Source organism: Indicator indicator, chromosome 8 (genome assembly GCF_027791375.1).
Source record: "Indicator indicator isolate 239-I01 chromosome 8, UM_Iind_1.1, whole genome shotgun sequence".
Classification (NCBI taxonomy): Eukaryota; Metazoa; Chordata; class Aves; order Piciformes; family Indicatoridae; genus Indicator; species Indicator indicator.
The window spans coordinates 193,894-338,072 of record NC_072017.1 but is presented as its reverse complement, the minus strand read 5'-3'; the positions used below and the strand labels follow the sequence as shown (position 1 = coordinate 338,072).

At 44.6% G+C, this 144,179-nt stretch overlaps 1 protein-coding gene across 1 annotated transcript; it reads left to right on the top strand.

The window, feature by feature from the left end:
- Positions 1 to 40,593: 40,593 nt before the first annotated feature.
- LOC128968383 (tumor suppressor candidate 3) lies at positions 40,594 to 103,915 on the top strand. Its single transcript, XM_054382812.1, has 10 exons — positions 40,594 to 40,614; positions 63,943 to 64,112; positions 69,356 to 69,473; positions 71,319 to 71,459; positions 72,573 to 72,713; positions 76,788 to 76,877; positions 91,428 to 91,491; positions 96,071 to 96,145; positions 97,110 to 97,200; positions 103,642 to 103,915. The coding sequence occupies exons 2-10, from the start codon at positions 63,973 to 63,975 to the stop codon at positions 103,655 to 103,657; spliced, it is 876 nt and encodes a 291-aa protein (XP_054238787.1). The 5' UTR covers positions 40,594 to 40,614; positions 63,943 to 63,972; the 3' UTR covers positions 103,658 to 103,915.
- Positions 103,916 to 144,179: the final 40,264 nt, after the last annotated feature.

The window sequence follows — 144,179 nt, the reverse complement described above, 5'->3', positions numbered from 1 at the left end:
AAATATCTGAGGGGTGGGTGTCAGGATGAAGGTGCCAGGCTCTGTTTGGTGGTGCCCAGTGACAGGACAAGGAACAATGGGGACAGGCTGGGACCCATGAGGTTCCACCTCAACACCAGGAGACACTTCTGTATGGTGAGGGTGCCAGAGCCCTGGAGCAGGCTGCCCAGAGGAGGCTCCTTCTCTGGAGCCTTTCAAAACCTGTTGTGATGGATGTGTTTGTGTGATCTGCCCTGGGTGCTCCTGCTCTGGCAGGGCAGTTGGATTGGATAATCTCTGGAGGTCCCTTCCAATCCCTAACATTCTGTGAGTCTGTGAATGAAATGTGATGAAGTGGCAATTCCTAAAATCTGAGCTTCAAAGTGTAGACACTTCTGTCTTGAAGGATTAATTCCTGCAGTCCATGAGTCCAGATGAATCTAATGGTAGAAGAAATCCTTAGGTCTTTAAATATAGTTTGAAGATAAATATCAGTAGGACTAGAAATTTTCACAGCAAATTTAAAAGAACCTTTAGGTCCCTGTAAGCTGCTGAGAGAACTGAAACAGAGTTCTAAAGGAATACTCATATTTCCAGAGCAAAATGCAAGAAAGGTTCTCTTCCTTTCTTTTGAATTTGAATCACTAAAGCCAACCTCAGGATGAGCATTGGCAGTGGTGAAAGTGTGGGAGCTTCAGCTTCCAACATAGCACTTCAGAAAGCTTAGCAAGGGAGAAGTTCTGCATCTGACAACAGCATTTTCATTCTGCTATCTGAGCACTCAGGGACTCTTCTGAAAGCAAGAAGTTTATCCTGAGAAGCAGGAGATGAGGTCTTGAGTCAGCTGGCAATTCCTTTAGCCAATGAAAATATTGACTAAGCCATCACTCCTGGACTTCTTAGTCCAAAGGCACTTGCATTCCCAATCAACTATTACTAAGTAAAGAGCTTATTGAACCCCTAGCTAAACAGAGGGATCTGCTCAGCATACATATCTGCAGAAGTTACAGGCTGGCAGCAGGATTAGTGCAATACCATTATTTGTGTCAGGATCATCTCGTGCCATGGAGAAAGCCATTCCCCTTGCATTTGTAGTTATCTGATACCTTCAGCCTCACACAGAAGACTTCTGTCAGTTGTAAAAGCTATGAAGTTATTTACAGCACTTCACCAAGTAAAACCACAAATATCAGTACCTGTAAGAAGTAAACCAAATTATTTCCAGCAGAACCAGCATTTGCTGTCTGCATTAGGGGGCCATACCCTAAAAGACTAGGACTTTTTCAGTTTTTAAATACCAGTGTGATAGAAAGGTGAGCACTGAGCTCCAGCAGTGCCTCACTGCTCTGTTGAATGCTGACAATCAGCAGTGGTCTGTCCATCAAGAGCTGGGAATCTACCATCAGGTATGGTGTTTGGGAAGCTGATATTTGGGAAGCTGGTGGTTGGCTCAAGTGCTTTATCATGATACAGTGTTCATTCAGCATTGGACATTTCAATGTGCCTGTTCTTTACTGCTCAGAATTAAGCAAGGGGCACCACTCCAAGCTGTTTCTCCAGTATCATTTAGCAGCAAGATGCCTTTCGACCTCTGCACTCCACTGCAAGTCTCTCTGCATACACAGTGCTGAGCTACTCCTCACAGCAAATCTCCAGCTGTTGTACTTTGCCACTGAAATTGCAACCACTTGTTCAGCAGAAAGGAGATTGCCATAAAATAAATTTAAGGTTTATGGAACACCTTGATTCAGTGTAGAGCTTCATTGCCATTCTAGAACCCAACAGGCAGCTCAGCACAAAGCAGCTGCCTTCGATTTTATTTACATACATAACAAGGAATACCAAGGTCAAAGTTTCTTGGAGGAATGAAAAGATGTAAAAGTGCTCAGACTTTATTTACTTCTCACAGGCACATTGCATCTCATCTATTATGCCCACCAGATGTGTTCCTGGCAAGCATCTGTCCACAGCCATTGCAAAACATTTTCACTTCTATCATCTCTGGAGTTCAACAAATGTGTGGGGTTTTACTAAAAAAAAAAAAAAAATCCCCAAACAAACAAAACAAAAAAACCCCAACCAGGCTAAGAGTGTGCTCAAGGACACACGTAGATCATGACCAAAATCTGGCATCTGTGCACCTATTTTGTCATTTAGCCAAGACAGAAGGGAAATGTGATCATCCTGAGAGGTTTTAGGGCCACCTTCACCATCTGTATGTGCCCCACCCACACCTAGATACTTGAGTGACACAGATCACTGCATCAATCTCTGCATCTCTGCTTAAGAAAAATTATTTTCTCCATTACTCTTGGAAATGCTGCAGGAGCTTATTATAAACTAAGCAGACTGCCAAAACTTTTCTATGCTCATAGAGTATAGAAAAGAATCTGAGAAACCAAAAGCAGCTGCAAATATCTCTTGGTAAGTCAAGTTCAGTTACACATTGGCCATCATCCAAGCCCAGCAGCACTCCATTAGACTGAGGTATTGCTGTCCATCTGCAGCAGGTACTGCATTCAGCCCCCAGAAATCGATGCAGAAATCAGATACTGGTTCTGGAACTGATAGAGTGAGGCTGCAGCACTCCCTGGGTAGTGCTCCAGTGACTAACCGCTGCCTCTCCCATCGTGTGCCTGGTGCTGTATCCCAGAACTGTTCAACAGCTTTTACAGCATTTGCCAGACTATCCCACGCTATCACAGAGCATTAGAGGCTGGAAGGGACCTCCAGAGATCATCCAGTCCAACTCTCCTGCCAGAGCAGGATCACTTAGGGTAGTCCACACAGGAATGCATCCAGCTGGGTTTGGAAACTCTCCAGAGAAGGAGACTCCACAACCTCTCTGGGCAGCCTGCTTCAGGGCTCTGTCGCCCTCATTGTAAAGAAGTTTCTCCTCATGTTGAGATGAAATCTTCTATGTTCAAACTTGAACCTGTTGTTCCTTGTTTTATTACCGTGCAACACTGAAAAAAGCCTGGCCCCCTCCATTTGACACCCACCCCTCCGATATTGATAGACATTGATCAGATCCCATTTCAGCCTTCTCTTCTCCAGACTAAACAGCCCCAGGGCTCTCAGTCTCTCTTCACAGGGGAGATGGTCAAGTCCCCTAATCATCCTTGTGGCTCTCTGTTGGACTCTCTCCAGCAGGTCTCTGTCTCTCTTGAGCTGGGGAGCCCAAAACTGGGCACAGTATTGCAGGTGTGGTCTCAGCAGGTTCTAGAGAGAACCTCCCTAGGCCTGCTGGACATGCTTTCCTTGATGCACCCCAGGATGCCATTAGCTCTCTTCTAGGTCCAAGTGTTTCTGCTCTTGAAGGAATCACCTCCAAAGGCTGTTAATCAGCTGTCTAACTTCTCTGTGTTACCCGAGAGCTGAGTGATCCCAAATGGTGTTTCTGGTCCTTTCATCACACTTTGAGGTTCTCATAGCTTCTGAAACAAACCACTTCCCAAATGTATTCTTTGTCTACCACCAGCATGGGATGGTAACATGATACATCTGAGCCCTTTGCCATTTTCTCACTAGCAGATTTTTTTGGCTTAGTTTCCCTGTGTGCCCATGACTTCGAAAGGCTTTGGCCTTATTCATTCTCTCCAAAGGAAACCCACAGAACCCTGTTGCCTGTTTCTGTACCAATAAGAGGGTAAGCTTACTAAAGCATCGCTCTGAGTGCTGCTCCTGACTGTAGGTTGGTTTATTTTTCAGGTGAAAGCACAGAAAGTGTTTTGTATTTTTCCTAGTACATGCTGGAGAACATTCAGGTTTGTGTTTGGTCCCTTGACTAGCCCAGGATTTCTGAAAGTGGGTTAGAAGTCCCTATAGGCTGTTTTCCAAAGAGTGGCAAAAAGGGTGAAAAAACTCTAAAACCTTCCAAGTTGTGAAGCTTTTACTGATTCTGGCATTTGGCAACCATCTGCTTTTGAAACGTTTTGCTTAGCAGACATTCACGCCATGCAGACACAGTGTTATGGGAGCAAAAAAAAGCTTACATTGTGAAGGCTAAGCAGATAATTATTAGTGTTATTATTAGCACAGGGAGAGTGAACAGTAAAATCTGAAACAGACACTGCAGGAACCTAATGCAGGGGCAGCGTGGTGAAAGCTAGAGTGGTGTCAAAACAGCCTCTGCATGGTGTGACCTCAGCTAATGCAGTGCCCACCCCTGGGACTGCCTGCTCACGCTGAGGGACTGCACCATTTCCACCACTGGTGGACTGGTACCAATTCCAGTAGGTTCCAGGGGCCTGAACCCTTCTACTAGATCCATTTTGGGAGTCAAATGCTAGAAATAGGATGTGTCAGAACCAGACTCTGTAAACCTAATTCTGTGACCCACCCTGTGGGCACTTCATTTTGCTGATGTTTATGTTCCTTGTACTTTTCCTCTTTCCTTTCTAATGAAGCACTCTGATAATTACCTCTGTTACTGCTATCTTAGCAGGTAACATAGCAAGGAAAGGGATTACGCAAACCCAAAATGAGCTGCTGTTTTTCTATAGCTGGAATATCTTCATGGGGTGAAGAGGGGCAATAGATGCTCAGCTGTAAATTCCTAATCAGTCACAATTTGTATTCCACATATACCCTTGGGGACAAGCTTCTGACAGACAAATACTAATTTGCTTGCCATGTACTACCCAGTGTTATTCACTCCAAAACTGTTATCTGCTGCTGGCCCTGGGTAAAGCTGGATAGTGTGGCTCATGGTACTTGGACACTTTGAATAATCAGCTACATGGTTTCCCACTGATTTTACTGGTGGAGAACTGCTGTAGCAATTGCATCTTTTTCCAAGACTTGGTGTTCAGGGGTTTTCAGTTTTCCATCAGATGGTTTTGAGGGCAAAAAGCAATCATAATTACCTTCTGTGCAAAGAGAGAACCGAAACAGCCACAGGGCTGAGACAACAGCTGAATGCTGTACTAGGGAGGGGTTTCCATCTCCTACATCTTCAACAGAAGTGTCAACTAAATTCTGCTAATGGTGTCAAATTCCACCTCCAATGACACCTGTGAAACCAAATGAAGAGAAGGGTCTGTGCAAAGGGAGACCCTGGGCTTTGGGCATGGCAGGCTGAAAGGATGCATCGTGTCTGAGCCCACAGGCTGAGCATGCAAGACTGCAGCTGAAAGGGGCTTAATTTTTTACGTGGAACCTGAGCAAATGTGCTGCAGTCATTGGTTGTACAAAGGCCCTGCTGTGCTGCTGGTACACTGACACAAATCAAGGCTCTTATACAACTAGGATCAGCCTGCACTCACCCAGCTGCAACCACAGCACTCCAACTGCTGCTGACATCACTTTTCATCCATCTCTGCACCCATTACTCTTCCATAGGCCACCCAATGTTTGCCTGCACATTGCTGTCTGTGCACACTGGAGATCCTGCACTATCATGCTCGAGTTTTCCTATAAACAAAAGCACCCTAAGGCTTCCTAGATGCATGGGTTTTAACTGATTTAAACCCAGGACTAATGATGCCTACAAACTCTTCTCTGATGGGCGTTCCTCAGTTTAATGCTTGCATAGTGGCTAAAATGGCAAGGTGACCACCTGTTGTTCTATTAAGTAGCTCTGGTGCCCACGTAAGTGCTGTCTGCTTGTCAGAATGTCCTGGCTTTGGCTGGGAGAGGGTTAATTTTCTTCAGAAGAAGTTGGGATGGGCCAGGATAGCCCAACTGAACCAGCCAGCAGAGGTATCTGATGCCACGTAACCTCATTCCCACCAGATAAGGGAGGGGTCTGTGTATAGACCTTCCCAAGCTTTGAACTAACAGAAATGGGAGGCAAGTCCATTATGAGCTGTGATCAATACTGGATCATGCTACATAACTGTAAAAGCATCAGACTGAAAGCTCTAGAAGATGGGGAAGGGAAGCTCTGAGCAGTGTGGTCACCCCTTTTGTGATTGCTTTCTATTGCACATCACACTCAGCCTTAACAGCCATTTGAAAAGGCAACTTTCCAGGCTTGTCTCCAAATCCTGCAGGGGTCATCCCATAAAGTGTCTCCAACTCATCTGGAGACCTTTCTCCTGATGAACACATGAGGACCAGATGAAGGCAACAATATTGACACCAGTCTGAAAGTGTGTAGATGAGAGCTACATTTCCCTGCCCCATCCCTCTGACCCATTCTGTGTTGTTCAGCCAGTGTACAGCTGCAGGAAACTCAGCACTGCTTCCCTGGGGACTCTGCATAGAACTGTTAGGATGTTTCTCTCCTCCTAAGATTTGACAGGTGGAAATAGTAACAGCGAAAGTTCTTGCTTTCGTTTTCAGGAATCCCTGCAAGTTATCTCTGCTTGGAATGCTAAGTGCCTGATTAATAGGATGCCCAACCCTCTAATGTTGCTCAGATCCAGGGACTAATCATTTCTGTGCATAAAGAGGAACACATTATCTAAATCACCAAGAGTTCAGGCTCACAAATGAAGCTTTTGCATCATGCCAATGCAAGTCTTAACGCCTCTGGAGCTTTGTGTTCTATATAGTAATTTCTCTTTTTTCCTTCCCTTTATTGAGACTTTTTAATCTTTCAAACAGGCTTTTGGGGGAGTGAGGGGGGGTAGTTTATTACATGGTGGCAGTGCAAGAACTCGACTCCGTGTGCTTTGGTTGATTTTATCACTTCTGTTCTAGCAAAAAAAAAACAAACCAAACTTACTGATAACTTTAGGAAATAACTCTGAGAACTGACAGCCACCCCAAAAGAAACATTTGAAAGAGGAATAGGTGAAGGTTTGGTTAGGAACAGGGGCATGGAAAGGCAAAAAATAATCCTGTGAGGATAAAGATGTACAGAAAAATCTTTAGGACACACAAAATAAAGAGAATGATTTAAGTTCAGGAATAATGTCATAGGATTGGGGATTTGGGAAACATAAAGAACTAACAACAGATTTGGGGCATTCCCTAGTACTTCAGGAGCAAAATGAGAGAGTGGAGCAGATGAAGGAAGGATGAAAGCAGCCCAGCCTTCAGAAGATTGGAGGCTGTCAGAAAATTCTAGGATGAAAGACTTGTTTACACCCTACTCTGTTAGCCTGCAGTCCTTCCAAGCTTTTAATTGGAGGTAAGGAACCACTGAGATACATCTACAGCTGAAAGTGCTGCAAGCTGATCAGGGACTACTATGCAAAAGGAAACTTGAAACAAAGGCATGGTGCCACCCTGGGTGTGAAGAATCTTTCTGATGGGGATCCTCTAAGTAAAGAGCTCACTGGGATGATCACTGTGATCTGATCTGCTGTGCCTGGTGAAATGAAGCCCAGACCGACCACCTGCACAAACATGAGCTGGCTCCTTGGCTCTGGAAGGGTCAGACATGTCAAACATGTAAGTGACAGGCTGGAGGGAGCACAGCTGGCAGCAGCAAGGCTTGGATTCAGGTATCTGTTATTGAATCAGTTTTGTTGGATGGCTCACAGGAGGGGAGGTACAGACAGAGCTGTTTGTTGATGAGTCACACTGTTAGGTTCTTCAGCGTAAGGCACTGGCAACACTTGACTGGTGCCAGGATCTCTTGTGCTGTCCTGCACCTTTTGCAGGAGTTTCTCACAGCTTTGACAGTCTGGTAGAGCAGCACTCATCCTGCTGGTGCTGTGGTGTGAGGGCAGGAAGAGCAGACCAGGTGTGAAGCACTGCAGTGTGCTCTCATCCAGCTGCCAGTGTTGTGTTCAGTGTGACTGCAGTGATGCCTGCCTGAGGAGCTGCATCGCAGCACACCTCTGTCTGCCTGCAGTCGTTACTCAGATCAGCCCTGTCCCACACCCACCTAACCCTTATCAGCCACACTAAAATGTGAGGCACAAGGTTTGAAGCTCTTTTCTACAACAGTCTTGGGGCTCAGACAACCTCTCTCTGCCGCATGTATTTAAGGAGAGGGTACGGCAAGGCACTGCAAGGGTCAGAAGTGTGTGTCTGGGTACTGAAGAGCAGGAAGCATTTTTGTTTGTTTATTTTTCTGTAAACATGGATGTAAAGACTTTTTCTAATTCAACAGAAGATTCTCCTGTTCTCAGAGACAGCCTTTAGGGAATTTGTCAGATGGCAGACCTTTTGATTGCTCCTTCTGTCACTTCATCTGACAAACGGGATGAGCTCCTGATGACTGATTTCTCAGAGACCTGACAGAAAATTGTTGTGTTTGTGTTAGCACAGAGCCAGACCTGAACCACATTTTGTGCAAAAACTTCTGTTTGCACTCTCATTATGTTCTCAAAGTCTATCCCAAGAATATTATTTGAACATCCAAGTTCCCATTCAGTGCACTGAAAGTTTTGGTATTTGATCTCTGCCATCCCCTGCCAGTCTCTATCTCAAAGTGGTGATGTGTGTGCTGGACAGACACGATTACCTTTATCTCTTGTGACGTGTATGCAAATCCCACCCATGGGAATGACTCCACACAGGATGGGATTTGGGTCCATGTTCACTGCTGCTCTCTGCAGCAACAGTTTGCTTTGGGTTTAAAGAAGATCTGTTTAAAGGCACAGCCCTCAAAGGGAAAGCCTTCGTCCTTCTCTCCCTGAGCACCATCAGGGGCTGTGGAAATATCACTTGTGTTGTGCTGGGAGCTGGGCGAGAGGCAGCAGTGTCTGGGTAGTGAGAAGGAATTAATATTTTGAGGGCTTTTCTTGTAACCTCTATCAGCAAAGGAGGGAGAGAAATTGTTCTGCAAGTCCTTCCTTCAAGGACTTCTATCTCTTTGTGAGAAGAACCACACAGCCCTGCTGTGCTGTAAAATCCATGAACTACAATTTCTTCTCCATGCAGGAACAATGACCAGACTGCCTTCCAGAGCCAAGAGCAAATTCCCCCACCAGACTCCTTTGTAGAGGCTCAGTTCCTCACTGTCCCCAGTCTGGCTCCCTTTTTTCTCTTGTCTCTCTCAGCTGGAGCCACTTAAGAGTGTTGATTGGAGCCACTGTGGCTGCCTGGTTTGAGTGATAATAGGTAGAACCAGAGCCCAGCACCGTTCTGAAGGACTGCAATACTGCAGCTGGTGCTGAAGTTGGTGATGTGAAGTGAGGTATCCCAGCCCTTGCCTTTCTGCACTTCTCTGTCAAAGTGTTTATCTTGTTTGTTTACTGGGAAAGAACTGTGCTGTGACATCCCTCCTGTCACACACTGCAGCTGGACCTGCATGGCCAGGACCTTCTCAGGTTCAGCTAGCAGACAGAGCTGTCACTGTGTGAGCCAAGGTGATGGCTGCCCCTCCTGCAAACAAGGGGGGATGTCTGTGTGCTCCTGACGCTGAACTCAGAGCTGCAGGGCCCTCCTCCAAGAGCCACAGTGCTCACAAGATCACAGAACTTGTCCAGGCTGTGACATAAGCCAGCTATTGACAGTCCTGTCCTCCAACTTCTCTGAATATTCTGGTGTGTCCAGCTGTACCAAAGCACCAAATGAAACCTGGGCATGATGCCACCTTTACTTCTACAGGAGAAACAGGAATAAATGAAGAAGAAAATTTGTTCCTCAAATTCTGGCTTCAGCTCGCCTGAATCCAAATAGATGATGTCACATTATACCTACTGCAGATCAGCTGAGATGTGTTTGATCAGCTGAGGGGTGTTTGATCAGCTGGGAAGACTGAGAAAGACCCAAATGCCCGATGTTATGCCAACACAGGGGTTTGCAAAGTCAGTGCTAACAATTCTGTAACACTGAAGGAATTAAGAGCCACACAGGAGGGGACACTTGGAGAAGAACAGTAGAGGGGGGGATAAATAAGGAAAATGGACAGGGACCAGCCAAGAAACTGCAATGTCTCACTTGCCATGTCAAAGTGATTTTGGTTGCCCCCCAGCCAGGATATTTCCACTAAGCATCAGTTTCTGCATCTGGATCTTCCTTCACTGCTTCATGTGCTACTTGGCTAGGAGCCTTGGTTAACTGTTTTACAGCTCATTGCATCATTTTAGTGCCAAACACGTGTTTGGTGGTGATACAGCTCATGGGCTGCAGAGGACACACCACATCTCTGCTGGTTTATTTCTCTCTTACCAAACTTGAACTTCAGTACCTTTTGAAGAAAGAGTATCTTTAATATAGAGAAACATTGACTCTTAGGTGGAGAAATTTTGCTTTCGTGAAGTTGTTTAGGATGTTTTTATTTCATAACGCTTTTTTTTTCTTCCATATACCATACTTTCAGCAAATGCTGACAAGCTCTTTTGGGGCTCCAGTGATGGTCTTGAAGCATTCCCAAGAGCCTGGCAGCTCTCCATCCACTATAGATCTCTGCTGCTCTCCGAATGTGCCATTTTCAGTTGTCTGCTTGGGAAGCTTCATTTCCATATGCTCCGGATTCTGGTGATTCCAAATATATTTTCCCTGCAGAAATGGAAACCCACATGCTCTCAAAGGTTTCTCACATAAACATGATTCTTCTGAAAAGAAAACAAAACCAGATACTGAACACTGAAACCTCCTCCCTGTCATTTTTGTATTCTTTCCATGCACATTTAGTTGTGAATGCCCTCTGGACTGCATTGATCCCAAGCTGAAATGGCATCAGTTAATTGTCCAGGCCTCTCTCCCAGTGTAAAAGCTCTCCCTGCTTACTCTGTCCCCTTGAAATGCTAGGGCCTGGCAGTGGAGCTGCAGGAGTTCATGTTCCTGGTAAGCACCGCAGTGTTTCCTGGACACCATTCAATGAGTTTCATTCCTTTATCTTGCCAGTGCAAAGAAGTTTTGTTTAAATTTCAGCTTACTGGCAAGAGGCGCAGGCAAAAGGAGGAGTTTCACTCTTGAGATCAAAGAGATAAAGCCCATTAGATGCTAATCCTGGAATTTCCAGAGGCTGAATCCAGGTCCTTAGCGAGTGTTCTGGCAGGGCTGCAAAAACCTCTTTCTAAAGCTGTCTTTTTGCAGCTGCCGTTTCTCTACAGCATGCTGGACATTTTCTCTAGCTAACTCTGGCTGCTGGAGTGCTGCAAAGGGGCAGCTGATTACCAGCTGGAAGTCTCCTGTTGTGTTTGGTAGGTTTGTGTCTGCATCTTTAAACAACTGGTCCTTTAAACAAGCAACTGTCACCTGCGGCCCCACTGGCAGAGCTCCTATAGAGCTGGGCTCTCCCAGGAAGGTTTTCCTGTGCAGGATTGCTTTGGATGACCTTGAAGACCGTTTGGGATTTCCAGATGTATTTCAGCTATGTCCTCGGGTAGCTTCTGTGCCTGCAGGAAATCCTGCCCACTCACCAGGTGTGGCTCAGTCCCAGCACACCTCCACTGTGCAGAGGATGCTCCTGAGAGCTCTCACACTGGTCATGGCACTGGTCTAGATCACAGCAGATCCAGCAGTGTGCAGAGTGGAATGCAGTGCTGATGTGCTGCACATGAGCAGGGGGGATGCCAGTCTGAAACTTTGCAGCTGACTGCACCACTGCGCAGGGGAGGGTAATACCCACCTGCCAGACTGAGAGGAGTTCAAACCATTTAGCATTCAGAGGCTACCACAGAGGGGAGAGGATGAACTGTTCTGCATGTCTGTGGTACACGGGATGAAAAGGAATGGCCTTAAACGGCAGCAGAAAGCTTCCAGGCAGACGCTGTCAACGCTTTCTTGTAAGAACAGCAAAGCACTGAAAGGGGTGGCTCAGGGGAACCATCATCACTGGAAATACTTAGTGACAGGCTAAGCAAGAATCTATCTGCAGACCTGCTTTAGACAGCACACTGGGTTAGATAATCTCCCCAGGATGCTTCTAGGTTTATTTCCTTGTGATTGTATGCACAGTAAGTTTCCAATTACTATGCGTGAAGAGATCATCTGTGTAAAGCAGTCTCAATATGCCTGATGCTTCCTGGAAGCATTTTACTCACTGAAACAGAAATAGAACAGACTTCTGTCCAGAGTCACTGGGGAAGAATCTGGTAGTGACACCAGCCCAAAAAATCTTTTATCCATTTAGCATCTCCTCGTGAGATGCAGTAGTGCCTGATTCTCCCAAGAGCAGTTTGCATGGAAGCTGCTTAAGAACCTGCCAGTGCTCAGATGGATTCATGCCACCCACCAGCTTCTAGAGGAAAAGACTGACCTTAGTAACTCAGGTAAGGCAGTGCTTGTGAGCATGTGCTCAGGATCAGGCCTGTAGCAGCCATGCTTCCTGTTGAACTGAAACCATTACTCTTGATTTAGAAAGGTATCAAACCACTTTCTTTAGTCATTTCCTCAGAGAAGGAAAGAAAGGACTCACCTAAAGCTGGATTACAGCAGCAGTGCCATGCTGGCTGTAACTGCAGGCTTAGCAAGACTTGTAACCAGCCGAGCTGTGTGGCCAAATGTGGGATCCAACCCATCAAGTGAGCTGAAATTCCTCAGTTTCAAAAACGGTGAGGTTGGAAATGTTGTGGGCAAAGGCTGACACATAATTGGAGTCTTAAATCACCCAAGACCACTTCTGAATCTTTCTTAAATTGATAAGCATGCCTCCAGTTTCTCCTGTTTCTGCAGAGCTGCATCGTTCTCACAGGCATTGATACTGTAACTCTGGGGGTTCCTGTAGCATATGCCAAGGAAAGGATGAACTTACACACAGAATAATGCTCTTGAAATACAAGATATGCTTCCCAGAGGAGCCTGCCTGGTCCCAAGTGCAGCTCACAAGGGAACTATCTCTGTCTTTTCACTTCTTTGTTGCTGCTGTTCTTTTCTGACAGTATTTGGTAGTTCTGATTAGGTCTGGGCTAAGCTCAGAGTGCACAAAAACGGTTCCCAGCCTGCTACTCAGACTGAAATGAGTTCTGCAGTCTTGGATCCTCTTGTTTCTGAATGATTAATGCTGTGATAACGTAAGTCAGGTTTAGGGGAGATTTGGTGTATGTTTTGAGCCTAAAAGAATGAGGCAGAATACAGGTGGAATACACGCACAGAAAGACTAAGCAGAGGCAAGTTTGTCCAAAACACCTAATGTTAGCTTTGTGTTTTATGCTCACAGCTGATCCACACTGTAAATTGGACTCTGCTGAATCAACAGACACAGAAAGCTAGCAGAACCCAACACAATATCCCAGTTCCACTGAAAACCTGCAGGCTATCACATCCACCCTTCAGTCCTGGGGGCATGAAAGGGAGTTCTAGTCACAGAAATATGCTGAGAATTAAGCTTTCCATACCAGATGTTTAGTGTAAATGTTCAGCATGTTGGTACCTTCCAACATTTTATTAAATAGGCTAAAACTTTTTGCCTGTTTTTGTTTTAACTCAACCATGTGGTGCTGCTCTTAATTACCTTTTGAATAGTGTAATAAATAAATCTCAAATGACTGTCCCCTCTGCATAAGAAATGGAGACTAAGAAAGGCCAGAAGGCTGAGAGCTGAATGAGAGAGCCTGGGTGTGGAAGCGGTGAAGGAAGGGTCATGAGTATCACCATACAGCTACATGCAGCTTCCAAGGTACCCAGATCAGAAAAACAAGGCAGCCTAAAACAAACAGCAAAAGAGACACCCCGAAGACAGCAAGAGACAGATGGAACCTAACAATAGGCTGAAGCCAATGAGAGATGCTGGCCAGAAGGCAGAGAGCAAGCTGGAGTCATTAGACACCTAGAGAAAGAGCCAGAAGCCACTGAGTCTGAGCACAAGCTCACCAGCACAGCAGCAGCAGATGCCCAGAGACTGGCTGGCTGGAGGCAAAAGGTCACAGCCACTGACAGCTCCTAATGGGTGCAAGCCCCAGCACGTTGTCCCCTGGTGATAAAGGTGGACTTGAAAGCCAACCTGTTTTTTTCCCTTCTGCTCTCTGGAAGAAAGAGCCTTTCATCTGGCACCTAGAGCATTCCTGGGGAAGTGGCTTTGGTCCCTGCAGCAGATGAAAGCTGAGACTTGGTCTTTTGCTTCCCAAGGACTGTTAGGAGAGGGAGCAGAAGCCTCTCACAGGCATTGGGGAGATGGAGGGAAGGGAGAGAAAGAGGGTATTATTTTGGGTGATGGATAGAGAGTGGCCTTAGCAGTCTGAAATAAAGTGCCCAAGTGAATCTGAAAAGAGCTTTTGTCCCCAGTGTTTCCTGTTAACTTGGTGGTTTTCTGCTCAGCTTGCTGCATAGCTGTATTCTAACGCAGGGCACTGACTTGCTTCAGGCTCTCTGCTGAAATTTAAGCTCCCTAAAAGAGGTCCTGGGCTTAACAGGCATCACCTGCAACTGTTTCATTGAGAAAATACTTTTGTATTTTTCTAGGAAGCTTTAAAATCTTTTTTCCCCTGCTAAAATTTAGAAACATTGCCTGAAATGGTTTTGTTTTGAAATCAGTCCCTCTTTGATTTTGCTTTGTTTGGTGAAGTGATGTCAGGGACTTGACCATGGGAACAGCTGAGCCATTTGGCTTCAGTCAAGTTTCTTTACCTTCCAGTTTGGAGGAAAGGTGATAAGAAAATATGGTGACTGTGCCCTTGGGCAGAAAATACCTGGTCAAAAGATGTGAAGCAAAGGGTGACAACTTTGAAACTTTAGGGAGAGACTCTTGGATCATATGAATCTGGGTATCTTTTGCTAATCAAGGCTTTTATACCCCATCCAAGACTGTATCTGGCATCATCTTCAGTAATGATTCTGTGACTTTGTAGGGGGGAAAAACCCACATTTTATTGCATCTTTGGTGCTAGGATAGATCCTTATCAAAATCCCTCCCTCTGAGATAACTCAAGTGTGGGAAAAAGTCAGGAGATGTGTTTGTTGAATGTGAAAGGAAAAAAAACTGTTGTTGTTGTTGCTTTCTTTTTGGGTTGTTTTCAGTTTTGTAGAAGCAAGCCAAAAGAGAAAATTAGTTAGCTACGGTCTATGAACTTGTAGCCAGATGAGAAATCTGCACATCTATCTATAACTGAAGTGCTGAATCTGTTAGGAGCTACCCATTTTAGGGTGACATTAGTTACTACAAATCAGTAATCAAGCCAGCTAAATCTGGAGTGAAAAAAAAGGAAAGATCAAGGATGCAGTGAAGAACTGGTGAGTCTGCGCCAGTCCTAGCAGCTGCTAGAAATATCTGTCAGATGCTTTCAGCAGTTTTGCTTTCATCCTCTGACTAACATGATAGGTGAAAAGAAATGGAAGGGCTTTTACTCTTCCATTTTGGAGTTTATTTCATAGGATGAATTACCTTAGACAAGAGGTGACTAAGGGCATGCAAGAAGCATCCTTTATTCAAAGGAGAAAATGGAGACAGAAATGATATCATCAGCCCCTCTCTCACAACAAAAGAACATTAAAAGAGGCTGGGAGAAAACACCCTACAAAGCAAAGGATACTTGGAGAAAAGCAGTACCACAGCACTAAATTAGGAGCACTGCAGACGGTACAGATTTGATCCCTCATTGAAAGTGTGTCAGTTTCTCATTGGCTTTGATGAGATTTGGTCTCGTGTGCTGAGATGAATCTGAAAGAGGGGATATGAAAGGGACCTGTGCCTTGTGAGGGACGCAGTCACCTCGTTCCGCCGGGGCTTAGCTTTGCGCTCTGTCTGGCGGTGGAAGGCTTTGCATGGCAAGGCAGCAGCTCGGAGCTGGAAAGAGCCTCCCTGCCTTTGATCACAGCAGAGAGAGGAGAGAGGTTGCCAGCCTCCTAGCAAGAGACAGGTCTGCTTGTCTCCAGCTCGGATGCCAAGCGCACGTGTAAAGCACAAGCACCAGAGTTTTGTTGCAAGGTGCGCCCCGAGGCTAAAGAGATCCATTTCCATATGCAGAAGATCCTCCGACAGATTGCGGAGAAGAAAGAACGTTAGTGATGAAGGGGAAAGTAAATGTTTTTACGTTTAAGCAGGTCGTTAGGGCCAACCTGACCAGATGGAAGCGGCTCCCTGGGGCAGGCAGGGTAGGTCGCCAAGGTAGTGGAAATTTTTTCTCTTCGGTGAGTTCTGTGTGAGTGGTGGGAGCAAAGGGAAGCCTAACAAGGAGCATGAACAAGTGGCTCAAATGTTAGTAAGTCTGCAAGGGAGGCTGAAAAGAGCTGAGCACTTGGAAGTGTGAACAGGACGGGGCTGCAAGTTTTGCAGCCTAGGGTAGGAGCATTGCTCGCCCTAAGGCTGCTCTGCACTGGCAAGAACAGCTTTAAAACATGAAGAGTTCTGAGAGCTGTGTTTGTGGCTTCACAGGAGACTGTAAAACACCTAGAGAAGCCCTGATGAACAGGGGTATAGCAGCAAGGGAAACAGCCTCAGTTACAGGTGAGAGCTGCAGCTAGGTCAGGGACACGGTGAAAGGGTTGGAAGGGACAACAAAGCGGCAGGCAGTGGCTAAAAGGCTTGTGCTCAGCTCAGGACCCAGACACCAAGCGGTGCCTCCAGAATTACTGCTGCAGAGCCTGGAAGAGGTTGTGAACGTGGCAGTCGAGGCAGAGCACAGCTGTTGGCAGGCACAAATCATCCAGGAGATATGGATACAAAAGTAAAGATGAGCACCACGTGTGGTTCTGTATCCCACACAGAGGAAAAGAGAGCCAGCTTCAAGGAAAAAATCCTTTTGGGGAAGGTTAATAAAGCAGATTTTGTTGGCACAGTAGTGGAATAAAGCCCCTGGATCGGATTTGGACAGAAGAAATGCAGAAATGAAGCAGGAGAATAAGTAGAGAAGATGATGTCAGTACTGAAGAGACAGTTACAGTTCTGCATTGTGGAACCTCAGACATGAAAAAGGTTTCCACTGGTTCATCACTAAGAAGTGATGCCAGAAATTATTTCAATAAGACATTAAAATGTGATCAAAATGGTGGTGGAGAAAGTGCTATCAACACTCACAGCTTTATTCCTGTCAAACAGAAGCTAGGGTTCTGTGAGAAAGTTTTCAATTTCAGAAGCTCCAATCTGATCAGTGAGGAGAAGAAGAGCTTAAGGGCTTGAATTTAGAAGAGCTTCAGAATTTATTGAAATCAAAGAAATCTGCTTTGTAAACAAGGTAAAAACGTTATCAGAAATTTAAATATGGCCTGGGAAGGGGTTTGAATCTATTAAGAATAAAGGGTGAATTTGGGAAAAGTGGGACAAAAGGTTTGATTAAAAAAAAAAGCTGAGTGTCAGAGATTAAGAACTGTGGGGACAGAACAAACACAGCCTAAAGCAGGGCTGAGTTTGATCTCACAGTGTTAAAACCAATAGTAAACACTAATACAAAATAATCCACACAACCAAAAGCAGAAGGAACCGGTTGCCATCAGCAGCTTGGATGATACTGAGACAGTCCAAATGACAAAAGGAAACCTTCATCTCCAAGCTTCCTAACAAGAGAAAATTGAAATAAATTGGAAACCCAGACTGTTAAAAATGAGGATAGAGAAATTTCCATTAACAACTCAGGCTGAAATCATTATCTAAGAGTTTAAGGCACTGATGTTCTGAGGAGCCAATTAACTCCTACCAGGAAATTCAGTGAAATACAGCAGCACAGCAACAAACAAATCAAGTGCCTGATCTGGTCGGGTTTTAGCGGGTCAGGATGTGCTGCCTGCCTCTGCACACAGCTGAGACCAGACCTCAGTGAGAAGCTTCACTTTGGCTTAAGCAACCTTCCCAAGAACGCTGGTAGATTCCTGATGAAACTTGCAGGTGTCAAAAGGAAGGAAGGCAGTGTCAGTGCAGGAAAGAGGGCAAATGCTGTCCTGACTGTGCTCCAGTCAGTGGTGCAAGGTGCCTGTCACACATTAATAGTTCCTGCTTTGATTTCTGTCTCATTAGAGAGAAATAACTGCAGCACAGAAATGGTTGAGCGCTGCAGCAGTGATCCTGATGCAGGAGAAGGGCACAGGATACCTCACCTCCTGCTGCCACAAAGCTGCGTTGGAGGAGGGAGGGACAGAGGCTGCCTGTCCCCCAGGGCTGGGCATTTCCAGCACCTAGGCTCTCAACTCAGTGAAAGTGTCTGGTCTCTCCACAGATCAAGCAGCTGCAGGGATATACATCTGGAGGGACCACTAAATGATGATGCTAGCAGAGACCAGAGGGTTTAGCAGGTCACAACAACACTCATCCAGTAACTGGCAGGTTTCAGAGCTGCAGCATTGATGGTCTCACCAAAGAAAGCTACCAGCTAGGGTGTGTGAGAAGCCAAGAAAGCCTCTGCTGTAGGTACTGCAGTCCCAGAAAAGAGTTGTGTGCTGCACTCAGGAGTGGTATCTCAGTGCTAGACTGCAGAGGCCCCTTTTAATTACTAATTAGTGGATTAACTAATTCTGTCTTTTCCAGTTCTTCTTCCTTTGCAACTCTTTCCTCCTCCGTGATTTTCAGAGGTTTAAATGTCCAACCAAATGATGCAAGGGAGTTCTCTTTTGTCACCTTCATTTTGACAGACTTCTTTTTTAATACCTTGGGCACGATTTCTCTTGCAAAATGATCCTGGCTATTCAAACACTGCAAGCAAAACTAAACAGGAATTGCAGAAGGGACAAATGAATCTGAAGTGAGCATACAGCTCAGGTATTAATGCTCCAGTTACAAACTGCATTCATTTGTCCTTTCCAAGATTTTCCAGGACGTATGACTTGAAATGACTGCAGAAACACTGAAAACCATTCAAGCCATCAGAACACTGAAAACAAAGCTCGGATGCTAACAAAACGAACTACTGAAACTACATGATGAGGACTAAATTATTTGCTCTAGCAATCAGCTCTGTTTCCAAACCAGCTCATCCTGAGTTCCTGCTGTGCCTCTTTAGCAAAAATGTTAGTGTCTGGGTCTCTGTCTGGCTTTTGATATAATTAGTGCTAAAGTTCTGTTCAAAGCACCTCTGAACAAGTTGTCATCCTTCATTGCAGCTTCAGTCTTCAGCAAAACTAAGCTTCTCTTCAAAGCAGGAAACATCAAATGAGTCTCAGCATCTTCAGAAACAAACCGCAGTGTGATGCTCCTTGCGTCTTCCTTACCATAACCTAAGCACCCTTGTGGCTCAGTGAAAACTAATTCCTTCCTCTGGGACCTCCTGCCAAGGACTGGGAATGCCACATGGGTTTGATTTCTTATGCTGCAGAAGCACAAGGCATCAAATTTCAAAGACCTTCCAGGTAATTTTATTAAGGAAAGTGACACCATTCAGCAGTCCTGAAATTCTAGTTCAGTGCACACAGGGGAAAAAAGCCAAGAAAAACAATGAGATCTCTTTCAAATTATTTTAGTTATTTAAGTTTCAGACCTGGGATGACATTAGAAGTAAAGCTCTTCTGTCTGTAAGCTGTCTGCACAGAAAACATTGTGAGGTTTTTACCTACCTGTGTTAGTCTTGTAGGAAGTTTCAGTAGCAGAGATGAAAAGTGCACTTAATGTGCTGGCATTAGATACCTGTATGTCTGCACACTTTGGGTCTCTGTCTGTGCCAGCAGGTAGCCACACACCACCACACACTACCAGCTGAAATGTTTGCTAGGCAGTCCCTAAAGCAGGAATGCTTCTGCGGAGCTGCATAAGCCCCGCACCCATCAGGGGAGCTCAGGGCCTCTGCTGCAGCTGCTTAAAGCTCAGTTTGCTGCCATCTATGACCAGGTGGTGCTCTCTGGCAGCACTTTCAATGCATCCTGCACTGAGATTTATTCTCCATCACGTGCTGACTGCTCAGAATGTTCTGGTTTGTGTGTCCCCTCCAGATTCTGATTGCTGATGGTTTATGTATGTCCCCAGTGTCACTCTGGGACTCCCCAGATGCATACTGGTGATGGCTGTTTATTGCCCAGCCCTGCTTGGCTTACCCCAGGCTTTAAGCACAGCTCTGTAAAGTAGTAACTCAGGGTTCCTAGGTTTCGTAGCCAGGAAGGGGTTGGTCTCTTCTCCCAGGCAACCAGCACCAGAACAAGAGGACACAGTCTCAAGCTGTGCCAGGGGAAGTTTAGGCTCGAAGTGAGGAGAAAGTTCTTCATGGAGAGAGTTGTTAGGCGTTGGAATGTGCTGCCCAGGGAGGTGGTGGAGTCACCATCCCTGGAGGTGTTCAAGAGTGGATTGGACGTGGCACTTGGTGACATGGTTTAGCAGTCATGAGTTCTTGGGTGACAGGTTGGACTTTGATGATTCTTGAGGTCTTTTCCAACCTTATTGATTCTGTGATTCTGTGATTTTGGTTGGGAAAGCCCTCTAAGGCCATCAAGTCCAACAGTCACCCCAACACCACCACAACCCTCAGACTATGTCCCAGAGCGCCACACTCTTTCTTTTTGAACACCTCCAGGGATGGTGATTCCACCACTTCCCTGGGCACCTTGTTCCAAACCTGACCCCGCTTTCTCTAAAGAAATGTTTCCTAACATCCAACCTAAACCTCCCCAGGTGCAACTTCAAGACAAGTAGCCCCTAAGACTGGTGACAGAAATCATTGCAGTCTTAGGCAAACCTACAGGAAAATGTCCTTATGAAGACTTTTGCTGCACTCATTGCAGTATCTGTTTCCCCATACTTAATTAGGATCCTAAATGGGCAACACTATGACTTGCATGGATTTTCAAGCACTTTTAAACAGTCCCTTGAGCTGTAATTTAGAGAGAAATAGATTGCTGTGTGCTGCAACCACCGTAACGCCTTCCATTGTATGAAATCTCTGAGCTGGTTTAAAGTAGGGTCAAGCTCATGTTTAATTCACTGAAGACTCACACCAGCTCCAACTTCAACCCATGCAGCTAACCAGAATGTTCTCAAACTGCACATCACAGCCTGTCAGGAGCTGTGTGACACCAGAGGTCTCTGCCTGCTGCTCTGATGCTTGCTCCTCTATCACTTCCTTCAGAAGAATCCCCATTGGTTATTGGCAATGTTGTGTTCACAGCACAGAACCAGGCAAGGCTGTTTCTGTTCAGCAGAAGCCACAGATATGCTGTATATGAGAACACTGATCACTCTCATGCAATGTATCCTGCCTGACAATGGTCACTGAGTCAGAGATAACTGCAGAAACAATGTGCTAACCTGCTTCCAGAAGCTGCTTTTCAGTTCCCCACCACTTGGTGGTTGCACAGCTCCTGAAGCATGAAAATGTTGCTGGATTCCATTTATTTTCTCTGACATAACTGAGGAAGATCTGATGGTAGATTCCAAAGTTGCCTATAGCAACCACACTTCTGGAGAGCTATGCAGATTAATTGCAGTCAGATAAATAAAGCTTTTACCTTATTAGCACTGAATTGTCTGTCCTGTAACTGGAGCACAGCTGACGTTGAACGACAAGAGGAAGTTATTTTTATTTGAGTGACTTTTCAACTCAGATGTCGTTCATGCACTCTTATTTATCTTTCCCCTCTTTCTTTATTCTCTGAGGAGGTAAGAAGATTTTCCTGGTGAGTCATAAAACTTGATTTTCATGCCTTGTGATATGATATGATATCAGCTTTAAACTGATAGCTTTCCCTCATGCAACTCCACTGCCTCCCAGCTCACATCAAGTGCAGACCAGAGTCTTCTTTCTCTCACAGCCTTTCAAACTCATGGAAAAATGTTCATTTTTAAGTTTCCAGGGGAAGGTGGTTGTGTGTAGTCACCTTCTAGTTTTACAGAGAGCAGCCAAGACTGCAGAAGTGATGCAGTGGGTGTTGCTCCGATGACAAGGTCTGATCTGCACCTCTCCATCTGCCCCAGTGGCCAGGAGCTTTGTAAAACTGCTCCATGTTCTCAGAGCTGTTGCTTAAGGCTTTGCAGGGTAAAGCAGCAAAGACATGGTACCTAGGACAGCTTTACATCTTAGGAAGAGCCAACAGCAGCTGAAGCCTTCTGTGACTGTGGTAAGGAGGACAAACAAAACCACATCACCAGCAGCTCAGTTCCTCCAGGTCTGCTCCTTGCTCAGCTGTTGTTTTCAGCCTGTTATTTGCACCCAGGACATGCTGTTTCTGATCAGCTGCAGTAGTCCTTATCCTGATCTCATGCTGAATTGGTTTATTTTGTGTTTTGGTCCTGAAAGCTGTGAGCCCTTAAATATAATCTGCAGAAGCTGTAGATTGTGCCCAGAACACATCTTAGGTTTCTAACGGCACAGAGGAAGAGGACTTCCTCAAGCTGTGCAGCTCCAAAGATGTTAAAGTTTATAGCAGCTCTGCCCACACGAAGTAGGTGACACTGAGGGTGGGGGTTTGTGTGCTAAGGTCACTGTGCTTTTTTCTAGCTATCTAATTCTGCTTTATGCCTTATGTAGGCTGTAGCTTTATGCCTTATGTAGGCTGGATACTAGAGGTGAGAATCAGTCATGAGAGAAACAAATGCTATCTGGAACCTGGAAATAAGATTTCTTCCTATTTTACCATTCAGACTTGATAGTTGACCTTTCCGTCTCGGTTTGAGGCAAGGAGGGGAGGTGAAGCACTGACACGTGAATTTTTCTGCTGTGTTCTTGGCTGACTGAGATGTGCAGGCAGCTGTCCATGCCCATGCTGTTCAGCCACATGAAGTGTCTGCAGCAGGGCCCCGTGGCACAGCAGCTGTGCATGTGTGACACCAGTGATTTGACAGTTTTAATCTACCACAGATACACATTCTCCAGACATTTCCAGCTCATGCCTAACAGATCTGACTGTTGCAGAAGGGAAGACGCTCACTGCAGACACTCTGAACAGGAGAGTCCCAGCCAGGAAAAGGGCAGCTTCTCTTCAAAAATCAGCTGGCATGGATTCCAGAAACAACGGATATGGACAATAAAACCAATTTATAAACAGGGTAATTTCCCCTGCGTGCCAGAACGAGCTGTAGTTAAAACTGCTCTTATACTGGCAAGTAGTTTTGTGAGGGGAAACACAAAAATCAGCATAATTAATACTTGGGGTGGGGGGCGGGTCGAGTGGGGCTTGAGGTTTATCACTCTGAGTCATCTGGTTCAGAGATGGTAAAGACATTTTAAAGAAGCAAAAAGCCATTATTCCATTGATTAGAGAACAGATGTCCAGTAGAGAAATCATTACACTGTGATATGCAGAATGCCTGGACTAGAGCATGGATTATTTGGTGAAACAGCAGTTTTGCTGCTGGTCACATTAAGATACTCGCTTAAGAGCTGAAAATAATATTGACGCATATCCCAAACCCCAGAGCTTAACTGTCCTTTAAAAAGATGTTGCCAAGGATTTATGAGCAATTTATATCCAAATGTAGATGGTCACAGTGCCCACTATTCACTTGCTACAAGGAAATTTTCTGGCCTTTGGGAGAAGAATGGAGGGAAAGGGAGAGGAGTGTCTGGCCAGAGCTTGCCTATGATTAAGCACTGAACAGACACCAGTGCCCAATCCATTCCCTCTCACCCATCCCTGAGGGACAGAGTGGCACAGATCTCATAGCAGAGTCCAAGGTATGTCTCTGCCGCAGCTTGCAGCTGCCCAATGGAAGCTCTGTCATGCAGTAAGGAGCACTAAACCAGTGGAGGATGAGCCTCACAAGAAGCAGTGCAAGTGCAGCAGTGACCTGACCAGAGCTGGCTTTGGGGCCACGTCTCCTGTCCTGAGTGACCACCATAACAGGTAAACCCCAAGCTAGGGACTAAGTGAACTGAGTGGAGATTTGCCCGGAATGGGCCAGAGACTAAGGGGAAGGTGTCCCTGCACATCAAAGGAGGGGAAGGAGATTGGTGCTTACTGAAAACACCGGAGAGCAACTGCCCAGTCCTGAGCACCTTAAATGTGGTGCAATAGGGGGTGTGGTTTTTATTGGTTTGGGCTGGAATAGATTTGATTTCTTCCACAGCCGCTGGTGCTATGTTTGCATTTGTGCCAAGAGCAGATTTACCAACACAGGATGCTTCAGCTGATGTTTTGCTGAGCAGTGCTTGCTCAGTGTCAAGGCCTTTTCTGCTTCTCTTGGTGTCCTGTCAGCAGCTAGGCTGGGAGTGCATAAGAAGCTGAACCCAGCTGACCAAGGGATATCTCATGGCAGGAGATAGTGTGCTCAGCAGTAACAGCTGGAGAAAGAAGGGGAGACATATGCAGCTGCAAGTCCCTGCTCTGTGTGCTGAAGCACTGCTGTCCTTGCAATGGACAACAGTCAATGAATGCTTTATTTTGCTTTTCTCCAGCATGCAGCTTCTGCTTTACTCACTAAGCTGCTTCTATCACAGCCCATGAGTTTTCCCATTTTATCTTTCCAATTTTCCTTCCCATCCCACTGTGCGGGAGCTGAGCAAGCAGCTCCATGGTGCTGAGCTGGTTACTGGTGTTAACCTGTAATGCAGCAAAACCATGCCAACAGGTCCAGCACCCTGCATGGTTTAAAAAAAACACCAAGGATTTGATTTTTAAGAATCTAAGAGTCCATTGAAAGTACAAGTAAGTTGTGTTATAATCTCAGTTCACAATGATCTATTTGCTGTGATAAGCTGCTTGGGGAATGGTGTTGGTAGGGTTGTCAACATGAAACAGTCACAGCTTCTGTTTCTATGTATGACAGAAGATCCTAGGGACAGAAATCTTGTCTTGGTGGTACCACTCTACCACAGGACTGAGTAAGGAAACCAAACCCTAGAGCACAGAGAAACCTCTGCTTGTCTTCATTCACATCTAGAAATGCAGGAAATAAGAATAAGGAATAAGTTGCTTGTCACTGGAAAAGAGTTGAAACTTGCCACAAAAGTTAAGTGGAGCAGATAAATACCTCCTGGGACTGAAACTCTCTCACCTATGTGGAAGCTCTTCTGTTGTCTCCAGAGTGCAAAGGGTTAGTTTGGTGCTGGCATCTAACAGAAAGCAGAGCCTGGCAGCCTGGCCTGTACACTGATGAAGAGCTTCCAATGTTTCACACCCAGAGCTGCTTTTGATTCACCAAATGTGCTACTCAGTGGGCATCTATGTCCTGCCCTCAGATGTGCAGGTATCTGTGCTCCTTTTTCTATCTTGACATCCATGGCTGCAGTCTGGGCAGGTAGACGTGGACAGACACTCAGACAGCTTGGAGGGTCAGCACACTTTCACCCCAGCAGTTCTGTCAGAAGGCTCATGGGAGCCTGTCTGCAAGCAGGGGTAAGTTCAAACCACTCAAGGCTGTGGCCCACAGCACTTTGTACCACCTGTTGGCACTCATGACGAGCATTAGTGGCTCACAACCTTACCTAGCTTTTAAGGTTCCCCTGCCCTGGGGGTAGGAGGCCCCAGGTGAAGGCAGATATCTGTCTACTGTCTAAAACAGAGGTGCAAGGGAATAGTCCAAAGGCTCATCCCTGGATGCAATGCTGGGGCTTGTTCTATGGGGTTTTTAAGGCTACAGACTAGTAAAGTACACTTTTGTGACCTTGGTATTCTAGGTGTCCGTTGCTCAGGTGAGTTAATTCATGTTACCACATGTGTCTGCTAGAAACTGAGGACCTGCAGGCTCATAACCTGAAGCTGCTGAAATTAGCCTCGGATAAATCTTAGCAGGCTTGCCACTGTTCCATTTGGATAGGTAAGCTAAGCAAACCTGCTTCTTTTCTCCATGGCAGGGCTTGACTTAGCAGCTGTATGAACAGTGAACAGTAAACATTTCCAATGCTCCTGTCTCTGTCACTTACTTTTGCAAGACAGATGGGTATTCTTCTTTTTATCATGAACCAGTTACAGCCCCTTCCACAGTAACCATAAAAGAAAAGAGTTCTACAAAGGCTTTGTTCCACACAGACTGCTACAGTTTCATGAGGCTAGAGTGGTCTCAACATGTGAAATATGATTTCTATTACATCTCCAATGAGGGAGAACTCACTGTGGTACTAGAGGCTGGGCCATAAGAGCACAGCGCTTAGCTCCTTTAAAGCAAAGCTGCATCTTTTAAATTTCCTTGGAGACAGTTGACAGAAGTGAGATTATTTTTCTTGATCCAGCATCATTCCATAGGTGCCTTTTGGAACGCACATTCGGAGAGGTCAATCCTTTGGCTTCAGGAGAGGAAGTAAAGCAGAAGTGATTCCCACTTTGGCTCCTGCGGCAGGGCAGAGATCGCAGCACAGCAGTCTGTGTGCTTTGGTTCACAGGCAAGGAGGTTGTGTGGTCCCCAGTCAGCAGTATCTCTGTTCCTGTAGAGATGGGGGCTGTACACCCTTGCAGTGCAGGCTTGACAGCTCAGAACAGCTGGGATCAGCCTCACCAGGGCCCCAGCACCTGGTACATGAAGCAATCACTGTCACCATTCTTCACGAGCTCTGCTGGTATTTGTGCTGGCAAATACCTTCCAAGAGGCTGCCAAGCTGAGATCTGTTGCAGTGCAAATGTGGATCATCTCATGAGGGGCCACACTGTGCCCAGAAATTCTGCAGGTGTCTGTGGAGAATGGGAATCAACCCTTCCTCATCATCCACAGCCTGTAGCCCTACATGAAGCCACTGCACAGCTGTAGTCTTTGGACTTGCTGGAGCACAGGGATTTCTCCTTGCAGGAGTGTGAGACTGTCTCAGGAGGCAAGAGGAAGAGGAAGAAGGCTCCTTGTAAGCCATGTGTGTCAGCTTGAAATGCGTAGAGGAGAGAACACAGATGACAGGCTTTGGAGATCAATTACCCAAGCGGCATTCCAGTGCTGCCTTTATGGCTAAGCACAATTAAGAAGGTACCTTATATGTAAATTATCAAAACACTCTTGACTTGCTCATTTGCCCTTGAGGCATTACCAAGAAAAACCCTGAGTTAATAGTAATTACCTCTAGAAACAAACTAAGCAATGGCTCAGCTTATTCCCAAGGGCAAATTCCCTGTGCCAGCTTTGAGCTGTGAAGTCTTTAAGCTCAGCCATTAACATGCAATTTAGATATTGATTATGAGCACTTTAGTGCTGGTCATCGAGCTGCTCATCAAACCTGCTTATGATGTCTCGTGCTTCCTTCTGAAATCTGGAGTTCTGGACCTCAGTGTACAGAGTACAGAAGAAGAAGCTTTTATTTTGTGTACCTTTAATTAAGTTCTCTGCTTATACTTTAAACTCAGACACAACAAATATTTCCCTGAAATGTTGCAAAAGGCATTCAAAGAAACTGAATTCCTCTGCAGACACCATGTAAAATGCAGGCCTAATGAGGAATACACAGGGCTCTCATTAGTGCTTGCTTTGGGAGAAACTAATGCTGCAATTCTTCAAATGTTCTGCTTCTGCACAGGACTTGTCCTTAACTGGGCTGTTACCAGTCCTGTTCCTCACCCAGGGTTACTCCGAGGCAGCAATAAACAGCTGCCAAAGAGCTCCTGTTGATTTCATAGGGTTTCAACTCTGTTTTAGCCACTAGCAGGCTGTCATTATGTGCCTGGAAGCTTAAACTGTACATCATACAAATCTATAAATTAAACAGCCTTAGCTAGGTATTAGGAATTATTACTACCTGTGCTTTCAGATCTGGCCACACAAGAACATCACCACGTGAATGTTGATTTGGGCTCATTTCTCTGCAAAATACAGAGCTTTCTTCCACTCTTAGAATTGACTTCTGACCTTTAAGAAAATAGTGAGAGAGTTGAAGCTTGTTTTGCATGAGTAAAACTTCAATCCTCGGTTTTCTTATGGTTGGCAAACATTTGCAGATACTTTTTCCTAGCACTGGAGTGATAGGATGGTATAAGGTGAGATGGCCAGTTAGGGTTTGCTGTCTTCTAAAGCAATGTTTTTGTTAACAATGTTGATGTTCTTCTGTTTTACAGGGTTAAATCACTCAAGTAATTGGATCAATTTTTACATTTTAACACATAAATGACAATCAGAGACAACAGAACAGCACAGAGGTAGTTTATCTAAGAAAGAGGAATGACTGGAGTTAATTTATAGGCTTTGGTCCAAAGTTTTGGATAAGTTTTTGGCCTGTGCTTAGGTGGTGGGAGAGTACTTAGCATGGTGGGCTAGGTGGGAGCCAGGCATTGCTGATGCCAGCCCCTGGAGCAGAAGCTGTGTGTGCACTGCAGTCACTCAGGATCTGCTGAGTGCTCCTGGGCTCTCAAAGAGCTGCATGAATTTCCTTTGGCAAGGACTTGGCCCTTCACACACACTTGATTCTTCTGCTGGAAGAAATATTTAGTGCTCTATCAGGTTGGATCTGCATAAGGAGCAGGAGAAATCACAGTGCCAGGATAATCTGTGTGCTGAAAACTCCTTGCTGGTTATCTGCTGGTTAGCCTGATGGAGGGCACAAGCAGCAGCTTGCTCTTGTGATACAGAAGCAGAATTCTGTTTGGCTGCACTGGGCTATGGCTGCTCACATCTTGTGCTCACCACATTAAGAGTCTAACTCAATTTGCCTACACTTATTTGAGCTGAAGGTGCTTTGTTTGCCATAATATTCTACTTAGACACTTCTGATTGTAGAGTTCAACACTGAAAGAAGAAGATGTGTATGATTAGCAGCTACTAATGAACCTAATTATCAGCATCCCCCCCCTGAAACACACTGGTGAGAGCAGATGTGATACAGCCTTGTGGTTTGGATACTGCATATCCACAGGGCTTTGGGGAAGGTGTTTTCCACTGATGTTTAAGGCAGAAGGGAGCAGCAGATCATCTACTCTGACCTTAGGTATGATACCTACCAGTGAATTTCAGCCAGCTGATGCCAACAGCTTATTTTATAAAACAGACATCTGGCCTTGTACCAAAGGTCAAAGCAGCTCTGACTCCTGCCCTCAGCTTGCATCACTGCACAGATAGCCCTCTTTAAAAATGCAGTTCCTCTTTCTGCCTTGACTGCGTCTGGCTGCTCCTTATTGTGGTCTGTTAAAGCCTTTCTCTGCTGAGGTGGAGAGACCTTTAATGCCATGTATTTGCTCCTCAAGGAAATACTTCTGCATTGTGTCAAATCACCTTTCAATATTCTTTTTGACATGCTGAACGGGTTAAGTTCATAAGTCTCTTCTTCCAAGGCATTTTCTCTTAACTCAGTAATTTTTGGTTCTTCTCTCTGCCTTCTCCCATTTGTTCAATGTGAGTAGCAGTAGAATGTGCAGGGTTCCAGAACGGCAGTCAGCAGCACCACCTGGAGAGGTTAAGTCCTCAGTTCTTTGTTTACAGCCAAAGACAAGCTTACAGCGAGGTTGCTGCATGCTGGTTTTCCCCTGTAAACCCTTTTCAGGATTCTCATGCCCGTGATCAAGGACCACAAATTGTCTTTATGGATGTTTAAATCTTTGTTTTCTTGCATACTTTCAGTCTGCTGTGTGATCTTAGGGATTCAGCAGGACTGCCTCCAGGTTCTGTCAGCAGTGTCTAAGGACTTTTTTATACTAGAACAGTGATAAAAATGCTTAGTGGTAGCATTCAACTGCTCTCTGCAGAGCCCTGCTAGAAGCATCCTGACGTGTTGATTCTTTAATAACAGATAATCTGATCCATGATAAGAAGCTGCTCTGGGTCTACTGTATTGAAGTTACTTAGTGTTAATTAGCTAAAAAGCATGTTCCATGGGAAAAACCTGCCAACAGACCAACTTTATTAGATTTACAGCTTCCTTTATTTACCCAAACTGTAATCCCATCAAAAGATGAATATAATCCATGCAGGTATGTTATGCCCCCAGTAATTCAAACCCCCAAAGATTTTGCTGCATTTGGAAGCAGCTTCCGTGGCCACCTGCCTCCATCTCACCAGGACATTGACAATTTTGTGCTTGTCATCCCAAATTTTTTGATGCGCAGCTCTGGGATGAAAATTGCCCATTTTTGCTTTCTTTAGGCTCTCTCTCATCCCCAGTTTGTGGGCACAATAAGAACAGACCACGTTGCTTTGTTTGCCTCGTATGCTGCTGTGTCTTGCAATACCGAACGCAGGACCTGTACCTGTGACGGCGCCTTGCACTTGCTGGGACCTACCATGTGCTAATAGAATAAAACCCCTGGAGTCATTCTGCTGCTTTCTGTGATTGCTTCATCCCCTGTCCCATGGCTGCAGTTAACTGGAAACAGGTGACCTCAGTACTTAACTGCCATACCCTGACATTGTTTCCCCCCCCCTGCCCTTAGGAGCCTGTCAGGGAAGCCTACAAGCTGAGGATGCTTACGTCCCACAGAAGTGCCACAAGGACAGGACATCCACTTCTACAGCTTGCACAGGCAAGTCCACCTCATTTCTTTTGACTTAAATATTAGTTCTTTAAATGTTAAAGGTAGTGTTGCAGTTCAGAAGTCACAGATGTTGTTCTTCGTAGTAATGAGCACAGAACTCTGAATAAAATAGGCAGGGACCCTTGTTTTGGAGGCTGGTTATCTACAGCACTGGAGGGAAGCTAGACTGGCAGGCAGCACCATGCCCTCCTCAACCTCCAGCACTCTTGTGTGACACCACCACCAACACACAGCTTAATGGAGGCACAGTCATGATGGGCCTGCAGGAACGTATGGTTTGGGACTGACTGACCCAAAAGTGGAATCATGTGCAATATGCATGTCACAGGTATTATGTCAGCATAATTAAATTGGCAAGTGTAATTAATCTAGCATCCCAAGTAGATGTATGTGGACCATTTTAACTGACACCTGTCCAAAGGCAATGCAGCAGCCCGCTGAACAGGGGTGGTAAAGAATTTGCCCTTTGCAGTTACTTAAAGGTCTTGCAAGGCACTATGTGGAGGATTTCATGCACAGATTGACTAAAGTATCCTTTTGGGATGCTGCTAACTCAGGTGTGGTTCACTGACAGCCTTGTGAGCAGCACGTGTTTCTGGCTGAGGTTAGTCCAGATCATCAGGACTGTGCTTAGTGAATCTGATACAGCTTGGTACTCGTCCTGCATTGCCTGCAGCCTACAGACAAGGCTGAGCTGAGGACCTTCAAACTTAAAAATTGAAGTGGCTTTCATGAGGAGTAAAATGAGCACCAAGGAAGCGTTAATTCCTTCTACACTGCAGGACATGGCACTTGTCTTTGATGGCTGGAAGCAAGCCCCGGTGCTGTCCCACACATGTGCACGCTGGTGGGGTGGGCATTCTGGTGGGATGTGCTCCCTGGTGGGGTGTGGGCATGCTGGTGCCAGCTCTGCCAAGGGAAGGTTTCTTCATTCATTTGCCAGTGTATGGAGGTTAAGTCTTCTAAAGTTTAACTAGGGGACCGCAGGTGTTTTGCCTCTTGAGCAAGGACCTGGAGTTCACTGCAATTACCCTTCAGATCCCTTATGTGCTGTAACTTTCCTAGTGCTTCTGGAATGGAAACCAGTCTGTCCTTACTGGCAGCTAAGACTCTAAAATGCAGGTCAACCAATAGTTTGACAGAAAACTAGTGCAGGTAAGAGCCTGAGACAAGTTGGCCACAAGAACAACCTGCTCCACGCTTCTTATCAGGAAGGAACCTGCTACCCACTCTACAGAGCAGAGGTAAAGAAAAGTTGATGGTCCTTCCCATTAAAGCAAAACTTGGAGCTGCAGCATTCAGCTTACAGGAGAAACTTGGTTAATGACTTAGAGCAAGTACCCCTCTGAACTGAATTGATCTTTCTTAGTCTTCTCAAATTTCTCACGCAGACAGATGGTGCAGCTCAGCACACTGAGCTTGGGATTTGTCTAAGTGAGATATAATTATACTAGGGACATGTAACAACACAACTTGAAAGGTATGTGTGAAAGAACAACCAATGCAGTTGTGCTGGGCTGCAGTTCTACTGGGCTGCCAGTTTCCACATCTCAGGACAAATTTTAACTGCACTCATTTAATTTCCAGGGTTCCCCAGGTCTTCACTGTTTAATTTATAACTGGCTTCTTTGTATGATCTGTTATCTGTACAAAGCTTCCAACTTCTGATCCTTAGTGCCTCCCACCTCTGTTGCAAAAAGACTTCATCCTTCTTGTGACTGATGGGTCACTCAGGTCTGTACTCCCACATGTGAATGTATGTGTTGGGAGCATGTAGTACCAGTAGTAGTAGCAGTCAAGCAGCCAAGGACCAAGGATATGTGCCCAGCTGCCCTGAGTTCTAAGGCAAGCTCATTTTGCCTGTTTGTGGTGGGCCTCCCTGTAACTCTGGGCAGCAGCAAGCCTGAAGCTGAAGTGCTGGATAAGAGCAGCAGGGGAGGCTCTGGAATGACCATAAGCACCTTCCTCTGCCTTGCCCTTGCAGCCCCTGGGTGCAGTGTGGTGTGTGGTCAGTGCTCAGGCCTGTGCTTGGAGGCAGGCTGCCATACATTCACTGCAGCTGGAGTTTAGTTCTTCTACTCTGTGTATTTTCCTCCATGGTTATTTTTGTTCTCATCTCCTCTTTTGTGTTGTATTTTTTGTTCATAATGATAAACTGGCAAGCTCTCTGAGAGTTAATCCCCTGTTAGCTTTGTAGCTTCCATGCTAATCTCTTGTTAGCTTTGCTGCTTGTATTTCTGGAGTTGATTTGCATTCCCTAATCCAGAGCTGAATCTCTTTGCTCTCAGTGCTTATGTTTGTATGGATATGTATTTTTAAAACAATTAGCTGAAGGATTCTCCCTACAGAACTTAACACAGATTGAAGACGTTTTATGTAAGCTGATGCTTAAATGACTTTCAAACTGGCTATGATTTTTTTCCTGCCTTGTCTTTCCATCTGGGAGCAGACAAGCCATATGTTTATGATTTTTAACATTAACCCTCAGCTCTAGCTCCAGCATAGTATTTTTGAGAAGCTTGCTTTAGTGCTTCTGGAAGACCTTCCTCCATCTGACTTCTGCAAAGTAAGCAGGGCTGGACTTGTGAGAATCTTCCTTTCCCTGGGATCCTCAAGAGGCACAGACCTGCTGCCTTCATCATAGTGGAGCCATTCACACGTCAGAGCAAGGAGCTGTGACCACTGCAGTCACCCTCTTGGATGATTTCACTTGCAGACACACAGACCACAGCAGCTCTGCCTAGCTAAAGCAGCTCTGCCTAGCTAAAGCAGGACTGCCCAAAGATGCCCAACATTTCCAGCTCCTGTTGTTCCCTCCCCAGTGACTCTGCAATAGGAGCTCTGTTGTCAAGACTGTACCAATCTTGTTGTATTTTCCTTCCCCATCCCACCTCAGAAAGGTAGGAGTGAGTGAGTGGCTGCACGGTGTTTTGCTACCAGCTAGGTGGGCTCAGACCATGGCAAACAGAAATCTTACTGAGCTCAGGAACAACCCAGCCAAAGCATGGGAAACAGGAATCTGAGCTCAGGAACAACCCAGCCAAAGAATGGCAAGGAGAAATCTCACTGAGCTCAGGAACAATCCAGCCAAAGCATGGCAAACAGGAATCTGAGCTCAGGAACAACCCAGCCATCAATCCAGCTGCAAAGGCAAGTGCAGTTGGTGCCCTGTGTATGGGATGGTAAACCAGCTCTGTAAGGATGGAGGAATTTCCTTGGAGTTGCTAACAGAGCTTGCTAACTGAAGAGAGGAAAGCAGAAGTCAAACCAGCCACATCTCAAGCTTTTTCCAAATACAATGTTTGATTGCATGAGCTGTGCTTTTTGACAGTAAACTCACTTGGCTTTAAGATCAGAGCATTGCAGACACTGTCAGTCATCTCAAGGATCTGTCAAGGCACAGGAATATCCCTTCCTGGGCAGTGTCAGGTCTAAATGGTGAGACTGCTCTATCCTCAGCTGCCCAGCACAAGGTCAGGATTCCCCACTGGCTCCCCACTGGAGGCTCAGGATGTGAAATGGAAGCTGATGTCACACAGAACTTGAGAGGAACTCTTAACTGAAGTCTCCCTGCACTGGCAGCAGCACAGGGAGGCTTTTGCTGTAATATTTGAAGAAAATAACAACTTAGGTCAGGACCTGGCATGAAGTTTATTATGTTCAGGTGCTGGGTGGACAACTACTCCATAGGAAAGCTGGCCAGAATTCCCTTTGATGCCCATCACACACTTAAATGATAACAAAAGAGATGGTGTCCTCAGATTGCCACCAAGTGTGGGGATTTTTATCTTTCCTTCTTTTGTTTCCCATAGGATGCTGTAGTCTGCCAGGTTGTTTATCCCCTTAATATACACTTGTATGGCAAATTGTCATTCCTGGCCGTTGATCTATATAGATGGTTGCACCCACAGCCATGTGTGCCAGCCTGGTAGGCAGAAACAGGCAGCTGCAAGGAGTTAGGCTGGGGCAGCCACAACGGTGCCGGCAGAGGCCATGCTTTACCCACTCCCAAATGCTGACTGTTATGAATATCTTTGTAAATTAACCTGTAAGTGGTACGAGCAGGAACAACTCAGGAACGTAGCAGACTGAGCAAAACCCTCTTCCATTAAAGGTACCTACAGAGAAGAAATGTCTCCCTCCATGTAACTACAACAGACACACAGCCACTCACTTTGCCCTCACTGTCACAAGTCCTGCACATAATTTATCTATTTAGTTTGTTCCTTTAGGTGTTTTTCTTGCTCTGATGCAGTGCTTGCAGGGTGGCTATAGACCCTTCTGCCATGACAGACAGCTGTGGTGGCTTCTCCAGACCAGCACTGGCCTGAGAGCCTGTGGCACACACGGCTCACAGCTGTAAAGCCAGATCAGCTCAGCTGTCCTCACACCACTCAGGCTGCTGTGCTCAGAACCAGCACACACAGAACTGTATGTTGCACTCCTGCACTGTGGAGATGTACTTACCAGTGAGTTTTGCAAAGAAAAACTGATCCAAAAGACCAACAAATATGCACACACCTCATGACAGTGCTGTGACAGTGCAGAGAGCAGATCAGCTTAGTGGACTGCTATAAATTGCACTTTTTATGTTTCTATGTGTACCAGAAAAATGTGTGACTGAGGGAGAAAGTAGTTTATGGTTATTAGATTAATTAGAGTGCTGGGATTCATTTTTTCAAGAGGTCCTATCCTTATCTTGCCTATCTAACCCTAAATGGTGACTCAGCTATCATATTAACACAGAGCTGGAGAGTGCTTGCAGTTCAGATAGTTTTAATCCCCCCTAACTCGAAGAGATGATTCAGTCTACAATTCCCATCCAAGTGCTTAGAAAAGACTGCAATTTTTTTTCATTTGCCATGATACCGCAAAAGTTACCATGACAGTTACCTTAGGTTCAGTCAAAAATTGCACAGCTACTTGTTTGTTTAAAAATGAAGTTCAAGTCCTTGCTTGTGTCTCTTTTCCAAATGGAAGAGGATGCAGAATGAAGCTTTAAAAGGACAAAGACTTCCTCTCGTGTTGTGAAGCCAGTTCTACTAGCAGCAGCAGCTGGAACAAAGTTAAGAACCTATTAAATACCACATCTGTCAGGCTTTGCTTAATCATGCAAGCACTGGAAGTCTGCTTTGGCAATGATCTTCCCATAACAGTATCAGGTGTTGGGTCACAGCACCACAGATAACAGCTGATGCTAAAAATGCAGAGCTACTGGGAGACATTCAGAGCCTGCAGACTGAGCTACCAGCCAAACAGTGTCCTCCACTGCTCTTCCTATTGACTTCTCCACCACGCCCAGTCTCTCCTGAAGACTTTCAAGAGGGTGACTAAGGCCTGTCTGCAGTGGAATTTAGGAAGTTTTTTTAGGACATAGAAAAAGTCTCTCCCATATTAAATACAAAGTCGAAGACACCAGCAGTTTGAAGGATGTGATCTTTCAGGAACTTTAAAATTAAAGGTAATAACAGTTAGAAGCCTAGGAAATTCAGCCTCATTTTCCATCAGAACTGCTTTGTATGAGGAATAAATATCTACAGACATGCAAAAGAAGTAATTGAGAAAACTGTAATATTTTACTTTCATTATTACAGGGCATTAAAATGTTTCCATTACCTTTGCTTAACATCACAGGTTTAAAATCAGCCTCATATGCTTGATGAATATCTCCATTCACATATTTATGTTGTTGCTTGTAATTATTAAGTAAAATATTTAAGATAGTTAAACTTTAAAAGCCTTTCCCTCTGAAAATGTCACATGCTAAAAGGTTTCAGGAGGCATGTCTACTTTTGTGCTACTGCAGAGATATACTTTAAATTACCATGGCTTGGTTTTGCCTTGCTACAACCATTTGATTTTGCTAGAACCCAGGGAGAGCTGCTGGAAGCTGGAACTCACTGTCCTGACTGAACTTATGAGTTTGGTTAAAAAAATGAACAGCAGAGAGGAGTGTTGTTCAATGTGTGTTTGTAACTTTTCTTCAAGGCTAGAAATGTTCCTGTGATGTGACAGCTGATACACTACTGCTTCTTTCACAGGAAGAGTGGCCCAAAGCTACATTAACCAAGCCAAAGCAAGGCTTGTGACAAGGTTGCTAGACCAGCCTCAGTCTGAACCTACTAAAAATGTGACTCTGAACACAAAGATCTGATGAGACATTTGTCCATAATGCTAAATGCTGTGTCTGATGTAGCCCTTAAGCACACACGTGCACAGAGAACAGGAAGCAGACTGCACTGAGGCTTCCCCAAGAGACAAAAGCTGTGTGCTTGCATGCACTAACTTGCTGCCACTAGGTGTTACTCACCTGCCCGTCAGATTTTTTTCCAACCTCCTCCATTTCTTCACCAAATGTTTCTTCTGGAATCCCAGGAGATACTTGCACAGTGTTTCTTAGTGCCCAACAGCTTGCACAATGTCCAGAAGTCATCCCTGTTGCTTATCCCCACACCTCCGTGTGCTACAAGTGTACTCTAACAGCCCAGAGTTACTAGCAAGGGCCAGGATCCTACTGTTTGAGTATGGGTGCAGAATCAGGCAAACCAGTAAAGCAGTCAGAGCTCTAGTCCTGCACCCAAACACAGGAACACCCACTGCTGGCACTGAGCCATACACATCTCTGTATATATTTATGTGTTGAAGTGTCATTTGTACTAAGAAAATTCTTGGAGATCACTGTTTTAGTTTTCCTGACTCTAGGGATTATTCTATTCTGTATGTCAGTCTGTTTACCCAAGATAACGTGTGATGCATTTATCACAAGAATATGAAATTAATCTGTGAACAAAGCAAAACGAAAGTTTGCAAACCAAAAGAAATTCAAATGTATGGCCTGTTGGTGTAGATGTAAACTAGTTTGTTGCTCATTTCCTTCTTGTAAGCTTTTTGTATAATACATCTTGCAATCTTACCTGGAGTCAGTGGAATAGGACAATGAGAGGAAAATGTACATCGCTTGAACTGCATGCATAAGTAAGAAGTTTACTAAAAGTCAATGAAATGAAAAATAGCCAAGTGAAGATGGGATGAGTTTTTGTAGTCAATCTGTTTTCATGGCACTTACCTTTTATAAAATGGGTATGCACCAATAAACTTTATGTGGGTAAGGGTTTAGTGCAAGGGATAGACTGCCTGCTCCCCCAACACAGAAGTGAGGGGAAGAGCAACACATACAACTCAGGGCTGAGCTGAAGAGATAAGAGTTCAATGTAACATAAGATACCATAAGCCCAATATGTAATTACCTCAGCTAATAATCTAATCAATCTAATATAAGGTTGGACTTGATGATCTCTGAGGTCTTTTCCAACCTGGTTGATTCTGTGTAATAATACACTGCATGATTATCCTAGCTTAGCCTATATGCAGAAGAAGCACCGTGAAATACACAGGGAAGAAACCAGCATAAACCAGAAACCCAAACCCAGCCCCAGCAGCTCCCCCACTGATGCTCTTTGTGCTGCCATGCCTGCAGGAAAGAGGCCACAGCCAAGACACCAGACCCCAGAAGCAGCAAGTGGCACATGAAGCCTCCCATGGTGCAATCTGAATTTCAAGCCCCCTGCTGCTTTGCTCCAGCCAGCACTTTTGTTTTGAAACTGGCGTGGTTGTGGCATGGTGTGAACAGCAGCAGCAGGTTCAGCTCAACCATGACAATGTGCAACAGTGACCATGGCATGCTCTGCTGCAAGTACTGCAGCTGCATTGCCTGGGAAAGGAGTGGTGCCTTGGCCTTGAAGAAAAGGTTATGAAAAACCTATGAGTGTGGCTTGGATTGAAGGAGGCATTTTCAGCATGATCAGCCTGGCCCACTGTCATCTTTCTTTAGTTCATGAAACAAACACTTCCCCACCTCGCTCTGTACCCTCACTCCCCAAAAAATAAAAATAAGGGAAGGTTGTAACAGTTCACTCCTTAAACTGCTAAGCTGGGGTGGCTGACAGATAGTTGGGTAGTTTTATCCTCTGTACTCAGAGGAAACAAAGTCCAGAATAGAAACTGGCAACAGCTTTGCTACTGCCACCCACACGCCAGGGGCAGATCCTTTCTAGGCATACATTAGGGTCTGGGGGTGCCAAAACCCAAGAGCCTCAGTACCTTGAAAAGCACATCTCTGAGAGGTAAGAATCCTCTTAACCACACATTTCGTGAATGGCAGCTCGCCTTTCTGGGAATCAGCACCTCCCAGCAACTCTTAAGCTTTGTTTTGCACTTTATCTTTAATAGGGGAAATTAAAAATGTCACCCAAAACACCCCCACTTGAGCCCTGACTCTACTGGTTCCAGAGACATCAATGGGCCATGAATGACAAAGAACTCTCTCAAGGCAGAGGGCTGCAAGCCAGAAGAGCAGACACCTTTCCATCTGATTGTAGGAGTAAATCCATCTTCCAGTGTGAAAGTCTGGAACTTCTGCCCTGTGACTATTTAATGCCCATATAAAAGCAGTAGAAGTCTGTCCTTAAGAAAAGATAGCTCAGAAGTTTATTATCTTTTCCCTTGGAAGCAGCCCTTGCTACTGCTTTGGCCACTTGCTCATAACCACACCTCACAGCCCTTCCCTAGCAGAACAGGACTGTATCTGTGTGGGTCACTTCCCAAGACCGTTAGACCCAGAGGATTTCAGGTACAGGAATCACAACAGTCCGAATCCCTTGCAGAGAGGCCTGGCATTAACTATTTTGGTCCCAGATCACAATGAAACTCACCTGCTTTCACATCTTGGCTAGACATTAGGAAAAATCTTTTCACTGCAAGAGTGGTCATGTGTTGGCACAGGCTGCCCAGCGAGGTGGTGGAGTCACCATCCCTGGAGGTGTTTGAAGGTCGTTTAGATGTGGCACTTAGTGCCATATTTTAGTGGTGAACTTGATAGAGTAGGGTTAGTAGTTTTGCCTGATGATCTCAAGGGTCTGTTCCAACCTGGATGATTCTGTGATTCTGCAAGATAGCATCATTAGTTTTAAGGAAACAAGCATTTTCTGGGCTAAGATGTTTTATCATAGCTTAATAAAATGGCCAAACTGCTTCTTTTCAGGTCAGTTCAGTATTAAATTGCACTTAGCAAATGCAATTCCTCGTTCCATGAAGCTGGAGCCTACAAGCCTCCTGTGAACTTTCCCTCACTGCTGCAGGCTGCTGTTATAGCTAATGTTCCAGTGGTGGGCTTGGTAAAAACCAGAACACCACTGCTGAATGGTGTGCAGTGTTTGCAGATGTCAGGCTGCACTCCTGCACAAAATCCTAGGGCTTATGGAAGTGTTTTCCAATTGAAAAAAGGTCAACGAATATATCATGAATAAAACTAAGGGTGGCTCAAAGAAGCAGCAGATGATACCTAACAATAAAAGCAGAAACTTTTCATTATATGACTGGAGATGGCACCTTTGCTCACGTCACCTCTGTCAAGCTTGGCTGGGTGTAACAAAAGTTAGGTTTAAATTTAAGGGGATTACTTAACAAGAAAAAGTGGCACCTATAAACCGTTGGATAATTATATTAAACAATAGCTCTGCAAGAGGTGACTTTCCTCACTCATTAATACAAATTAAATAGTATACAAAGACTACTCCTTACAAGAAAAAAACCCAACCAACTAACGAAGGCTGTGTGTAAGATGAGAATAATTATTTCTTATAGGGTTAACCAAAACGCTTCTAAATTGCTCACGCTGCAAACACACCTGAAGAGAATGCAATGAGTATTGAATGCTTTAAATGGCCAATGCTAAGGTGTCAGTAGCACCATCAAAATATGATCATTGAAATACCCTTTAAAACGTCTACACCAAAAATAAACATACTTTTGAACATTCTTTCAGTGTCACAGATTTACACTTTATTATGGTGTTTTGATTGTAAGATTCATAGTATTTGAGTGATCTAGAACAATCTCTGAAGAGTAGTGCTGTCTTCTGATCTTCAGCAGATGTGTGGAATAACAAATGGAGGATAAGGTGAGTACTTGAAATTGTAGTGGAAAAAAAAAGAAATAAAAAATGAAGTCTGTGCTCATTAATTTAACATTACCCAACTTGTCTGTACTTTGATGGAAAACAATACGCAATCTCTGATTTAAAGAGCACAATGAATGAAAGTAACAAATTAAAGCTGCACGGTTGATACTCTGGGAATTAAACTAAAATGAATTGTATTCGTATATTACATTATTTTCTGCACAGAATCTTCTGCGTGCGTAGCAAAATCTGCCAAGTGTATGCACACAGTTTTCCTTGTCTTTCACAGTCGTGATTGGAATTTGCTCTTTGCGCCTAGATGTGCAGGGCTAGGTGTGCAGGGCTAGGTGTGCAGGGCCAGGTGTGCAGGGCCGGGCGTGCGGCCGCAGCCCCAAGGTAGCCCCGGGACCCGGCGCCGCCGCACTGGCCTCGAGCGCCCGCCGCCGACACGCGACGCGGCGCGCAGTAGAACTCCATTTCCCAGGAGGCGCCGCGCCCGGGCCGCCGCGATTGGCCGGGACCCAGCCCAATCGGCAGCCACGAGGTGGGCAGTGGTGGCGCAGGTGCTCGCTGGCGGAGGCCAGCGGCCGGGCGGCTGGGAGAACATGGCGCTGGGCATCGGGGTGCTGCGGAGGCTGCTGCACCTGCCGGCCGGGAGCTGTGTCCTCCTGCTGCTGCTGTTCCTGCTCCTCCTCTGCGGCCAGCTCGGGGGAGGACAGAAAAAGAAGGAGGTAGAAACGTTCACTTCTTGCGCCATCGCGCCCGGCTGATGGGCCGGGGCTGCCCTGCCGATGGGCCGGGGCTGCCCTGCCGCGCTGCCTCCTCCTCGCCAGCGGTTGCCGGCTGCGTCTCGCTCCGCCCGGCGCTCTTCACCCTGCCACCCCTGCACTGCCTCCGCCGCGGCCGTGGGCACCCTGCTGCTACCGCGCCGACTCCTCTCCGTCCCCAGCGCTGAGCGGGACGCCGGAGGGGCGCCGGGCAGTCGCTCCTCCGGCCGCGCGAAAGATGGCCGGCCGCGGGCGGCGGCGTCTCCAGGGCAGCCGGCGCCGCCCCTCCAACGGCGGCAGTTGGCAGCGCCGGGTTCGCGGTCCCCAGCGTGATGTTCCAGCCCAGGCGGGTGCCATCTCTTGTCATGGGCCCTCGAGTCCCTGACTGTGAGCAGTTGAGGGCAAGGGCCTCCGACCTGTGCTCGGCTGGCCTGCCTGGTGGGCCTCGGGTGTCTCAGCAGCCAGGCGAGGGTGAGGAGCGCTGAGAATCCATCAGCAGAGTTAAACTCCGCATTTGCGGTGCCAACTAAAAGAAATGCCCAGTGTCAGTCGGTGACACTGAAGCGATGGCACTGGGCTGTGTGCTGGTGCAGATGCTGATACCTGGAGGTGGCTTCTGGGGAAGGGAGACCTGGAGGAGAGGAGTAGTTTTAATGCAGCTTCTGTAGCAACAGTCTATCTTAGCAGCTGCTGTACTTAAATAGGGAGATGTACAAAAACCTGTGTCTGCTTGTTCCGGGTTCAGTGGCGCGTCTGCCCCTGGCGTGCTCTAGATGTCAGGCCAGGTTCTTGGATCCTCAGTGCCAACCAGCAGAGTCTCTTTACTGCTTCTCTCTAACTTCATGTAGGGGAGGAGACAAATTTTTACCAAACTGTAGAATTTTATTTCTGTCATTTTTTAACATGTGCTTTTTGTTTCGAGTGTTGCTAGACAACTTGTGCTTTGTGGTGGGGGAGAAGAGGGAAAGAACAATTTTGCTGACAGATCCTATGTTTGAACCATCTGCTCAGACTGAGAGAAGGATAGTGGGGTTTTATGTTTGTTTTTCTGTAGAGAGCTATGCAGGTAACCAAGGCTTATGGCCAGAGAAGTCAAATAAGAAGGAATGGAGAGGGAGGTGCTGATGTCTTCCCTCTGGTGCCCAGTGACAGGACTGTAAGGAATGGCTTAAAGCCATGGAAGGTTCAAATCAGGTGTTAGGAAAATGTTCCTCACTGGAGGGGTGGGCAAGCACTGGAGCAAGCTCCCCAGGGAAGTGGTTATGGTTTAACTTTTAGGTTGCCCAGTGTGGAGTCAGGAGTTGGTCTCTATGATCTTTGTGGGTCCCTTCCAGCTGAGGATATTCTATGATTCTAAAAGGCCAGAGTTAGTCTGTAAAATCCCTGTTTGGATTCCTGAGTAGTGGTCTGACTTTATGGGCTTGTCAAGTTAAACAGTAATATGGAGGTAAATTCCTTGGGTATCAACATAAAAAATGAAGTGGTGGATTCCCCAGCATTGGCCACTTAGAAGATTCAACTGGATAGGGTGCTGGGTACATGGTCTTGTCTGGACCATGCTTTTGCTAATGACCCTTGAGGTCTCTTCCAACATGGTCCCTCTGTGATTCTGAGTTTTCAACAGACCACTTGGCTTTTTATTGTGAGTTGCTTCCCATGACTAATTCTATAGATAAATAAGGGTTGACTGAAAAACATAGAAGAAGGAGGTTGGTACTGCAGTAGCAGAAGTACTTTTTGTAGAGGGTAAAGTTGAGCTTTCAGGTGGATGATTCAGAAGCTGAGTTAAACCACGGATAAGCAGCTGGAGTAGTTGTTTTTCTGTCAGTAAGTTTGTCACCATTGCTAAACCTGACACAGGGAGGCTAGTGGGAGTGTCTTGTTGTCCTTAGTCTGCTCAAAAATGCGATGGTGACGTAGAACAGTATTGCAGTAACCCAACTCTGCTGTCATGCCCTGCTTTGCACTGAGTATTTCTGGAGCATTTCAAGACTGGTATCTCTATTCCTTGTCCTTTACTCCTGTGTCTCTCACTGCTTCCCCAAGTAGGTGTAGAAGTTACAGGGATCGTGGGGAATGTTAGAAGGTAGGGTTGGAAGGACAATCTTTATCCTTCATCCCAAAGATAAGCCATACCTTTTGTTGTTCCTGACTGATGTCTGTGCCTGCAGAACCTGTTGTGGTGATGTCTTTACATCTTAGGTAACCTGCTACTGAGTGCTACTGTGAAAAGGACTTGTTTCCCAAGGATCTAACCTACATCTCTGTGTGAGCCTCTTATGTCTTGTCTTTGTCATGACCATGAAGAATTTTAGTCTGATGTGGAGTCTGCACCATTTAGGGACTAAAGGTAGCATCTGACAGCTTCTCCAGGGTTAATTTTTTTCTTACAAATAGAAGGCACTGTGTATTTTTTTTAAGGCCTTGAGTATTGTGTGATTCTTTTCCTGATAGAGTCTTCAGTCCTGAATGTGCTTTGTTTCATGTGAAATTAACTGTGATAGATTAACAAGATCCTCTTGTCTCTGTACCATATGCTCATGTTTCCCTTTCTTTCAGGTACTGAGCCTACCTCCTTTATTGAAGGTTATTGCTGATCATTCCTGTGTGCCTTCCCCTGCTGCCAGGATAGCACATTCTGCTTCAAAATCCCTTTCCACTCTGCTGGGTTGTGATGTTTCTCTACAAATGTAGCAATTCTCACACTTTCCGAGCCAGGGCCTGCCAAGTGTGCAGCAAAGCCTGCTGCCCCTGCTCTCTTGCTCTGTAGTGCAAGGGGCTGTTCTCAGTGGTATGCAGCATTCTCTCCTTCTCAATGTTTTGCTTGCATAGTTGATTGAAAGGAAGAGGTTATGTGAAATGTGGCAGAGCGAGTGGAGAGAAAGCAAAGATGTGTCCTGACTGAGGAGTGTTCAGCAGAGGTTCAGTGGCACCTGCACTAGACCAGACCAGTCTTTGTCTCTCAGGGTCTTTCAGACTGTTTCAACAGTACAGTGATAATTAAAGCTTTAAAAGATTTTTTCTCCTCCTTATATCTTGAAATTGTGTTTAACATTAAACTGGAGGTAAAGCCTTTTTGATCTTCTAATCATTAAAATGTTGGGTTTGGTCTCCAGCTGGAGCAGTGCATATTTTTGCTTTTGAAGCAGCATGCAGGAAAATGTCTGGCAGTTATCCTAAGTATAGACTCCTCTTGAAAACTTAATTAAAAATTCAGAGGTGGCAAAGGTTGAATATGGGAAGAGCAGCTCAGTCCTGACTATAGATTTCAGCTGCAAGCCATTTTAAAGATGTATTTTAGGTGGAGGTTTTATATCCATTTGTTTAATTTGCCATCTTAGCTATTGGTGCAGCAGAGAGAGGAGAGTTTTTTTTTCAGTCAGTCTTTAAGGTTTAAAATGACTGTGCTGGGTCTGAAGTGAAATAGCAGTGAGAAGTCATGCCTGAAAATGTAAAATTCTTTAACTGCAATTTGAAATGCTTTTCTTGACTGTGTCCTAAAAAGAACGGGGGGAAGTGTTTGCAAGAATTCTTTATGTTCAGCTTATTTCTACAAGCAGCCAAAACCTCTCTATCCCTTCCTAGTCTACTGCTAATTGAGTGAAGTCCTCAGGGAACTTGCCAAAATTAACCAGCAGTTAATCTGTGCAGAAGACCTTGATGTCTGCACTGCCTACATGCAGTAGGTGAACTGAAGGATGCTTGCAGCAGCCTGGTAGCATTTTGTGATTGGATTACTGAACCTTTCCTGTCCCAGCTGTCCCTGTTTGGCATCCTCACTGCCACAAGGCAGATCAGCGGTGTAACTGATCTCTTCCCCTGTTCTGTTCTCTCCCGTTTGTACAGCACATCCTGTTCAGCACATGGACAATTCAGATTGCGTCTGCTTCAGCTCGGAGTGCTGGAGTCAGGCAGTACAGTTGGAGTGGGGAACCTTTGGGGTTGTTGCTGTTGTTTTGAATCTTCAGACTTATTCTCTTCATTCTAAAAAGGGTTTTGAAGGTCACATTTTACTGGCTGAGGTAATGGTCAGTACTGAAAAATAAACTTTAGCTGGTGTTTGATTTAGGACTCTTGTTCTAATAAACCTGAAAGCAGGTATAATTAAAAAAAGAGGTTCGTGGCAGGAGTAGGGCTGCTCGCTATAGGCTGCACTAGCAGCACTCTGCACAGTTGATGATCTTTAACTAGGAAATGAGAAATGCAGAAGGATGTTTGTTGTCCTGATCTGGAGTTGGGATGCTGAAGTCAGACCTGTAAGACTGCACTGTCTGTCTCCTGCCCAGAATTTCCTAACGGAGCAGGTGTGCTGGTAAATTGCTGTGCTGAGCTCCAGGAGGACGTGATGGTGCTAACTCTGTGCTCATTGTTCAATCAGGATTGCCTACATGGTTCTTAAAAATGAGAAGAAGTGAAACAGGGATGCCATCTCCTGAGTATTGCCTGCTCTGCTTCCTCTCTTCTCAAGGCACTGTGTTCTGGCTAGGCTGTCACATCCTCTGGCTTGTGTGCAGGTCTGGAAGGTGCTGCAAGCATGGCTGTTCATCCTGGTTTGCAGGATATGGGTTTGGGCATTTCTCCTGAGACCTGGGCCTTGAATATTAACATGGTGAGGAAGATCATCGTGAGCCCACTTCTCTTTACTTGGTGGAACACTTTAAAATGTAGAAGAGTGCATGAGGGAAACTAAAAACTGTTGAAAGCTGACACGAATTGCAAGAGACTTGTTTATTTTAGCTTGCTTGCATGCAAGAACCTCTTGGAGATGCTCCCTTGCCTTTTTGAAATAGCCCTAGAAGAAGTTTTACTATGATAACTAGAAGATTTCTTGTGATATACAGATGGGTTAATGTGACACTAAATGTAGCAATTCACTGCAAAAGTATGATAAAGTGAAACTTTATTTCTCTTGTGTTTGTGCCTTTCTGAGTTCATGTCCAAAAATGCTTCAGATTTGCATTAGTCATTTCTGTTGCCATCACAGTGCATCTAGAAATCTAGTAGTTCAGCACTGCAAAAATCAGTTTGAAGTCAGTCAGTCTTTATGGTGGTGGATGACTGAAGTTGATAAGCCACATGCCTTAAATGGAATTACTGTTAATGTCACATCAAACTGAATTAGTAGCCAGATGTCTCCTGCATGTTCTCTAAGCAAGTGCTAGGTTTTTGTAGGACTTCTGCTGAAGTGTGACTTGCTCAGTTAGTGACCTGATCAGATAGGAGTATGGAAGGTGAGCAACTTCCTCTCTTCCAAGAGCAGCTGATCCGAATTTGGGGCAAAATACCTGTGAAATTCACCACACACACTGCATGCAAATATATTAAAGATCACACAAGAAGATAAAGACATTTCCAAGAATGCTGTTTGAGCAGCAGGAATGCTTCAGTCATACTGGGCTTTGAGGGAACAGGGCAGGACCCTGCTTGAAAAAACAATGAAAATTTATCAGATGTGGCTACTGCAAGTTAAGAGAAAGCCAAGTTCACTGATCAAATGTATTCTGAAGTGCAGGTCCTTCAGTATGTTAGAGGATAGGAGCTTGGCAGTGCTAAATTGTCTCTATCACATTCCTGAGTAGTTTAGTCCTGGTTTGTGCCTTTAACCAAGGCTGGCTCAGCTTTAATGCATTTCAGTGGAAGCCTTTTCATCTTGCAGCTCTAAGCCTAATTTCTTCCAACACTTCCAATTGAAGTGAATGGCAGGAATTTCACTGGAATTTCAGGAAGGATGTCAGTCCTAGGAAGCTTAATCCAAGCTGAAGATGTTATGCCTCTAACTTGTCCTTAGCAGATGGGTTCTGTTGTTGACAATGTGACAGTGCTTGGAGTAGGTGGAGAAGAACTCGGGCAGTTGGCAGAAGGGTGCGTTAATATTGAAGTTACTGTGTAAATGTTTTCCTGCTGTTGGGATACACTTTGGTTTCTAAGCTAGGTGTGAATAAAAGCTCTTGCCTGTAAGTTTTCTTCCAAGTTTTGTTTACTGATACAGGGCATTAACTTCTTTAGTGGGCAATTTGCTTTGAAACCAAGATAAAACATCATTAATATCTGCTGGACAGTTTCCAGATATTATCAGGGGTTTCATTTCCTTTGTGCTTTATTTGTTTGGGGCAATGCTGATAATTTTCCACTTAAAATGCATGCAAGTCTTTCTCATTTTTCTCTTTGTTTCTTGTGAGCCAGATAATTGATCAGTACAGATAGCTTTTTATATCCCTGTGTATTTCATGTGCACACATGCATTCCTGGTCTGTAGGAAACAGCATTTTCCTGGGGGTTGACAGCTGGGAGTTTTTGTCTCCCTGTGCTTCTAAAACTGTAGATCATTTAGATGATCAAAGTGCTTTAATGAGACCTCATGGAGAATGTAGCTTTTGCTGCATAATTTCCATCTATGTTGCTCCTGTGCAACTGCTTCTGGAGGCTGCTGGCTTGATTCAGTTTCTTTAATAAGCATCCAAAGTTCTGCTTTGGAAGGGCAGTCCTCATCTGATTTGACATTTGTGTTTTAGCCCATTCCATGCAAAGAACTGAGGCATTCAGAAGTCACTGTGTGCTGTGAACCTTTAGCAATGACAATAGGATTGAGTTTCTTGATGCAATGTGACATCTCAACCTGAACTGCTGTGATCAGTTGATACTAATTTGATTTCTGGGAAGTGATGTCCTGCTTCACATGAAGTAACCTGAAGGTTTGTCTGCTCATCAGGGTGTTTGGTTCCTCTTGGAACCAGTTTGGAGTTTAGCTGGAAGCAGAATGCTGCTATTGAGGTTCCAGCAGCAGCTCTGTTGTTCTCCATCCCCCTCGCGCTCCACTGTTGGCTGATTCTGATCTAGCCAGGCTGTCCTCTCGCACAGGGCTCTGGAGGAGGTTGCAGAATTCACTGTACCATGGAGCAACCACAAGAAGGAAGATCATTTTCTAGCTGAATGCTTATCATTCCAAAGAGGGTAGTCCCAGCTTCCCACAGCTATTTTTGCATTTAATCCAATAAGTGCTCAGTGTAAAACGTTATAACACAGTCTGCTCAAGGAGCTTCGCTTGCTGCCATCTGGACAAGGGTGCTGCTTGCCAAGCCTCCAAGTTGGGGAGCACACAGAGGGCAAAGAGGGAAGCCAAGGGCATTCCTAAGTAGGACTTAGGAGAGTTCTTCAGGATGACCTCAGCCTGCTGACTTTTGCCATTTCAGCTACTGTGACCTTCTCAGTGGTAACTGCCTTTGTCCATGTAAGTTGCAGTAGGGAGGAAGGTCAGAGTGCTCTGTGCCCAGTGCACCCAAGTGCCAGCCCTTCAATACTTAGAAGTTTTGGGAACCTTGTAGAGGACATAAGATGCTCAAATTGTGTTTTTCTTTTGCTGTTCTAGGCTGTTTGTGTATTGCAAGAATGTGTAGGAAGGGGAGATGGTGCAAAATCTGGGTTGTAAATACCTGGTGGCAGGCAGGAGAAGCTTGTTCAGATCTGTCACTGCTGGCTCTGACCTCAGTTCCTGTTTGTCATCGATTCACATTCTGCAGTTACCTGCTTCTGCCTGGCTTAGTCTAGCTGTGGTACATCTGCAGATACCAAGCAAAGGAGGATAGCACAAGGTTATAGTGGTGTTTGATTTAGTACTTGACTTGGTTTTAATGGAACGCTAGGTGGAGGCGAGGCACCTGAGCTGGCAAGTTTATCGTAGTGCCAAATATTTATAATATAGAAAAGACTTGGAAGTGAGCTGCACCAGAAATCAAGGAGGGCTAGTCAGCCTACTCAAGGCTGTCAATTGAGATACTCCTGTTGGAGGTTTGACAGCCTGAAGTGTCAAGGCTAGTGGTCCTGATGGAGATGGTTCCACCTTCATCAGAACTGAACAGCGTTTCCATCCTCAGCCCCTTCACCAGCTTGGGGCAAGCATGGTGATGCCACCAGATTGTTGTGGTGGCTGTGCTGCAGGGACTACAAGTCCAGGTCTGTACAGCATACCCAAGGAGTTTCATAGGAAGTAACATTTTCATCTTTAATTGTGTTTTTCTTGCCCATCATGTTCAAGTGGTATAATTACAGCTGTGATAGTGCATTAGTCTGTTGGCATGGATCTGAAGTGATGAAGAAATCAAGCTGAAGCTTCTCAGTTACAGCCACATCAATTTTGTGAGCAGTGAAGACGTGCTTTCATGCAGAACTCAGCCTTGCTTGGCTATCAGGAAGGAAGTTAGAAGTTCATTAGCTGATTCAGCAGCTTTGTTTTCCAAAGTAATTGAAGGCTGTTCGTCTCTCAAGAAGTGAAAGTGGAACTTTTGCTGAATTTAATGATGTTTTCCTAGTAAATTTTTTTTCTGGAGGACACAGATTTTTTTACTGCAGTCCTTTCAGTGAATCTTGAGTCTATGAAGAGTTAAAGGTGTGCTTTAAAAATGGCATGAGACATGCTTTCAATTGAGTTTTGTCATCATTACATCTGTAGACGCTTTTTCCAAGAAGGAAAAATGGATAGACCTTTAGAAATTTGATTTCAGGTTGATTCAGGAAGTCAATTTCAGAAGGTAAAAGTCCAAACTTCACACTGTCTCCATGTTCTTATGGGAACAGTGCTATTGTGGTAAACACAAAGTTTTTACTTTCGTAATGCAGTTATTAATACCACTCCCAGTTCCCTCAATATGCTGTAAAGTACCTGAATTTTTAATATTCAACACAGAAATTCATGCTGAGCACGGTGTTTAAACCAATTTTAACACATTTAAACCGTTAGGGTTTGCATCAAAGCTTCCTGACCACTTGTACAGTCTTGGTTTATCATTCAACAATTAAATGCTGCTTCAGTCTTATTACTTGCACCTTTTTGTTATCTGCTGGTGTCTGTGAGTAGTTTTTCCTTAAACTACTCTGAAATAGATCTGAACCTACAAAGTAATTAGTGTTAAAAGGATTAAGGGCCTCACCTCTCACTAGAGGTTGTCTGCCTCCTTTGAACCACAGAGTCCATTCATTCATTTAGGCTATGCCATGTCCTTTGTTTTCTACTGAAGGACCTACCAAGGAGGAAGGTGGTGTTGATGAAAGGAATCCCTGCTCAAGGAGCTGTATGATGCTCCTGCCTGTCCCCTTATGTACAAGGAATTGCAAATAGGCAAGAGCTTGATGTGGCTGGCAGACAGAGGAAAGCTTTGTAAAAGACTTTGTTGTTTGGAAACACTGAGATGCCAGTCATTGAGAAGAATGCTAAGTTTAGTGCTTCAACTGGATTTTACTCATCTCTTTTCTGGCAAAAAAACTTGTCCTCTAGGTCTTGTTCAAAGTCAAACTTCAGACCACTTCCATTCACTTCCTCTTTTATGTTGTATTTCTCTCCCCTTTAGTGTTCAAGTGCAGGGTTTCCCTTGCCTTCTGTTTGCTCCTGCTGTAACAACGCTGTGGTTTTCTTCATGGGATGTTTTTCCTTCCTATGTTTTTCAGCACCGTAGTTCTTGTCTGGTGCCACCTTTCTGTGATCTCTGGTAGGTGCTTTCATTTTCCCCTCTTCAGCCCTTATTGCAATTCCCTGTATGCACAAGGCTGGTAATGGATTCTCATCTCCTCATGATCACTCTCTGCACTGATCTATAAAAGGGATGATTCTTATTCATTAGGCTTTAATTGTTGCTTCTTGCGTTATCCATCTATTGACAGGAGCCCTCACAGAACTGATTTTTGTCCCTTTGCTGTGCTCTGTTGAGTGAAAATGCTTCAGCCAAGCTCTTTCCAGAACAACAAACCCTATGCCATGTTGTAACCATCAGGAGAAATCTTTTTTTCACTTCATTCTTGAACAGTGGTAAAAAACTGCCTTATGCATTGAATATTTTCTAACATCAGCTCCACTGGGATCTCTGTGTAAGGTAGGCAAGGATGGCTTAGCTCATTCAGGCTGAGTTCACCTAGTCACAGGTGTGTGGGTTTTTTTTCTTACAGTATCTGCAAGTGGATGCCTGGTGAGGAGAAGCAATGCCCCCCACCAACCCATAATCTCCTACCTCTCAGATGGTTTCACTTCTGGTTTTCTTGACCTCTAATGTTTTCTGCTAGTAACTCTCTGTGATGAATGCTTGGTCCTGATGAATTCCACAAAGGGCTGGAATACAGAAGAGCAAATTTAGATTGGATGTTAGGAACAGCTTCTTTACCATGAGGATGGGGTCCAATCCCTGGAGATATTCCCTTCCAACCCAAACCACTCTATGACTGTGTGATTAAGGGTGGCCTGGACCACAGTCTAACCATGGAGAAAGGTCTGTGTCTGTCATCTAGCAGAGTTTAGTTTCGGTTTAACAGCTGAAAGCTGAAGTCAGCCAGGTGCAGGTTTTGTGATCTAGGATACTTCATTAGCTTCTAGTTCATTTACTTGGTTTAATTTACTTTGTATTTCTTGTTGTTTAGATGTAGTGATTACAACACTTTGTGGCTCCAGCTACAACAACTCCCCATAACCCACACAGCTTCTGTAAGTGCTTTGTGCTCAGCAGTTCATTTTCTGTGGTGTGCTGCCGCCTTGTATCAGCAGAGCAGGGTGGCAAACCACACTGCTGGCTTGTTGGGCACTGGGAAGCTGGTTGGGTACAGTTTGTTAGAATATTAATTGGATGTATTTATTGGAGTACTCAGCACTGCCATCTCTAGATGCCATCTGTAAATCTCCAAGTCAGAGCAGATGAATAATGCAAGCCCTGCTTTCCTAGCTGTTGGATTTCCACAACCTGAGGAAATCGGCAGTGTGCAGGTATCTGATCAATAAGCTCATTTATAGGGTTTTCATCACAAGCCTCACAGCTGGAATTAAGATTTATTATATTTTTTTAAAGCTAATGTAATTTTTTCAGAACTGGTGCAGTTTTTCACTTTTGGAACATTTGGACATTGTTTTGTGCTCTCTGCTCCTGCTTTCTCTTTTGTCCCCTGGATGGCTGAAATGTGCTAGTGTTATGTGAAGCTAAGGTCAGCTCTTAGGACAAGACTCCTTGCAGGTATGCAGTACAGTGACCTGGCATACCTGTCCTACTGCCTTTGCTTGGCAGGAGAGCTCTGATGAATTATCAGCAGGAGATCTCCTATCTGTGTGAACATCACTTCAGTGTCATCAGCAGCTTCCTCCATCATCCAAGGCTACCTTCTGTGCTGGTGTTTGAGCAAGAACATGAAAGCCAGGCTGCCCACTTGCTGAGGGTGGGCAGATTTAATGCTGAATTCCCCCATGATTAGAACAGCATTGATGTAATCACTGACAAAGTGATCAGCTGTGGTCTAGGCTGTAGGATGACACCAAGTTCTGGAGACTCTATGCAGGCAGTACTTAGTTGTAAGGTCCCTGTCATGAGAAGTGACAGATGGAATTATTACAAGAAAAGAGTTTGGCAGGTAAACTGAAATCAATTTTTCCATACCATTAATTTGGGGACAAATGCTTTAGGGTCTGTAGAAATGTAATAAATATGCATAAGGTGATATTTGGTGTTGCACAGCCTTTACATTTATAGTGGCTTATTAAAGATTTAATTAAGTTTTCTAAAAAGGGAGAGGATGCAGCCTTGCAAAAAAGTGTGGCTGACAGTGTAGGTTCACAGTAATTAGGACTTCAGGGATGAAACAAAGGGGCTCTAAAGCTGATAAATATTCAAGCAGTCTCTGCTTTGGAACCTTCCAGAAATGACAATGCTTTACTTGCCACATCTGTCTGGTGTTTGTGTTCTAGCCCTGCTCCTTCAGTGTTTGTGGCAAATGGCAACCCAAGGCTTCTGCAGCTGTGGACAACAAACCAAAGTTACACAGGAGTGCTGCCTGTTCCTTGTACTTCAGCAGTTGTATGTCTTAGCAGCTTCCTGCTCTTCACTGCCCTGCAGTGTGTCTGTTGTTCAATCATTTTAATATTTAAAAATAAAATTCTCTGGATATTTCTATCTCTCTACTGCAACAGCAGCTCAGAGAGCATTATGAAGCCTCCTGCTCTTTACCATCTCACTGTTTTGCTGTTGGACAGCGTGGTGAAGCAGCTGTGGAACATGCTAAACCCTGGTCTCTTGTATTCTGTGTGCAAACATCAATAACAAATGGGATCTGCTTTGTCCAACTCAAGGGGACAAGAGCTGTCTCTGTTCTGTGCTCCTCCAGTCCCTTGCAGAGTGTGGTTTCTGCTCCATCACTAGGATTTCTTGGCACTCTGATTATACAACTGACAGCCATGCTGGAATCATTCCCTGGACAAAATTACTTAAGAGCATAAACAAACCCAAAACTTCTCTGCTCGTACCCTGAACAATGTTAACTCCACCTGTAAATTGTTCATCCCTGTGGCATGGGAACAGCAGTGCAGGATCCTGCAGCATCCAGGGTGTGTGCAGCTGTTAGCTAACAGAGCTGCCACATGCTGCTACAGACTGGTGTTTGAGGCCTTGTGTCGCTTCTTGGGTCCTTAAGCTTTATAGCAGGTGCTCCATACATGGTCCTGCCACATCTCCTGGGTGTGGCAGAAGCTTGCATCCCTTGCTTATACCCTCTGGACCATTCTCCAGGCCTGTTTTCCTCCTGTGTTGTTGTTGCTCCTGTGTTACTTTTAGAGTATCTTCTGAAAGTGTTCTGGATCTCCTCTTCCTAGAGGAGGAAGTTCTGTGGCTTTCTGAGTCTGCTTGTTCCCTGTGCTCCACGTAACAGTGATGATGGAATAAGCCAGGGGTCCTTTCCTCTCTTCTTTCTGATTCATTTCACAGCAAAAGTGGGGATTTTCATCTCAGTGAGAGAGGGAAAAGGGGAAGAACAGAAAAATGAACAGTTACAGGTAGGACAGACTGAGGAAAGAGGAGTGTGTAATAGAGCTTGCTCTGAGTGGTTTCCACAGCTGATTTCAGGAGCTGGATGCAGCACAGCTTTCATTTGAAGCCATTGGCTTGTCTCTGAAATAGAGCTTTTGGTTTTGCAAGGTACCCTTTGCCTGAACTTTGTGTTCAGTGGAATTTGCACTTCTAATTGACAGAACTCTGCTTTATTTGCATCTTGTTGCTCTTCTCTGCCAGTCTGTTTCAAATACCATTTGGAACTGGCAGGAGAGTGAATTTTCCTCTTGTGTGAACTATGGGGTTTGAAATGAAAACTGCTATGTGCCTGCCAATAGGAGGCGTGCCCACAGAGAAACTTTACCAATGCACTTGCCTAGATGCCTGTCTATGCCTGTATCCTTTGAGAGCATCCCCAACTGAGAGGCCGACTTGTCGCCTACCACCAATGCTGGGGCTCCCATATCAAAACACCTGGCTAGCCAAGACAGGACTGGCTTATTATCTCCTCTGATGTAATCCTTCCTCACATGTCTAATTTCCTGTCTGGGTGCATTAGCTGACTGTATGTCATCCTCCTCATCATCATCATCCTGAGGTCGCTGTCCCCATATTCCCATTTTAATCCTCCGTTGAATTTCCTTGAGTTCAGGGGCACTGCCAGCAGTTGCTAATTTAGCAGGGTCTACATCTCCATCATCCATGTGGGGTCTCAAGAGGTCTGCCAGAGTTTTAAGGCTAACCTTCTCTTCCTCACCAGAAGGATCTTTCTTAACAGAGGTACCCTGAATAGAAGGACCCTCATCTCCATCTGCACTATCTCCTGCAGCATCTGCATCTCCTCCTGCAGCTCCTTTGCGCTTTCTGGTGATAGTGGCAACCAAATTCACTGGTTGAGCTTTCACATTCACAGCAGAGTTGGAAGGAGTAGAGGAATTTTGTGCAGGGTTAGCAGGAGCAGAGGGAGTCTGTGCAGGATTGGCAGGAGGTGTGCTTTGAGATCCTGCAGCCACTGCTGTGTCCGTCTGGGCAGCAGAGGGAGGAGGAGGAGATGACTGTGCCTCGTTAATGGCATCTGCCTGCACAGCTATGTCTGTCTGCGCAGCCATTTCTCTCTGTGTAACTATGTGGGCCTGCGCAGCCATTTCTCTCTGTGTAACCATGTCTGTCTGCACAACCATTTCTCTCTGTGTAACCATGTCTGTCTGCACAGCCGTTTCTCTCTACGTAACTGTGTCTGTTTGTGTAGCCATGTCTGCCCGTGTATCCCTCTCTGCCTGTGTAATCGAGTCTGTCTGTGTAACCGAGTCTATCTGTGTAACTATGTCTGCCTGTGCAGCCATTTCTGTTATCTCAGATTCTGGCAAAGGTCCCGCAGCTACTGCTGCTGGCTCTGAGTCAAGGCTGTCGGCATCTTTCTCACAAACCTGAACTGTGATTTCCTGGTCACCGTAATCAGAATCAGAAACCAATTCCGAACCTCTCTGAGCTTTTCTATGTTTCCTCTTACATCTACGCAGGTTGGAAGAGCAAGTAGCCTTATGTCTTTCTGGACACAATGCTATCAGTAGCCATATGATTATTCCAAGAAACAACAAAATTAAGGCTAGCACAAGATATCTAGGGTACCACTGGTTCCAAAGACCCTCTGTAGTTGTAAGAGGAGTAACAAACTCAAATGTGTCTGCTAGCAGATTCATAGTTGAGTTACCATATCTTCTTAGCCCAATAAGACCACAACAGAATTCAACAATTTAGTAACTTGTTCGTAACCCAAAGAAACGATTTATATGCCACATATCTCACAATCTTGTCTATCATGCAGGAAACAGCCCATCTGTAGACAATCACACTGATAACAGAGGAAATAAAATTACTCAAAATCCAAAACAGCTTCATTTGCTTCCTAATCTGAGCAGGAATAAATCATACAAGCAATTGAGCCCCACGTTGGGCTCCAAAAATAAAAAGTGTGTCGGTGTGAGCTGAAATTCACCCCCCCACCAACAAGTAACCAGGCTAGCCCAGTCTGGAAGCAAATGAAGGCTGTATTTACAAGCAGAGAAATGCAATGAATATGTACAAATATACAAAATTCACAACATTCACAAATATATACAATCAACAGAAAAGCACAACCAATCTCCCTTTGCTTCCCCCCAGAGGGGACCCTCCCAAAGGGGCCTCTCTCTCTCCCAGAAGCTTCCCCCCAGACCCCCCTGGACAGAGAAGCAGAGTTAGTTAAGCAGAAAGTTGTTAACTTAGCTGCCAAGGTCAGTACGTGTTATCTTCATCCAGAAGAGAAGAAGAAAACAGCAGCCAGACAGCCCAGCAACTGCCCCAACTGCAGAACGCAGAATGTGCAGAGTGCCCACTTTGTTTTGGGTAATAGTTCTTAAACATTTCTATCTATCCAATGGAAGTGTTTAGAACATTCAGTATTTTGCCTTCTTACACCCAACAGTGACTTATTTACACTCTTTCACTTTCTCTGTTTTGAACTTTGCAAGGAAAAAATTAAAAAGACAGTTTCAAACCATCACAGTGCCTCAAACAGGGCATTTGTTTTTGTGTAAACATGGGTTTTAGTCTGGTGCTATAGATGCTGGTAACTTGTCCTGAAGACAGAGCTGTGTCTGTACAAAGTGACTCGGTCACACTACAGATTGCTTTTGCTCACCTCTTTTCACAAAGAGCTGGTCCAAAGCCACCTGGCCCACAGGCCCTGTGTGCTGTGTTCTGGAATTTTGGAATCTTGCATTTCTCTGCTGTTTTTTCCATGCTTGCATGGCTTATGGCAAAGCAGCACTTCTTTTTTTTTTTATCAGAGTATTGGGTATTTACCCAAACCCAGCAAGCCAAGCCAGTCTGCCAGGGAGGCAGCTGGATGATTTCACTCAAGCCAGAATGCTGCTTTGAGTGTGTGTGGAAAGAACTCAGGATTGATGAAGACTATTTCAGTTCAGTCCTGTCTGTGTAACTCCACGCCTGTATAGTGCAGAATATTTAACCCCATGAGATTTGTTCTGTCCAACACAGATTTCATAACTGCATACATTTTATGGCTGTGTTCCTTATCAGAATTCTCTTGTTCTGCAGAGTAAATTCAATGCAGATGAACTGCATCCTTGGAGAGGGCGGGAAGGACTCATGTAGCAGGAAAACAGGCTTCAAAGGAATGCTTCATGTACTTCAGCGTGATGCAGACCTAAATGCTGAGAGCAAATCATGGGATGTTCTCTTCAAAGGATAGGCTTCTGCCAAGTGGGGATAAAGTGTGTTCTCTGTCTGTGTCTGCAGGGATTAGGGCAGTAATTGCATCTGATTTCTGGTGATGCCTTCTCCTGCCTGTGGTCACTAATGTTACTCCACTGGGGATGTGTGGGGAGGAGTTGGAAGTGTCTGTGGTGGCTTTCTGGAAGTGATTCCTGTGGCTTTGCACTTCATCTCTAGGCTTAGCACAATGACATTTGTTTCCTTTTTTTCTAAATATAGAGGGAGAAAAACTTGAACTAAGTTGAGACTGTGATTTAGGGCTGTGCACATCCCCATGGCCAAGAGGAGGAAGGGAGTTTTGTCACAGTGCATGGCACAGTTCCATAGGAAGAATTGGTTTGTTAGTGTCCAGTGAATGGAATGTGAGGCTCCCATGGACAGCAGTGAGTGTAATTTGAGTGAGCCTAGCATTAGAACAAGCTGTCAGTGGTACCTGCTTTTCTCTGGCATCTGTGTTGGACTGTAGGAAGTTTCAGTGCCGACAGTCTCCCTGAGTGCCACTCTCAGTGGGACCACTCCTGCTGGGTGTCCTACTTGGTGTGCAATGATTTGTTGTTAGTTCTTGCACATTCAAGGAACAGGAACAGTTCTGTTGCTGAACACATCCAGGAGCTTTGCAGCTGTTGCCAGCATTCTGTGAACAGCAGAGCAACTTCCAATTCCTGTAGCGATTGACTTGTGTTGCTGGCATTGCTGCATTGAGTTCCAGCATGAGCTCTTGGTTCTCAGCAGGCGTGCAGAGGAAGGTGCAGGTGAGGCATGGGGAGGAAGGAGCCGCGGCGGTGGCTGGTGCAGCACTGTGTGTGTGTCGCTAGCAAAGGAAGGATCTTGCTGAGTTTCTCTGTCATGACACATGGAGCAAAGGCACTTGGAAGAGCAGGGCAGGTTTGGTGGTGTCTAGCCTTCTGCAAGTCCCCTTTGCTTTAGCTGCTGCTTGCCCTACAAAGTCAAGCATGCCTTACACTTGTGAAGAACAGAAGGTGGAACTGCTGGGCAGTGAAGTGATGTCACTCACACCCCTTAAATATCAGCTCTCTATCCAGGGTTCTGGAACTGAAAATGTTCTGAGGAAGGGCTGCCAGAGCTGGGGCTGTTCCTGCTAGAGAAGGCTCAGGAGGACCTTGCCAATGTCTGTAAATGTTTGAAGTGTCAAGTGTAAAGAAGACTTTTGTTTGGTGCCAGGACCAGAGGCAGTGGGCAGAAACTGGAACAGGGTTTTCTGTCTGAACATCAGTAAACACTGTTTCACTGTGAAGATGACTGAGTGCTGGCAAGGGTTTCCCAGAGAGATTCTGGAGTCTTCATCCTTGGAAATAGTCAGAAACTGTCTGGACGTGGCCCTCGGCTGCTGGCTTTAGGTGCCCCAGCTTGAGCAGGGAGGTTGGACCAGGAGCTCCCTTCTAACCTCAAGCATTCTGTGATTCTGTGAAGTTGCTCTGGAGTTTTCAGTGGAGCCTACAACCAGACTAGATAAACACAGCCTCATTTCTTCATCTTCAGCCTTGAAGTCAGTGTTCTGGTTGCCAGAGGAGCAGCAAATTCAGGTTAAGGTTGACTTCTTTATTTTCCTCCAGTCTTTCTCTTATGGATAAAGAAATTATTACAGGACAAATTATTCTGAAGGGTTTTTTTTTTTTTTTTGTTTGGTTTGTTTTTCCTAAAAGATCATTCAGTGCTGGGTATTTTTATTTCCCCCTGGGCAGCATCTCCTCATTCTACAGAAACAAGGTGAGCTGTGTGCTGGGATATGCAGAGCCCCAGCCTGATCCTGAATGATTGGGTTGCTCTATAAGGCTAGTTTGGGTTTGGGTGTGTTTTGATTTTGTTAGTACCTCTCTTACATTAAAGAGATTCAGCTGAACTAAGTAGAGCTAACAAGGGAGCAGTCGTTTCTGTAGTGTGGTTTGGAGAAACGTTCGACTTCCCTTCACAAGTAGTGCTTGAGAACAGTCAAACAGGAGTGGAATTCAAGAGGGACCTCACGTTCGTGTTCTCAAAGACACTGTGAACTCTCAGCTTGGAAAACGGCAGCAAAATGACATTTGAGGGGGAGAAAGAGAAATGGTTTGTGTCTTTTTGTACTCTCAAGCCTCTGCCCTTTCTTCAGACGATCTAGATGGTTTAAGTCAGACTGCCTGCTGATCACAGCAAACACTGAAGTGAGGAGGAACAGTAGGATCCACAGTTACTTTTGAAAAATAAGCAGGCTGTTAATGAAGTGACCTAGAAGCCAATATCTGCAGCAAGGGAGGGATACACACAGTCTGTAACAGTTCCTGAATGACTTTCAGTGATTAATTCATAGTTCTCCCCTGCAAATTCAGCCAGGCTGCTGAGTGCTGTGAGATGAGTGTTGCAGCAAGCTGAATTGAATAAAGAAACCTTGGGGGAGATGTGGGGGAATTTCTGAAAGTCAGAGGCAATATGAACAGCAATTAGTTTAGAAGGCTGCCTTAGCTAAGTTTTGCCTTACCTAAACCTCAGCACCCTTTGCAGAGGGCAGGCTGAAGGAGTACATTAACCTCACACGTGCCTTGAGAATCTGCAGCTGTGAGATGTGTTCTGGGTTTAGAAGGAGTTTTCGTTTGTGCAGTAGTGATTGTGCATAGGATGAACTTCACCTGTCTGCTGAAAATCACAAATCCTCTCCCAGGCATTGTCACATCCAGGCCAGCAGCATGAAGGCTCTGAATACTCCCTTAGAACTAGGGCACTGGCCTCGCCACCTCACTGTCTGAGCTGAGCTGTGTGCAGAGGATGCTGCTTTGTACCTTCTTTTGCATTGTTTCCATACTTTGCTAAGGACTTTTTCCACCCCTTAGCCAAGGAGCTTTTGCATTGGTTTTGCTAGGTCACGATGAAGTGTTTCCCACTGAGAACAAATGGAACTTTTGGAGCCTTTCTGTGTAACAGGCACTCTTGGAATCATCTGGGCTGTCCTACATTGTGCTCTTCTGAGACTAATACCCTTTTAGTGTAGAGGTGACCTAAACAAAATGTATCTTGAGGTCTAAGCTGATGCTTTTGTTTGCAGTATCTTTTCTCTAATTCATAAGTCATCCTTTTGATAGTTCTCATTATGCTTTTAATTACTTCTATGCTTGTTATAAAAAAAGTAAGCTGAAACAATAGGGGAAAGCTCTCTGGTTGTGTAAGCTATTACCTAGGATTATTTCTCTCAGCTCCTAAACACTTTCACATGTGTTTATTCAATGCAGCACAGTGGGGTTTCTCTTCCTTGAGTAAACTCTGTGCTTGTTTGCAGGACTGCAGAACTGCTCTTGGGATTCATACTGGTGACTTTATTTAAAATATGTAAAAATAGAAAATAAAATTATGCCAAATTTTGAAAAGTCTTAATAGCAGCACAGGGTGAACCTCTTATCTTTTGGAAAGAAAAAAAAGTTCACTTGCGGATTGTCCTCCATGGAAATTAAGGCTAACTGTAAAACTAGCTGAGCAAAATACATCCATGTAAAGCATTCAGCAGCTTGCTTTCTATCCTGTGTTTTCTACAGTGGACAAAGATGCTCATGTGATTACTTTCCTCTCTAATGATCAGAAAACAAGAGGTCCTGTAACTGGGAATCAACCCAATCTTCAATTGTTAATGGAGTGAACTGTGGTCTAAAATACAAAAACTCAGTACTGTTATCTCTATTGATCTGTCTACTCAGCCTGAAAAGGACATTTTTAGGCTTAATACCACAAAATGTAGACTTTTTTTTGCATAAAGATGAAAATCAGTGGCTGTTTCCAAGAAGCAAATCCTCAGTTGCAGCTAAATGACTTCAAGTTGATGAAGCACAAGATCAATTCAGTCATCTGTGCCAGCTTCCATAGCTTCTCAGTTATGTTTAGGCAATGACTTTTGTAAATAAATAAAGATTCTGGAAGGGAGAAAAGTATTCTAAGATTTCTGTGTGTATTAGTGGTTAGCCATACTTGAATTAACTTGTGGTCTTGGGTTGGTTTGGTTTTGGTTTGGTTTTTTTTCAATCAGCCTTTTGAGGATAATGGAAAGCTGCAGAGGACAGGGAAGGAAGCATTTGCAATCTTGATAGAGCCTTTGTCCAAAGGAGAATTGGCTTCTGAGCTTATGTTTCACAGAACAGGTTATGCTGTGCATTGAGTGCTTCCAGAGTGGGATCTAAACTTTGCTCATCCCTCTGCAGAAAAGCATGTTGCTCACTGGAGCATCCAGGTACTTAATCCTGGAGTTCTCCATTAGGCCTCAGCTTTCTTCTGTTGTGAGTCAAGAACTTCAGTTGCACCAAGTTTGTGGATTGAACATGATGCATGCTTTGCATTCCTGATGACAGGCAAGTTCAAAATAGGCATTAAATATTTTAGATAAAGCCACTGACAAGTCTTACTTTGAAGCCATAGGAACTTGGAGAAAAGTGAAATATGTTGGAATTTGTGCCACGTTCCAGAATAAGCTGGAAGGGCTGGAGAGAAGAGTGAAGATCTGGGCAGGTTTAAAGAAGTTACTCTTCTTGAGCACCTGGAAGTTCCTGAGGCATGTGAGGTGCTGTTCAGAAGGCTTGTGCAGGAAAGCAGTCATGTCTCTTCTCCCACCCTGCTGTGTGGGAGGTGATTACCCAGGGCTGTGCAGGAATTGTTTGTTAAAGCTGGCAAATGATAGAACCACTTTTGGTGTGTTCAAGGGTTCCCATGTGGAAACCACATCTGTGTGCAGGCACCAGGTGAGCAAGGGAGAGCAGAGAGATGAGTGGCTCCAACAACACTGGCATGTTCCTCCCACTGCCTTGCTGCCATCAATGGCACAGAGTTAGCAATTACCTATCTGGGGATGCTAAGCAGATGCGTTTGGGAGAGGAGTTAACTGAAGTGGCTTTGGAACATTGAAGAGGAGCAAGGAGAAGCTTGCCCTTGCAGTGCTCCAGCTGTTTTGCTGTGGTGGACATTTCCCAGAGCAACAAATCTGAACCAACAAATATTTAAATCTGAAATAATTTTTCCCTCGCTTTAAAAAGAAGAGATTTTTCTTGGAAATGTTAGTGGCATCCATTGGACAGAGCAAGAGCCAGCAATTAGGAAAATCTGAGGGATTTTGTGGTTGGTTTTGGTTGGTTTGTTGTTTTGCTTTGGTTTTTGTTCCTCAGAGTTTCATTTGGGCCAAAAGTTTAGAAAAGCTGGCCAAGGAAGATTGGCAGTCAAGAGAGGCGAGATGGGTGACTAGAGGGGGTCTGACTGCTGAGTTTGTGCTTCGTTTTGTAGGCACTGTGTCTTGGGAAAGTGAACAGATAAGCTGTGTTGGAGGAGCTCACCTGCTGGTCACTGGGTATGAAGGGGAGGGCTTGCAGATGCCAAGCTCTGCTGGGTTAAGAAGCAGAGAGGCGGCAGAGGGCATCACTGGGAAGCAGTCCCTGCCAGGGAAAGGGCTCAGGTGCAGATGCCAGAAGCTGGCCTGCCAGCAGCTCCTGTCCATAACTTGTTCCAGTTTGCCTGTGTTTTGGACAGCTGGCATCATTGGAAAGAGATCTATAGTAGATAGACTTGATTCTTTTGCCTAGTGCTTGATTCAGTGCTCTGGACAACTGCGAGTGGAAGTCTTTCCCTAGCCACAGGGACAACAGCAGAGCTGTTCCAGACTGCTGTGTGAAGTAGCTGAGTTCAGTGGAGACTGCTCCTCTGCTCACCAGGACTGAGGCCACAGTGCCAACCGCTGCCCTTGCCCCAGCAGCAAACCCAGTTTCAGCAGGTGATCTCTTTGTGGAGGAGGCCCTGTCTCAAAGAGAGAGCTGCTTGCTCTGCTCCTCAGAAAGCTCTGGATCCTGGATTTCTCAGTGGAGTTTGGGAGGGTGGTTTAGTTTTGGACAGATGCTGTCATGCTGTCACTGGTTCCAACCCCATGCAGGAGCAGCAGGCAATGTTCTAGGTAGGTCTCAGCATTGCCACTGCACAGGCAGGTTGTGGCTGTTCTGTGTTCTTGAGGCAGCAGTTAATGAAAACAGAGCAGTTCTACAGACTGCCTCCTCACCCACTGACCTGAGTGCCCACTGGGCTTTGAGCAGGAGCTTGTTACCTGCTAGTCCTTCTGTGGTTATTGGTGCCAACAGCACTGCAGTGTTCTTTGCAGAGGAAGAATTCCCCTTCTCAGGTGTCTGCTTGTGGGGTTGTTGGGGTTTTTGAGCATTTCAGCCAAAAGTTACTGGTGTAAAGGTAATAATAAATGCTCAGAGTTCTGCAAATAGACAGGTTTAAACAAAATCAGGGTTTGTACCTGGATAGACTGTGGCCAGCCCTTTCTGCTGCCAGTTTCTCTGACAGAAGTTTCCCCAAGGGTTAGAAGGAGGCGAGTTTGGTTTCAGTACCTTCATGGCAAGAACAATTTGGGTAGTTCATTGTCCTGCCTGGCTATTAATAGACCATTGTTATTCTGCTAGGGTAACGTAACATAAATCCTGCTTCTTATTTCTCAATGTTTTCTGTTGTTTTTTCTTTACTTTTCCATGCTGTTCTTTTAAGCAGGAGAAGACCTCCCACTGGAGGTGGAGCTCACACTTGCCCTTCACTCAACAATTTTTTCCTTTTGTCTCTCCAAACTCTTAGTTGTATTATAAAAATATCAAAGTTAAACTCTGAGCTCTACAAGGCCAGGAGGCTAGCTTGAGCATTTCTTTAAACTTAAGAGTTCAGCCAAAATATTTTGGGGATCTCAGTCTTGAAAGAATGTGCAAATGTTGCTCCCGTCATGGAAGGTGCCTAGGTGAGTTTGTAGGACAGTGCTCTTCTCTCTGTGGCAAAATACAAACCTTATGTTGCTATAAATATGGCATTGGTAAGGGAAGCCTGATCAGAACAAGTGCTTCTCTTCCTCTGTAGCTGTGTTTTTCTTTCATCTGAATGTTTGGTGACTGGCAGTGCCCTGCTGTGCCTCTTACCCAGCACAGTGAATGCAGCGCTGCCTTCTCGAAAGCTTGCAGGTTTTAATGAGTTCAGTGTTGCTGTGCTGGTACCTTGTGTGGAGACAGCCTTACTCTGCTCCTCTGCCTTCAGCAGAACCCTGCCTGATTGCATTTGCTGTCTCCACACTTTTGCTTTTACTACTGCAAATCTGCTGCCTGCTTGGGACACGCAGTTGTGCTGTAAGCTCTGCAGAGGTGTCCCCAGCCTGCTGCTGGCTCCATAGGTGCACAGGCAGGATGTGAGTATGAAGTGCCAGGTGTTGAAGCTTCAGCCCTCCCATGCCTGTGCTCAATTGCAGAACCTGCTGGCTGAGAAGGTGGAGCAGCTGATGGAATGGAGCTCCAGGCGCTCGGTGATCCGCATGAACGGGGACAAGTTCCGGAGGTTCGTCAAGGCTCCCCCCAGGAACTACTCTGTGCTGGTGATGTTCACTGCTCTGCAGCCACAGCGGCAGTGCTCTGTCTGCAGGTAACTGCTGCTCCCTGGGCGTGCTTCTTGCCGCTCTGCTCGGGCAACCCTTCAGCCAGCATGCAAGGTGTTCAGCAGGGTTGTTCTTTGCATGGGGCAGATGCTTTCTGGGTGACAGGCTCCTGCTGAGCCCTGAAAGGTGATGCAATAGCTTGTGCCAGGGGGCATCTCTAAGCATGTGGATGAAAAGCAGTAGTCGGCATGGATTCACAAAGGGGAATCGTACTTCTGATAGCCCTCTTTGTGTCTGACTGGCTTGGTAGATGAGGGAGGAGCAGTGGATGTATACCTTGACTTCAGCAATGCTTTTGACACTGTGTCCAGAACATCAATGCTTATAAATATCTACAGGGTGGAGGTCATGCTGGATGAGCTCTTTTCAGTGGTGCCAAGTCACAGGCAGTAGGCACAAACTGGAACACAGGAAGTTCCACCTTAACATAAGGAAAAACTTCTTCACTTTGAGGGTGCTCTGAGCTGTTGTGGACTCTCCTTCCTTAGAGACTTTCAAAACCCATCTGGATGTGTTCCTGTGCAACGTAATTTAGGTGACCCAGCTTTGGCAGGGGAGCTGAGCCTGGTGATCTCCAGAGGCCCCATTCAACCCCTACCATTCTATGATTCTGTGAATGCAACGTTTACAGTAGAAGCTTTGTCTTGCATACCTGTAACCAGGTACTTGTGTGTCTGTAGTCAGGTGGTTCATACCTGTAGTCACAGCTTGTATACTCTTGAATAACATCATTGCAGTCAGTTGGTGAGTTGAGAGGGAGAGTGCAGGAACTGCATTTCCAGGAGCTCACCCTGCACAGCTGAGCTGTGGAGATGGAGTATGTCAAGAGGCTTTCTGATGGCATTAAGCCACAGGATTTTTTTCTTCACAACTTCCAGCACTTGGTTCCTGTTGTCTCTTCTTTGTGTTGCCAGAGTTCAACTTCGGGGAATGAAATAGTAGTTGGAGGTTTCCGTGTTAACTTTACATCATTCCTAGTTTTCCTAGGTGATGGATAATGCTGCAGTAGAGATACCAGGTTCAGCTTTACAAAGCTTACTGTGTTTGTCATTATTATTTTCCCCTAAAAATTGAGCCTGGGTAGATTATGCACCATGTATTTAGCTGAGGAGAAAAAAAAAAAAAAAAGGTTTTGTCTTTCCTGGTTTGTGGCTTGATTGGACATCACAGCATTGTCCCTCTTGTACATGTCCAGCTCCTAAAGCAGCAGGGCGTGGTGTTTTCAGAAGGTGAAAGCAGCTGTTTGTGTGCTGCTGTTGCACAGAGCTGGGGCAGGTGCTAAGCAGGAACGAGATAGCAGTGTTGAAAAGAGAGGAAGAACAGGCTGGGGAGCAGTGGCAGGAAATGTGCTGCTCCTCTGGAGAAGAGCCGTGGAGGGTGGCTGTCATTAGAGCACTTGGAGGCCAGAGGAGGTCTGGTATGTCCTACCCTGTTCAAGTAAGTGGAGTTCCTGGGGTGTGGTTTAAGTTTGGAACTTGCTGTAGGAGATGTTTCTGAAAGTAACTGCCCTCTGGTGCTGGCTCACTACAGCCAAGGAACTGACAAAAGAGAAGAAATTCTGCATAAGGTTGCTAACATCTGCCCTCCAGGAGGAGGCTTTTGATCTAGGGAAGAGGAATTGTGTTGCTTTCCTTCTTCAAGAAGAGCTCTCCGACATCTGTTTTCAGGTGGCTGATCAAAGAGCAGGTCAACAAAAGGAATTCTGAGAGTCAAGATGGTGAAAAGAAGAAACAGGATCCTCTGTCTTTCAGTTTTCTCCTGGGTGATCAAGAGCAGGTAGTGAGAACATCCTTGGAAGAGTCTCTTAGCTCTACTGAGAGGGGACATAGAAGGAACTGCTGAAAGCTCTGCAATTGCATTTCCAGTGCACATCAGGACCTTGAGAGAAGCATTGAGGTGAAGTCCTGTTTAACAGGGCACTAATTGAATACTTGCATCCTGAGAGACTCCTCCTTCCTGTGGTTTAGGGTTTGGTTTGGGGTTTTTTTCCCCTTGGGAACTTGTATAAAATGTGCTTTGGGAGCTGCAATCTCCTGGCATGCCTTGAACAGAAGAGCATGGATTTTAGCTTGCCTTCTGCTGTTAGAGGTTCCTAGGCTGCATGAGCAGTGCAGTTTCCAGCTGGTGCTGTATCAGTGTGAGAGCTGAAATTCCCTCCACTGACAATAACCAGGCTAGCTCAGTCTGGAAGCAAATGAAAGCTGTATTTACAAGCAAATCTACAATCTATGATGAAATGGAATGGATATGTACAAATATACACAATTCACAACATTTACAAATATATACAATCAACAGGAAAGCACAACCAAGCTCCCTTTGCTTCACCTGAGGAGACCTTCCAAGGGGCTTCCCCCCCCAGACCCTCCTGGTGGAAAGCAGAGAAGTTAAGAAGCAGAGAGGCTGTTAGACTTAGCTCACCAAGGTCAGTGTGTTATCCTCAGCCAGAAGAGAAGAAGCAGCAGCAGCCAGACAGCCCAGCAAGGAAGCCGAGAGCTCAGATTCTGACTGCCCCAGCTTTGTTTTGAGTAGTGGTTCTTAAACATTTCTATCTATCCAATGGAAGTGTTTAGAACAGTCATTATTTTGCTTTCTCACACCCAATAGTGACTTATTTACAGTCTTTAGCTTTCTATTCTTGAACTTTGCAAAGAAAAATTAAAAAGACAGTTTCAAACCATCACAGGTGTCCGTGCTCCTCAGGTTTGCCATGCTACTGAATTTTCTGGACACATCTGCAGATTTTTCAGTGCTTTTCATCACAACATGGAGTCACCCTAAACAAAAAGCCAAGCAAATGAGCATCCTGAATCTGTTACCTTCTGAGTACTGAGAAGAAGCCAAAAGACAAACTTAGTCCCTGCTTCTCTCTGTTTTGGGAAAACCATCCCAGATAACAAAGCTGTTTTGGAGGTAAATTGCAGTGTTGGTCACAGTTCACTTTAAAAAGAGCTGAGTCTGGTTGAGAGAGGTCCCTGTCCATGGTGGGGATGTTGGAGAAGATGATCTCTGAGGTCCCTACCAGCCTGAGCCATTCTGTGGTTCTGTAAGAACCAGGAGGTGAGGTGGTAGTACCTCCTTTGCCAGCTGTGCAGTCCATGGTGTGCCACACAATAATGGGTTACTGCTCTGTGACAAAGAATTCCAAGTTCTTTCATTAATTTCCTAATGCTCTGGGTTTGTTTTCCTTACTATAATGCTGGACTAATAGAATAAAATTAATCTAATTTAATACAGCTCAGGCTATATAAATCTGGTTATCTGCCACAGACACCCACACAATAAATCTTCTGAAATAAAACTTTTAATATTTCATGAGCACTTCCTCCATGGTGGAAGGCACTGCTGTGGAGCATTTACTCAGCAGCTGTTCTCAAGTCTCTGGAGTTTTCTTGGTGAGGCCCCTTTGACCTGGCCACTCTTTCCTGGCAGCTGGCTCATACCACTGTTGGTGCTGTTGTGAGGAAGTTAAGAAGTGGCAGTAGCAGCAGCAGTGTTTCAGTCTCCACCTCAGATCCCTGCCAGAGCAAGAGTAGTGCTACTGTGACTCTGATGAGCTGATGCCAAGTGTGGCTCTGCCCTCTGCCTTTGTAGGACTTCCTGTGATAATGGCATGTAGTTAATTGCTCCAGAGACACCAGCTGCTGGAACTGCTGCTCAAAAGTAAGAGGTAGATAAGAAGTGACAGAGCTGAGATTGCCTCACGTTAATTGGAAGCGGAATGTTTTTCAGTGACGTGCTTGTGGTTTTTGCTCTTCTTGTATCTACAGAAGAGCAGCCAGTGCTGCAAACAGTTACTGGTGTGATGGGGTCAGCATTCTACCCGTTGGAAATGATATGTTGGATGTGCTTCAGTTCTGTCTGGGGTAAACCTGTGACTTAGTATTCCTGCCCTCCTTGTTCCATGCTCTCTTCACACCCCTCAAGAGCTGCCATCAGGATGTATCACAGTGCTTTGCTACCTTCAGTGTGAGGATGAGGCTGTGCTTTGAACCCCTTGTAGAAAATCTGCAACAGTCTTCTGCCAAATGGTTCTTCCTAAAGCCCACTTTCTACCTGTTCTGTTCATTCAAAGATGCAAAGGCTGTGGAGATCAACAGGAACAAGAGTCTGCTCCCAAATCATGCACTGTCTGAGTTTTCCAGGAGTCCTGTTTCATCACAGGTGAAAGGCAGACTGAGAAAAATGCTGGCATGCAGGTGAAGTGATTTGTATCTTGTCCAGCTTTCATACAGCAGGAGTGCCAGGGCAATGCCCTGCAGAGGGCTGAGGGTTGCACAGCATTTCTCTGTTGTCTGACTGCCCTCTTCAGGATGCCAGGGAGTGTCCATTTCTAGAGGTAATCCAATGCCTAGAGCATGTTTCTTTTACCCATGAAGTAAGTGTGTGAGGGAGCAAATTGTACACCATCAGCTAAAGGATGGAAGCTGAGTTTTGTTGGATTTCATAAGATTTTGTTATTGCAGAGGGTGAGAGAGCACAAAATGCTGCTGGGGCTGTGTGTAATTTATTTCATGCCTAAGGCTGGTCTCAGCCATGAGGAAATGGAGAAGCTCTTATGACGTTTCATCTCCCTCCCCTCTCTGCTCTCAATGGTGCCAATGTGAGCAGTACCAGTGTGACTCCCTCCCCAACACTTAAGCCCCTAGTGTGCACAGCTGGGCAGTGCTGAAGGAAGTTGAGTGGCAGTAATCCTGGCTGTGTTGTGCTGCACACCAGCCTGCTGCTCGTGGCCGGAGCGTCATCTCCACAGTGCTTAGCTGTTGCTAGGCTCATTCTGTGGCTCTGCTGTTTTAGGAAGGTCACTGCTGTCACACTGCTGTGTTGAGATTTAACTGGTTTCACAACACCCTACATGCAGCTGGCCCCAGCAAGAAAATTGTGATCCTGTGCTGGAGGCCCTTGTAGGCATCTCCTGGTATGGATCTGTTGGTAGGTTTGTGTGATATTGCTCGGGCCACTCCTGTTCTCAAGCTTTACTGTTTGTTAGCATCACCCTTGGGGGGCTCTGCTGTAGTCTGCCTTGGCACATTTCCAGTTCTGGAGAAGGCAAGCTTGAAGCAGTGATTTGCACAGCTAGCTGCAGCTTGTTAGCTTTGATAATGTGGGTGTTGAGAATGGTCCTCAAAGCATAGTTCATCTGACCCCTATAAGTGCAATTCCTCTGAGCGCTGTACCTGGCTGTAGAATGCAGCAGGTGCCACAGCGGTGTCTGTTCCTTCCTCCACAGGCAAGCCAATGAAGAGTACCAGGTGCTGGCTAACTCCTGGCGCTACTCCTCTGCTTTTTCCAACAAGCTGTTCTTCACCATCGTGGATTATGATGAAGGGGCAGATGTGTTTCAGCAGGTAAGTGTCTGATACTCTGAAACATTCTGAATTTCTAGAGCTGGGTGTTGATTTGCCAAGTGACACAAGACAAGTCACTTCTTTTTTAGGTGTGTACAAACTTGCCTGGTTCAAACCCCCAGGCACTGCAGTTCCCATGAGATGACTGAGGACATATGATGCCAGTAGCCACTTCTAGCATTTTCCAAGTGGATTTATAATGTTGGTTTATAGATGACATTATGCTGATTTTTTCAACCCATTCTTAATGGCTTTTTTTAGAATTAAGTGCAATGCAAAAAAACTTTGCATGTAAAGATTTCCTTTAGGGGAAAAAAGCTCTTAACTAACAGAGCCTCTTAAATAACAGAAAGAGGGGGGTCTGGGGATGCCAGTGGAAAGAGGGGGTCTTGGTGGCTTCAGATGTTGCTTTTAAAATTGCAGTTCAAATACTCTTTGAAACCACCTTGCATTATCCTGCAGTGGTTATAATAAATAATATTGTTAGGTCTTGCCTTAAGCTGAGGAGTAGATATTGGCATAGTCCAGTCCAACTTACTGCTTGTGTAAAAGGCCTTGTATTCAGTTAATTTCAGGTGGTTTGTGTTTGAAGTCATGTAAGAGTTGGATCAAACTAGATAAATACAGAAGTTTGTGACTGTCTTTGAGAAATTCAGGGCTAAGTGTGATACTAATGACTATTTTAGGGTGTTTTGGGGTAAGTGTCCTGAGCTCATGTTTGTGTGCAGACAAGTCATCCAGTACAGACAGCACAGCAGAGAACCCCAGAAAGTAATGGAACTGATTTGTCAGCTGCTGCCCCCAAACTCTGCGTTGCCAGGCCTCTGTAGCTCAATGTCCTGCACCTCGTGAACTCTTTTAGTCACCATCGTTTGGTTTAGCCTTTCTCAGAGTAGATTTTTATTTCCAGGTCAGTTCACAGAGGACTGTAATTTGCTTAGATGGATAATGCTGTAGTTGCTGCTCACTTCCATTGATAAATTCAGTTCTGACCCTGATGAAATATTATGTTTCAGTAATGTGATAAAACTCATTTTGCAGGAGTAAAACAAACTCTGTGCCTGTGTTTTAAAGATCTCCAAATTACATTATTTTTAAGTATTTTCCCTGATTTTGCTTGTATTAATAAGACATTATTTTTTCAGGTGTTTTGCACCATTTCTGAATATGGAGGAGTTTTCTATAGTGAAATCATTCTCCTGTACCACCTTGCAAAGTCAAAGTAAAAAAATCAAAGTGGCAAATATAAATATAAATGTATTTGTGTCTCACCTGTGAGTTTTTGCCATGCTGTCAGTAACTGCAGTGGCATCACCATCAGCTAACAGCTCTGTAGTTCCTAGGGCAAGCCCTGCAAGCTCAACTGGCTCCTTCAGCCTGTCTGCATTCCAGGGGCTAGTGGCTGTAGGAGGTGTGCCTTCAGGGCTGAATGCTTTAGACTGATTACCTTCAGATGAGTGAGAGCTGGCCAAGAGAAACCATGACAAACTACTTGCACACTTCTTTTCCTCCCCTATAACTTTATCAGCTTGGCTGAGTGTGGGGTTTCTGTTTCATTAATTGGAGGTAAGCTCTTAGAGTGTGAGGACTGGAAAGTTCAGGATACTCAAAGGGCTGCAAGGGAAGTACTCTGAATAATTGAACATCCCAAAGAATCTACTGCAGGGAGTGTTCTCAGCACCCTTTCTGCAGGACTACATGTGAAGATGTATAAAAAGAGAGTAATGTGTGGGGGAAAAGGTTGTTTGTCATGTTGATGAGGTTGGTGCTATCTTTTAGATAAAAGGGAACTGTTCTGAGAACAGAGTCACTAATTGTTTTCTGCTGTTTCTCCTGATTTTGTAGCTGAATATGAACTCTGCTCCGACTTTCATGCATTTTCCTCCTAAAGGTAAACCCAAGAGAGCTGACACGTTTGACCTGCAGAGGATTGGGTTTGCAGCTGAGCAGCTGGCTAAATGGATAGCTGACAGGACAGACGTTCATGTGAGTCTTGCCACTTTCACAGTTGAAGCCAGAGGTGTCTCCAGCCTGCCTCAGGCTGGGGACAGAGTCTTCTTTCCTTAAGACATTTGTCTCTCCTGTAGGTTCTAGGACACATTAAAAACAAAAAACCCGCAGCACCACCAAATAGTCATGGTACTTGTGTAACTTCTTCTGCCTGCAGGTGATGTTCTGGTCTTGCCTTTAAATTTCACAAGGTCTTACTCTGGGTGGACAAAAGCAATGGTGGTGTGATTATTAGTTGTTAGCAAGTAAAATGTGCTTTACACAACAGATCCAAAGGGAGCTGCTCCTAATTCAGACACAGCCTGCACACATGTTGTAGAAATCACAGTATCACAGCATATCAGAGGTTGGAATGGACCTCCAGAGATCATCGGGTCCAACCTCCCCTGCCAGAGCAGGATCACTTAGGGTAGTCCACACAGGAATGCATCCAGGTGGGTTTGGAAAGTCTCCAGAGAAAGAGTCTCCACAACCTCCCTGGGCAGCCTGTTCTAGTGCTCTGTCACCCTCACTGTAAAGAAGTTTCTCCTCATGTTGAGGTGAAATCTTCTACGTTCAAGGTTGACCCTGTTGTTCCTTGTCTTATTAGTGTGCACCACCAAAAAGAGCTTGGCCCCATCCACTTGACACCCACTCCTCATATTTATGCACATCGATCAGATCCCCTCTCAGCCTTCTCTTCTCCAGACTAAACAGCCCCAGGGCTCTCAGTCTTTCTTCATAGGGGAAATGCTCAAGTCCCCTAAATCCCCAAGGCTCTCCCTTGGACTCTCTCCAGCAGTTCTCTGTCTTTCTTGAACTGGGGAGCCCAAAACTGGACACAGTATTGCAGGTGTGGTCTCAGCAGGGCAGAGTAGAGGGGTAGAAGAGCTTGCCATGGGTTTGAGTTGAAGAATTCAGTGATGTTTAGAAAAACCTTTTTTCCTGTTATTAAAGGCATTACTACTACTTCTTATTTACATATGCCTTTAGGGGGGTTAGTCTTTCTAACTTTGAGAGTAGATTTCAGCTGCTCCCTGTTTGTTTATCTGGCAGAGGATCTGTGTGTTTACTTTTGTTTGTGACCTGTATTATCATTTCTCTTTCCAGATTAGAGTGTTCAGGCCTCCCAACTACTCTGGTACGATTGCCCTGGCTCTGCTGGTCTCCCTGGTCGGGGGCTTGTTGTATCTGCGGAGGAATAACCTGGAGTTCATCTACAACAAAACTGGCTGGGCCATGGCTGCTCTGGTAGGCAGGCTTGCCTTACTCCTGCGCTGGGAACTAGCTCCTTAGCATGTGTGTCCTCATGAAAGCCTTTGCACTGATATATTGCTCAGAATGCTGCTAGCAGACACAGATTCTGGGTGTAGATTTTGGGGCAGATTCTGCTGAGCAATGAGCATGAGTGAGTCACTGAAAACGAGCAAGTTCTCTGCCTGGCTGCAGGGTTCTGTGTGAGCTTTCCCAAGAGAATGTTTTAATGAGAAGCTTCACAGGTGCTCACTGCCACGATGCAGTGGGCTCATTTCTGGACAAACAGCCATGGGATGATTGGCTCAGTGTGGGTGTTGATGTCAGACTGCTCACTGTAAGCAGGTACCCTGAGAGAGCACTCAGGTTTCAGGTGAGCCAGCTCCAGGGCTAGATTTTGGGTGGGAGGATGTTTCCTTTAGGGGTAGAGATGCAGGGTCAGAATGGCCTGTTCGGTTCCAGGATGTCACCTGGAGTATCCTGAGCTCCTGCAGAGTGACAATTCTCTCCCAAAGTCTGCCAGTTTAGTTCCATCTATTTGCCTTGCTGACCAGTATTTTCCACTGGTAACACTCTAAAGATTCAGCACAACCAGAAAGCTCAGCTTTGATGCCTTAGCAAATACCTTTTGTTTTGAACTCCTAATCTTTAAAGATCATCTGAATAGAACAATAATTAGCACACCAAGGTGGATGTTTGTGTCCAACCAAAGATCTGTAAGCAGTGGTATTTGCTTTGTTTAACCATGCTCTGGGGACAATTGGATTCCCATTCTGTATCTAAGGGTTTCAGATCAGAAATGCAATGCTGGAATGGTTTGGAGAATTGTTTTTTTTGTCTTGCAGGGGTTAAAACTCAGTTCTTCAAATCAAGAGTCATTCTGCATTCAGTACATAGTTGAATACATAATTAACTTCCTAGTTAAATTAAGCAAGTGAGCACATCAGTTCTTTCCTGAACTACTTCCTGCTCTCAGCAGCAGCTGGACATTTCACATCTGAAAGCAACTCTACATTGCAGTGCAGAAAACTTACCCCATTGGCTGCCCCTGTGAACAGGGTCAATTCCCACATTATCAGACATTTAAGGCAATGGTATTGATGCCCTTCAGTAATTGTCACGCTGCTGGTTGCATTGGCAAGCAGGACAAGACTCAAAAGCAGTTCAGATGGCATCAGTGCTGTGTTGTGGCTTATTGCCTGTGAAACATTGGTTATTAGAAATGGAGAGCACTTGGAGGAGGCTTTGGAAAAGGTGTTATGTCTGGAAGTATGAAATGGTTGATCATGGTGTGGAGCTGGTACCTCTCCTTAAAAATCATTATTGTTCTTTTGCCTTCAAAAAGCCTCATGCTCCAAAGTGATGTTTTAGCAAAGTCCTCTTGCTTTTGCTCCTATCCACACAGACGTTCAGGCTACTGCTGTCCACTCTCCTGCTGGAGAGGACTGCAGCCTGCAGCCTTGTGCACAGGTGACCTTACTGCTGTAAGGGGACAACAATGTGTGGAGATCCATAGAAGAACTTGGACAATCATTACTGCTTCAGTTCTAAGATGTGGTGTGCTTATGATTCTCTTAAGTGGTGTTTTTTTTTTCCTACCAGGAGAATGCAGAGCTCCTTTTTTTGTCTAAGCTCATTAAAGGGAAAATGGAGAGGGTGTCAAGCTACAGGGAGCGAGTCATGCTTCATAAAATGCTTTTATGGAGGGCATAAATACATTGAAAAATTATGTTTTTGATGAATATTTTCTCTTTTGTGAATTTTAAAGACCAGATTAAAGAACCAAGATGCACAAGGCAGCCCATGCTGTTGACAGGCCTGCTGATAGTTACCATGCCCCTTATTGGCAGCCCTGCTCAGGTGGTGCACAACTGAGAAAGCAGAGGAGCTTGGGCTTTGGGGGGTGCTGTGCTGCTAGGCAGCCAGCATTCAGTAATAACAGGGAAAACCACCTTCCTAATTTATGCCTTTCATAGGTGTCCTGGAATGCAGTAACTCAAAACTGTACCCCTTCAAACAGACAAGGCTCTTGTGTCTTTTCTTTGTGTTCCAGAGCTTCTTAGCTTGATTTGAAGAGCTTTTGTGCTCCCAGATGTTGGAGGGTTCTTATTTAATTGGGAGAAGAACCCCACAGTGCCTCTTTGCCTAATGTAACGATCTGTTTTTAAATTAGGAACAAATTCTCAGTGGTTTTGCTAGCAGAGAAGAGAGGATCCTCGAGACTCTGTCTGAGGAAAACTTGGATGCCCCCTTCCACACCAAGAAGTTCAGTCTCGTGGGTCATGTTTCCAGGACTCTTTGAGCAGAGTATTGGGTGCTGCAGTTGTGTGTGATACAGCAAACAGTTTTCATGGGCTTTGGTACCCAGGAGCAGAGTTTCCATCTCTGGCTTCAGTGCCAGCTCACAGCAGAACTGTGCTGGTTTTGTGCTCGGCACTGGAATGCACAGCAGCAGGGCTGCAGCGGTTTCAGCCCTGTGTGGAAGCACTGCAGGCTCTGCTGCTCCCTTGCCTGCCTTTCAGCACTGCCCAGCAGACTTTTGGAATGGCAAACAGGATGACTGAGGCACAGTACTTGATGCCCCACAAGATACCTTTTGATATGCTACCCAAAATGTATCCCTGGATTATCTGAGAGTTTGGCTCAGATCCTGCCCTTCACCTGGGGGGATACTTTTCCCCCTGATGTGCTGACACAAAGATGAGGAAGGACTTCAGCCTTTAGCTATTTGCACAGTCCTGTTCTTTTATACTGATAGAGCAAGAAGCAGATCAGATTCTTGTCAAGAGTCTTCATTCTGTAAGCAGAGAGAATAAAAGATAAGGTGGTATGAAGGGGGCACATTTCTAGCATTTTAGATAGGGAATTGCAGCATTCAGTACTGGTGCTGAGAGCTCTTTCATTCAGCTGGCTTCAGTGTGGGCTGCAAGGCGCTTTTGGCAGGGTTTTCTATAGCAGGCTGCCACTGTGATTCTCAGTTTTCTGTGTGTAATTCAGGTTTGCCTGCATACCTGTGCAATCTGGAAAGGCAAAATCTGTACTCAGGTCAGAAGACAGCTGCCTGGCAGTGGGCTGTTGGGCAAATACTGCCAAAGCACTTTACCTCTGTGAAGCTCAGGCTGGAGCCATCAGGAGGCCACCACTTGCAGCCTGTTACAAAGGTCTTTGAGAGCCCTGACTCCTCGGACTGCTTAAATCACAGGCTGGTGCCTGTGCTGGTGGGAGTGTGGAGGTGCAGTGAGAATAAGCACAGATGTCATCACTGTGCTGGAGTGGTCCTGGGGCTGTGGTGAGAACTATCAGTGCTGGGAAGCCAGAGACATGCTTAGTTGAGCCCAGCTTCCCATTGCTGTCTTTCTAACTTGGCAATCTAAAAGCCACTGTGTTTTCCTTTCTTAAGGCAGTCTTCATGACTTGCTGTGCCTTTGATGTTTGTCATATAGACCCTGCACAAGAGCTAATGTCTGGTTCTGACGCTGTCCAGCATCCCTACCCTAACCTCACACAGAAAATTTCACTTTGCTGCCACCTTGGCTGCTGCTGCTTTTCGTAGCTGAACTGAAGCAGAGGCACACAGAGCACTGCAGAAGAGCTCTACAGGCCAGCACAGACCTGCTGTCAATGACTGCAGCTTTTAATTATGGGTTCCTATAGCACTTGATAGACCTGAAGGGAAACAGGCAAGGCAACTGTTTGTGCTGAACTCGAGGCAGGAATAGTTTCATGGAGGGTTGGATGCCGCTTCAGCAGCAGTTTGCAGAACGTTTGCCTCCTTCCTGCTATTTAGATGGGGCAGAGTGGCAGTTGGAAGTGCACATAAAGACCAGGATTATGTCAGGTGAAATTTTGGAAAGCTCTGTCTTGAGTTAACTCATTCTCTAGCAGAACTCACTAAGAATTTCATGAAAGCAGCATATCTGAAAACCTGTCCTGAAAAACGAGCAGATGCTGGCTCTGGGCGGGTGAACAACTATGTGTGTGTCTGGAGGAAGCATCACCAGCAGGGTGGGTTTGTTCCCCTGGGTAAAAAAATAATGTAAATAATAATATATTGCTTTTCTCTTCTTCCAGTGTGTTGTGTTTGCTATGACATCTGGCCAGATGTGGAATCACATCCGTGGACCCCCATATGCACATAAAAACCCTCAGAATGGACAAGTGGTGAGTTGGTGCTTTTCTTTGGAAGGCAGGTGCTGAACAGGCACTTCCCACAATGAGCCTGCAGCTGGAAGTGGCTGCTGGGCACTGGGTGACAGCTGGCAGGCTCTGAACATGCCAGGGCAAGCAGAGGCTGGCTTGGAATAGTTCAGAGGTGTCCCCATCTTCAGTGAAAGCTGATTTAGCTGAGCTCTTGGAATTGAACACTGGATTTGCTAGCAGTAGGTGTACCCAGCAGCATGCCACCTTGGAGCTCCTGCAGCACACTTTTGACATGGCTGTGATCTCTCAACATCATCTGCACTGGAAATGAGGAAACATTCAGCCTGGACTAGTCAGGCAGGCTTTTCCCTGTGTCGATTCTGCTCTCTGAGCAGAGCTGTGCAGCCAGTCTCCATATGGCCAGTGTGGCTCTCTTCTGAGATCTTGTAAGCTTTCAACACTTTTGAGAGTGGAGAAGGGAGCAGAGAGGAGAGGACTGTGCCATGTTTTCCCCCTTGCAGAAGGCAGTGTTTCACTACTGCAGGTGGACTCTTCTGTGACTCTTTCTTCCCTGCAGAAAGGCAACTAGCCCTCCAAGGGTGCAGGTGTTGTTCTTGCTGTAGGTTGGACTTGGTGATCTGAGGGTCTTTTCCAACCTGAATGTTTCTGTGATTCTGTGAAAATGTCAGCATTTGGGAATTGCCTTGGGAATTACTAAGCAAGGAAGCCTGCAGAGCCTTTTCCTTGGAACACTTTTCCATGGAGCTTTGCTGGCAAGCTCTGAGGCTGTCATTTCCATGTGAGAAGTGAGATTTCTCCTCTGCCTGTGAGCAGTGTCAAGAGAGGAAACATGCATTTGAGCATAAATGAAGCAGCATACTCCAGACAGTCCTTCCTTCACCCGTGATCTCCAGTGCAGAGAAAGGCCCTTTTGTGTGGTTATTTTGTATTGCACATAAGGCACTTTTAAAATGAGCTTCATCTGGCATGATGCTCATAGGATGCACAGCAGTGGGTTGCAGAGTGAGCAGGTGTAAGGTACAGCACATTTTCTCAGTGTTTAATACTTGCAGAGTTAAACTTCCACGTGTTAGGAGCAGACTAGCTCATTTGTAGCTGCTTACACTCAAAAGAGGAGGCATTTTTCACTGTTCCATTAAGTCAGTCATTAATATTTATATGAAAAATGGTAAAGGCTGGAGTGCTTTAGGTACAGTGCAGATTAGAGAGCCCTTTACTGAAGGTCTTGCAAATCTGGGTTTTGAGCATTAAACGAAAACATGAAATAACCTCCTGGATATCCAGGGGTCCTGAGGTCACTTAGCAGAGCAGAATGCTCTGCATGGAGAGAAAAGAGAATTACCATTTCAAAGAGGAAAGTTGTCTGCATTTATCAGCCCTTTGCACATCTAATATGGGTCAATGGAATGAAAGAAGTTGGGCTATGATTTTTTATCTATTCTTTATAATCACTGTTCTAAAAAAGCATTCCAAACAGAACAATATTCCTATGGCTTTTGCACATCCAGAATTCTGTAGGACACACTAATCAGACTGGGAATCCCTGTAGATAAAATGGTTACCTAATTGTCTCTGTGGCTATGGACCAGAGGCAAAGGTTAAAGTGGCTATTATTTTTCCATTGTTTTTGTTTGATTTGCCTGCAGACAGAGAACACTTCAGTGAATGGGATCAGGAATGAACCAGCATTATCCGAGCTCTCCCAGTGCTGCCCAGTGCTGGAAACAGGGAAAAAAGACCTGGATTGTCTTTAGAACACAGCCACCTGTAGTGCCATTGAAATGCTCTGTGTATCAAAGCAAGGCTTTAAAGCTGAGCTCAGGAATGTGCAGCAGTGTGTGAGCACAGCATCATCCACAGCCCCTGTATGCCACTTTAGGGAACTGGAGAGAGCTGTGCCAGCCTGAGCTGCTGCTCCTAGGCAAGCAGGGCAAGCAATGCCAGCACTGGGGCACAGCTTAGGAATAAGGGTTAAGAATCCATTTAAGAGTCAAATTGAATTAAATTCATGCTGTTGGTCATTTGGTATGCCAGTAATTGATTACTTTCATTGTTATTAATCATTTCTGGACAACACAGAGCCAGGAGGACATGAATTGGATGTCTGTGCCACTACAAGCAGTGCTCCCAGAGGGGTCATGCTGTGTTTACTGCTGTGTATTCCTCTCAGCCCCTAAAAACACTTAGTCAAGCCTACAAATATTTTGACAAGTGGAAAAATGGAACAGTACAGAGACTATCTATCTATTTATTTATTTATTTTCCTCCTGTTTAATTTCCTGTTCCCTAACCCTACTAAAATACTGGAAAGTTTCATTTACTGAAGAGTTTGCTCTTCAGTGGCAGTCTCTCCAAAGAAGCCTCTGTGCAGCTGAGGAGGAAGTTCCAGAAGCAGCGGATTGGAGAGATTCAAAGCACTGTTACTCGGAGGATGCTTATTGTGTGTGGCTGTAGGACACCCCCTGCAGAAAAGCTGGCAGCTGTAGCGCAGGCTGGAGTGAATCCTGGGAACAGACACAGCTGAAATGGGAAACAGCAGCAGCTGGAAGAAGGCAACTGGAAATATACCAGAAACAAGGTCCAGCAGAAAGCTGGGACAGGTGACCAGTGCACCTCTGCTGATACATTTGGTGTCTCTCCTCAGGGGAGCTTTCTGCCTTGGAGAACTATTTTAAGGTTGGGTGTTCACATAGTTACTATCATGGTACCAGGTTCAGACAAAATGCACAATAATACTTCTATGCAGGAGGACCCTTGTAAGGTGTCCACTCATGCATCAGTGCGTCTTACCAAAGTGTTTGACTTAAGATTTTGCTCTGAGAGGTGTGTTAGTTGTTGGGTGGCTTGCAGATGCTCTGTACCTTTTTTCATAGGCAGGCCACACTACTGACTTGTATTCAGCCTGCTCTTACATAGTGGATGCTTTGGGGTTTTTTCAGGTATTGAGAATAGGATTTGTGGCAATACTTCTGAAGCATATGACCTTCATTTCTTCCCCTGTAGTGGTGTTTTTGATCTCTCTTCCTTTCTGGCATCAACTGAATTCATTAGTTCTTATTTTTACACTCATGTCATCATCTTAAATAAATCCCAGGATCCAGAGTTCCTTTATGTGCTTTTAAACAGCCTCTTCTGCCTCCCATGGAGCCAGTTATTCAGCCTGCTCAAACTCACTTTCCTCCAGCTTTAGGTGGAACAATGAATTGCCAAAGTGCAGATAAACAGTAGCACATTTGCTTTGCCAAGAGGGTTAACTGCCTTGAGAGAGGTGGTGCCTGCTGCATCTGGTGTCTGTGGAAAATGTGTGCTCGCTTTCCTTGTGCTTTCCTTCTTCCTTCAAGTGTGTAATTTTCTTTATTTCAAGATGCAATCAGTCACATCTCAATTTCTTCCTCCCAGTGTGCTCAGAGACTGTTCACTGCTGTGCAGGTTCACACTGATGTGTTCAGACTCATCTGCCATGCAGACATGAACACGTAAAACTGCTGCCAGGCTCTAACAGTTAAGCACTAGGGTTGGAATTCTGCTTTTGGAATTTTCCTTTAAGATTTTCTGAGCTGTAGATGCATCCTGCCAGCTGTGGGCCCCTGTATCCCTTATCATTCTGTCCTGCATGCTGACTTCTTTGCTTGGGCTCTGATTTAGTGGCTGAAGCAGGAATTTTCTGCAAGGCCACCAGAGCTGACCTGCTGCCAGCTTGCATTTTATGTCACTAAGCCTCTTGACCTTTTAGGAGGGAAGTCTTTTTGCTAGTCAGTCTCTTCCTATTCTTTCTAAGCTCTCTTTGTTCATTGTATTCCATTTTAGATTATTAATCAGGCCTGGAATTCTTCCCTGAAAGGTCAGTTACATTTCTTTACTAATTTTTTAAGGTGTGTGGGGCACAAGAAACTGACACTGTTCTGTTCACCAGGTGTTTCTAGTGTGGATGACTTCTCTCAGGTCTTCATTTCAGTTGAACTCTTTGAAATGTGGAAATCTTAAAGTGAAGTTTTAAATGTACCACTATGAGTCTGCTATCTACTGAATCAGTTCAGGTCGCTGTATCTTTATACTTTACAGGGCCCCTTTTTTCCATGGCAGATGCACTGGAAATGTTAACTGCTGCTTCTGGAACTGCTGGGCAGCTGAGGACAGAGGATGCCAGGTGTCACATCCCAGCTACAAAGCTCTGCTGGCAGTAATCTGCTTCCATTCATGTCAGGTCAAACACAAGGGGTTCTTTTTCTTGCACATTTTTCAGTTCTTCAGCTTTGTGATATCCTTCCCCATGAGTGAAGTTGGAACTATCTCTTGACCTTGTTCTCCTTATCCAAAGCCTGAAGCTCAGCTTCTCGTTTCCATTTTCCCATGAGCTTGCCCATGTCAGTGCTTAGTTCAGGTTAGGGGTACTCTTTGGAATTTGAAGCCCATGCCATCTTTGATTTCCACCTTCTCTGCTTTGGTTCACATTACACAGGGCAATGGCTGTAATCCTTTTGGATGAAGTTAAATGGACTCCAGGAGTTCACCCAGTACATTCCCAGTTGATGCAGAACAAAGAGGGACTGGGGTGAAGTAGAGCCACTTGAGATCTTTATAGTGTGGGTATTGGATTTGGAGAGTTCATGTGCCCTGCTAAGTAATACAGACATAGCCTGTGAGTCCTCAGCAGCTCAGCAAAAGCAACTCTGAATCAATACTGGTGCCAGAAGAACATCCATTCATGTTTCAGATGTTTCCCATTCTGAACATTGTTCTGCTCTAGAGGGTGATGTTGAGCAGGAGGTTCTCCCATGAAGACATTTCAATTGCAGGTCTGTAGCTGATATCTTCCTTCCTGTAACCTTTTCTTAGATTTGGTCAGATCCATTCTAGTAATGAATTGTCAGATCATGGATCTCTGTATCCTGCTAATGTGTGTATGGAGGAGAGCTAGGCAGAGCTTTGGGTCATGGCTACCTTTGGTCTGGGAACTCCGTGCTGCTCTTTTCTCTGTTTCTTGGGAAGACGGAACCTCAAGAGTCCACTCTGGACTTGACTATTTTGCTGCTGGCTTTGCTTTCATACCTTCAAGGGTTTGCTACATTATGTCAGATGAGAAAATAGCTTTCTGAAGTCTGCTTGAGCTGAAGATCTTTGCTCTTCAGTCTTGTCATTTTCAGTTGGCAGGGAAATGCCTCTGAAGTAATGTTTAGAAAACACAGCTAGCAAAGGGTAAACTGCTTGTTGCATCCCAAATGGTGCTGAGCAGAGATTCTAAATGATGTGTGATGGGAGGGGTCTGTGTGTAATTAGCAGCTGGTGGAAATCCACAGACATCTCACTGAAACCTTCAGCTTTACGTCCTGCCTTACTTTAACTCTGGTAGAGATAAGGCTGAGAGAATTTTTCATTACTAAATCAAGATTTTTCTCAGCTGAGAAGCTGAGGAAGTGTCATTCATACATTAAAAAACAGTTCAGTGTGGATTTTCTATGACATTTTCAAGTGCTACAATAAGGGAATACACTGCAAAGATAATTTCTTACTGTGCTATGAAGATAATGTTCCTGTATTTAACAGATCATCCTATAGAAATACTTTGTCCTCTCTATAGTTTTCAAACACCATGTTCAGTCCTTTTATATTTTGTAATTCTCTACAACTCTTGAGATGTTAGTGAAAATACCTACTGCAGTTGCTGTTGAGGTGCTAGACACAGCCAGTTACTGACGCTCAGTCTTCTGGCAGGGCTGACCAACACCCTGTGTGTGTGTCTCTGTATTTGCTGACTGCAGTGCACCCTCTCTGCACTGGAAGGGCCACTGCTGGTATTCCTGACAATTCTGTCTTCATTTGGAAAGCTGGAACAAAGGAAATGGAACACTTCCAGAAATGCAGAAGTTGCATTTTAATACATACCTAAGCCCAGCACAGTTTTCAAGAGTTTGCCAGAGGAGGGTTGGTAAATGGTATTACAGAGACCAGTTTCAAAGGAGACAAAGGAGTAACCTTCAAACTACCTCTGACTTTGTTTCTTATCAGTCATGCGAGTGTCAGTCACAACAGGAATGCTCCAGAAGGCTTTGAATTGTCAATAGAGGAGGCCTCTTTGGCTAGAGCAGAGCAGATAACCATTATCAGTGTTCTGACAGTGGAGCCAATTCCTGCTGCATGGGCTGAAAGGCACTTTTTAAATGCACTCTAGATGTTAGGATAATGATAAATATGTCAGACTCTTCAACTCACTTCTGACTGTTTCTCTCAGGCCTGATACAGGATGAAGTCCCATTTTCATCTTTCACACATTTTTATGAGACTTTTTTTTCTTCCAGAAAATGAATTTCCCAACAGATTTCTGACCTGCTTGTTAGGGAGTGGAGATGAAAGATGCATTTCTGTCAGGGTTGGATGTTGTTTGCCAGCCAGCTGGAACTTCAAAGTGTGGCACTGGCCTGCGAACAGCCACTGAAGCTGGCACAGTGTGCAATGCACAAGGACCATTTCAGGCTCTTCATGGTCACTGCAGGATGACTTTATCTTTGTTTTGATAGGACATTCAAGCCCTGTGATTCCAGCCCCATGACTGTGTGAACTGGTTTGCAGGGCCGTGCAGTTGTACTAAACTTGAGTCCCACTTGAAACTTGTTCTTATTTCCACTAAATGAACCAGTGCCTTAACTACTGCTAGTGGACTTCAGAGAGCTACCAAGGGTTTATTGCACTGGCACTGATTTGTAGGCCATTGTTAGCAACAGGTCAACTAACTCACTTGGTGAAGGTAATTTCTATGAGAGTTATTTATCTCAGGTCAAATGTAAGTAGTCTTGTGAATCACTACTAACTTTAGATATTCTGAAGCAATATTTGTTTTGAGTGAAGTTATCATCCCTGATCTTCTAATGTAGAAGCTATCAAATAAAGGTTGACAGGCAGGAATTCCAAACATGCCAGGTGTATGACAGTAGTCCTGAGTATCTAATGACATCATGACAACTAGAATCCAGTAATGATGAAGTGTTCTAAGTGTCTGGAGAATTCTGTTTGGGAGAATTGTGGCTCTGATGAAAGCCACACCTTGTTTCTGTTAGTATCACACAAAAAAATCAATGTTCTCAACCGCTTCAGTGCAGCAGTGAAAATGTGCTTCTAGTGTGGGAAAGAGCTGACATTTTTGGAGTGCTCTATCAGAGCAGGTGCTGCATTCCCTGTTACTTGAAGGAAGTTTAGGGCATGTCAAAGATGCTTCGATTGAATTGGGAAAAACAGCCTCCCACTAGGAGAAGCTGAGAGGTAATAGAGGTAGCACTTAGAGGGCTGTGACTGTCCTCATCTTCATAAGTGATGGAATCCTCTTTCCTCCATCACCTCTGCCCATGCACACACATTGCACATGGCAGCTTCTAACCCTCGTAGGTCCTTCTGGAGACAGATGTCGCAGTAAGAGTCAGTGCTTCATCTGTCAGTTGCTGCTGGGATAAGCAAGGAAGAGCTGCATCATGATGGAAAAAAAAAAAAGTAATAAATATCTTCTGATGAGGGGCAGAGAAAAGAGCTCAGCCCAGAGGAATGTCATGAAGTCTCCCACAGGTCTTTGTTCTGGTTCAGGCTCTTGGTGTTAGCCACATCTCTATTCACTAGATAGTTTGCTATCCAGGCCAGTTTGACAGAGCCTGGGGGACATCTCTAACCCAAAACCATATGGGGGAGAGTTGCCTGCTGAATTCCTCACCTAAGGTCACTTGCAGAACCATGCCTTTCATATTGAAAGCTCTTTTGTTTTGGCAGCCACTTTAATGTTCTGCAACTAAATGTTATGTAGAAAGCAATGCACTGGATTGAAATTCTTTCATGTGGAGGAAAGGGCTTTCCTTTGTAGTTTGCTGTGTGCAGTTATTTGGCTTATTGTATGCTATAGATCTTTCTAACTATTGATGTTCTGGAGTTCTGTCACCAATAAACCATCAGCATGAAATATTGGCTCTGCTGAAATCAATAGCAAAATGCTTATTGGCTTGTTTTGAATCAGCATGTCAACTAAAATGTTTTACATACAGAGAAGAATCCTCTGTTAGCAGCAAGGGGCTGCAGTCTGCATGGATCAAAGCCACTGCCGGGTTTGGGACTAGAGCTGAAGAGAGGTGTGGCACAAACCTGTTTCTTGTCTCTGTTCACTACAAGACACTTAGGGAAAGCACCTGTGGTGGTAAGAGAATTGCCTGATTATCTGTAGGAGATGTAAGGAGCCTTGGCAGTCCAGAGAGGTGAAAGGGAGCAAAACTCATTAGGAAGCCAACAACTGCTCCTCCGACAGCAGCAGCATCCCCTTGTACTGAGCAGGTGGATGTGTGGAGAAACAGCCCTCAGAGCTTCACGTGGTTAAAGGCTTGCTGGCGTGGAGAAGTTCTGCCAACTGGCAAAGGCACTGAAGCTTCCTGGAATGGTGGGCTGGGATTTCTTGGAGCTCATGTAGAGAAAACAGGGAAGAACACACTAGAGCCTGCTTGTCCTGGTCAGTAGGGACCGAGGGAACGAATTCGAGTCAGAGAAACGCAGCAGGCTGAGGAGTGCTTTACCTGTCAGACCCAGATTCAGGCTCAACCAGGGAGTAAGCTGCCCTCCAGCACACAGCTGAAATGCAAACAGGGGAGGTTTTGCTCGGTTTCAGTGCTGCCAGGACTCTGAAAGTATCGAGAAAATGTTGTGTTCTAAAGCCTTAAATTCTAGTAAGATGCTGGCTCCACATTCTCTCATGACAAAAGGGTCAATGAGAAGGATTTCTGAAATGCTGTAAATTTACATACAATGCCAAAGTTCTGTACAACAAAACTTAAGGAGCTCAGAGTAAGTACAGCACTCTGCCATCACCCATGGGAAGGCTGTTTGCACCCTTGCTTGCAAGCCCAGACATCCTTGCTCCTTGCTGCCACTTTGCTAGAGAGCCATGTCTGGGGTTCACCACAGGCACCCCCTTTTAGTTCTTATATAATGTGTCTGGGTTGATGGATTATTATTTTTTTGGTCCTTTGGCCTACTGGAGGTTTTTTTTTTTTATCCTATTGGGAGGACTCAGCAGGTACCCAGGCTGCACAGGCTGCAAGCATCTTTTCAGTGCCATTCAGCCTGAGGACATCCATAGGAGCATTCTTTAGACCTGGAAGTTTTCTGTTCTTGCTTTAGTTGGGAGCAGTTTTGTGTGTGCTTTGTGTTTCTTTTCACTGGTTAATTCGTTTGATCTAGTGTGATTCTTGCTCCCCCCACCCAAGTTGTAATTCCAAGCTTAACTCACTTGAGAGCCCTCAAACCCTTAAGAATCTACTTGACTTTCCTCACTTGTTGCCTTCTCCTTCCTTGTCTGTCAGCTTTTCAGAAATTCATATGAGCTTCCCCTGCTGTTCTCATTTCCCTCTTGCAGGCATTGTGCTTTCACATTGGAAAAATTAATTACATAAAACATGTCTCTGACATGGCTCCATGTCCCAGTGGAGGCCAGTGACAAGTGCAGTCCCTCAGGGCTCAGTCCTGGGACCAGTCATGTTCAATATCTTTGTTGGTGACATGGACAGTGCAATTGAGTGCACCCTCAGCAAGTTTGCTGATGACACCAAGCTGTGTGGTGCAGCAGACAGGCTGGAGGGAAGGGATCCATCCAGAGGGACCTGGGCAGGCTGGAGAGGTGGGCACAAGCCAACCTCATCAGGTTCAACAAGACCAAGTGCAAGGTCCTGCATCTGGGTCAAGGCAATCCCAAGCACAAATCCAGGCTGGGCAGTGACTGGCTAGAGAGCAGCCCTGAGGAGAGGGACTTGGGGGTGCTGGTGGACGAGAAGCTCAACATGAGCTGTCAGTGTGCACTTGCAGCCCAGAAAGCCAACCAGATCCTGGGCTGCATCAAGTGTGGCCAGCAGGTCAAGGGAGGTGATTCTCCCCCTCTACTCAGCTCTGGTGAGACCCCACCTGGAGTACTGCGTCCAGTTCTGGAGCCCCTATTACAAGAGGGATATGGACATGCTGGAATGTGTCCAGAGGAGGGCCACCAGGATGATCAGAGAGCTGGAGCACCTCTCCTGTGAGGACAGACTGAAAGAGTTGGGGCTGGTCAGTCTGGAGAAGAGAAGGCTCCGAGATGACCTTATTGTGGCTTTTCAATATCTGAAGGGGGCCTACAAGAAAGCTGGGGAGGGACTTTTTAAGATACCAGGTAGTGATAGGACTAGGGGGAATGGAATAAAGCTGGAAGTGGGGAGGAAGTTCTTCCCCATGAGAGTGGTGAGAGCCTGGAGTGGGTTGTCCAGGGAGGTGATTGAGGCCCCATCCCTGAAGGTGTTTAAGGCCAGGCTGGATGAGGCTCTGGCCAGCCTGCTGTAGTGTGAGGTGTCCCTGCCCATGGCAGGGGGGTTGGAACTAGATGATCCTTGTGGTCCCTTCCAACCCTGACTGATTCTATGATTCTATGACATCAAAATAGTGTCTTTGTGTGCAGAAGTTATTAATACCTTGCCTTAAATGTGAGCTATCTGAGGTCTTGCCTTTTCCAGTGACTTTGCCCGGATTAGCAGTGCTTATTTTCAGACTGCTCTCATTTCTGCCAAGTCATAATCTGCTGAAGGAAAGTTCTTTCCTCTGTTCCTCACCACAAGGAAAGGAGAATCATTTATCACGAGGTCTTGTATCTGCTCTTTCAGATACCTGCTTTGTATTTCAGTCCTGATGCAGCCTTTGCTTTGGTATCAAAGCTGTTTTGTCCTTGGGTTTATTTCAAAACACTAAATGAGTCATAAGAATACAACTTTGTTAATTTGAACAATTCTTACTTCTGGTGTTTGTAGAGTATGACTCAACTTGTTCTCCCTTTTCTGTGCTGAAAACATTCTGCGATTTCACAATTCAGTACTTCGAGTATTCTTTAACTCCCTTGCATGTTGCAGTACAGATCTGACATTCTCACATGAGCTCTCACTTACAAACTCTTGCACTACAGCTTCAGGGTAACTTTTCCTTTGACCTTGAAGGACTCCCAGGTTTCTTTCTCCCATGTATATAGAATCTTAAAACGTTAGGGGTTGGAAGGGACCTTCAGTCCAACCCTGCTGCCAGAGCAGGAGCACCCAGGGCACGTCACACAGGAACACATCCAGGTGGGGTTGGAAAGGCTCCAGAGAAGGAGACTCCACAATCTCTCTGGGCAGCCTGCTCCAGGGCTCTGGCACCCTCACCATACAGAATTGTCTCCTCTTGTTGAGGTGGAACCTCCTGGGTCCCAGCCTGTCCCCATTGTTCCTTGCCCTGTCACTGGGTACCACCAAACAGAGCCTGGCACCTGCATCCTGACACCCACTCCTCAGATATTGATAGACATTGATCAGATCCCCTCTCAGCCTTCTCTTCTCCAGACTAAACAGCCCCAGGTCCCTCAGTCTTTCAGTGCCATTCAATATTCTGTTGATTTTTTTTTTTTCTCTCCTAGGTATTAGTTTTTATGACCTCCTGTAAAGGTAGCATTTGAAATGTTTCTCTAGAAGCTTGCATGCAGAGACCCTTTTGAGTGTTTCTAAGATTTGTGCTGCTTTTTACAGTGCTGGAACTTCAGTTCTGACTGTTTGGGTGGTATTCTCAGAAAGAACTGACAGGAGGAACCTGGAATGCAGCTTACCTTGCTGTCAGCAGTGTTTACTTTATATTCGTTGCAAGCTGCAATACTTGTTGAGGGTATCACAGACAATAGGCCTGAGGTTGTGTGCCATAACATCACATTTTTAACTACTGGCCTTTATGATGTATGAAGCCAATGCCTGCCATCCTGAATAACTCTGTAAAATCACCATCACCAGTTGGAGAGTTGCTGAAGTAGAAGATGTGTCATGACAGAGCACATCCATTGGAATAAATGTCCTCACTCTTGCATCCTCATCGTTAGGAAGCATCTGGCAGTGTGTTAGGCACGGGATTTAATTGAGTGACTTCTGTAGCTGCCCTCATAAATCATGGACTCAAAGCCTTTGTTACTGTGGAATAAATTCATGTTTGTCAAGTGGGTCTGCTTTCAGATTTTCTGTGCTAAAGGTAAAGTGATTGCTTTGTTCTGAGTTTGTCCTGGGAAAGGCTCCACTCTGCTCAATTTCTCTGTCCTAAATGTTCTTGGCCAAAGGGAGAGCCGTGGATTGAAACAGGCTCTTTTGAAGGCTTGATCATAACTATGTGAGCCATGGCCTTCCATAATCTTCTCTTATCAGTTTCACCCTGAATGTTACTGTAGTAAAGGAAGAAAAATTAGTAGTGCTTATCCCCTTGTTATGGAGCTGCTAACTCCCTTTCCACATCCATCACCTTGGGCTTGGCCTCTTGTCTTCTTGAGGGGGAAGTCCCCATCTCGAGGTTTCTTCAACATGCAGCCCATGTCCAGTTTGTCATTAAAGAGGATAATAACTATCAGAACTGCCTGCTTTTGACTGGTTTCTAATACACTTTATTAGATGTGTGTCATGTCACATAGGCTGAGTTATTTCTTGGTTATTTCTCAGTTACCCAACCTGCTGAAAGCCACTCAGGCAGCAGCTCTGTCACCAAACCCTGCTCGGTTTAATCCAGGCCCTCCACCCTACCATCTGCCAGGCACCTCTAAAGTGAGCTTTAGCAAAGAGTACTGGAGCACCTGAACCCCATGTTTACTTCTTGGGTACTCTGCAAGTTTATGGTGTTGCCTTAAGAATGGCCATATAGCGGGAGAGGCCTTATTCTTCTTCGTGCACTGCCAGAAAGGAAGAGCATAGATCACACTGAAACATGGCACACAGACCATCACTCTTGGAGGCACATCCCAAGCATAGGCTGCAGTCAGGGAAAGTTAAAAATGTCTTACATTGGTGTTATCCTTGGCTGTCCAAGGGAGGGGTGGCACCCATGTGCCATGTTCAGCAGTGCTCAGTAGCTGATGAATTTACAAATAGTAGTAAGAATTGAACAGAGCTGTGTGAAAACGTGCTTGCAATCAGAGGTGGTTTGTCACTGCACAGGGAAATGGCCTGATCTGGGGCAGGATGGCCTCAGTTAGCAATTCAAATTGGGCAATGGTAACCTTGAGGCAGGGCCTGGTTCAGTGTCAGTTGCTGGTGAATCCCACCAGCCTGCCACTTGCTGTTTCAGCTGTGTTGTGGCTGTGTCTCTTCTGATGGGCTTTAGCTTTACATCTTAAATGATCCTTCCCTTTTGCTGCCTCTCAAATGAGAGAGAAATACTGAGGTTATTCGTTATTTTAGTTAAAGCATTTGCCTGTGGCCAGATAGGCTTCACAGAGCTTCCAAACGTTAAATGGATTTTCTGTCAAAAATCAGAGAATGCAGCAAGACCAGAAATCTTACTGCTCAGTCCCTACACAGTTTGTGGCCTCAAATTAAGGTTCTTGAGTATATGCAGCTTGAGTGCAGGTCATTCAGCAGCCCTCTTAGAGTGGGAAAGAAGTGTGGAAGCAGAGGAACGTCAGCTGTGACCAGATCCTTTGTTTTGATTATATGGTTAAAACAGCAAGAACTTTACCCATTTGAAGGCTCCTGACGAAGCACAAAAAGGCATGGAGAAAAGGAGAGAGACCATTGCAAAGTTGCTTTCTCAAAGCCCTGGGAAAGTCCTTCTGTGTTAGGGAAGCATGAGCCACAGCTGGCCATATGTCAGCTGGCCATTGCAGCCCATTGCTGGCCTGGGGGCACTTCTGCAGAGGTGTCTGTGAATACAAGCTCAGAGGAGACCTGGTGCTGCCTCACCTGGCCATCGTGTGCCTGGAGGGAGTGGCACAAGGACAAATGCCACACACTGCTAACTGCTCTCCCTTCAGGATAAAGCATTTGCCATCATGCTTACATCAACTGCTGGTCTGTGTTCTGAAAGCTTTGAACTGCGGCTGTTGTTTAGGGTTTAGATCTAAAAGTTCAGTGTGGTGCTTCTGTGAGGTGGTTAAGATCCATTTTCTCTTAAGAACTGGGCTGAGGCAGTGTCATAAACTCAGGTGATTCACATTAGATTGCCAAATGCAAGTGATTTTGGTTATCCCTCCTCACTGAAATGCTGACAAAGGAAAACCTTCCGCTTGCTTCGCTGCCGTTGCTCTGACTGGCCCACAAGTGGAGAGGAGAAGCACCATGCTGCTGTTCGGAGTATTTGGGGAACAATGTCTTGGACTGATCACTCAGAGGGAGATTTTTTACTAAGGAACTGTAAAAAATAACCTACCTAATAACAGAGGGTTAAAAAAAAACAGGTGAATTTATTTTTTGGGGAGGGTGAGAGGGGGTTTGTTTTGTTTGGTTTTTTCCCCAAAAAAGGTTCTAGCAGACAGTAGCCCCCTGCCTTATTTAACACTTTAACCAGCTGGCTTTCAGCTAGTAGATGTGCATTATGTGTGCATGGGGTTTGCCTCAGGGTGTAGCACTGCTTTCCACTGGCCAAGCTCAGACACACTGTGCTGCTCGCCTGCAGCTGGTGCTGGCTGTACTTTTCTGCACAACAGGTTTGACTTTGATTTTCACACAGCCAGTTGTGCCCTTTCCAGTGGATTCCTGTGCTTTAACTAGAGTGGTTCCCACTTTTGTTTTGCAGAGTTACATCCATGGAAGCAGCCAGGCCCAGTTTGTTGCAGAATCCCACATTATTCTTCTGCTGAGTATCCTTCAATCTGCTGATGAATACAGCAAAGGCTGAGAAAGCTGCTGCTAGGTGAAGTTGCTCAGTGAATGCACTAAACTTTTGAGCAGGTATTGTCTTTTGGATTACTTTTTATGTTTAAATCAATATTCAGTGTTGTTGATTTTACAGCCAAGTGGGGTTTTTGCCCACTTAATCTGAACAGTTCATTGCTTGAAACAAAGAAGCCAGTCCCATTTGTTCTGCCATCACCATTCTCTCCCAAAGACTCTGAGGCCTGCTCTTATTCTCACTGGGTCAGAGGGAGTTCATTACTCTTTTGTGAATGCATTTTACCAATCAGTACAAAAAGTCCATTTTCTGTCTGGTTTCTTTAAATTTTACTTTGTAGCATCTTTGCTCATGAAATGAGATCTGGAGTGATCCTTAGCCACTGTTAAAGTGCACTCATTCCATCACAGGGTCCTTTCTCTAGAGGGAACAAGAGTGAGAAAATAACATTTCTCAGTGTGAAGTAGTGTCTGGATTTCAGAGCTGCTCCCTTCTGCACTCCCTCAGGGTGTGTTGGTTTAGGTCCTGCTCCTCTGGCTTCCCAATCTGCCTTCATCTGCTGCATTTGCTGTCTGAAGAGAATGCTGTTATTATATCTTCATTATATTTATCTGGCAATACTTCTGTTCCCTGTGAAAGCATATTTGGTGCATGGATAGCCATAGAAAACAGAACTGCAAAGCTAGGATGGTATTTTGCAGAGGAACATTCCCTGCTGATCTGGAATGCCTAATGGAACCCTAGTGGCTGCTTGAGAACAGGAAAAGTAAAGGCAGAAACAGGCTGAGATTCAGAATAAACAAAACTTTTGTTCGTGTCATGTTTTGTCTGTCTGACTCTGGCATGAAAGTGATGCTGTTTGCTGGCAGAGGCTATCTCCGAAGTGAGAACTTGGCTAACCACATTTAAGCAGCTGCCTGAAAGAATCCTTTCAGTGAGGCCATTCATTGCCACTTGAAAAAGAATTCTCTACAGTTTCGTTTCATGGCTCAGTAGTATTGAGCTGGGGTTTTGGTTACACAAAAATGCTACAAGTGACATGAAATCTTGACAGATTTTAACAGTTATGCATGAAAGAACTGGTACTTTTTTTATCCCTTCAGTGTTGGTGGTAATTTTTTTATTCAGGAAATGTTGATAGAAAATGCAGGGATTACAAGGAAGTAGCCAGGCTGATAAGCAGGAGCACATTTACTTTATCCAGTGAAGCTTAAAGGATGTGCTGGAGGTGAAACCAAGACATATCTGTACTGGTAATGCACAGATTTCATCTGGTTGCTTCTTTTCCATCTATAGTAGTAAGAACAAGGACAAGAAGGTCACTCCCGGGTAGCTGTTGAAATGCAGTGTGGTGTTTCTCTGTAAAGTCCATTTTTAGTACCTGTGATTAGAAGAGAGGAATTCCCATCTCCACTTACTGGTAGACAGTGATTCTACCCAGTCTGCTGGCCACTGCATTAAGAGGGGCTGTTTTCTGAGAGGAGCAGTGTGAGCTGAGCTGCACACTGAGCATTGCTGTTGTAATGAGATGCACTTGACCACTGGAAAGCAGAGAGCCCTTGGAGTGCACAGGGCTGTGAGTGTGGCTCTGGCAGGGAAGACACTGTAAGGAAGATAAGGAATAGGAAGGTTGGAGAGGCTGTGCTGGAAGATTTCTTCAGCTCTTATTTCTCCCTTTGGTAGACACCAATCAGTACTTCTAATGAACATCTCTTTTCATCATGTCTTTCTGTCACTCCCTGGAGAAATAAAACTTCTTTGAATGTCACGTGTCTTATTTTTGTCCCTTTGCAGTGAATCTTTGTCATCCACAGGAAGCTCAGAAGTTACAGCAATTGTTTCCATTATCAGAAAAGCTTCAGTTATTAAGCAAATTGTTTGTTGTAAAGGCAGTAATTTTAAGGCGTTATTGTAGGAATGAGTCACTATTAACTTGATTATCACTTTTAAACTTAGGTAACTTTGACGCTGATAAAACAGATAAAAATGGAAATGTCTTTTCAGTTTGTTAATCTGAATTCCCAAGGCAGAGTTTAAGGTGACACCTGCGTAGGCAGGCATGAGATATTGATTGAGAAGGCAGAGAAACTTCATTGGTTACAAAGGGAAAAGACAAATTTTTGTGGAGCATTAAAATTCCACCTATTCTGAAAGACCTTTCCTGTCCTGCAGGAAGGTATAGTAAATGCCCCTTTGGTGTGAGGAAACTGGACCACAGAGTGAATTTAAGAGGGAGGTAGATGCCTCACTGTGTGTTGCCTCATGCAGAGTCACTGAGCATTAGAACAGGAGATCTGGGGGCATGGAGGTCACAACTCAGAAATGCTGAATACAAAGCTGAGGGGAGGGCTGTGCTTAGCAGTAAAGTGTGAATGAGGCTCTGAAGCTGATGTCACTGAAGCCAAAAGGTGATGAATGAGGCTGAAAGCTCAGCAGTGATGACTAAAGTTAGAAAGCAGCAACTGAAGGACAGAGTGACAATGGGAGGCAGGCTTTAGGGTAATGATGTAAGACTCCCAAGAAAGAGGAAAACCACCCAGCACAGTGCAGCTGGTTGCAGATCTAAAATCGTCCCTTATTTTTGTGAGACTATTCTACCTGAGGGCTAAAAAAGGGAACTGGTAGGAAAATAGGAGCCAAGGTATGGAATGGTTGCTTGCCAAGCAGGGTCTTAGTGTGTGGTAGTTTGGGGGTTGTTCCTCAGAACCAGCCAGCTAAGGGCAATAGCAAAGCACCACCTTATGTGCAACACTGTGTGAGATAACCAAGGAACTAAGTGCTGGTTGTCCTCACATCTTGGGACAGGTTTTTCCCATGGCTCAGTTAAACTAAGAATGAAACCACCAATACAAATCTAAGTGAGGACTGGTAGAATAAAGTTACTGGGTGGTGCTACAGTAGGAGCTTGTCTTAACAGGGTAAAACACAGCTGGATTCGATCATTTTCTTTCTCAGCCCTTCTTGTTGCAGCTTTCTTGCTTCATGAATATTCCTGCATTTGTATCTTCTGAAAGCAGAGAACTAAACAGCTCTTTTTCCTGCTTGTAGCATAGCAATAGCACAGGATGTTGCCAGTCTCCTCTGCTCGTGAATCTGAATCTTAGCAGGCAAGCTGGAAAGCAATTTTTGCCTTTGTCCTAGGCTCTAGGTTCCAGGGGTGGTTTTCCTCACAATATTTTTTAAAATATTTTGTTTATAGCCGTTTGTTCATAAGAGTAACCTTACAGCTGGTGCACATGTGAAAAAGTGCCTGGCTTAGAGGCTTTGTGACTGATGAGTGTCCAATTTAAGGCTGCTGGTAGGGGTCTATATCCAAGAGCTGGTTTAGAACTTACATTGCCTTGACCTTGCCTGTTGACATCTGTCCCCTTCCACCATCAAAGGCTGCTTTCTTGAATCCCATTCTTCTTCATTTGACTTTTCTATGTGTGTGAAATTTGGAAGTCTCAGACCTGTGTCAGGCTGCTAATCTCTACTGGAGTGTGATGATGTTAGCATTGACATTTCTAAACCCTTTTGCTCAGGCTCAGCCTCAGTGAAATTGCAGAACTGAAATTGCAGAGGTCTTGGAGCATTTTGGTCTGGTTTGAAACACTTCTAACAAGAAAAATTGCTAATCTGAACATTGATAGGATTAGTGCAAGCATAATGTGACAGGATACAGGTATTGTTTATGGATGCAGCAGGTTTCAGAACCTCCTGTGAATGATCTGTGTGCATAAATAAAAACATCTGATTATTCCTAACAACTGTAGGCATCCTGCTGCCCAGCCCTGGGGTGAGTAATCCCTAGAAATCCAACCTCATGCAAGGATCAGTTTCTGTTTCCTGAACTTGTGAGCTACAGCTCCCATGACAGACTCCTGCTGCAGTCTGGCACTGGGGCCTGCCTGCTCTGCAGAGCAGATGTTCTGCACAGTAGTAACCATTCCTTTTTGTGTGTACAGTTTCAAATAAGCAGTTAAGGGAATGGTTTCAGATCTTGATAAATTAGTTGAATTGTTTGGGCGATAGATACTTGTTCACATTTGTACCGCTTATAATGAGACCATAAAACACTGGCAGTGACTGAGAATTGCTTCTCTGCTGAGCTCTGAAGCAATGTGACACTGAGGAGATGTCTTCTGTGAAAGCAGAGGGCCACAAAGCAGTGCAGCTGCTTCAGTTGGCATCAGCCAGCCAGTGGTATGTGCCCAGCAACACTGAGTGCTTGCTGGGGCTCACAGGTTGCATTTTCCACAATCCTTTACTCCCAGTAGACAGAACATTGTCAGGTAGTGGGGAACATTCTCTAACTGTCCAAACCTTGTGTGTCCTATTTGACAGCTTCTCCTTTAAAGCTTTTTGAGCCTTCTTTGCTGTTACACATGGACTGCCCAAAGGAAGCTCTCACTACACATTCTTGGCACAGGTGAGTGCACTGCTTCGGTACAGGTTGGGATTTGCAGTTTGATATACAGATACTGCTGGTCTGTGCTCATGGCTGTCTCTTTGGGGCCTCTGAGGTATCCACACATTTGCTGTTTACCTTGACAATGGCAACCCAGATGCTGCTATCACCATGGGAATGGTGCTCCTGAATGAAGCCGCGACCTCCAAAGGGGATGTTGGAAAAAGGAGAAGTAAGTTATGTACTGCAACTAAGGCGATATTTAGACAGTTAGAAGACACTCAGAAATTGCAGATCAATATCTGATTAAGTTTTCAGGAGATTTCTACCTTAAACCAAATTTTAACTTTTGTTGGGTGGAGGAGAGGAGAGTATAAAAATCCTGTTGATAACCTGCCTTGACATGATGTTGCAACAGCACAAACACGTCTCAAGAACATCCAGCCAAGGCATCTCCTGACAGTCATCTTGCTGTATCTTGGCACAATACCTACTAATGCTGAGGTGCTTTTTGGCTCTTGAATGATATTGAAAGTCATAAAGAACAAATTCTTTTCCTTGGTATTACATGTCCAGAGGAAGGTGGAAGCCCAGCAGGAGGTGCCAGTCTGCATCTATTACTACTTATGTTCAAAGCCTAAAGACTGATATTGCTATCAAATTAAGAGAAGTGGTTTGGCTACCAGTGCTGAAAGTTGCAGCAGTGAAATGGTTTAGCCACTAAAAGCAGATAAAGTAGCTCCTGCCCTGCTCGTGCTGTGCCTGCAGCCTCAGCTGGGTGGCTGGGCAGAGCAGGATCCCAGCAGCCAACGGATCTTGCTCCAGATGTAGTTGGCTTTCCAGAAGCACACAGATACCCCAGACCACATTGCCTGCTAGCTCTGATTCACATGGAGTCTGGTAGCAGCAGTGAGGTGTTTACATCCACATTTATTTGAGTTGCCAATTTCTCCTCTTTTTTCTTGAAAACATATTCACCCTGACAAGTTGTTTTTTTCTGAATAGCCATAAATATTGCTTCCATCTGTGTTTGGAATCCTGTCAGGCACAGCAGGCACCAGCAGGCAGAGCAGTAACAGTTTTGTATTTGGCTGTGTCACAGTTCTCCATGAATGATTGACAGAAATAATACTCTTTGCAGAGATTCCAGCTGTAAGTCTTATATGTGCTAATAACCAAAGTTCTTTTCTTTCCAGTAATATGTCTGGTGGGTTTGGGCCTGGTGGTCTTCTTCTTCAGCTTCCTGCTGTCGATATTCCGCTCCAAATACCATGGCTACCCATACAGGTAAGCTCTCAGTAAACTCTCATTTTGTAGAGTAGCAGAACTTTGTAGGAGTTTAAGAATAGCTTTCAGGTAATAAAGTTTTTAGTGTTTACCAGTGAAGCCTGTGGGAGCTGTAAGAAGCAGGAGCAGTGGTTATTAACTGAAGCAGACCAGAAAGGGTTAGAAAGCTGCCATTGTGCACAGGACAGTGAGTGCAGACCAGCTGCCTGGGTTTGAGCACAGACCTGGGGCACTGCCCTCTGGGAAATGCAGGAGGAAAGGTGCTTGAGTTTGTAAACCTTTAGTAGATATTTGTATGTATAACTTCATAACTAAGATCTGCATCGAGGCACCAGACCTGCCATCAGTGCTCTGATTTGTCAGAATATTCCAAGCAGCCTCTGCTTTTGTCAGCCACACCAGAGAAGAAAAAAGGTTGGAGTCTTTCTTAATTATACAGCTCCCTGAAGGGGGGATGGAGCAAGGAGAGGGCAGCCTCTGCTCCTTGTTGGCAAGTGACAGGAATAGAGGAAATGGTTTCAAAGGAGGTTCAGGCTGGATCTCAGGAAATATTTCTGCACTGAGAGGGTTCTCAGACATTGGAATGGTCTGCCCAGGGCAGTGCTGGAGTCACCATCCCTGGGGGTGTTCAAGCAGTGTGTGGTGCTTAGGGACATGGTTCAACAACTCTTCATTGCTGGGTTGAAGGTTGGACTGGGTGAGCTTGGAGGTCTCTTCCAACCAGATGTTTGTTGTGATTTCTGTGATACATCTGTCAGTGAAGCAGTTGTCATTTATCTGGCAGGCACAAAAAGTAGAAAAATAGTAAAGAATACAGTTCATGCTTTTTGTAGGTGGACACTGAGGTGGGAGATCACCTGCAGAGGTGGCCTAGACTTCTGGTTCACATCTGCTTGCTGCTTTGTTCTACAGAGATGTTTTTAGTAGCCTGATAGGAACTGTGGAGCCATAGCATGTTCTGGTGATCCTGGTACCATTTTCAGCTATAAATGAGAAAGCCTAGCCAGAGGCTAGGCACATTTGCTGCAGTGTGCATTGCAGTGTGGCTGCAATGATGAACCAGGCTGCTGAGGTCAAAGTAGTGCAGAGACATTTCCTGAGTCTTCAGGTGTGTGGAACAGAACACGGATCTGTTGATTTTTCTCTCTAAAAGCTTTTTATAGGTGACTAACTATTGTCAATGAGGAAGAGTCCTTTTTCCATCCTGTTCTTCAGGATAAGCACCTTCACTTGAAAATGTGCTGGTCTTCCTCTTGCTTCAGGCTTTACTCCTTTGGAGTTGTTTTTCCTTAGAGAGGTAATGACCCTGCAGCTGGCACAGCTGTACCATGCTGTGCCAGGCTTTCCATAAGTGCTCTTTTCCCCTGGGTAGGTGGCACCAGTGCCTTTACAAAGATGCTTTTTTTCTTACTTGCAGTGGGATTGGTCTCTAACTGTAGAGTGATCCCCCACAGAACACTAGTCTGCATTGCTGTTACCAGGGACAGAAGGGGAAGTGGATGAGCTTGTGCTGCCCTGTAGGGACAGTAACATTTTGCTGAGAGACCTGCACAGTGAAATGTCAACTCAGGGTTTATGTTTGCACAGCAGAGTCAAAAAGTTGTGTTTGGAAGCAAGCGGGAAAGGAAAGAGCTGTATCTGCTACTATTAACTGTATGAGGACTGCTGCAGTTCTCCCCAGTTGCTTCTTGGTGATGGTGTCTATGGCTGGCTCTAGTGGTCAGTGAGCAGCCAGCTTTATACTCTGTGGTGTTCTGCTAGTAGGGATTCAGCCTTGGGAAGCCAGCTGAAATCTAACAGTTGAGCTAATAAAAATTTTGTTTTCTGATAAGTTTTCAGTGCAGGACTTTGGAGCTCTGGTCTTGTTTACTGAGTTTGTGTCTTTATGCAGATGAATTGACATCTAGTTTAGATCACCTCAGATCAGTTGTAGCCTTTAGTAATGTCATCCTTGCTTTTTACTCACTTCTGCTAAGGACAGAGGCCTGTGGAGGGCCCAGTAGTGTCATATTGCAGGATTTCCCCAGTATGGAGTTAGTGGTTTGCCATCTGGAATAGTCCTGAGAACCTCTCTGGAGATTACTTCTGGCTGAGCTGACTTTGGTAAAAGACAGGATCCAGTTTTCCTCAATGTGAGGTATTCTTGCTTTCCATTAGTGCTTGAGATTTACATTTACCAGAAGGCATGATGAGCTTGTTCTGCAGCTTGTGACCTGTGCAGGGGTCAGCCCCTGGCCTGAGCTTGCTTGTACCTTCTCATGCTGAGTTTGGAGCAGCTGTGGTGTTCCTGGCTGTGCAGTGAGGCTGAGGACAGCCTGACAGGTGTGCTGGGTGCATTTTCACTTCTCTCATCTCAGGCGTGTCCTTGTCACCTGTCAGCAACATGCTTGTATCACTGTGCAGTCTGCAAACCCTGCACAACTTTTCTGAGTGCTTGCACCAGGGTTCTCTGACTCACTGCAGAATTACTGGGAACCAGCACTAGAACTGATCCTTTGACTCTGCTGTGACCAAATTGAATTTGCTGGTTTCCCAGATGTGCCATTTACCTACCTGGTCCTACAAAGTATTAAATCTTTCAGGGGTTTGGGTGTTTTGTTTCCTGGGTAGCTCTGACCATGTTTTTTGTTGTGTTATTTTAAGTAAACATACTTTTGATTCTCTGACACCATGTCATCTTCACAGTGTGTGTTGAGAGAAGTCTCTTTGGTTTCTGTGCGGAGTTCTTCTGAACTGTAATGAAGTGATTGTGCAAAACACTAAGGAGGACCAAATGTACAAACTGTTCTTTTCTCTTCCCCCTTTAATTTCCCATCTTAACTTAGATGAGCATCTCTGTCTGAACACCTTAGGAGCTTCCAACAAGTGGAGACAGAGCTTAGGATGGAAAAGAAGTCTATCCTCCTACTTCCACTGGATGTAGGTTGCACCTTGAAACTGTGTATCTTTATATGCCAAATTGTCCTCAGGCTGGTAAAGCTTTGCCTATAACACCACACCAAGGCATGCTAATGGTCTGTCAGAAACAACTGTTTCTGTTGGTGCCTGGACAGTTAGAGCCAACTGACCTGGTTTAATGCTCTATGCACAACCTCAGGCATCTGCTTCACAGGCCTACTTTAAAAAACAAACAAACAAACAAACAAAAAAAAAAACCCAAAACTTTTCTGTTCTCTGGCACTGAAGAACCAAGGAAGTCCTCTGTGCATGCATAGATAAGGAGTGAAACATAGCCTGCTGTGCATCCTTTCTCTGCACTGATCTCCACCATGGTGAAGATAAATCAACACAGATGGATAAATATAAAGCAGGAGTCAAAAACTGGAAAAAGACTTCTTTCCTTTCTAGTGTGCGTAATAAAGGTGCAGGGAGTGCTGTATTTCTCTGACCCTGGTACTGCCTTTGTCATTGTTAATTTCTCCTCCAAAGAGAAAAGTGGCCAGAGGAGCACAGGGCTCTCAGGGTGCTCTTCAGAGGGCACATGAAAGGGTACTAACATTTGCATTTTTCTCATCCACCTCATGCATGTTGTAATTTAGTGTTGGATTCTTCCTTCTATAGAATTTTCTTCTTGAAGCGTAAAGTTGAGGAAAAAATGTTTTAATTAACATGCTGACAAAATACCCTTACACAGTAAAGCACTGGAGTGGGAGAGGTGATGCAGAATGAAGGTCAGCACAAAGGGCACCCAGGGAGCGAGCACAGTAGAGATGGATGAGCCAGCATGGAACAGATCTCTCTGCTGGAGCCAGCTGTGCCAGGGCAGGCTTTGTCATGCCTGTGTTAATCCACCTTCTTTACAGAACTAGATGACATTTCTCATTCTGCTCGAACTTTCATCTTAATTGCTGCCATTAATTGGTGACAGGCGATACAGTAATTTTATTCTACACTGTTGAACCTCTTCCCCTTTATAATGCTTCCTGGCTAAGACAAGATTGTTGTTATCTGGGAGAATCTTTCCTGGAAGCCTTCTCACCCCAAGCTTTAAAGTGAGTAAGTGATACATTAGGTACTCAGTGACAGCAGTAAAATTGCATTCTATCAACAAAGAATTTTATCTGTCAGCTCATCCACAGGGGATGACAGACAGTCTATGAAATACAAGCCCACGGCATGAGCTCTAAGGGAGCTGTGTTAGTCAAGAAAGAACTTGGAGGACTCTCTGGAAACCTCACTTTAAGCAGTTTCAGTCCAAAAAAGTGGACAGAACTTTAAAGAGTGAGGCGGGGTGGTGGGAAGCAGACAGAAGGCAGCAGTGCCCTAGCACAGTGCTGTGTTACTGGGAACACTGGGAGGCAAGCACTGGTTCTTTTGAGAAGACAGGGAGATAAAAATGGCATCCAATGTGTATTGATGTTACAAGAAGTCTCTCAGGTTTACTTTAGCTTTGGCCACAGCTTACTGACTGCCCTGCTGTGCTTTTTGGGTTGTTTTGGAGCAAGCTCCTAGCACAGCTTCACTGTTGACTCTTCCAGCTGTCCTTTCAAGTCTGCCTTGTACTGTTTGCTGTTGTTTTAATCTGAATTTCAATGTCAGTGGAAGGTGGAGCAGCTGAGTCTCCTCTGGTTATCTAAACCATCATGCACCGAGTTTATGGAGTCCCACAAACCTCCACATTCCTCTCTGTGTAAAGTGTCCACCTTTAGTCCTGGTTTTTAGCCCTTTAAAGCATGGGAGGTTTGAATTCCAGGTGTCTGTCTGCACAGCAGATCTCTTAGGAGTGTGCTTTTGCTGTGGCAGACACTTGGCTCTTCTCTGAGCAGGACCTTCCTGCAGGGATTGCCACCACTAAGGAGGCCTCTTTTGCTTTGATGACTTTCTTGTAACTCATACAGTCCCTTACTCCTGCCTGTGCCACCTATTTCCAGCCAGTCCTTCCTGTTCTGCCTTCCCCTGCTTTGCATAAGGGCCCATGGGTTCTTTTTGCCCTTTGCAGCCCTACCCCAGGAGATATTGTCCAGTTTGTTGTTCTACACTTGGCAGAAGCCCTGCCCACCCCATCTCTTCTGCTCTGCTTTATGGGTTTATGGTGTCTTGGCTTTTGTGGTTTTCCATGGGAGGCTCTTTGCTTCTTTGTGTCCCTAGCCTCTTAAGCTTGTTTGAAACCTCCCATACCACTTGGACTGTTTCCCTTGGCTATATTCAATCTCTTACTGCTAAAGGTGCATTCACTGGTGGACAAAGTAAGAAACAGTAGCTCTGGTGATAGAGGATTTATCCAAGAGGCTGCTGCCCTATTTGTTTTTCCTTATGGTTTTATCACACAGTCTTTTACCCCTCCTGAGCCTACCCATGCTACCTGCCTGGTTGGTGTGATCTTCAGCCATTCCCATTCTCCTCCCCAATCTTTTTCATCACCAGCATTCCTCTCTCTTCTCTCAGCTCCTTTCCTACATATGGTCTTGCACATCTTCCCTAGAGCTGGGTTCTTCTTTAAGTCTCATGTGCTCAGCAGTCTCTCACTCCCCCACTCAGCAGCCTGCACTCCACCTTTCCATGCAATTTTTGTTGCTAGTTCTTCCCTCTCACTGATCACTTCCCCCCCCAGCAGCCAGCCAGTTGCCATCTGATTGCCTTGCTTTGTGTGTCTTGCCTAATGAGCCTGTCAGCCTCTGGTAGCAGGGAACATTTTTATACAGACACAGCCTTTTAAGCCTCTGACACTTATGTTTTATAATGATTAATTAATTATACCAGGGGTGGAGAACTGATGAAATTACTACCACATGTGCATGCCAGAGCACACTGCACAGAGATGTCCCATGCAAGGCTGGAGGCAGTGAAGCAGCTCCTCCAATCAGCAGCTGCTTGCCCTGGTGCCTGTACAGTTAGCTCAGCAGCCACACACAAACCCTACTGTGTCCCCATTCCCCAGTTTGTCAGGGAGCTGTTCCTGGGTGCTTGAAAAGCTCTGGCACACAACACAGATCTGCTTGTGAAGAAGACACAGGTTTCCTGCAGCAGCAGAGAAACAGCAGTGGCATCTGAAACTACTTAATTTACTAGAATACTAAGAACTGGAGTGTGCAGCCCTCCAGAGCATTGCCAAGCCCTCCATCCCTGCCCCACTCTGAGGCCACTTCAGCAGCAAAAGCAGAACGCTTGCAACTGCTCTGAGCCCTGCTGGGGGAGGTAGTTCCCACTGTAAGCAGTAAGAGCAGATGCAGAACCTGATTAGAGAGAGCAGATGTTTCAAGCTGATCTTGCTTTTTAATTTTTTTAATAGGCAAATTGAAGTTTCAGTCACTCCAGTTTTGATAACTTTGGTGCTTCCATAGTAATTGCTAACTGGAATATAAACCCTCAAGAGGTTATGACAGAGGTGCCAAATGACTTCTCAAATGAGTGTGTTGAAGTCTGTTTATTCTTTTCAGAGAGCTGTGTTGCTATCTTTTATGTGCATTTCTCAGCATTTAATTGTGTTTTCTTCCTTTTCAGCTTCTTAATTAAATGAATTCAAGAGGCACTCCTGTAGAGCTGCTCACCATGAAGATAAGCTGTGACTGATGCTATCTGCCCACCAGTGTTGCTCATGTTCAGGAATCCTTCCTTGGTTCATCTGGTCTTGTGATAACTTCTGTAGTATGCTGATAGAGAAGTGGATGCAGTTTCATGCAGTGACTTTGTAATTTATAGAAACATAAATCTCTCACTGGTAAGTCCTAAAGAGTTGTGAATAGGTGGTGTGGTCAGGGCTGTAAATAAACTTCATTGTAAGGGGCTTCTGTTGTAAGCTTTTTCATTAACCTGCATGGAGGTTATCATGGAGTCACTTCACTTGGAAAAGACCTTCAAGGAAATCAAGTCCTGCCCTTAACTTAGCATGGCCAAGTCCACCACTACACCATGTCTGTAACCCCCACAGCTACACACCTTTCAGATGCCTCCAGGGGTAGGGTCACAACCTCTTCCCCAGGCAGCTTGTTCCAGGGCTCTACACCCCTTTCTGTCAACAGGTTTTCCCTAATGTCCAATCTAAACCTCCCCAAGCACAACTTGTGGCCATTAGCACTTGTTAGCTGGGAGAGGAGAGAAGCATCCACCCTACTACACTCTCCCTAATGCAGTAATTCTGGGTGCTGGAGAGAGTCTGAGGGAACAGACCCTGTATTAGGCACTGTTTCCAGTTAGCCATAACCTCAACGGGATGGGCTTTTGTTCTTAGATCCTTAGGCATTTGGTAAGCTCATTAAGAGCAGTGCAGGAGGAAGGAGGTCACCTTAAGAAGATCCATAGATCCACTGCAACTTTTGTCCTCTTGCACAAATAAGCAGGCCTGGAAGGCACCAAACCAAGAGGAGGTAGACGGAGGTATTGGCAGGGCTCAAACAGCATTTCAGAAGGCTGGTACCAGTTTGTGTTTGCCCTGGCACTGAGTGAATGTAAATAAAAACTGCTTCTCAGCTGAAAACATTTCCACTGGCCAAAGCTGGTGGAAATTGTTAGTATCAGAGGAAGGCTGCAGCCAAGTTCACAAAAGGTCTTCCCAGGTAAAAATATTTGGAGCAAGCAATAGTTGTACCTGGTGCAGAACAGCCTTCAGCCCTTCCTTTTTTGTCACCGCTCTCCTCAGCTGTGTTTAACCAAGGCATTCCCCAACTCCTTTTCAGAGAGGGGCAGGGCAGGCTGATGACCCTGCTACTCTGGCACGTAAAATCCTCACCTGATGAGTTTGCTGCTCAGATGCCCTGTTTGCTCCAGGCTCTCCTCTTGCATCTCTGACTCACCTTAAGCCAGAGCCACGGAGCTGGCTGGGTTGTGCTCTGACTGATCTCACGGAACTTCATCAACCCCAGCAGTGTCCAGCCCAAGCCCAGAGCTCCTTGCCCTCACACACAGCCCCCAGACCCAAGCACCCTCTCATATTTGCCAGCTTCCCTACAGGTCTTCTCCTCAGGGGATCATTTCTCAGCAGAGGGCTTGGCTATCCTGCCCTTTGAAGCAGAAGAGTCTTTTCCTTTTCACAGCTTACAGATTCTGAAGCTGCAAGAGGAGACAAAGCTAAAATCAGCCTCTGCTGATCTCCCCTCAGTCCAGAGAGGCCTTCCTGCAGTTCCTGGCACGTTTGGTTCTGGAGGACGGGGTGCAAACGCAACAGAACAGATAAGCTTTGGAAAATAAAGTCTGCAAACTGTTTGTCATGCAGGCACTGCAATTACTTGCAGCTAAGCTCTTTAATGAACATACCAGGCAACCAATCCTGCAATACAGAGGAGATTCAGAAAGAGCAGAGTGAGCATTTCTCCAGCACTGAGAGCACGATGGAGTCACAGGTCACTGGCTTTGTAATGCTGCCTCTGTCCTGAAGCCACTGAGATTGAGCTCAAATTTACAGGTCGCTTCTTTAGGAATTTTTATAAGTTCTGAGAATTTTAATGTGCAGTGACAGTGGTGGTAGAGCTGCATCCTCCACCTCTCTTGGTGATCAGGTCTGTCAAAGCAGGGACATTTCCTCAAAGGAAGACAAGATTCCGTGCTGGGCAGGGAGTCTCTTCCCAGACTGCTCCACATGAGAAGTGTGCAAACCACAGGCACACATACATAGCACAGCAAACTCTGAACCTACAGTTTAGAATCAAACCAGTGGAAGCTCCTCTGGCAGAAAATGCCTCAGCTAAGGCAGGTAGGCAGCACTGAAATCTCTATCCACCACAACTTCAGATCCAGGAGTTTCCATATTTTAAACTGGTGCCAGGTGAGGGTCAAGAAAATTGGTCTTAAGTGGTTACATACTTCATTATCTCAGTGTCATAAGGCTCCAAGACCTCTGTCCCCATAGAGTCTCCTGCTAGGAGAAATCTGCACTCTCTCTGGTTTCCCAGGCTGCAGAAGGGATCAGAGTGCTCTGCCAGACAAGTGGTAGTTACTCACACCCTGATGTTCACATCCATTAAATAACCACCACAGATGCCACTGCTCAAGCTCTTCAGTAGACATTCAACAGCGGCATCAGGCCAAGCAGCTGGTACAGCCCAGGAACTACAGAGATATTCACATTCTGGTTTATTTTTCTTGCAACTCCCTCACCAGAAATGCCTTCCACAAAGCAGTCCCAAATATCCTCCTTTGCTCTGCATCCAGGGACATCTGAATGCCTCTGGAGTCTCTGTTAAGAAATTAAGTTGCATGAAGCAATGCAAGCACATCTTGCTCATGAGGAGCTCCTCAGCAGCACTGCAGCACGTGTGAAGGGCCCAACACAACCACTGCACAATAAACTGCCTTTCCCAGGAGTCCATCTCCAGCCTGCCATCTCTTAACGCTCATTTCATGGACTTTCAGCTTCTTTCTTGCCTAACCTCAGGAAAATTCAATCCCCCTGTGAATTCCCTGTTCTTTCAAGAGGCTCTCTACTCCAATTAGCACACAAGTATTATCACTCTCCTCTCTAAAGTGGCTTAGTACTTTCAAGGGTCGCTCACATGGAGGCACACCTGAAGAAGTGCATTAAGAGAGTTTGGTTCCCATTGGTGGTGCTTTCTGTGTTACTCTTCCTTCAAGCTCTTCTGTCTGGTTAATTTCAGGGAAACACTAACACTGAAAGCATTATAGGCCTTAGTAGACATTTATTATCCCTTTGAGGGAGAGAATTTCCTTTCTTTGTGACACTAATATAGATCAGCACTGAAGGGTGCTCCAGTGTGCTGTGCTCTAACAAGGGGAAAACACTGAGCAAGGGAATAGAGATGAATGGAGATGTGTAACAGAATGTCTTGGTACAGAGCAGCCTTCAGCACCAGCCACACATGGGGTAGAGCAAGCAGCAGCACCACGAGTGCCAGAGGTCTGAAAGCAAGAGACCTGCTCAATATGTTGATTTAAAATTTATTATCTCAGTGGGTTTACAGATAAACTACAGCTGCAAACTCTCCTCTTGATAGATGCCAGGCTTCCAGTTAGCACATGCTAGCTGCAGTTTACTGACAAGTTCATTCTTGCAAGCCTTCCTGGTGCCCACACTTCCCAAACCAATGCTGGTACTGTGATGAAACAATGGCATTGAGCCTCATTCTCCCCATAAATATCATTTGCATTCAGATAGGTAATGGCTGATGGTGCTTTATTCAATCCAGCTGCACTCAGCAGTATATGGCACTCACCAAGGGAGAAACCTGCTCCTAAGGAACATAAAGCAGAAGGAGCTGTTGGCTGTATGGAGCAGCTGGCACTCAGTGCTTAGCTTTACAGCCTGCACAAAGAGCCCACCTGCAGGATTTTTAGAAGACAGGACCCAAAATAAAGCTTTTGCATAAAAAAACATGGCTGGGAAGAGTTCATTCAGTCCCTGCTCCATGCAGAGAGGATGCTGCAGGTGACTGGAGAGTGACAATCCTATTTTCAGTGTTGTTATCTCCCCCGAGGGAAGGTTTCTCCGTTCCCAAACAGCCCCAAAGCAAAGAGTATCCAGTGGCCTCTCAGAGAGAAGAGAACCAAGTTTCTAAATTCATTCATCTCACTAAAGCAGACGCTTTAGTTGCCTTTCTAAATTGCCACTACCACCTCTCAGCTGGCTTAAAGGCAAATATCACAGGCTGGGTGTTCTATCACATGGGTCACAAGGGCTGATACAGGCTGCTGAGTCACACCTCACAGATTAGCTAAGGTAAATAAACAGTGAAAGCCTAGAAAACATCTCAGGAAAAGCAGTAAAGTAATATTTTCAGCTTTGATAGGAAATTAATCACAATTATCTCAAACCCCAGTAATGCACCTGCTTCACCTTTCACAGACAGCATTTTCCATCAGGCATGTCAGTGGCTGCAGCCTTCCTGTGTAGAACCAAACCCCACACCTACTATAGAGCTAGGTGCCAAAAGCTGCGCAGAGAGGTAGAGACGTCCTCAGCCGGGACCCTGCCGAGGTGCACGCACAAGCACAGGGAAGCATCACTGTGCTGTGAGCTCAGAGTCGTTAAGGAAGGCATTTAGATGTGTACAGAAGGCACAAATCAGCAAACACTGATCACTTATCAGTGCTGAGTAACTCTGGGAATTGGAGAGCAATTTGCTAACTCCTGCTAGATAATGCTTCTTAAGCACCTGGAAATGAAGAGTGCTGTTCACACCTCCAGTATGACCTGACCAGGTTTGGGGTTACAGCAGGCAGGTTAATCTTTGAGATAAGCCTCCTCAGCTCATATCCATAATTTGTGCCCAATCCATCGTTAAATGTGGCCCAGAGCACTGCAAACTCAGTGATGCTTTATTGTTTCTTCAAATCCGGTCAATCATTAGAGTGAGTCTCTCTCAGTGTTTTTTCCCTTGAATCACTCCACGTTGGTCCCAAACGAACAAACAGCAGACAGAAGAGGACATGCTCTGCAGAGGAGGGATAGGGAACTGTTTCTGCCAAGCTTTCCATGATTGTAAACAAATTCCATGGGGGCCAACACTATCCAGACCTGGTAGGGGACAGTGGGGCACCAGTGACCTCTTTGCTGGATCCAGTGCTGGGGATACTTCTCTCTCCTTTCTTTTTCTTCTCCATTTCTTCTCTTCTTTACTTCACTGTTACATGCACAGCTTTTACTTCGTTGTTAGAGATTAAACTTTTTTTGTTTGGAATATCTGCTACACCAACACTAGCCACACCTCTGCTAAGCCTTTGATTCCTGACCCAGCTCCACACACAGAGCAGAATGGGTGGCGCCGGAATTTTAATTGTCCCTCCCAAATCATTGTTGTGGCTTCTGTGGACTGCAAGAGACTGCCTAAAAGGTCACCTCCCTCTAGCCCACCGTGAGGGACAGGACAACATCCAACATACCAGGACTGAGCAGGAATTAACCAGAAAATATTGCTTGGATGCTATAATGGCCTATTCCTTTAGCAGTTCATTGCTGTAGATTATCTAAACCATGTATTATGTTTATCCCATTTAACCTCAAGAAAACATTAATTTAAAAGCAAATCAGATTATCATTCACCAAAAAAAGCTAATCCTGCACGGTTAATCCTGGCCTTACAGCAAATATTGCAGGCATAGAGGATATAGGAGTCACTTGGTTTGGGGGTCTAACATGTAGCCTCCCATGTAATTAGGATTACAGCTTTACAAGAGCCATAATGATGAATAATCCTGGCTTATAAAACAACATTTACTTGTTGTATTAGTCTTTTCTTATGCAAAATAGTTGTCTTCCTACTTAGGAATAATTTATTTGCTACCAATTTGTTCAGTTCAGGAGACTGCTGGGCTGAGTTTTTCTTCACTGGTGCTTCCAGCAGGCACACATTGCCAGTAATTATCAGTATCTTCAAAGTCCTAATCAGAGATGGCATGGTCAGAACAAGAGCACACAGTATTTTTGATAAAGAGATTAAACCAAGCTTGGAAGTCTCCAAACTATGCTTGCAATTAATGGCTCCTGTATCTCTTATTTCAGTTATTCAACACAGTAAGACAGGGCTGTGAAAGCAAAAGAGAACAGGCAACACCAAACAGAAAACAGAGAACGTTTCCAGCTATAAATACTTGAATGTGATGTGGTGGGTTGAAAATTCCTTCCCAACGTTAACTTTGCCAGACCAGCTCAGTTGGAAGCAAACAAAAGCTGTATTTATGAGCAAAACTACAATCTGCAATGGAATGCAATGAATGTGCACAAACTATAGAGGGTTTACAGGGATTTACAATTAACCAACAGCACAAGGACCCTTCTAGTCAAAGACCAGAGGAGCTAATTGCTTCTCCCTCCCTGCCCCCACTTACCCCCTCCCCGCTAAATATAAGGGACAAGAGAAAGGAGCAGAGAGACCTTAGACTTAGCCAAAACAATGCAGCCAAGGTCAAGCAGAAGCAAGTTAGATTCTCCCAGAGTGAAGACATGAGAGCTAGATTGTTTTGGTACAACTAGTTTAAGTCCATTATCTTTCCAATAGGATTGTTTAGAATTATCGTTATTTTCCTTTTTGCACCCAATAGTAATTTACTTACATTTTACTACTTTCTGTTCAAGATCTGTGAAAAAATTTCAAAGGCATAGCCTAAAACTACCACACCCTTATTTCCAGGAAGCAGTGAGCTCAAGAAGATGGCAACTGGAATGTGGACAAATCAATTGGTCAAAATAAAATAAAAAAGACCCAATGCACCTATACACTTCAAGCTGTGGCTGCTCTCAGCAGGGGAGCTGAGTTAGATGAGGTCTTTAAAGGTCTCTTCCAACACAAACCATTCCAAGATTCTAGATACTGCCTTGCCCTCCATCTGCACATCCATCTGCACATATGTGCTGGTTTGGGGCCAGACACAGATCCTCTCTTGCTCCGAAAGGGACGAAAGAATGAGACTCACACAAATGGATTGGAGAGTGATGGAAAGTTTAAATGGAAAAAGCAATTGGTGAAGCTACAGAGAACTACAAACCACAAAGCATAGTGACAAAGAGTATCCCAAAGCATACAGAACCCCTCACAGTATTCCCAAAGCTTCCCAATCCTTCCCTTCTTCCCACCTGAGGGTAAACCCAAACCCCCCAGGGCTCTTTCTTCCCCCTCCCGCTGCTAGGCAAGTCTCAGGCTGGCCAGGTCTGAGACTGCCCCCCCTCCATTCTCCTCCTGGCATTAGGCCTAGACAGGCCTAAGAGGCCTTGAGGATACTCCCCCGGCATTACCCGATAAGAGAGGACATCTCCCGTGGGAGCAGAGAGGGAAGAAAGAGGAAGAGAATGACTTTGCAGATGGCCTTATAGGGTGCAGGATTTATGGGTAGAAATACGTCGTTTCCTGTGTCCACCCCTGTGGGTGGGCACCCAGGACACCAGAGGTGTATCTCATGCGCAGTGGCAGGGGGCACCCAGCCTAAACTGCCACATTCCACCCCACGTTGGGCGCCAAAAATAAAAAGTGTGTCGGTGTGAGCTGAAATTCCCCCCCCACCAACAATAACCAGGCTAGCCCAGTCTGGAAGCAAATGAAAAGCTGTATTTACAAGCAGAGTCTAAAATCTACCATGAAATGCAATGAATATGTACAAATATACAAAATTCACAACATTCACAAATATATACAATCAACAGAAAAAGCACAATCGATCTCCCTTTGCTTCCCCCCAAGGGGACGCACCCAAAGGGGGCCTCCCTCTCCCAGGAGCTTCCCCCCCCGGCCCCCCTGGACAGAGAAGCAGAGTTTAGTTAGAGCAGAAAGTTGTTAACTTAGCTGCCAAGGTCAGTACGTGTTATCTTCAGCCAGAAGAGAAGAAGAAACAGCAGCCAGACAGCCCAGCAACTGCCCCCACTGCCGAACGCAGAATGTGCAGAGTGCCTACTTTGTTTTGGGTAATAGTTCTTAAACATTTCTATCTATCCAATGGAAGTGTTTAGAACAATCGTTATTTTGCTTTCTTACACCCAATAGTGACTTATTTACATTCTTTCACTTTCTCTATTCTGAACTTTGCAAGGAAAAATTAAAAAGACAGTTTCAAACCACCACAACATAGTTGTCATGGATATTGTGTGTGCTCACCTCACCAAATACCTCATCAGCTCTGTTCAAGGTGGGCACAGCCAAAACCACAGCACAAATACCATTACCCTCCCCTGCCTTGTGCCACACATCTCACCCTTCCAATTGTCTAGACATTAAAAATAACAGGTCAGCCAGACTGCAGAGCAGTGTTTGAGGAAAGGAAATGGAGTTAATTGCTTTGGACTTCTGGAAGCAAACAGCAGCTTTGCAGATGTTTATTTTCTAATCACATTAATATTTCCACCAGTCTGACTGTAGCTGCCTTGCTTTGTCTGCCTCCCATGGCATCCTTTTATTGTCTTGCTAAACTACTGCTGTGCCCGGAAGGTCTTTGTGCTTGTTTGGCAGTCACAGCGATGTCTACTTGCATGAGTTGTAAGGGTCCTTGGGATCCTCAGCACAGGAGAGCAATGAGCCTTATCTTAACCACACTTCCATGTTTCTTGGAAGTTTGTCCATCACTGATACTATCACAATTATTTATTACTACTTCTTTCAGTGCCTTAAGAGGAGAACTTGGTTCTAATACTGCCACCAATCCATGGAGGACCGTTAAAGCAATGGGTGGAAAGATGAATGTACTTGAAGAATGAGGATAAGTTTCTCTGACAATGATGCTCACTACTATCTCTGCCTCTTCATTTATATTCTTTTTATTCTGCAAGGAAAATGGAGCTGTGATCCATAACTACCTTTATTTGTTTGTCATCAATGTCCTTGGGATCTACCCATCATAGGAAAAGTTTTAATTGTATTGTCAGTATTCATTAGACTGCATTTTGACTTCAAATTCATTTTATCTCCTGAATGGAAAGCTTTAAAGAATGACAGCTCCTTTAGGAAAACTTTAAAGAATTACAGTTCCTTTAGGAAAACTATTTAAATTCCTTCAGCCATGAGAAGCCAAGCATCACAGGCTGAAAAGAGGCAACGATTTGACTTTGTAAACACTTAGGACAAAACTCACAGTAAACAATACAAACATTTGTAAAGAGTGGTAGAGGAGTGGGTGTTGGGTAAGAGAAAGAAGAACTGCCCACATTAAACAACCTACTACTGACAATAGCTTACCCACAGAGACAGCCTGCCTCCTGCCTGGCCCTGCTCTCCTCAGCATGGGCTGAGCATTGCAGAACAAGCAAGAAGCAGGAGGAGACCACCCCACACCTGGACTGCCCACTCCCTCCATCCCTGGAGGTGTTCAAGAGGGGATTGGACGTGGCACTTGGTGCCATGGTTTAGATAGTCATGAGGTTTAGGGTGATAGGTTGGACTCGATGATCTTTGAGGTTTCTTCCAGCCTTCTTGATTCTATGATTCTATGATTCTACCTCTGAGCTGAGAGAGATGGATTGCTGGACTTAACAGCAGATTGCACAGCAAGCCTCACACAACCACTTAGTTAGTTTAAGCTCTGTGGAAGTTTGTTTCCTTAATTCTGGTGCTCCACTGATGGTAGGAAGAAGATGGCCAGCCTTGGGTGGTAGCCCCAGAGAGGATACCCAGGGCAAGAATCCTGCTTACAGGACTGGTTGTTTCTACACTCTAAACTAGGCAAAGAAATCAATTTATGATAGTCTCCATTTAACCCAATTCCTCTGCATCTTATGATCTCCCAAGTCTAACTGACCATTAGGTTATATGTGTTCTTTTAAGGGCAGGCTCATTGGAATGTCGCCCTTAGGAATTTAACATATTTGGATGCCCACTGGACTTTAATTTCTTTTTTTTATTTAATCCAGCAACCAGAGAAACCTGACTGGTTTTAGACACATTGATCATTGTTCTTGACCTGGGTCTTTGGCTGTTCTTTCTGCTGATTTACAGCAGCTGACAGATGATTAAAGCTCCATGTGTCCGATCACCAAGAAGTGATTTCCCTTTCTGCATTCTCTGACTGACAGGAAAGGTGAGAAATGAAAGTTCAGACAGACTGCAGCAAATGAGATAATGTTCAGTTTGCCACTGTGCGGGGAGAGCAGCACCTCACATCACCAAACAGTGCCCCAGCTGTCAGCATTTTGACACTGTCAGAGTCTTTATCCCGTATGGTTTGATTTTCCTTTTGATAGCAGGACCTAAGGCAGGATTATGATGTGTCCTGGAATCACCAAAATGCATGGTATGATTTTTGGGGTGCATCTTTTGGAGACACTGGAGATGCTTGCAAAATTCAGCCATCAGTGGGGAGGGCTGGGAAGGGAAGGAACTCTTCAGATATTTGTAGTGATAATTCCAGATGAAAAACAACTGAAATATAGATGAAGTAACAACACTAGAATATGATCAGAAATGGTTCTGCTGGCTCTTGTCTGAGGGATGCTCAACCAGGAATCTCTGTTTAAATCCAGGGGAACCATTAGACAGAGATTCCTTGAATCAGTGGGGACTTGCTGTAGCTGAACAGTCTGTCTGCACTGAAGGTGTTCAGAAGTTTCATGTGTACAGACATCTCTTCAAGCCCTGCTGGTGTTCCTGGGCTAAGCAATGACTGTCTTTGGATTATGAGAGTCAATTGACTCCCATTTGGCAACCCAGCACATAAGCAGCTGTGCCATGCAATGCTATGATGCACAGCTACAATGCAATTCAGGTGCTGTTGGCAAGAAGAGAGAGCTTCTAGCTCCTGGCTCTGTCTCTCCTGGAACACCAACCAGACAAACCTCTTCTCATTCATGAGCCTGACATTCTATTGTAGTCACAAGGGGATGTTCAGGCCCCTCATTCCTGGCTGGACTCCCTTCAGCTTCCTTACACGGAGTTGTTGGGATCCCCCCTCTCACTTCAGAACTGCAGGTGGGTTCAAGTACTGAAGAAATGCAAACCCCTGGGGGCTGAGAGCTGACCAGAACAATACAAGAATGAAGCAGACAACAGCAATACCAATGGCACTGATGAGGGAGGAGTGCAAACCCCAAAACACTCACCCAGAGGTGTTGCACACCAACACCTGCTGTGAATGCCTTTCTAGAACATGGCATGGGATCCCCACTGGCTGGCTTGGGGGGGGCTAACCTGGGTGCAGCCCTTCCAACACTTGTGACGAAATTAAGCCTGTCCGAGCCAAGCCCAGGACATCTGGCAAATACACTTAGTATTTGAAGCCATCATTGCCTAACCAAACACTCCTAGTAATTAGAGTGCAGCCTGGTTGGTGTTCTCACCTAAACAAACCAGCTCACGAGGATTCTTTGAAGTCATTTAATCTGTTAGAGTTCCCTGACTGGATGCTTACTTCACCAGTAACTTCACCAGGCTGTAACTGATATTAAAACTTTGTGCCTGGGCTGTAATGTTTTGTGAATCCAACATGATTGGAAAATCAGGTCTGTGCTTGCAGAAATCATTCCTGTTATTGTTGCAGCAAGATCAAATCCTGATGAGCAAGATGCAAGCAAATTCCATTTGTCAGAGCCTAAACAAGTGTGCACAGCATCCACTTCTTTTAGGATCCTCTTGAGCAGATAGTCAGGATTGCACGAGATTACACTTCCTGCTTCAGTGAAAATTTGGGAATACATTTATCCATACATACTTAAGCTCATTTGGGATTATTTTAAGTCTTAAAAGAATGAGTAATAGAGAAATGTAGTTAGCAGGCTACAGCTGAACTGCACCATGTTGTGATGCCCAAGCAGGAGAGCAGGGGCAAGTGGCTGATAAGCACTGAGCTCACAGTGCTGCAAAGCCTCTTCACTTCCACCAACACATGGCACAGCCTCAGAGATCCATAGGCAGTGTATCTGGGGAGCCTGCAATAGTTAATGTTGTGTTCCAGGCATGATTTTGCTCCATGCTATTCCCCCTGTGAATAATCTTCTAGGAATTCCCCCATGACCCTAGGCTCAGCTGAAAATGCTGAACTATGACTGCTTCTGCAAGCAGAACAAGAACAAATCTCTGTGCTTCACGCAGTTACAGATTTCTATGTCAACCCACATTTTCTTCAGTATTATAGACTGTTCAACTCTTTGTCTTGGAGACAAATGCAATAGGAATAATCTTTATTTTTATCCCAGCTATTTTAATTTTCATGTGCACTCTATTCAGTCCTAGATGTGGTGGTGTTCCAGGCTTGTGACAGCTAGAGCTGTCTTTCAAAGTGCTGTGGGATCTAACCCTGAAATGCTTCTCTAGTAAGGCAGTAACTTTTAATATTTTTCTTGAATATTAGCTACTTGATCAGGCTTCCTCTTTTGTAATGGCAGTTTTACATTTGCAGGTGCTACTGGGCCTACCTGATCTCCCCATTGCTCAGTCTGCATGGTGGAATCTCAGGGCAGTGCTTCCTCCTTCCTGCAACAAGCTTGAAAACAACCTTGCGTCTCAACAGGCAAGTGGCTAAAATAATGTTTATTTCCTGTTTAAAAATAATTAAAATTGTGCGGCTACAGGGATTTGTGTGAAATTTCCTTTAATATGTCAAAGATTTCTTAGTTGTAGCATTATCCACAGCCATAAGCTGTGTCCTCTGTGGGCAGAATGCCTTTGGCAGCTGGCCCTGGAGGAACGGACTTTGTTCCCCTACAGCTCAAAACCAGCAAGAGTTGCAAAAGTCACAGTATTGCCTTAAGGTTCTTTTTTTATCCTACCCAATGCCTTCAGGGGACAGCCAATCTGGAAAGCTGAGCTTTCTGTCATAGGCAAAGAGGAGAGTGAGGAAACTGCCTTTGAAGTGAGTGGCTCACCAGGCTCTGCGCAGGTGGTGCAGCTGAGGGGCGACAGAAGGCGAACAGAGACCCTCACTCCCGTGTCTGCAGGTGGAAACCTTCATCAGCATCCTCTGGACTCATTCTGAGACAACAATGAGCAGACTGGACAAAGCCAGAAGGTAATTTGCCTCCTGAAGAAGGAGAAAGGAGAAGTAGAGAGGAGCTGTGTTGTTAGAAATTCATCACTTCTCTAAACACCCTGAACCAATGGCTGAGCCAGCATGTGGCCCAAGCAGGGACAAGTGGTTAGTTCTCATCTGACTGAACTAAGCTTCCAGCATTGCTGCAACACTGCAGTTCACAGCCTATCCTGGCCACCATATCCTGCAGGTTGCTTGGGATATAACTCTAATGTCTGCTCAGACATTAAGAAACAAACAAACAATTCATAACAAACCCAGAAAGTTTCCCACAAAAGAAGGCTGCTGTTACTGAGCCCATGGCCTTTCTGCCCAGTGCAAGTAACTCTAGCTGCATACAAAAGGTGTAATAATGTCTTGCAGAGAGTGTGGGGTTCAAATTCTGTTATAAATTTCAATCACAAAGATCTGGCAGATGACTGTTCAAAAACAGTCACTTCTGTGTGCCTGCATGCAGCAGCTTGGTGATTATGGTGATACCTGAGTGTCAATACACCCAGCTTTGGACCACGGCCAAGTCTGGTTTGTTTTTAGTGATGAACATTGAAAGTTAGTGATGCAGTGCATCCATTGTGACAATGCAAACAGATTGATTCCGTCTGTACCCAGCACTGGTGCAGGCAACTGCCACTGGCCCAATCTTGATACTGGTTTGGGGAGGAAGTTTGATGCCCACAAACTCTACATATTTAATGACACAAGGAATGCCCCCAGGTCAGTTGGGGTTATTTTGTTTCCATTGCATTAGGTGCAGTTGTTTCCCTCCTTGCTGCACAGCTTGCTGTGGTTATGCAACCCATGCAGGATATATTGCTCACGTGGTTTCCAGCGGTCTCTGACATACTCAGAGAGCTCTTTCCTAGCAAAATTATCTCATCAGTTTTTCAAGCTGCTCCATAACACTGACACTGCTTCTCCAGAGTTTATAATGCTTGACGTTTTCAATGGAATGTATATTCTTTACTAACTTAATTTGCTCAGCACTGTCTTAAGTTTAGAACAGGCATTAAGGCTGTGAAAGGATCTGTTACTGTTTAACACATCCTGGGCAAATGAGGGGCACGGAAGTGGTGGTAAAATCTGGGTGGATGTTTAGTTGCTGAACAGAGTCAGCCCACCACACTCACTCAGAGCCCTGTTTTGCCCAGGCTCACCAAGCTGCATTGTATTTAACCTTGAAAGTATTTTAGTAAATGTAGACCAATATAACGAATGCTACTGGAGTCCTGCACTATTGCCATTCAATTTATTGCTAATATTTATATTTGGTGTAAGGTCAGTGTGGCCCAAGGGCTGAAAGAGCAGTCATACACTCTCTTAATAGCAAACATTTCTCCTAAAGAAAAGCTAAAGATAAGCAAATAGTCCTGGACAGGCATCCCTGACTCTTCCAGCAGCACCCCAGGGCAGGCTTGCTGAGCATGGAAGTGATGAGATTTGTTCCAAAGCAAATGCAATGGGACTATGAGAAAAGAAACAAACCCTGCAGGCCATGCTCCTCAGGGGGAGCCTGTAAGGGATCACTCACGGTCCTCTCTCAGTGGTTATTTCACTGCTTTCCCCTGGCCAGTGCCAGCTGAGCAGAGCCAGACAGTACTCACACCCTGCAGGTTCAGGCTGGCTCCTCATGCTACACTGCAAACACCATGGCAGTGTCTGGGGGAATTGATAAGATGTTAATTCTAGAATCTAATGTTCACATCCCAAATTTTAGTTGTTTAAAGTGGTTCTAATACCTCCCCCAAGTTCTGTGCTTTTTGATAGCAAAACTTCCTCTGTATACAAATGCAGTCACATAGCTTGACTCAGAAACTACTGCAGGAAAATTCCTGATTATTTTTTTCATTGTACTTCCCATGATTGTCTCTAATACTTGAAGGATGTAGCAGAAACATCCCCAAGGTGCACAGGGCTTAGAACTCAACCATGCATGTGCCAAGGTACACTGAGCACCCTGTGCCATTCGTGTTCTCTCAGATGCCTACATTTTGAATTCTCACAGTAGATTCCTTCACCCACACATCAATTTCAAAGTTACTGCTGAAGCAATGCAACATTTTAAGAGATGTTGTGCTGAAGAACCATAGCAACTGAGGGCATTCCTGCCCAGGCTCTTTTCCATTAAAGGCAAATTTTGATGCCATTCATCTTCACCATGCTGTGTTTCCTTTGGGCTGCTATTACTACAGCTGCTCTGTCAGTCCTGTTGCAGGCATGACAGTGATTTATCAAGCACATTAAATCTGCAGTATTTCTGGCTAGAAAAGCTAGTTTTTCAAACCTGAAATCTCAGATGTGTCACATTTAACCTCCCCTGAACTCCTGAAGCCACTCTGTGCTGCTTTCACAAACAAATCATATTTTATTTTATTAGCACACTGCTACCTCAGTGTAAAGCAGAGCATGATCAACTGCTGAAGCAAGAAGTGTCACAGGAGCACCAGAATTTCTTATAGGAGGAAAGGAAACTTCTCCCAGAGTGTCTCTTGAGCTTATCTGTCCCCTGCTCTCTGTCTTCTTCAATCTTCTCTCACCATACAATGTCCACCTGTCTCTTAGGATGATTTTTGCTGCTTGCCTCACCAAGCACAGCGTCCCAGGCTGAGCAGGTCAGCTCCTGCTACTCTGTCAAATCAATTCCTGCTTCAGAGCTATCTCTTGGATAATCTTGAAGTCTCCCCTGTTTCTATGATCACTAATGTTGATGAATCCAAGGGAGCACAGAGAGGACCATAAAAGACTCCAAGAAGATGCTAAAGGAAAGCTGAAAGGAGCAGAGCAAGTTTAGCTTTGCCAGTTACAAAGGAATAGAGGTGAACTACAGAGACTCAAAGTAGCAGTGCAATGAACTGGGAGAATTTCTCAGGTCAGTCAGGAGAAAGTCACCAACATTCACAGAACAGCTGTGCATGATGGATATTTGTACCATGGTTAATTGTGCCCAGTGCTTCAGAAAGGCTTTTTTCCCTCCTAACCCCAGCCCATCTTCCTACATGCAACAAATTAAGTCAGGTCAATAAAAACAAATGCAATGAAATGCACAGTGACTGAAGTAGATATGCAAATGTGTTGGGGGTGTGCATGGTCAGAAAAAAGTCACCTTTTCACTCACCTAGAGACAAGGAGGTGTGCCAGCTCCTCACTGCCTTCTGCTTTACAGATAACTTCTTGGGAGTGGGGGGAGGTGACTCCCTCTCTGAAGCAAAGGTATAAAGGTTATAACAACCTATTTATCTTTTAATGTGATTCCAGGGTAATATTTCCCAGCAGTGGAATCTCTAAAGTGCAGACAGGTATAAAACTTTCATGCTGGCTTGGTGCACATGGATGAGTCTCAGCCTCTAATAATGAAATATGTATTTACTGTATCTCTGATGTAGCTTTGAAACCTAAACTTACTTTATCCCACTTGTAAGTAATCTCACTCAGAGACAGCTCTTCATTTCATTTAGGTCAACTGCAAAACTCCTTTTACCTGCAACATAAGACAGACCCAACATACAGAGCCTCTAGGTGAGTTCTCATCCATTCCTTTTTGGCATGGCTATCACTTTCCTTGTATGCCAGTGGGCTCAACAACCAGCTGAGGAAGATGAATAAAGTTCTCACCACTGCCAGAGTTTTGGTCTCTGTCCTCAGTGCACTCTATTTCAAACAAAAGCTCAAGCCACTCAAAACAGCAGAAAATTTTCAGCTTCACCCCAACTACTTCTGTACTCTAGGCAGAGTGGTAAGGTGGAAATCCTGGCTATCAACACCTTCCCTGATAGCCTCTCTGGAAGAGGAGGATCAGGACATCCCTTAATTTCCATTCCTTAATTTAGTTTAAATGTCTATCATCTCAGGCTCTTCACACTGCTAAGTGGAGACTTTTTTCTCCAAGGATTTCTGTGTCTTTTCACTCAGCTATAGTGTCTGAGTATTTATAGTACCTTCAGCTGAAATGAAATCTTGGCTTCTATCACAGCTCTGTCCCTCTGCAGTTGGCTTGATCTTCTCCAAATTCTTTCATTTTTTTTTTTTTAATAAGTCTGCTGTTTCCAAGTTCCATTCTGCATTTATTCTTATTTAGTTACCATTTGATTTACAGGCTTCCAAGTCTGGTTAAACATCAGCTGTATCTTAAATACTTGCCACAACTAAGTTTAAAATAGCATTTCTTCTTTTATGCTTCAACCTTTTGAAGAAGAAATCTATCAGCTACCATCTCCATGATCCTTTTAATATTTGTTTCATCTATTGGCAGTCTACCTCCAGCAGCTCTGAAGATTCTCAAAGATAAACAACTGTTGGTAATATTTCTCTCTCCACACAAATCTCTGTCTTTATCTGGTCTGATCCAAAAGCCTCTCAATATCTTCATCTTTTATCCCACTTCCCCACATGATTTCTGACTCCAGAAATTGTGCTTTATGCATCTCACATCTGATTTCCTGGAGTTTTTCATATCCTTAAGATACAATCACCTGATGTTTGTCTTTCTGCCTGTCCTAACCATGCGTTTCTTTTCATACCTGTTCCTGCCACAGCTGCTGTCCTGATGTGCTTCTGTAACCTGGGCAGTATTATTTCTCATGTCCTGCACTAACAAATCCTTCTTCTTTGGGTCTGCCACTGAGATTGCTGGCATTAATTTACAGCATTTCAGTTACTTTTCGCCAACTGGAAACTAATTTCCTTAGCTGGATTAGTTTTCCACTATCAGTTTCAGCTAACTGGCTGTGGCTCTCATCTCTGTGAGTACTTTTTCCTTCCTATTCCTTCTCCTGAATACTGATAATCTTTTACCCATTGCTGTGCCTTATTTATCTGATTTCTTTCTCCCTGTATATTAAGAGTGCAAAAAGATGTGTAGAAAGGTTAATGACATAGTCAATTAATCCTTAGAAGTGAAAACAGCTGTTATTTTTAGTTTAAAAGTCACCACTAACCTACTTGCAAGGCTATGGATTAATTCATACTTGAAAAGAGAAGACGCCATGTAACCATGAACTTCATTTCTTTTACCCCAACATACCCATTAGTCCAAAATGAAAAAATCAAGAGTCTGATTTTGATCCCCATCACCCTGCTTCACTCTATTTTCATTCATCATCAATTGGATCTGAGCACAATGGCAAGGTGTGGTGGTTTTAAAGACTGTGTCTTTAATTTTTCTTCACAAAGTTTGAGCAGAAAAGTGAAAGAATGTAAATAAATCACTATTGGGTGTAAGAAAGCAAAATAATGATTATTCTAAACACTTCCACTGGAGAGGTAGAAATGTTTAAGAGTCAGTACTCAAAACAAAGTCAAGTCATCTCAGCTCACTCTGCTTCTGTCTTCTTCTCCTTCTGCCTTCAGAACGTAACACTCACCCCTTGACAAGCTAAGTCTACTGACCTTGACAAGCTAAGTCTGACAGCCTCTCTGCTGCTTGGCTTTCTTCCCTTTTGCCTTCTTGGGAGGGGGGAGGAAAAGAGGCACAGCCCCTCTCTTTTGGGGGTCCAAGGGGCTTTGTTGTGTTTTTCTGTTGATTGTACATATTTGTAAATGCTGTAAGTAGTGTATATTTGTTTTATTTCCTTCAGGCACTTTGGAGGGAACTGTTTTTATCTAAACTCCTTTCTGAAATGGGTATCTGCAGAACCTGCAGAAGCCAGAGCTAAGAACCTAAGAGCACATTTGCAGGGCTGCAAACGACTGAAGTCCCACAACTTGCTGAAACACCTCCTGCAAGTATTTAACTCAGATTTATTGCTGAGATGCAGTGAATACATGCAATTGCTCCACTGCAAATGTGATACAAAAAACCAGATTCCCTGATATAATCTGAAGGTGGATAGAAGAATAAATATAATTTGAAATGTCATTGAAATCACAGAATTAACCAAGGAGGAAAAGACCTTCGAGATCATCGAGTCCAACCTATCACCCAGCACCATCTCATCAACTCAAACATGGCACTGAAAATGCACTTCCTCCAAGTTCCTGTTTAGGATGATGAAGTGATGACTGCCTACAGTCAGCCAGCAGTGTTGCAGCCAACTGCCATACAAGACATTATTATTTTTGTTTTCTAATGATACTGTTTAACCCTTAGCTGGTTTGATGTGATTTGCAGTGATTTTTAGCATTTTTAGTTCTATCTTGTTTGCTATAAAATTTGCACTGAGTTACTCTTGATTAAGTGAGCAAAATGGCTCAAAATCTGCACAGCTCAAAGCTGTCCAAGTGCTCCAAAACACTTCCTTTCACTTCCCTCTTGATATTCACTTTCTAAATGTTTCACCTTTTATAACAAAGAATTCTTACAGGCCTGCAAAGACACTGCAAATATTTACCTGGGGGAATCCACAGGTACTGAAGTTGCTTAGGCTCTTCCAAATTAAGGCTGAGATTTTGCACAGGGTTTACAGAGAAGAACATTTCGTTGTTTCCTCCAAGCCTTCTGCGTTCAAAAGCCACTACAACAACTGCCCAGAAACCTTTCTTGTTCATAATTTGTGGAGGAGACTCAAACCACCCACTGCAAGGCTGTGATGGTTACAGCACAGGATTTGGGCTCTTGCAGAGTGCCCCTGGCTCTGTGTCAGCACAGAGCAGGTCTCCACATCTGCATCTCTTCCCCTCAGTGCACTTCCATGGACAGAGTTGCCAGAAGTCTTCTTTGCTGACGGATCAGTAGAGCATCTTCTTGCTTTACTGACATCTGTGTCAGCAATCTGGGGCTTTTCTCTCTTTCCTCCAGGTTTTTCACCCCAGGTATCACATTCCATACTTCTGTCCCAGCACTGGGCCACCTAGATGCTATGGTATCATATGGCTGTGGCTTGACACTAAATCTGATGCCCAGAGTCTTCAGGGTGCTGCTGCCTTTACCTGCTTGGGAATGGAGGTGGTATTTGTGCAGAAATAAGAACATGTGGGTTGGAGCGCCATGTGCTTAGTGATCTCAGACAGAGACATGATGAAAGACTGTAACAGCACCTACTCCTCATCTGTGACCTTCAGAACTCTTAAAGACATTTTTCCTATGGACAGATGGCTGAAGACATTTCAGCTGATGAGCTAAGTACCCACATGTGCAGAGAGCAGTTACAAGATCTGTTTCCCAGGCCTTTCATTAGGTCTTTTTAAAGCAGCTGGTAGGTTTTGCCTGTTTGGTCTGATCCTGTTTTAAGAGGAAGAAGAATTTTTCAAAAGTAAAGAAAATTCTGTTCATTCACCTCTAGGTTATGTGAGGGTGAAACCAATGTTGCTTTTCATTACACAGATAACAGACCAAAGGCATCCCAAATGGAACTGAGTGCAGCCCCACAGTGGGGAGCTCTGACTGATAAACAGCTGTTAAACTTCCTACAGTGAACTTTGCTACTCAGAACTAAAGCATATTTTTAGGCATTAAAATTCCACTGATTTTATTTCTGAAGGTTTTATCCTACTTTTTTTCCATCATACTATTTCCTATATTTTAATATGAGGACTGATGAATAAATAGTCCCTAAAGAAAACCCCTCAGATGTTGAGCCATCTTTCAGAATTACTTCAAAACTCCAGATTTACTCCATAGTTGCTACTGTTGCTCTCCACTAAACAACAGAGAACAAAACACAGTCCCAAAAGCCACAATCACTGACAATTTTTAAATGAAGCACTGTTTTTTCCTAAACATACAAACTGGAGTTAATTTAGGGAAGTTCCATGACCGTTCTCCCAGAAAAGATTAGATGTCTGCATCATCCTAGTCTCTCAAAGCCTCTCAGTACACTGGTGCCCTCCTTGAGGCGAGGGTAATTTCAGTATAGGTACAAATGTTGGTGGGAATCACACCCACGCAGAGAGAGCAGTGAGGAAAGGGAAGTGTGAACCGAAAGCTTAGACAGATTTGGCTAGAAGAGGACAGAGTGACTCCCCTCTGAAACAACAAAGGATTAACCAGCAGGTTTGGTAACAGGTTTTTACAAGTTTAATAGCCTTGTAACAGACTTAACTGAGAGATGTGTCTTTATTTCCAAAATCAGTGTAGTAGATGCTACATCTCAGACACTAACCCCCTGCTGACCAATACAGAAAGCAGTTGATGGTACCCAGGTGATGCATCGAGTTTCTGTGCAGTAGTTCCTGCATTCACTGTCTGAGAGGAAGAGGAGTCCTGGAAAAGATGATGAGTTCTGAAGAGCAGAGCTGGGAGCACCGGCCAGAAATTTGCAAGGCATATTTTGTAACCTCCCAACTAGCTCTGTTCTACTAAATGTCTGTTAAATCCTCCTGTTGTGAACATGACCAGTACTTGGAAGCAGGACAGCCTGCTCTGCAAAGAGTGCTGGTTGTCAACAGCTCCACTGACTACATCTGGGTTTGCTCACAGCTCAAGGAAGCTGAATGTCACTTTGTTATTTTTTATTCTAGACCTCAGGACACTAAGCAAAATAATGTCCAGTTCTGCATGCTAATAACAGGGTTTGCTGCTCTCCAGAAGGAAACTAAGTTATAAAGTCATTAAAGCAATAAAGATGAATAATATCTTGGAAATCAACCAGTTTGGGAAGTGCCCTTGACAATTCCTTCCTGTTGGAAAAAGCACATATTCAAATGATTGAGCAGCACTGCATTTGAAAGCCTGTAGGAAGCAGCTGCTTTTTGCACACATCAAAGCAGCTGGGGAAGAGGCAAGAGGGTAAGCACCTTTCTGTGTCACACAAATGCTCAGGATTCCCAAGGCTCTCATTGGGAAAGCTCAATTCTCACTCTCCCCTGGGGACACTGGGGATACCAATGCACAGATGTACAGCTCCAGAGCCCACAGCACTTGCACTATGGACAGGCTGACAGGACCATGATTTTAGAAGGGGCACAAAAAGACAGTCTTTAGGACAAGGTGTGGCCCAGATATTACAAGTACCAACACATACATGTGAGAAATACAAAAGAGGAAGATAACCACCGAAAAAGCACCTCTGATTGTTCTTGGAAGTATTGAGGCAGGACAGTAAATGATCAGCTAAATCACAGCGTCAGCAGAGCGCTGCATCAAAGGTGACCTGCTCAGCCTTCCCCTGAGCTGGAGGGACTCTCTTCTAGTCTAGGATGCAATTTATTCACCAGCATGAAACTTAGGCAAATATCAAAACAAGACACTTTCCCTGCTTACCACAGGTAAGGAAATCGAAGAATCATGTACTCCCTACTGTCTTCTCTTTAATCCCCCTGCTTCAGGCCTCTCACAGGATCCTCTCTCCTTCCCTGAAGCTTTCAGTCAGAACTGAGCCCCTTGCTGATGTTTATAATCACCAGCTTCTCTCCCAACAGGTCCTCCAACTGGATGTGCTCAGCTGACTGCAGGCAAAGGGGGCCCTAAATGCCTGTCTTCCCTGTGCAAGGATCTGCTCTCCTTTGTCATGGTGGCCAGCTTGTGAGAGTCTCCTTCACATCCATCTCATGAACCACACAAACTTCCTGCAAGTTTCCCTATGACACAATTCTGTGCAGGCCAGTACATCACACACATCTATCTCTCAGGCTTAGCATTTGCAGCAGCAGCAGCAGACAAAGAGCTCTTATGCCACTGTCTTTTCCTTGATCATCTCTAACATGGAAAAGCACGAGAAAAACAAACAACAACCAACCAAAAAAACCCTGCAGGAACATGTGCTGCAGCAAATGAAATCAACACTTTAAAGAAATACACAACACAATTCCCTTGGTGTTGCCTTTCCCCAGATGTGCTCAGATGTTGTCTTTGGAATCAGTGCAAGGGACAGACACGATCCAGAGGAACTCAGATTTTATGTGACTCTAGAAACTGCCTGGGCTCCTGTCTGCCTTGGATTATCTGGGCTCTTGACTTAGACACCTCTGCTAAGTGCATATCCATGTGCTGGGGTTCTGCACCTCTGACAAGCACAGGATACTTCCCTGTTTCACAGTGCTGCTGTGAGGAGAACCTTCTGTTAGTAAAGAAGCCTGTTAAAATAGATAGCTAACCATGTACTATTGTCCCTGGAATGAAACACTTAGCTCAGCCAGGCCTCTAACCATATTGACTTCAGTATTTGAAGACAAAGTTTAAATTATTGGGTTGCTTTTCAATCTTTTAAAGTATAATTATATATATGCGTGCATGCTGTAGCAGACCACAAAAATGGTTACACTGGTTTGTTTAAAAGTCACAAACCCAATCTGATTACCCACTGCAGCCTGCTTAGCTTGCTTTTAATGGGCTTTATCTGCCCAACTGGAAATGAAACTACTCAGCATTCCATCTCCCTGTGGCATCTGCACCTGAATTGCTGGCAACAGCTCAGAGAAAACAGACCTACTTATCTATCTGGCCAACCATCATAACAGATCCCATATATTGTTATCTTGGATACAAACTAAACATTGCATGTACAACATACAATCAGAAAACTTTCTGTCCTGTTAGAACATTAGCACCAGATAAGGACTTGTTTATTGCTGGTCATGTTCTGTTTATAGATCACATTTAACTGAGTACAAGAAACAAACACATTTATAGATCACTATAGAAATGAAACAGCAGAGCTCACTCATGTTTCTATATTAAATTAAATCAGCTTGCAAATGAGATGAAGTAAATATTCATTTAAGAGACACAGAAGTTAATGAATTATCCCCCAAATAATTTGTGGAGTATCCATCATGTCCACTTGCATTTGAAATAATCAAAATGGGCTTCAAATGAATTCTGATGCAAATTAGAAACACAGCAAAGCAGCTGATTCTCAGTTTTGTTAGCAGTGTCATTCAATACAACCATGTGTACACATTTCCCAGGCAAGGTATTATATTTTCAAATTATTTTAGGAGAATGACTGTCTGAAATTCATAGTGGTTTGTTTACATTCAGCAAGTCCAAGGCTGAAAAAAAGGGCAGGGCAAGTAAATAAGAGGAATATGCAAAGCTCTCTTGCTGAGATGATAATTGTATCATCACTATGGTTCCTTGTTTCTGCGTTACTACTACACAGGAGATTGTATTACATTAAACACTAATTGTTTTTCTGAAGTGATAGAGTTCTTTTCATGCTGCTGTATCTTTATACAGTAGCACACCACTGCATTAATACATTTAACTTGATTTTACAAAATGCCTTTGTTGCAGAGATCTATGAAGCTCCATAGTTTTGCTTTGCTAGACCTTGCAGGAGCCTCTTCATTTGTTTCAGTTTACATGGAGATCTGTCCATGAAGTGCACATCAACACTTAAATCACACTTACAAAACCACATCCAAGAGCAATGTACAAGAACACAATCTCCTCAAAACCAGCTTCTGTGTAATCTGGACAGGCTGGAAAATCCCAGGCACTCCAGGTGCCAAGACTCATTTCCTCTAGCTCTTTAAAATCAGCTTCAGTATGAGCCCTACAGCCCCAGCAGATGGCTGGTGCTGGGCAGCTGGCTATGTGGCTCTCACTCAGATTCTGCCAGATGTCCCCAGGAAAGGTACTGCTCTCCCTCAGGGGTCTGTGCATTGGTCAGCCTGCCAAGCTCCATGTGGAGAGAGTGCGCTTAGGTCTGGCACACAGGTCCATCATGGCCAGGAGCACCATGTGGGCTGGGGAAGGTGAAAAAAGTGCAACAGGGGGGCAAACGTCCATGGGAACAGACGGTCAAAACCAAAACAGAAACCCCAGGAACATGGCCTTGGCTTCTCTCTGTGCACTTTGGTATATTGTGTATTTGGTGACTCACTGCCAAAAGAATGCAGAAGTTTAGAGCTAATTCATATCTTTCCAAAGGGTCACCCACTGCTCTGGGTTATTGGCTCAGACCAAAAAAAAAAAAAAAAAAAAAAAAAAAATTGCCTCTTTAACAAATACTTGAGCATTGACTTTTTTTTGGGGGGGATGGGGGGTTGTGGGGGTAGGGGGGCAGCAGCGTTCAGAGAGCAGAGAGAAGAGGGAAAAGAAAATGACTGTTCTGTCTGTTCTCTCATCCAGACCATGAATCAGACATACCAGCAATCACCTTCAGGAACACACTTGGCAGTCCACCAATACCTAACAGTGTCTGTGACAGGCCTCTTCAATAGTTAATCCTGCAAATCAGTGCAGCTTGATTTCTCTCCTGGTTCTGTGGGATGAGCTGAGTTACTTGCCTGGGAACTCTCTGTTCAGTGATATGAGAGCCAGGCAGAGAGAGATACACAGGCACTCCTGAGATCTCCAGTGCCTGAGGGCATTCTATATTTCTTGTAGGAGGGAACTCATCTGTACTCCTTGAGAGAAGCAAAACCAAGATGAAATGACTCCCACTTCATCACCAGGCTGTGAATGTTTCTGTGCTGCCTTTCCCTGTCACCCAGCAAAGGCTGCATTCTCCTTGCAGTCCCAGATGATTAAATACCAGGATTTCTCTTAGGCTCTGAGGAAGCTGCTTTTGGAGGATTCAAAACTAATAAAAATTACATAAGAAATTTTCACTGTTCTCCTGTCCTCATTACCAGTAGGATAATCAACTGAATTGTAGAATCAGCTTTTTTCCAGACGATCTCAGGAGCAAACAAAGCAAAGATTGTTCACTTTCCTCAGTGATACCTCTGTGTCACCTGAACAAAAAGCATGAATAGTCCTAATTTTCCAGAAGTCATCACACTCTCAGGTAACTTCAATGACCTGGCCATAGCTTTCACCTTCCTGCACTTCCAGCTGTGCAGGGTGAGCTTTCTAACATTGATCAAGAGGAGCCAGGCAGAACACACACCCAGGACACACAGATGTGCACTTTGCGCACACACAGCCACGTATCCATCCAAGCTCCCAATCACTGCAACATTCAAGGCCCTCCTGGTGCTTTGTGAAGCAGCTCTTCAACACTGCTCTACAAATAGGTTCTTCCAACAACTGACCACCCTGACTCCCTGGTGACTCATTTCCCCCAGCAATTCCATCTGTGGGTGATGTGGAGCCATTTAGCACAGCAGTTCTCACTGGAAATCAGCAGGACACTGGTAAACGAGCTTTTGCAAAACCTATCCTAAATAACTTGGTCACAGAATCGACATGGTAGGGGTCGGAAGGGAGATGGCTTAGCCCAACCTCCCTGCTAATGCAGGTATGCCTAGAGCAGGTAAAGGTCACAGAGGAACTACTTAATGTAATTAAGAGTGTTGATTTGATTTCCTGAAGCTCCATCTGATATTCTCACCACCTCCAGAACCTGCCTCAGCAGTTTTCCTCAGGAAGCTTTATTTCTATGAACACCTCAGAAAAAAGGCAGCAGTTTCCCACTGTGGCAGAAAGCAAGACCCTGCTCTGCAGAGAACCCCATGCTTGCACAACCTTTGTGTCAACACAGGGATGATTTTTTTTAATGAAGGCAATGTTTTGGGCAGTGGAGCAGTGTTAGAATTTCTGACTTAATTTCAGCAGGTGAATAGTGCTCTCTGGACACATTTAAATGCCCTCACAACAGACAAGTCTCTGAGCACACTTCAGTAGAAGCTTGCTTTTCCCCTGTGACACACTGGTTATTGATTAAATTATTTTGGACAGAGTGTGCAATAGCTATATTCCAGTTGTATTATTCTAAAGCCAAATGTGAGCCCCAAAAGCATCCAAATTTGCAACTTTTGGAGAGGTGATGTAAGAGAGAGGAGCTGCATTTATAACCATCAACTCACAGGGACACTGGAAAGAGTCTTTTGAGCTTTTGGCATGCTGCAGTGAACTCAAGAAGAGTCACTCAAAATTCTACACAAGGTTTAATAGTGATGAGATTGGCTTCTCTGACCTCACAGGTACCAGAAGCACAGCTTAGGTAAAACCATCCAGCAGGAAACATCATTTGGATTATAGATGAGTTTATTAGGAACATCCTGGGAGAGGAAAGACTTGCAAAAACTGAAAATACGAAACATTTGCCCTGTAGCTAAATTCTTCGTAAGATTTAGGCTGGCTCCTCAGAGAGTCTCCATATAAGTTCTGGAAGAATGTTCTTCATAAGACTGCATATAATAATGGCTTTCACTTGTCAGGATCCAAAACATGTGAGGAAGGATCAAAAGGTGCAGAGGGTTCTGTCAGCTGTGTTGTGTATATGTAGACAGCTCTTACACCAAAGTCTGTGCATGTCTAGAGATGCAAATATTGTAGACTACCTAATACCATCTCTTTACATTTTAAAACTGACACATTCAAGGTGTTTGCTAAAACACACAACCACTGCTCTGCAAGTAGAGAGGATTAGAAGTTACAATTCCTTCCAACAAAAATAAATTAAACTTGGCTAAAAAAACATCAGAGGAAGATTTTTCTGCTCAAGTCAGAGTCAGATGATTTGCCATATTCCCTGGCATGGCAAACTCTTCACTTGTGGGTTGCTATTTCCTTTCTTTTTAATTTGTCTGGACTTGGCTTTTCATGGCACATTTTGTTTTCACCAGAATTTGACTCTTTGTTTGCCCTAGCACTATGTGCATATAACTCGCCTGATATCCAAGTTCCCCCCAAGCCTGGTGTCTGCCTGAAATGGGAAGAAAGCAACATGGGGAAGAAAAGGTTCAGCAGGAAGTTATTACAGGAAGAAAAGAGTAGGAGAGGCTCTGCTGCCTTTCAGGCATCAGAGCTCTTTGAAGAGTGGGAAGAGAGGTTATTCCTAGCAGGGCATCTCCTGGAGCACTCTCAGCATTCCCACTTCTCTACCCATGTGAGAGGTGTATGCTCACTCACACTCAAAAGCATTTAGGTCTCTAAGTCCTGCTGATTGGTAAATGGTAGAATTTCATGGGAGATCAGGCTGCTGATAAACCAGGGTGCTCTTATCCTTTACTGCAGAGAAGTCAGCTACCAGTTTTGCTTTGCTGGAAATCAGCCAACAATGAAAAATGACTTTTGGTTATTTTAAAATGGAGTGCAGGGTGAACATGATTGTGGGAAAATGGTTCTTTTGACTCAGAGAATGTAAAGAAGTCTGTTTGACCACCAATATCTCATCTGATTTATGACAGCCCAGAAGTCACAACTCCAGAGGGCAGTTAAAATATTTTATGTGGCTGATAATGACCACACATTCACCTCCTGAGGCAGGACTGGGTCCTTTGTATTCAAGATCAGATGTGACTCTTCCCCACAGTGCTGTCCTTTAACCACTGCACCCTTTATATCCCAGAAGAAAAAGACTTTTTCAGGTTTTTTAAAACAAAAAGGTTTATATTTAGAAACAGTCCAACCCAAGCAAGACAACAACTAAGACCTCACTATAGTCAGAGACAACTCTATGATAATGGATTACAATAAGTGCAATAAGCAAGTCAGATAAAGCCACAAAGAACGAACTGTCTTTGCCAGGCAGAGCAAGCTGGCATGGAGGTACCTGACTGGCACTGTTTTCTGTAGCTTCAAGATAAGTAAAGTTCTGAGTTGAACCTATAAAGGGAAATATGTGGCTATAGCTGAATTTCTCTCTTCTCATCACTGCTAATTATCCTATTTTTATAAAGCAGTATTGTGAAGTAATTTATTTCCCATGCTCCACTGATTTTAAGTTCCATGAGTTTTGTACCAAAAGTCAACAGAAATTATTTTCGTAAATAACTGTTAAGCTTCCAAACACTGTGCACTCTCAGACAGTTAAATCTCTAAGGGAATGGACCTCTGTGACGTAAAGAACATTTATGCATCAATCCTGAAATGAAAAACCATAGATTTTGAGACTGCTGCAGCAGAATTAGGATGCTGGACAGTAGGAGGAATAGGGGTTATGGAAAAACTCCCAGGTGTTTGAGTTCCGTTGCTAACTACGGTGCCCAGTTCTGCTGGAGGGTGACAAAGAACTGGTTCACCTGTAAACCAGAGGAGGCAGCTGGCACCTCTCAGCAGCCTGCAAACCTGCCTGCCGTGGGTTTGCCCCACCCTGCTCACCCCAGGTGCTTGCATTGGTGGTGTGTTCAGATAACAGGCAATGCCTCACAGCTCTCTTGTTCCGGAGTTCATTGTATGTTGTGGTGAGACCAATATAAAATACATACAGGTCACTGACCAGACTGGCTCTGTGCCAGTGGTGGCCTAACCGTTTGCATTGATGCTAAAGCAGCTACTCTCTCCTGCAGTGAGTAACAGCCTGGAGAGCTGAGACTAGTCTCTGAAAGAGCAGTTTCAGGGATGGCCTCAAAATACATGGAAGTTGTGCTTTTTCAATAAACACATCTAATATGAATGTAAATCAAGGGAATGTCTTTGTTAGTAAGAGTGAATCTACTTAGAACAGAGAAAGAAAATTAAAATAAATCAGCCTGACCAAGCATGCCAGGTGCAATTTTCTAGTATCAGTCATAATGCTCCTCCCCATTTCCTCATAGTGCCTAAAGGACATTTCAGATAGCAAAGTCTCTTGTAGAATTGTGCAGCACGAGGCTTTAAATCATGGAAAAGTTATTAGAGAGAGATGCATCAACAAGACGACTCTCCATATAACTTCCTTTGAGTCCATTCGACAGAGATCAATAAGTATTTCATTTGTTTCTCTGCACAAGCAGGATTGTGCTAGGGCAGCCTTGCTTGGCAAGCATCACATTCAGCAATACTGAATCATTTCATCGACGCTCTGTTTCCACCGCTCATGTAAAGGGCACACGAGCTTACTTCTGCTCTCCAAACCTCCTGGAAAAGTAAATCTATACTGGAAACTATTTTTAAACATCAACTCCTTCTTAAAATGAAAAACATACCTAGGTGTTGTTTTCATCCCTGCTAAACTACATCTGTGAGACTTTTTTAACCCTTCCAGTACCTTATATTTTTTCTGATCTTTTTCAGAATTTCTTTTTATTTATCTAATCTTTATCTGCCAGAACATCAGAAATTAACCTTTGATCAATTGTTATCATACTAGAAATCAATGCAGCATGTTTTGAGGAAAAATGAAGCAAAAGAAGTGCCAAACATTAAAAAAAGAAAAAAAAGAAATTGCACAACTGGCACCATCAGTGCAAAGCAGGGCTGTCAAGGGCCATCTATTGCTCCTCATCATTCAGACTGTAACCACAGTAACTCACACTCCAAAACCCCCTTGCTTAAACAAGGAAAGCAAGCAGCAGTAATCCTGAGAGTGATGGATCAGGAGCTCTAAAACAAGCATTAGCTGCATAAACAGAAACACCTTCTGGGTTTGGTCACACAACACAGGATGATCTGAATGGAATCTGTATTAACAGAAGATTCTTCAAAGCACTTTGGATGTCAGTTATGAGCTATAGGGCTAGAGAGGTAGAACTGGATCCCCTCTCTTCTGGAACATTGCTGAAGTCTCCTAATGAGATCTATAAAGACAGCCACCTAACTCAGTGGTGGGAACAGCCTTGACAGTACCAGAGGAATCTCTAGTTTGAGGCACTTCCTGAAGCCCAGTAGTGCAGTAACTGGCAAGTGAAAGAATTATTAGCAGCTTTCAGATGTATTAAGTGCCAAGAAACTCCTCCCAACATCTGAATTGCCCCACAAGGAACCTCTCTGCATTGCCCAGTTCAGATTTCAAATATGAAATGAGAAGATCAGAGCTAAGTGCCATCACAATGCCCTTTTCCAGGAGGGGTTGAGCTACTGGCACTCCTGCACAGTTTTTGAGTATCTGTGTGAGAGACAAAGACTTCCAGCAGTCTCTGACATTCTTCCATTATTGACTCTATCATGTCTAAGGGGCTTGGCATTGGTTTGAGTTTCGTTTGTTTTTGTTTTGTTTTTCCCTTTCTTCTTTGTATTAAGAGACTTTGGAGATGATGTCACCAGACAGGCATGCACGTGTGTGACAGTGGTCACACCAAGGAAGGCTCAAGGGCTCCAACTAAGCAAGATGGTGAATATAAGCTAAACTGAGTTTTCTGTGCAACTTCTTATCTGTAATTGCAACCCACAGGTAGGTTCTCTCTAAAGAGTCAGTGCTCTCATGAGGCAATGGTGCAAAAAACCTTTTCTGCTTCAAAGACAACCCTCCCTCTTCCAAATTCTCCTCTACCTAGCTTATAAAACAGCAATACCACCTGAAGCAGGGCTGAGGCTTTACCACTTTTTGTTTTAATATGCTAGAATTACAGTATCATGGTATCACAGCAGTTCAACATGGATGTTGATACTATGACCTAATAAATCATCTGAGATGTGTAAGCTCCATCACCAGACATGTACGAGCACTTCTAAACATTATTCAGTTGTCTAGCACCTACAGTGTTTGTTATCAGCTGCTTATGCTGTACCTTTTCTTTTCTTGCCCCAACAATCCATTGCCTTATCCAGTTAGGCACAATTTCCACATCAGCAAACAGAACTATAAACGTTGTGCTTACCTGGTGTAAAGGATGGAAATACCCCCAGTAGACAAGCTCTGGCCACAAAATGATTTCTAGTGTTTATTATTACAACTCATGCCCAGTGCTTAAGAGAAACTTGGCAGAAGAGATTTTCAAAGTATAGATGAGACAGAGATGAAACTTAGCAGGATAGTTTATAAAGCTGCTTTGCCTGAATATTGAAAGTTGATCTGACAATAGCTGAACCAGCCTGGCACAGTTGGGAATGACAAGCTGACTTTTAGAGTGGGGAGCACTGAGAGACTCTCTCATGGGAATTTCCAGTTTGATGACATTAAATTTGGTTTGACACAGCAAACAGTAACTCTGTCTACATGTTTAGAATGCCACTACCTGTGGCTTCCCTACTGCTCTATTTATAAAAAACACCACGACCACCTGACCCCCTCACAACTTGAAGACACCCAAGACTGAAACATGAGGCAGGGTGTGTCAAAGGCACATCACCAACAGATGCGTTGAACACCTTACCTGCTTACAAGTCCCTGCTCTGGAAGCTGGTCCCTACAGCCATCCGTGGGAATTCCAACACACTCGCCCTTGGCAGTCTGCAGGCAGCTCACCCATCCTGCTGGGCACACCTTGGAAACAACTCTGCCTGCCTGCACTCTCTGCAGCCCCCCGCTGAGCGGCATGTTGAATGCACCTGGAAATGCTTCAGAGGTGGGCTGGTGAGAAACCTCTGGAGTGGCACCTTGTGTTGTTTTGCCTATTGTATCATAGACACCAGGCAGTAAAACGTACTGAACACATTTTGGACAGATACCCAGGTCTTCATTACAGCCTTTTCACTGCAGTTTTTCCTGTTCCACACTGGCCAAGCATTTTAGTGTTGGCCACAGCCAGAAACATTTTAATACTTTTCCTTGTGCTGTGTGATAATTAGAAATGAGCTGGCCTGGCTAGAAAACTAATTTTTAGCAAATTCCAAAAGTGTTATCTCCTGTGGGACTATTTTTGTTCCTTGATGAGCTACAGATAAGTTTCTTAATTCAAGGTGAAAGGAAATGAGCAGGTGAAAGGAAAGGAAATAAAATGAGAAAAGGAGTCAATGAAATGCTGAAAAGTTTGGTTTGGGAACATGACTTTAAAAGACTTTAAGAACCTCTGGAGTGATATTTCAGATGGTGGAGATAGATCATTGCTGACAGATCTGGAGAAGGTATATTGCTGCAGGAGGCACACTATCTCTCATAATTGTTAGAAAGTCATTCTGATGCCTGGCTTAATGAATAGAAATGTATTCAAGTATTGAGCCAAAAGGCTGAAACCTTGCCTCAGCTTCTCTCACTCCTGAATACGGAAGGCATTCCCTGGGTTCAGTATGGCCACACAGCAGGGATACTGAGTTGAAAAAGGAAATTCAAAGTTTCAGGTTTGGCTTCTTAGGAGAACTAAAAGCGCCCTGCAGCAGATCACTGATGCTAAACACCTTCATAAGGAGAATGCCTCAACTGAGATCTGGGCTGTTTTCCAGGTATTCTGTGGCTTTCCTGTTTTGTTTAACACCCAGAGTGGAAACGGGTGCTCAAATATCCAGCTTAGGAAGTGCCAGCTACCAGGAACTGATCAAGACAAATTAGTTAACACTTCTGAAAATGTGTCTGTTAATTTTTTGTTTATTTGATTAACATTTGGTCTTTATTGGAAAAAAATTAATGGAACCCTGACATAAACATCAGAGCAGAGGAAGGAGGAGTAAGGCTGGCAGATAAAAACAGACACGGGGAAAGGAATTTTTCAGTTTATTCTACATAAGGGCAGATTTTCTGTATCTGCCCATAGGAGAGGATGGCCATACCTAGCATCCATGACCTTTACTTACTTGTATTTTAGGAAGGCTTTCTAATAGGCACAAAAGGTAAGAGAAACAACAGGAAAAGCTGTTTGAAACCAGCCTATGTTAACACAAAGGAAATTAATCCACGGGGTTTTTTTTACAATGTAGCTTGACAGGACTGGGAATGCTATATAAGCAATGCAGTGAATGAGATACCTCAGAAGAAAAAAAATCCATGATTGCATGTGAACTCTTAGAAGGGGAGTTCTTTGGGAGTCAAGGTTTTCAGAGCTGATACCATAGGAACAGTTCCTGTAGCCTGCAACCCTGCCAGAGAAAGCAATAGAGCTACAGTGCTGCGATGGAGAGAGGGGACGAGGCCTGATGCAAGCCAAGCGTTGATTTATTGTACAAAGCTTTTTCTTTATATAGGTTAACATAATATCAGAAGGCAGCTTGTAATTGGTCATTGGTATGTCCATACTACAGTTGTAAATTCATGATTGGCTACAGAGAGAAAGTATCACACGAATGCATATATTTTTCAGAAGGCTTAAGCACACGTCAAGCAAGAGATAAAGGGATTCCATAATTCTGTCCTAAGTTTTGGTTTGTTCTTGTTATCAGGTCCCTGCATAACTCCCTTAGGTCACAGTGGCCTCTAGGGAGCTGACCTGTCTGTGTTTTCCTTCTAGCTGCGCTCTGTTCCCAGGGTTTGCCACCCATCAGGGTTAAAGCATCTCCTTCTATCAGTAAGACAGTGTCTGGGGTTCTGGTCCCTAAATCAATTCCTTCACTACAGTAATGGGAAGGGACACGTGAGAGCCAGAATCCTTTTCCATCTTCCCTGCACATGCACTGTGTGCAGTCTGACACTAGCTGCCTTTTGAAAGGATTCCCATTTATCACAGAAAGAGATAGCTCAAACCCCTTGGCAAATGAGAAAAATTAAACACATCTAAGGAAAAAAAAACACCACCACCAACAAAAAACCCACACAAAACCAACCAAACCACACCCCCACCACCCCCCCCCCAAAAAAAAAAAAAAAAAGGCAAACTCTTAAAACCAAGCTCTTTATCAAATCCTGTGTTGGAGGAGGAAAATTAGCTTCAGTCCAGTTCTTCAGCTATAAATTTAGAAAGCCATCAACTTTTTTATCATCATTAAAATTAACTCTAGGCCAAAATGAATGCATATGCAGCCAGAATATGATTCATTTAACACAATATTTAGAGTGTTATTAAAATAAAATAGCCTACATTTTTAAAGAACTGCCTGTCCTCCACTGTTAGTGACCTCTGTTCTTACTCTAGGAAACCTACTGCAGTTCTTTGGGGGATGGGGGGAAGAGAAGAAGGGATAAGTATATCTACATGTGTGCAAAGACCCAGAGACTATCATCCAGTCCTACAGAAGGTCTGGTTCCACATGCTGCCATGCACTCTGAGGGTGAAATCAGTCATGCTCTGAAGGAATGCTGAGCAGACAGCTCCCAAGTTTCATGTCTTCTGGCTCTCCAAATGCCTCCAGTCTAGAAAGATGCTAGGAGAGACAGGAGGCTTTCCTTTGTCCAAAGGAGACCAGCACTGTGCTACCTCTGCTGGTGCAGCAGATGGGGCCAGACACAGAAAGGTGCGATGCCGCCTGGGCTGCTGGCTCTGCAAAGGTGGCTTTCTGACAAGGAGCATGCAGCACTCCTCAACAGCACTGCCAGAGCTTTTGAAAGCCAGAACAAGCAACTTCTTCCCTGAGAAACATTACCTCACTGAAATCAGACTGGCATCACCATGGGTTCACGTTCTGTCCCTCTGCTTCCTAAGGCAGCACGGCTCAGAGGCTGCAGAATGTGACCCACGTTGCACACCTTGCTAGATGAAGTATTGTAGCAGCTGAAATACCTTACTGAATATGACTCAGATGGTGACATGAGGCTGGATGTTACTGAACCTTTATTACCTACTGGCATTCAAAACTAAATTGGTCCAACAGATAAAAGCTTATTGTGCATGATGGAATGCAGTAATATCTTGTAACCTAGCTGTGTGCTCTTCTACAACCACTGCAGATATTGGAACAGACATATTCTGATTTTGAAATTATTAAAGAAATTACATTTAAAAAAAACAATATTTTTTTTTCATAATGGCTTTGAACAAATCATGCAGACAAAGAAAGAAGAGATCTCATTCCTCTCAGTTCCTGTCTCAGAGACATGAAAATGTCTGACTTAGAGCTGCCAGTTCTGGTTGTTGTTCCTTGCATTTTTTAAATGAAAATTGAGTCTGCATAGAGCAGGATGATCTGCATGCAGAGTGTGCAGCTAACCACTGCTAGTCAGCACCAGTAACACAGATGGATCTTCCTATTTAAGTTATGAAACATATGGCTTCAGCAAGACAGAAATGACAGCTGAGCTAAGTGTCTGACAGAGGAACTCTCAAAAAGAATAAAAAGTTAGTTGCTTTGAAAACTGCCTTCCTTGCTTCAAACCCCATACTCTTCATTTCACCCTCTGTCATCTTAATATCCATGAGTTCTGTTTCATGTAAGAAGTTTTTCATGTCTTTGTACCTTTCAAAATTATATGAGCTACATGGCCAGGAGCAAGTGCCAGGATTAGCATTGCTGAGCACAGAACATGCCAGCTCTTTCAAGTCAGAGAAACAAATTGCTTTTATTACAGTAAAAGCTGCCCATGGATTCTATCAGCTCTTCCATTACATGTAGGCTTGCTTTCTTTTAAAACTATTAGTGTGCATAATTTCATCAAGGCCCAACTTATCTCCTTAATAGAAAGCTTTTCACTGCCTCGGATTTTAAAAACATAAGAGAGGCCCAGCAAAGACTAATTACATTTAGTTTCACCAGTCAGGAAGCTATAGCGCTGAAGAAATCTTTCTGACACATAAATGTAGAACTTTCAAAACTCCTACTTAGTTTTGATAGCCCTTTCAGCCTGAAAATGAAGAAGAGATGCCAAAGAACTCTAGCTTTATTCTTCTTGTGAACTAAAGAGATGGCCAATTTCATCCAAATTCTTTCTGGTTCTGTGAAGCGATGCAGAGCAGATGCTGCAGGTTCTGCTGCTCCCACAGACACTGGCATGGGGTCTGTTTCAGTGCTAGCCTGGGTGAGGCACCCCTGGCTCACACTCTGTCTGTACAACAGCAGCAGTGTACAAACAGGACCAGGCTGGGCTCCTGGAGATCAGCTGTGTGTGGAGCTTCAGACAGCAATGATGGCTCTGGAACATGGAAGCACTGCAGACATCATTTGCAGCAGAATGGTCCCTAATGGGAGGAAATGGATCAGCACCTCTAAGAAGGTTCAGTGGTTAAAGTAACAAACACCTGGTTGTGGTTTACACTCTTTTTGGTACAAGTCCTCTACACAAATCCTGCATTTGTAGCACACTGTCTGTTCTCCAGGTATAGGATGGATTCTGCCTCATCACTCCAAGCAGTATTGCCAAACTCATTTGCTCAAATTCATTGTGTCTAAACCAGTGTATCTATGGGTTTCCAGTACAACTATCACCTGGGTGCCTGTGATTGCATATAGCAGCTACTAGAAATATTACCAGATCAAGGACAACTAGCAGTGTAGTTTGTACTGGGTCAGGTTTTGCACCGCTTTGGCTAGGATGCAGATATGTATCTTAGCGACTTTTTTTTGAAGGAGAGACATTTCTTCTTAAGGTTCACAAAAAGTTGTTCTCAAGCCATAGAAGTTTGAGTCTCGGCCAGCTATTAATTTGATGGAACCATTCTTCTAGAAAGTCATTATAGTTTTGCCCTGGCTTCCCCAAACAAAGGGTTTCTCACGGTATTCACGGTGAATCATGGGAGTCTCAGGAGGCATTTCAGCACTAAATCAAGTCTTTCAAGACAAGGGACACAGAAAGAAACTTGGTGAAACTTCTGTGCTTAGTAGTGTGAAAAATATTCCTTCTGGTTTGGTACTAACACCTGGACAAGAACCTAGACTGAAGCTTCCCAAGAGCTTCAATTGGACATCAAACCAATGAGCAGAATTGAAATGCCCATCCATGTTGAGGGGGAATATTTGTGTGCCACAGCAATGGCTACATTCATAAAGCTGTATCTCAGTGAAGTAAAGATGCTGTAGTCAGTCTGTTCTCAGAACAAAGGGACTCTCTGCTTCACACCCAATACACAGTCCTCATTGCTACACTGAGTGAAGGCACCAGGTGAAGTGAAATGCAGAGATGTGGCCACAACATCTGATGTAGTTCATGGCAACATTTTCAGTCCTGGCTGATGATTATTCACTGAAGTCTCTACCCACAGAACGCTATTGGGTCTTTTAGATGCTACAAAATATTTTATGTTAAACTCAAACCTACAAAAGCAAGCCTACTCCAGAAACTAGTGGAATTAATTGGCCATTTCCAGAGTTTTAAGAGCATATCTACATTTGATGCACAGGAATAAACCTATTTGTCACACTGGTGAGAAAAACGATGCCTCTCAGTAGAACAAAATACACTCTACACCAAGAAGTTTTGTCAGAGACACCCAGGTCACAAATGTGTACATAGCTGTCTGTATGTACGGTTGTGTTACACACTTTCTCCATGTGGCTCTGTCTCATGATTTTATATATGTTATAAACACTTATGTGACTTATATAAACCCACTTTAACATTACTAATATCAGAGTCAAGACTCGAGAGAGAACACAGATAAAACGTATAAAATTCACAGAAGCACAAAGAATGATGTCACGGGTTAGATCCAGCCAGCAAGGGAGCACCATGGGCTGCTCACTCACTCCTCACCACTCCCTTCCCCCCAACTCCACAGTGGAATGGGAAGGAGAATCTGGAGAAAAAGGTATCAGACCTGAGGTAAGGACAGTTTAACAGAATAAAACAAAGAAGAAACAACAGTAATGAACACAAATGAAACATCATATGGAGAACCTTTCCCCCAGCCAGCTGCTCCCCTGTACATACTGGGCATGATGAAATGGCACAGAACAGCTCACTGGCTGGTTCCCGTTGGGCTGTCTTGGCTATATCCCCTGCCAGCTTCTTGGGAAAATTGGCCCTGTCCTAGCAGAACCCAGGACAAGATGTTAAACAGAACAACTGCCTGGCAATAGACAAGCCATAGGATGCTCAACACCTGCCATTCAAACTAAAAGAAGGAAGTGCAGTTGGATTTTAACAATAAAAAGAAATAATTGAAAACTGGGAAATTCAGTTCTTGTCAGACAAGAAATGTTCTTCACATGCTGGTTATTGTAGGGAATCCAGTCTGCATTGTGTGAAAACAGATCCAAATCATGGCTCCACAGACAAGAGTCAAAACTAGGTAGAGCTGGAGCAGGAACTGGTAAAAGCAGAGCTGAAGAAGGATATTCTGTATCCTGGCACACATTCCACTGCCTTCCTTATGCCTTGTCCAGCTTCAGCTATATTCACTTCTCTGCCCTTTGCTGTGGACATGGCAATTCCTCATGCAGGATCACAGCAACTGATGGGAAAAGCTGATAGGCTTTTTTTTTTCCCCATACCCCTCTCATATAAATTTCTTATATCTTTGTTTCAAAATTTTACAGGGAATGGTGGAAATTATTTAGAATATTTAAGAATCTCTCACAGGATTCATAACATTTAAGGTCACAGTAATTTCTAGAAAGTAGTTTATAGTGTGGATGTTGAGTGTGAAAACTCATTAATTTTTAGCCTTAAATTCACTAAGATCCTCTGAAACTTCCCCTCAGTGTGCAACAGACTGGGAGCTGTTCTCAGTGTCGGGTTCACACTAAGGATGAGGCTGTCTCTAGAAACACTCAGTGCAAGATACATCTTCCAGCAGCTTTTATTTGACAGTTGGTAAGAGTGAATGTTCCACAAAGGACCATCTAAGAGAGGTAATGACAGAAGGAAGTAACCACAAAGCAGCTCTTCAGCACAGAGCTGTAGCCCTGGAGGGCTGGATGGCAGTTTTAGTACACTGTCACTCATGGCTGCGATGATGCTGAGCATTGCACCAAGCGTGCTGTGGGAGTGTGGACATGGAGCTGTAGATCTGAGGAAACAGAACCAAGGTGGCTTTATATAAGCCACTAGGACTTAAAAGGATTACTCTGAGAAGGTTAAAGTCAATGTCATTCTTTTGAAGTTGTGAATCATAAAATCCATTCTGTTGGCTAGAAACTGGAAGCAATTCAAAGCTAGAATGAAATATGTATTAGAGGGGGAGGGAGGATGACAATTTTGGAAACAAGAATGTAATTTCTGATTGCAGCAATAAAGATTCATGAAAGTTGTCCCTGGCTATTAAATAAAGCCAATAGTTGTGCATTGTTATCACAGTAACACTTCATTTCTGAGATATCACCTACTCTGGAAATTGCAGTGCTCTGCCAGCTGTCACAGGCTGTGAATGGAAGGAACAACTTGAATATTGCTGAAATCTGCTCTATGGCTTTTGAGTTTTCCTGGTGGGGTCACAGAGAGTCAATATTTAGAGATAATTGCTTCTGGGGTCAGTAATAAATGGAGTGCATCTTCTAACAGGGAAGGCTGAAATAACATGGTTTGGTTTAGGAAGGCAAATGCAGACTATGGAGGATAGCTGCCTATAAATAAATCCAAGAAAACAATGGAGAGGGAGGAATCCTCTCAAGCTGAAGGAAAAGTGTTGACACAAGAAGTTTGGTATAAAGTGGCTCGGAACACATTCAGACTATATATTGGAAAATTCCTAGTCACAGTGACAGGAGAATAACACAAGTGCTTCTAAATGGGTCACTTCAAGGAGCAATATGGGAACAGCAAGGGGGCTACTCTGACTGCCCAGCAGGCTGGCTGAATCATTTCCATGCCCTCACCCATTTCTAAATTTCTCCTGTCTTGGTAGTTTTTATTCTATGCCCATTTTCAAAGGATTTCAAAAAGGAAGTTTAGAGTACTCTGAAACTCAAACATCCCTAAAAGATGTAACTTGTGCTTGAAATTTAAGCAGGTATCCAAGAACATTGTTAAGATGGAACTAAGTGTATTTAATCAATCACATCTCAGTTTCACAACTATCCCTCCATGCTGCCTTTGGTTAGAAACCACAGCCCAGGAATGAGATTTCTATCTCTCTATCACTTCCTAGAGCTCGATTTAAGCACCCTCCTCTCAATTCTGTGATTATTCTGAAACCCATTCCTAGAATCTGGTTGAAATTTTGCACCTATTTTTTTAGGCAGTCTGAAAATGGCTCTTACAGTCTGGTCCCTGTGTCTGTCACATCAAATCTGCATTTTGCACTGGTTCCTTTCCACAACTGGTTCAAAATCCAGGGAGAAATTCCCCCAGATATTCCTCAGAGAGAGAGAGATTATGTAAGCGTTTCAACAACATAAACAAAAAATGCTGTTGGATTATGGGTAGAATTTAAGACATAAGTAGGAAGCATTTTAAACACCTTAGCACTGTAAGTAAGGGAAGTATCCACAAGGAACTGAACTACTAAAAGCAAGAAGAGGCAGGAGCTGGAGAAAACAAGGCCACATTCTTCTTTTTCACTCATCTATATTT

Excerpts from the sequence above, each read along its gene's own strand:
- LOC128968383 (XM_054382812.1), top strand. The coding sequence starts at position 63,973 with ATGGAATGGAGCTCCAGGCGCTCGGTGATCCGCATGAACGGGGACAAG. Across the intron at positions 64,113-69,355 it reads CGGCAGTGCTCTGTCTGCAG|GCAAGCCAATGAAGAGTACC; the intron begins GTAACTGCTGCT and ends CTTCCTCCACAG. Across the intron at positions 69,474-71,318 it reads GGGCAGATGTGTTTCAGCAG|CTGAATATGAACTCTGCTCC; the intron begins GTAAGTGTCTGA and ends CTGATTTTGTAG.